The sequence below is a fragment of the Rhinolophus sinicus genome, chromosome 2, assembly GCF_057876585.1.
Source record: "Rhinolophus sinicus isolate RSI-liver-muscle chromosome 2, RSI-T2T, whole genome shotgun sequence".
NCBI lineage: Eukaryota > Metazoa > Chordata > Mammalia > Chiroptera > Rhinolophidae > Rhinolophus > Rhinolophus sinicus.
This window is the reverse complement of record NC_142502.1, coordinates 62,767,288-62,884,769: the sequence shown is the minus strand read 5'-3', so window position 1 is coordinate 62,884,769 and position 117,482 is coordinate 62,767,288. Positions and strand designations below refer to the sequence as shown.

Here is a 117,482-nt window from a genome sequence, read left to right as displayed (position 1 = left end):
AGGTAAATCAAGAAAAACTAAAGCAGTGGAGTATTTTTATCTGTTTACATATTCCTTGACTTTGAAATTTAGAGCTCTTTGACAAAGCTTTAGAGAAAACATTCCCCTTAATCTCCCACATTTATATTGGGGAGAAAGACTTAGTTCTTCAAAGTCACGCAGTGAGTCTAATAAGACATTCTGTAAAATAATTTTAGTCTCCAGAAATCGTTAATGCATAGAAAATAAGATTTAAAGGGGATATATTGAATAATAAAAACTCATTTCTTCTTCTCTCTCTCTCTCTCTGAAAACTGATTAATTTTCAGGGCTTTCTGATGGTTCATAATAACTATACTTTTACATATGTTCCTTGGGATTATGCCATCTGGGAAACTCACATATGTTCTTGGGATACTGTATCTCAGCTATAGTCTGAAGTATTTCTGTCTGTCTATAACCTACATTTTAAAGTTATAATTGCTAAACTATTCAGCACATTGCCTAATGGTTTTGAAAATACACTTGGCAAGACAAACAGGTGGCTGGGTGGTGTTGGGAACAATAATGCTGCCAAACTAACTCCTTTTAAACTTAAAAAAAAACCAAAGGCAGTGAAATTTCAGTGTTTAGTGTTAGAAGACACTTTTGAATTCTAGTTTAGTCCAATAGCATCAGAAAAACTGTCAACCTCTAGAGCTGGGCTCTGGGCTGTGATATTTGTAGAGAGCTGCCCAGATAACTTTTGACAAATGAATTCAGTCATGTACCCATCATCAAAATCATGACACGGGCTATTTTTATAACCCCCCAAAGTTTCCTTGTGCTCCTTTGCAGTTAGTTCCCTACCATCTCCCCTGGCTCCAGAACCACTGGTCTGCTTTCCATAGAACTGATCGGTGAAACCACCTGAGCCAGGAGGTTTTCAACTATAAATTCAAGTTGTTTAAACAGATATAGAGCTATCCAAGTTTGATATATCTTCTTAAATGAACTTTGGTAGTTTATGTCTTTCAAGGAATTTGTTCGTTTCATTTAAGTGTTTGAATTCATGGACACAAGATTTATTTTATAACATTATTCTTTTCATGTTTATATAATTTTTACTGAATAATCCCCATTTTATTCCTGACATAGGCAATTCCTGTCTCTCTCTTCCCTCCTCCCCCAATAATTCTGACTAGAAGATTAGCAATTTTATTTATTTTTTCAAAGACCGATCGTTTAGGTTCATTGAGTTTCTATCTACTTCTCAGTTTTCTATCTCACTGATAATTTTTCCTCTTATTTTCATTATTTCCTTTCTTCTGTTTACTCTGGGCTTACTTTGTTCTTTTTATTCTAGTTTAGGTGGAAATGTATTGCATTCATTTGGTCTAAGCACTTTTTAGCTACATCCCACGTATTTTGATGTTGTATTTTATTTTCATTTACTGAATTGCCCTTGTGATTTCTTCTTTGATCTGAGGGTTATTTAGAAATGTGTTTCACGTATTTGGGGTGTTTCTAAGGTATTTTCTATTATTGATTTCTGGTTTAATTACATTATGGTCCAAAAATATAACTACTGATCTACTATGACTTACATACTTTTAAGTTTATTGAAATTTGCTTTATCTCCCAGAATATATTCCATGATGGTGACTGTTCCGTATACACTTAAAAATAATATGGAACCTTCTATTGTCGGGTTGAATAGAAATCCTTACAAAAATATTGGCAAATCAAATCCAGCAATATATAAAAAGGATAATACCGGGGGGTGCCAAAAAATATATACACATGACTTGTATTTGTCTTCTGTTATTGGTATATGTTGAGTATTACAATTTTACTATAGTTTTTTCCTTCCTTAAAATGTGTATACATTTTTTTGGCACCCTCTGTATATCATGAGAAAGTGGGGTTGATCCCAGGAATACAAAGTTGGTTTAACATTCAAAATCAATTGATAGGTCAATATTGGGTGATAGTGTTGGTAAAGTCTTCTATATTTTTAAATGGTTTTTTATCTACCTGTTCTATCAATTACTAAGAGAGGAGTGTTGAAATGTCCAATTTTATTTGTAGATTTTTCTATTTTTCTTTCCTGTTTTATAAGTTTGGCTTACATATTTTGAAGCCCTGCCATTAGGTTCATACACAGTTAGGATTATTATGTTCTCTTGATGAATTGACACCTCTATCAATATGAAATGTCTTTATCTCTGTTATATTCTTTTTGTCTGGAACCCAATTTGTATGACCTCAATATTGTCACTCCTACTTTTCTTTGATTCGTGTTTGCCTTATTTGTCTTTTCTATCCTCTCAGATTGACTCTATCTATGTCTTTTAGTTGATTTCTTATACAAATTTAATTTTTTAGTTGTTGCTTTAAGGTTTACAATATACATCTTTAACTTATAATCTGTATTCAAATAATGTTATATCATTCATATATAGCGTAAGAACCTTACAACAGTATACTTTCATGTTCTTTATGTTTTTGTTGTCATATATTTTACCTCTATATATATGTTATAAACTCTAAAATACATTGTTATTTTTTTACTTTAAACAACCAATTATTTAGTAAAGAGATACCCACATAAAAATAAAGTATCTTATATTTACCCATATACTATTTACCATTCTTCTATGTAGATCCATTTTGTATCATTTTACTTCTGCCTAAAGAACTTCCTTTATCATTTTTTTGTAATGCATATTTGGTTTTAATAAATTGCCTCAGATTTTTTTCTGAAAAAGTCTTTATTTTGCTTTCACTTTTGAAAGGTATTTTCTGTGATATGAAATTCTCAGTTGACAGGTTTTTTCTTCAATACTTCAGATATGTTGTTCCATTGTCTCCTAGTTTAATTAGCTCCTAATGACATCTGTTGTCTTTCTTAATTTTGTTCTTCTGTACATAACATGTCTTTCTTCTGTTTGAATTTAACACTTTAACACTAATGTTTATCAATTTGCTTATGGTGTGATTTAGTGTGGTTTTCTGTGTATTTTTTTCTGCCTTAGGTTTATTGTCTTTTTGATCTTTGAGTTTACTGTTTTCAAGACATTTGGAAATTTTTCAGCCATTATTGCTTCAAATACTTTTTTAACCACATATTCCCCCCCACCTTTTTTTGTGACTTTAATTATTAGTGTGTGTGACTACTTGCTACTGTCCTACAGGTCATTTTTTTTTAAATCTTTTTTTTCTCTGTGTGCTTATCTTAAATTGTTTTTATTGATATGTTTTTAGCTTCATTGATCTTGTCTTAGGAAATGTCTAATCTTCAGTGTTTATCTTATCAAGTGTTTTTTTTTAATTTCAGGTACTATATTTTTCATCTCTACAACTTTTATTTATTTATTTTTTAATCTTCAATTTCTCTCTTCAGATTTATTCTTTGCTGGAAAAACCTACAGAAATCACGAGACTTAATAAAACCTATGGAATCTAATTAAATATACACAATTGCTTATCAAATATGTCTAAATATCAGAAAGTTCTTCTATTATGAGTCAATCACATGAAAACCCTCTAAAGACTTGAAGATAATTATCATGGCTGATCAAAAGCTTTCTTGCTTCCAAGCTAAAAGATTATCCTCTTCTATGTGTCCCTTTTCCCAGACTCTTCATCCTCTTTTTCTATGCATTCCTCTAGGTATCCCTCCAGGTTATTGGCCATCAACTTAAAATGAAGCCTCAACGCTGAGTGCAATGCTACACGTCTGTTCTGATTATATCCAAGCAGAGTAGGATCTTCTTCCATATTCCAGACTCCAGTTACATGTAAATGTAGTTTAGGATTTCATTGTTTGTTTGTTTTTTTCAATCTTGTTGTGTCATGAATCATACTGCATTTGAAATAAACTAAACATTTTACCCATTTTCACACATACAGCTATTTAGTAATTTCTCTTGTATCTTGTACTTGTGCTTTTGAAATTTGTGTATTCCTATTAAATTTCATCCTTTTTAACGGGCCGTAACATTTCTGTTTCTGTTGAAACCAATTTGATCACCAAGCACTTCAGCTAAGGTTGGTTTCTATAATCTGTGATCCCTCAGACATCCAACACCACTAACAACACAGCAAATTAGCATGTTATCTCAGTATCTATTAATCTGTGAAAACCCTGAGGTCAGAGACAGTGCACTCCTGCTCTCTCTCATTTTAATAAATTCCCAGTGCCTGTGAATGTGCCAGACACATAGTATTTACTCCATACATGTTGTTTGTTTACAAACCTTGAAAGTTGAGTCATTCAATGCAGCTGGAAATACTCAGAGCAGTTAAGTGTGTTTCTTTGTGTCTATTTGCTTACCTTGGGCTGCAATTCCCTCATATCAATGTTAATTTTGCCCTTTCCCATCTGACTGGCATTTCTTCTTGACACAGAAGACAAAAGAAAAATAGGAGTTGAAACATTTTACTTTCTTTCTGTCATTCAGGTTTTTTCATGCCATTGATCCAAATCAATGAAACAATGTTTTACTTTGTCTTCTTGCTCCGACTACACTTTATAAAGTCTTTTTGATTGTCATGAGCAATATCTGCAAGACTCAACTCTTTCCAGTGTTTTGCCTTCTTTACATTTGTGGTAGATTAAAAGATGGCTGTAACTTCTTTGTCAGTCCCACCAAGACATGGATTTCTTTCTGAAACCCTTGAGACTAGACTTGTGACTGCTTGGATCGTAGGGGCCCTGTGGGAATGATAGACTACCAAACTGGAGATGCCGTGGGTCCATGAAAATCTTATGCATATGAGTAGATTCATATGCCCTCAAGCCTTTGGACTTTTAATTTAGAGTGAAACAACTTTATTTTGTTAAAGCCACTGCTATTTTGAATCTGTTACATGGAGCTGAACCTAACCTAATGGATAGAACATCTTTGTTAATCAACATTTGATCTAGAGTAGCAATTTCTAAATACACTTCTAAATTTTGAATGTTATTGTTATTCGTTTATTTTATATTTGTCATTCAAGCATTGAAAAGGGAATAGGGGGATGCAGAATTGACTCAGACAACAACCTAGCAGGTCTGCCTCTGGAACACAGGACTTGAGATCTACAGTAAGAGTTCTAAGGGTTTCTTAATTTTCTTATGAGAGAATTATGATTTTTATGTCCATTTTCTTTTAACCTTTCTCTGGAAAACATTAAATCTTATTTAGAGCACTAGATTTAATAGCACAAAACTCAGTGTTATGGTTTCCTGTAATTATTTCTTATATGTTAGCCTTGTTTCTCTGATATAGTGAGTAATATGAAGGAGAACATATCTTATATTTTTTGTAGTATTCATAGTATTGAGAACCCTGCAAAGCACATAATAATACTGAATTATGTTCAAATGCCTGCTATAGAGTCATTGGAAATATTGTCATTAAGTTGGCTTATATGTTTTCTTTTACATATCTCTTTATAATGCTCAATAATTTTTTTATGACCTATTCATCATTTGTAAGAATGTTTTTCAAAGGGCATCATATATTTATGATGCATTTAAATATTTTTCTGTAATACTTATTATCATTTTCTCCTCTAGAACTGTGAACATTGTAAATAGCTACATACAAGGAAGTCATCATAATATGTGGATTAAAAATTATATTTCCTTGAGAGATGAATTACATTCGTCTAATAATTTAAAAATATCTCATACAAAGTCATACACCTTTAAAGCACTAAACAACATTAGTATTTATGTAGTCTAACCTCTGTAAAATACCAGTAAATAGAAACTCGGTATATTTTCCTCCAGCAAAATAAAATAAATGGTTAAGAGTTTGTGAAAATCATGTCCTAACCAAAATTATGCATCATAAATAAAAATTTATGTATGTAATTTATAATTCATTCAAAATCTTAAAGAAAACCTCAATTAGAATGAAAAAAAGCTTTGAAAAATAAGATCATAAATGCTTTGGGTTGCTTCTGGCAAATACTAAATAATCAGATCCTGGCTCATGATTAATATGTAATGTACTGCAATAATGTTAATATTATGGCAGAAACAAGCTTAGATCATTTTCCTGTTTATTATTCATTATTTAAAAAAAATCAACCTCACATCAAAAATTGGTGATGTGTTGGAAGGTATTGTGGACGGATGTATAGTCACTGTGTGGGATGTTAGGTAAAATAGAACCTGGTCTACAGATTCAAGCTTATTAGATATAAATGATAATGTCAAGTTAGTAGGAATGTAAAAAGTAAAAAAAAAAAAAAAAAGTTGAAGCTCTGATCACCTTTCCCCTTTTGCATTGAAATAGTTCCCTTTATGAGCACTGTCTTAGGAATTCTTGGATTGTAGTTTGGGAACTCTTTGAAACAAGAGATTACACCTGAGGGCTGTAAGGTTAAAACATCAGGTTACTCTTCCCTTCACTTTTTTTTTTTTTTTTTTTTTAGGTCACAGGGAATTTTGACTCAATTTCTCTCTGTGCCTTTACTTAATTTCTACCATCCTTCACCTTCTGCTGCCCATCACCATCTCCTGGGGTTTTTTTCTCTGCTCACTTGGAGAGCCTGCTGTTTTACATATTATCCTGTGGCAATTGAAAGCAGGGTAGAATAGGCTTTGCAATCGAACAGATCTTGGGTTCACATCCTGACCTACTATTTATTAGCTGTATAATGTTAGATAACTTATTAAACATCTCTAAGCCTCAATTTCTTCATTTAATAGGAATCACAATTTTTTTTGAGGGGGAGCTCTCTTTAATTAACAAACGCACACAAAGCACATTAAAAGTTTCATTCATTCAAACACATGTTCTGTGAACCTGCACCATGCCTATTATTTTGTGAGACAATAGGAATAAAAATAATAAGACCAAATTCCTCTCTTTGAAGGATTTATAGATTAAGGAAAAAATAGCTACATAAATAAACAACATGAACATAGTGTGATAAGGCAAGTGCTGGTATTTTGGGGACACGGACTCGGAGGTCATAGGCCATCCTGGCGGAACAAGGAAGGTTTTCAGGAACATGTGATTCCTGAGTTGAATTATGAAGGACCAGTTGGAGTTTCTAGGCAAAGAAGGGAGGGACGGACATCCCAAGCAGAAAAGCCCTGGTGAGAAGGTCTAGATATGACCCTGTGGCTTATTCTAGAACATGGCAGAAGTAAGGTAGGAGATGAGGGTGAGGAAGTGACAGGGAGCGGATTCTGAAGAGCTTCTTATGGAATCCAGAAAGTGTGGATCTTACCTTGAAAATGAAGGAGCCAAAATGAAGGAAGGTCACGGGGAGTGAAAAATCAGGCTACTGTTTTACAAAGCTGATTTGGGAAATAGTGTGGAAATGGGTTAAAGAGAACGAAGCCATAATAATCCAGTTAGAAATCTTGCAGGAATCCAGATGAGAAATGATGAGCCTGAACTCAGGAGACAGAAGTAGGTAGAGAAAGGGGTGGATGTGAGAAATAGCAAAGAAGCAAAACTTAGCCACCCGACTGATTGTGGGGGTGAGAGTGTGGAAGGTGTTGAGGATGATTCTGTCTTGGGTAATTGGAGATGTCATTCCCTGAAGCAAAAAGAGCATCAAACCCAGGAGAGTGGGAGTGTTAGTAATGAGTTTCATTTGCACATGTTGGGTTTGAGGTGCCTATGGCACAACCAGGTAAAGCTGTGCCACAGCTCAGGGAAAGGACGTCGGCCCATTTGAGAGTCATCGATGGGCAGGTGGTAGTAGAAGCCATGTGACTGGCTGCTGGTGAATTCAAACTGTCCTTTGTGTAAGCAATGTTGAACCAGATGATGGACAATATTTTCAAAAAGTGGTTTCACAGATGATATAAAACCATTGGTTGCACTTGAATTCCTAAATTCAGCTACAAGAAAAGGTACGGGCAGAACATTAAATCACAGTCATATAAAGATATTTTTCCTAGGAGCTATTAGGTAAGTGCAAAAGTAATTGCAGTTTAAAGGGTTAAAAATAATTGCAAAAACCGTAATTACTTTTGCACCAATCTAATAAAATAGTATAATTTAGATACATAGTTTTCTAGTCATCTAAAAGCATTTTTAAATACCTGGCTGCCCATTAGAATCACTGCAAGTGCTTCTGAAAAATTCCAAGATGTGCTAATTCTGTTATCCTGGGAGAGGGGCCCAAGTTTATAATATATATCTTTTTTTCTACCATAATGTATCTTTACCATGTATCTAGAAATAAACGATAGGCATGATATCCCCATAGAATTGCTCCTGAATATCAGTTGTCTCAGCTGGGTTTTGGACAAGAGTTCTAAAGCAAGTAATTCAAGATGAGGTGAGTCATACACTAGATTCTAAGCATCTTGTTAGCAAAGATGATATTTTTGCATAAAAATTAAATTTCTGCCATAGTTCTTGCTTAGCCAGATGGAAAGTGTCCGTCTTCTACATAGAAGTTCTGCAGTGCAGAGAAAAGGACCAAGACATTTCTTCAGAAGCAGCCTTAGATGTACTCAAATGCTCATATGGCAGAATTGAAGACTCAGGGTTATGCCTCATAAAGCAAATGAGAGAAGACCTTGACAGGAATATTTTGAAGACGAATTCTCGTATACGCTATTCATAGATCACCTGTGAAATGAATGAAACATCATTAAATATATTAAACACTAAAGTTATCCTGATTTTAATTTAATCTCCGATGAGTCAGAAGACACGTTAGGATCAGAATGTCACCAGGTTGTTACACACGTCAGTGATTACCCTGCAATTGCACGAGAGCTGCTTAAAAATATTTGTTAGCAAAGTTTGCTGTATAAAATGCCATTGAAACTTTTGCTTCTGGCCATAAGGAACTAACTCGTAGGTGATAATTCTTCCACCAAGACCAAGTAGAAAAGCTGAATAAACTTTAAAAAAAAATCTATTTGGAAGTTACCAAGGCAGCCAGGATTTAGGATTTAAGACCATGGAGAAAAGGGAAATTTGAAGTGAGTTAAACAGTTTCCATTGTTCAGGAACTTGCTAACTCATAAATGGCAATTGTGGAGAGAATGAAAAGATAAATAGAAAGTAGTTGCTAAAGGACAGAGAATATGAGTAGAGCTTTCAGCAGCTTTATAGGACAAAAAAGATAAAAGTTGAAGTTCAAGGCTAGCCAAGGGAGAGAAGCCCTGGAAAACACCTAGCGTTTCAGTTGATTCGGAAGGCGTGTGACCTATGAGTGTGGCCAAACTGAAAATAGAGCAGCCTTATGGAGGATAAAACCTAGCCTCAATTGACTTTTCTCTAATTGGATTAAGATGATTGTTTTCTGCTCTAAATGCCTACTACTAGAAGTTATGACAAGATCCTCCGCATATGTAAAACCATCATCTAGGTTTGCAGTGTCAATAATAAAGTAAATACAAGGAAAACTACACTTCACCACATCACAGTAAAATTGCTGAAAACCAAAGACAGAGATAATATTAAAAACAGCTAGAGAGAAAAAACAACAAAACACATTGCCTTGAAAAGCGCAACATATGAGACTTACTATTAACTTTCCAAGAGGAAAGATGAAATCCAGAAGACAGTACAAAGATATCAGTAAAGTGGTGAAAGAAAATAACTACCAATCAGAATTTTTTCAACTATAGGGAAGTGCAGTGGAGGACAGAATGATCTTTTCAATAAATGGTACTGGGCCAATTGGATGCCTATGCTGAAAAAAGTAAATTTTTACTCCTTAATACAGATGTAAATATGGAAGGAAAACATTTTCATGACTTTTGAGTATGCAGATATTTTAAAAATGGGATACAAAATGCACCTACTGTCAAGGAAACGATTAATTACACGAAATTAGTGAAATTTTAATTTCACTAAATTAAAATTAAGAACTCCTGTTCATCAGAAGCTACCATTAAGAAAGGAAAATGTAAGTTATAAAGTAGGTGAAGATATTTGCCATAAATATAGCTAAAAAAGACTCGTATCCAGAAAATACAGAGAATTCTTTCAAATCAACAAGAACAATCCCATAGAAAAATGAGCAAATAACCTGATTTTTACTTCACAATAGCGAATATCCAATTCGCTATTGGATATTCATATGAAAATGTTCCAATTCGCTATTGGATATTCATATGAAAATGTTCTCTAACTCAGTAGTCATCAGCAGGGAAATATAAAATAAAGGCTCAGTAATATATCAACAACCACTAACTAGAATATCTAAAATTAAAGAAGGGAGGGGCACGGAACACTGAACCAGCTGGTAGGGATATGAACTCGTATGTGATAGCAGAGAAGACATTGTCAGCACCCTTCTGGTGTCTTCTCTGCATTTACCATTCCCATGTACAGTAGCTCGACAGTTTCCAACAGCAAATACACATAACTCTTTGTTTGAGGACTGCCTCTGGGTATCAGAACTTGTTTGATCCAAACATGGGGCAGGCCAAAGAGCTGGAGAGTTAGTATCCCCTGAGGGATAACCTCAATAAATGACTTACGGAACTTAATAAATAAATATCCCTACTCCACACCCTTCAACTGGGATAACTCTGAGGTTTGGCCTACATTACCTCCCAGAGTTTCACAGTGGGGTTGGGCCTCAGTTGTCAGCAGCAGGAATCTGTTGAATACCACTAGAGCGATTTCAAACTTAACTTCTGCCAGGGGTCCAAGGAGTTTCACTGATGCTGGACTAGTTTCTGATGTGAAGTCTTTGGCTTAATATTCCTGTACCATAGAGATAATATTAATCCAGACCCCACATCTACATGTGGTACAGGCCTGGGGTGTTCATATCCCATAGGCTCCTTTTACAACTCCTCAGCTAAAACCCTGCACAGGCAGCAGGCTTCTTTTTGTTTCTCTGTACTAGTTGACACAGTTTTTTAAAGCCCATCTTATGAACAAGGTAGTGTTTCAGGCTAAGGGTTCTATACAAGGAATTCATTTCCAGCGTCACACCTGCTGAAGCTCCTATCTTTTGTCCTCAGCCCCTAGACGTTAGAGCTCGTATCTGATCTGAAATTCATTTGTACAGTGGTATTCACTTCTGATTACTGCTTTGGCTGTGATTTCTCTCTTCATTTTTGCCACATAGAGATTTTACTTTCCTTTTTGAGCTCAATGATTATAGTAGATGTTGTTGGCCCATATCTTTTTAGCACTAACTCTACATGCGGAAGGCTACCCATTACACTCAGTTCTGACTCTCTGCTTTATATTGGCTGTGAGCACACTCAGCTGCAGGTAGGACAAGCTAGAAATACCAGAGAATCAACGACCCCCCCAATTCACCTCTCAGATGGTAGATAAATACCCTCGTTTTTTCACCCCTCAGTTGGGATAACTTAGATACGTTCTATTAAGCTCCAGTTGCTCACAGTGATAACTAGTTTACTGATGCACTCTTTAAGGGCTTTATTTCATTATCTATATCTACATTTCCATTACCAATGCTTTCTGGGATTACTGCCTAAATAAACTATTTTTCAAATCTTTATCTTGGGGACTGATTCTGGGGCATAGGCATCAACAATGAAAGCTAATTATGAGTATAACCTATGAACCAGCATTCTTCTCCTGAGTATATATACAATGAAAATGGATACAAGTATATGCCAAATATTATAACATGTACAATAATATCTATAGATGCATATCCATAAGGCTCCAAGCTGAAAACAATAGCACATCAACCATAGGATAAATAGATGGTAGTATATTCACAAAATGGAATACTACACATCAAAGTGAATGAATGCACTTTCATTAAACAGCAACATGAATGAATCTTGCAAACATAATGTTGAGCTTAAGAAGCCAGAAACAAGAAAATAAATTAAACCCTGTTTAATTCATTGAATTCCTACATCATAGTATTGGTGCTATATTTTTATTGGGGTCAATCACGTACAAGCCAGAGTATAAACTATATAATGAATTGAAAATGAAATATTTTTTTCATGCTTTGAAAAAATAAGGAAGAGTTAATCTGAGTTTTTATCTCCTTAAACATGATCTAAACCATTAGGTTATCATGTATGTGAGAATATGTATTATTTTATAGTATGAGGCTAAATCCACAATATTCTCTTATTCACTGATGTACATTATAATGCTAATATCTTAGTGGCCTTTTTTTCCTGTCAGCATCTGATTAATTTTGTGTATTCAATGATATCCGTGCTATGTATGTGACTGTAATTTTAATTGATGCAATTAAAAATAATTTGGCACTGTTTTTTCAAGTTTAACAAGCAGAAATTAATAAATGGATGGTTCACATTTTAAGTCGTCGATGTATCAAAAAGCAACTGGGGCAACTGCAGGTAACTTTTGGTTGAGATAATTGGTTTGCTGCTCCATATTGAATCCTTTGGGGGTCATCAATTTGTACAGTAACCATATTAGCATATTTTCATACCTGTTGAATCTAGAGACTCACTAATATGTTTAGTAACTGGAGTTGCTATTTACTGTTATTAACATTTTCAATCTTCATCCTAGCTACAAGATTCTGAAAGATTCTTTCAGAAAAAGATCATTAAAATCCCATTACAATAACAGAATTTCTGTGAGTGTTTAAGATTATTCTGCTATAGAGCAAGTAGGAAAGGATAATCCCACCTTTTGGAGAGAACATTTTCCTTTAAGGCCTGGGCTCCTATGCGGGCTTCCTGAGAGGCAGTTCAGGGTGGGGTCTGGGATCACATTGCACAGCTTTGAATACTGGCTCCATTACTTCGTGATAATGTAGCCCTCACTTAGTTACTAACATCCCTGTGCCTCAGTTTCCTTATCTGTAAATTCAGAATAATCACAGTACAAGTTATTAAGAGATGTAAATAAGTGCAATGCTTTTTTAACTGTACCTGGCATAAAGTTAGGTACCTTCATTTACTTAACTAATACTTATTGAGCACCTACTATGTGCTAAGGAATATCTAGTCACTTGGATATATCAGCGAATACAACAAAGATTCATGCTCTAATGGCGTTTATTTATATTCTGCCAAGGAGACAAACAATAAACACAATGAATAAGTCACGTATATAGTGTGTTAGAAGAGGATGAGAAATATGGGAAAAGGCACATGCAGAGTAGGTAAGGCAGATCAGGAGCGCCAGCAGGGGCCAGGCAGGGTGCAGCAAATGCAGTGGTCAGGGAGGGTCTTCAGAGAAGGTAAAATTTGGGCAAAGTCTTCAAGGAGACAAGGAGGGTTAGCTAGTGGATATGTGGGGGAAGCTAGCTTCAGGAAGATAAAGCAGCTGGGTCTAATGTGCTTGGTGTATTCAAAGAACAATGAGGAGGCCAGTGTGGTTGGCTGTGGCTCCTTTCAAGCTTTTAGGATTTCCCAAGTTCTCCAAGGACAAAAATCATGAGTTGTTTGTCCAGTCAGCGTCATGTTAGATCCAGCCTATGTGAGTGCACATCCCAAGGCCGATTGGCACTGTCAGTTGGGAGTGGAGGCAGTGGCGGCGGATGCTGGCTGACTTTATCTCTCTTTAGGAGCATTTCTATATTGATGTGAGTAGGCCGTCAGCCACCAGCCCTGTGACTAACAGTAATTCAAGGAGGAAGATCCTCTGGACACTGCCACACCTCACCAAGCCACTTCCTTAAACCACATTAGTGTAGGGACAGGAAATCCACTTAAATTGGGAAGAAGGGATATGGCATGAGAAAAAGGAAGTTCTTTGTTCTGTTGCCTCTCTATGTGTTCCAAATCCCTGCTCCATCTTTCCGAAGCATATTTCTATGGCGTGCATGGGCCGTATACGTGTGTGCAACTTGGTGTGCGCCTGCGTGAGTTTTAAGCAACGCCCACTGTTGAAGCTATGATGTCCTTGGTCAGTTATAAGTAAAACATAGTAGCAGTGGTTTTAGCAAATTACAGGAATAAGTTAGCCAAAGAGTTCACAGAACATTCCAGAGGGCTTAGAAAAAATTAATTGCCTTTCCTTGCCTGTGCCTGGCTTTTGGAGGATAACCTCAGCTGCGTTTCGAATGAAAAGCATGCCTCACTTCGTGATTCTCCAGGTAACTGGCCAGTTTCCACTGCTGAGTTGATTTTGTTCCTAGTTTTCTGTGCATATTAAACAGGATGTGGTGACTCATTGTTTTCCAAGTTCTTTGAGGTTCATAACCAAGACAGATTCTTCAGCTGCAGTCAAAGTGATTCTATGCCCTATCTGTCCATGGTCATGGCTATGTTGTCTTTGTGTGCCTTGGGGCCACACATCTGGAAAACTGTAATCTTCCTCTCAGAACCTCCCTGCCCTCCTTCAGGAAATTGTGGAGACTTTGCCAAATGCGCATGAATGCGAGCACCAAAACGTTTTTGTTGTTTCAGCCATTTACAAATAATTTAACAGCCTACAAATTATTTAAAAGCAATCAAGCCAGAGTTCTCAGAATCTCCAATCGTATTTCAGTACTTGCTGCTATGACGATGTTTGGGCATATTTTCCCACTCCTGTGGGCACGTCATTGGCTTTTTTCTATTATCTCTTACATCAAATTTATATTTGCCTACTCTAAATTTTGAGGAAAACATGACCGTTCTGTTCTTTCTTTCCTCGGGCTTTCCTGTGCCAGCCAGCAGAATTCCACTGAAGAAGCTTTCCTTTTGCAGTTCCTTCATCTTTTCTTTGCTGTTCCCCACCCCACTTCCTCCCCAACCCCACCCCCAATAGTTACTGAGCATCCACTACCTGCCAGATGTCCTCCCTTCCAATCCTCAGAACAACTCCTCAGGGTAGGCGTTATTAACCCCTTGTTACCAATGAGGAAACTGAAGTGTGAAGCAGGCAAGTGATTGCTGCAGGGCCACCCATCTACCAAACCAAAGAGCTAGGATTTGAATCTACACCTTTTGCTCCATGGCTCTTGCCTTGCCTTTTCCACGAGATGGCTCCTTATTCTCAGAACATCGTCCTCGATGATAGAGCAATAGGCTGTCTCCATTTGCTTTATCTAGATCTCTAGACTCGGTTCTTCCAGGGGCTACTCTAGCCTCTCCCAACCATACCTGTGAGCGGAATGAAGGAAAAGAGTGTTTATACAGCCTTGTGGGTGTGATGCCAATCAACGCCCCTCTAGTGAAAATTCTGGTATATCTTCACGTGGCTGTGCCGATGGTATTTATTAACCATGGCACTTAGCCCAGTCAGACCTCAGGGGCTGGATCCTCTTCTGCACATCAGAGCAGGACTAGCTTGGCACTTTCTGGAGTGCAGGAGGAAGACAAACCTGCCTTTATTCCCTACGCCGAAGTCTTAGGGCTTTGGCAGTGCTGAAGGGCAAGGGCAAGGGAGGGTGGCATTTGGACCAGTTGGAGGTTGACAGAAATGTCTTTAAATGAAAGAAATCCAGGGAACCGGAAATCTAATTTTTCATCTTCTACAACAAGATGCCAAAGCACCCCCCACCCCTTTTAAATTACTTAGGTTTTCACGGAAGCGGGTTTCTTTGTGGAGTGTATGTGTGTGTGTATGTGTATGTATGTGAATGTGAGAGGGAGGGAGGGAAGGAGGAAGAGACAGACAGAGAGAGAGAGAGAGAGAGAGAGAGAGAGAGAGAGAGACTGTAGCTCTCTCCTAAAGAGAGTGAAATTGGGGCAACCTCAGACCAGATCTGCAGTGCCTATCTCTACAGCCACATTTTTCATTTTCTGTTGCCTCAGAGGATTGAGACCCTTGCTTTACGGCACCTTTCCTTTCTCCATGTTTTGGCTGATCTTGCCTCCTATTCGATTAACCCACTACTCTTTGTCTCTCTAGCACCTTCATTTTCTCCCTCCCTCTTCCTTGTATATGTCTTCTCTATCTTGAAAATGTGTTAGTGTCTCTGTCGTTCTCTTACCACCACATTCTATCTCAGTACATCCATAGCCAAAGTTAAAAAGAAAGCTGTATACAACTCACCACACCTCGCTGTTTCCCCCATGTCAACTGAAGCTGTTCTCTTAAAGATTATCATCACCACCTGTTCACCCAGCTGATGTTTTCTGCTCATTCTTCCTGGACGTTCTGCAGCTGTCATTACCTTGACAATGCTCTGGCCTTTGTTTTGAGAGTCTCTTCCTACTCACCTTCTAAACTCTCCTTCCCCACCTCAGATGCATCTGTCTCCCTCTCCCATTCTCTCAGACTCTGACTCCGTTTGAATCTCTCTCCAAGGGACTCATCCCTTCTCAAGAACTCAAATAGGATTGCTATGCAGATAGCTTTGAAATTTACATGTCTAGTTCTATCCTTTCTCTTTATCTCTATCCCTGTATCTATAGCTATTAAATATTTCCACCTAGATGTCCTAAGATCACCCTAAAGTCAACATGTCAGAACAAAGACCTTTTCATTTTCTCCAGAGTCAGTCCTTCCTGACATCCTCATAGTTGGGAATAGCACCACATCCTGTAAGTCACTACAGCATAAAAACCAGCCCTCTAGTGTTTTTCACTGTTCTACAGATGATGTAGATTTTCCTCTGTGACATCTTTTCCATGAATATTTTTCTGTCTCTTTTCTTTCATGTCGCCTAGTTCTTCCTTGATCTGTTGCTAATCTATTTTCCTTTTTAGTGCTAATTCTCTGTACTCTGCGTATAATTTCTACCCACTTTCTTTGCATTTTGCTACCAAATTAAAAGACTTCCACTCATCTCCTCAAAACCCTTTTCTGGCTCCTCATTGCCCACATAACAGGGCCTACACCCCTTAGCTTTGCATCCAGAGTGTCCCTACCTATGTGACACTGCCTCCCCAACCTTTCCAGCCTTACCTTCTACTTCTTTCCCACATAGGCCTGCACACCTAAAGTTGCTCTGGTCTTAACTTTCCAAAACTAACTTGTACCCTCCTGGCGGGTCTTCTTTACTTCTTGGAATGCATACCCTTTATCCTCATTCTTTTCTTGAGAAATACTACCACCCCAATTTTATTCTACTTCCTCCAGGAAACATTCCATAATTCCTAACTGCAGTGGCCTCAGCCCCCATGGATATCCTAGGGTACTTATCTCTTACGTGTGATTACACACATGCCTTGATTCCTCCCTATGCAATTCCATAGTTCTGTACATTAGTTATTTCTAAAAGTGTTGTTTTCTTCCTAACTACACTGCAAGATCGTTTGCATTCTCTGTGACACTTAAGATAGAATTGTTCACTTATTTATTGAAAAAGACCAGTCTCCTACGTGTGTGTGTGTAAAGGTAGGGAGAGGAGTTACACAGACTATTCCCTGAGATGTGGGAAGAAAACATTAGAACTCCAACTTGTATTTATTTTTTCCACATTTATTTACAATTTTTTATTTTGTGAATGTTTTAGAGTGAAATAATATTTGAATACAGTATTTATATATTCAACATTTATATGCAGTATTCATTTAAAAATATATACCTGAGAATTGCCTTAGTTTGGATTCACTAGAAACAGCCTCCAAGATAAAGAGTTGCATTTAGAAGGTTAATTGGGAGAGCTCTTGGGATAACCACTTGCCAAGAAGGGAGGAGGCAGGATTGGACAAAGGGAAAAGGTGACCAGAGGTGTGTTTGCAGTTGAGGCTTCAGTAAATCCTACTGCCAGCTTGGGAGTGGGGAAGACACTTCAAAGTTTTCCTGAATTAGGTCAGGAACTGGGCCTTCCTACCTCCACACTGGCCAGTCATTAGCCATGGGCCACCTCCTGGGAGGAGCATACTTTGATGAGGCAGTTCCCTTGAGCTGAAAGCAATTACCAGTGAAGGCTGCAGCTGTGATAATCAGTAACCCATATATCCATTAGCGGGGGATTATGAGCATCAGCCCTGAGGAAGGGATCTAAGGGGAGCACCGCTGTATCTACTACAATGGCACCATCTTCAATTTTTCATTCTTTCTTTCTCTCTCTCTCTTTGTTATTTTAACTGATGGGAGTGCTATCGAAAAAAAAATCTTTGGCGACTCCTGGATCAGAAGGATGAGGGAATGCAGAGTAGGGAAACAAACACTGCTTAAGGCCTCTCGGCTTTAGGCACTTTGCCAAGTACTCAACTTACTCTTCTGCTCCATTTGCAAACATAAAGGGCAAAGAAAGAATAAAAAGTGATTAACATCCTTCATGTGTGTTTCATGCTGCCAAGAAAGTGGACTACACATTGAATTTCATTTTATAAAGATGGAGCCATATGATTCACATGGGGATGACTCAAGAATGAGTCCAATGGCCACTTCCCAAGTTGCGAGGAGACAATTCTACCCAATTATATTCTCTTTAATGTTCAGTACAGGTGTCATTCAACAAAGCTGGGTATGTATTTCCACTACGGGGTGGGGGGTGCGAACAGGTATTGAACTGGCAAAGGTTTTCCTCGAGAGTTTGCTTTGAACAATTATGGGATCCTTTCTTACTGATGAATAACATCTTACTTTATCTCATATCTGCGATCTCTTCTAAAACTCTCAGAGATTGAGAACACTCACCTCCTAATCCTTTTCTCTCTGGTCCTTTTAACTTAAGCGACTCTTCAATTGCTTTTCAGTCTATATTTGGAAGAGACAGTGCATCAGGATGGTGGGAGTGGAGACTCCAGAGCAGGACAGATTCGGGTTTGTTTGTGGAGCTGTGCATCCCGCGGCAAGTGGCTTATGTCTGTTTAGCACTAGTTTCCTAAACTGTAAAAAGGAGAGACGATTCGTACCTACCTCACGGATACTCTATTACTGAAAATCCACTCTCATGGGGTTGTGGTAAGAATTCAAGAATAAAAATCATGTAAAGTTCTTAACCTCATGCCTGGCTTATGGAACGTGCAAATTAAATATTAGCTATTTTTAAACTTCTGATTTTTCTTTTTTTCCTTCGCCTGTCTTATACTCTTTTTATATTTTCCTTTCTATTCCCCAGGAGGTTGTAGCATTATGAAATCTCAGAGTAGAAGGGACCTAAAGTGTAACAAGTCATACTGCCATCTCCATCTTTAATTGTCTTTTCAGCACCCTGTATGCTTTGCTCTCTGGTTTCCCTTCCCAACTCCGTTTTTAATAGCCCCCTCCTTCACATTGTCAGTTTGAGCATCAGATTGCACCAGGAGTACATTTCTGTTTCTTGATGCCCAGGGGACACCCAAAGGCTGGCGCCCTGTGTGGTGCCAGGCCCTGGTCACGGCCACCTGTGAGAGGCCAGCCTGCTTGCTCAGCTGCCTGGTGAGGATTAAAGCCCATCAGTGTTTGACTGCCATGCGTGGAGCCATGACAGTGTTAATCCAAAATGAAACAACTGGTGCTCACTGTGACCATGTTTCCTAATGCAGAAACAGCACTGGCTCAGGACAGTCAAAGGAGAGCAGTTTTACCCAAATGCAAAGAGAAAGGATTAAGGGGGAAATCACGTGAGCCAATAACTTTATGTTGCCTTGTGACCCTGAAGCTATCGGTATAAAATTATTCAGTCTTTTAAACGTCCTGGTCAGCAATTACGTGTGTTGGTTGCTGACGACAGCTGAACTCCTTGCTCTACAAATACCTGGATTGGTTCCCCCTCCACATTGAACTTTGCACTTACATTTCTTGGTTTCCTTTTTGGTGTGAAATGAGCAGGCCAACTCTCCCCTCATGTTGTCTTTAGGCCAAGTTTCCAAGGAAGGCACGTTCCTGCTCATATCCCACAGCTCTCACCATATACACCACACACACACACACACGCACACACACACACACACACACACACACACACACACACACACACACACAGCAATCCCCGAATCATACATTTCTCCAAAGGCACAAATGTCTTTGTGTCTACTTGTTCCAGGGACTCCGTCCATTTTGCCTGTCTGGATTCTTCACCCTACTCATCTTGCTTCTTTTGCTGCTTTATTTTTGGAGATCCAATCTTACACCACATTCCAGGAGGACTCAGGGCCTTTCCAAGGCCAGATTCTTCCCAAGGTCTTTCCAAGTCCAGGTTCTAGGAGTCTACGGGAGTTTCCCTTTTGAGACTCCCCAAGTGACCAACAGCCCAGTGACATTGACAGATTGCCTATTCTCCCCATCAGTTGCATTCTGGTGCTGGGCGAGAGGTAGAAAAATTCCAGTGTGAAGAACAGCTGTTAGCCAGTTCTCTCTGACTTCTTCTGGCCCTAACTGACCCCAGAACACAGTCCATAGAGATGCATGGTGCAGAAATAGCATATGCGTTTGTCATTCTCCCAGAGATTTTCAGACCCTTTGAACCAGGAAGCAATCATCTATATCCTTTTTCTTTTTCTTTATGTGGTAGCTTTCTCATACATTCATTTCCTGTGTAGCATGGATACCTTTTTCATTTGTGGTCATTTTAGCAGTAATCAGAACTATAATAATTGTACAATTTTATAGCACTCTTCATCCAGGAATCTCATTGCACTTTATAAACAGTAACTAATTGGAGAGGGACTGCTGAGTATTTATTTAATAATACGGTTGTATCTTCTGTTTTAACAAAATGTTCGGTTCTCTAATGTTTATTGTCAATGTAATTTCCTTCACATAATACAAATTAATGAGGAGAGAAAAAAGCAAATTTGTTTTTCATTAGTTACTAATTTAGGTATTTCCAAGCTGATTAATCAGAGTTCTTTTAGCCTATCCCACCCTGGCTCTCATGCACTCAACTGATCAACCATTTTTCTTCCTAAGAATATCATTTGCAGTTAAATATTTGTATTGATTCCTTAACCTATACTAATTTTCCATTTGCTTATACATCTACATTTTTTACAATTCTGTTTTCTCTTCCTCCCTCTCCTTCAAAACCCATGTGGACATGATACAAACCCATACACACCCATTCCTTCTAATTTCTCCAGCAACTCCCTCTTCCTTGTCATCTAGTCTCTCAATATTATATCTCTTCCTTCCTTCCTTCCTTCCTTCCTTTCTTCCTCCTTTCCTTCCTCCCTCCCTCCCTCCCTCCCTCCCTCCCTCCCTCTCTCTCTCTCTCTCTCTCCCTCTCTCTCCCTTTCTTTCTCTACCTTTGAATTTAACTCAGTGGCCTCAAGGGTGATATTTTTCAGTTGGAGTTATTTCCAAATATACACACACAGACAGATGATAGCTTTCTGCTGCTGGGGAGATTATTAACTGCTCATATGACTTCATCACAGAATGTTTTTTTCTGTCTGACAATTGCTTGTAAAATTTGTATTTTTCCTCCAGTTCTCCAACAGTTTCTATCATCATATGTCTTCTCCTTTATTGGGCCCATAGGCAAAACCCGATTATTATTAATTGTAAAATACACAGCTCTCTAGTAGGAGTGTCCCTCTCTTTTTTCATAGGGACTGCCTAGCAAGGCTGTCTTCATGGGTGTGTGAAGCTGTACAGGGTCCCGTGCTTAGAAGGACCCCATGCTTGGTTTAATGCTTTGTTGTCACAGTCATAAAGTTCTTAATAACTTTTGAACGGGGGACTTGCATTTTCATTTTGTACCAGGCACCACAATGATGTAGTCAGTCCTGCTTCCTCAGTAGTATTTGCTTCTTCCTTCTAGTTAGAGGTCCTGGGACCCCATGTAAAGTCAAAAGGTCAGACTGGCCCCTTGGTGTGTATTATTGTCATGGAAGAGGACACAACAGACCCCTCACCAGTAGGAAGTTTCCACCATCCCGTTCACCCCCAGTGAGAGTATCTCCTGAGTCTCCTAGGTCATTTGGTGACTCTTACTATAACACAGTCTTTTCCCCAGTCTTAGACCTCAGTGATTTTTCCTCCTAGGACTCCTCATCTAAACTTTGTTTCATCCCCTTCTACGTTCAGGTCACTCATCTTGATCAGGTGGTTGGGGATGACCCAACTCAGTGATTCAATGGCAGAGTGACTGGTCCTGATATTGAAGAAACTCTAGATCTTAAGTCTGAGCTGAAAATATTCAGCACAGCCTAAAAAAGACTTTCCTGATAGTGACTAAAATGCAGCCTAGAAACAACAACCACCAAGAGGTGGGCTGAGGGGAAAAGAAGGAAACAAATACTTTGACAGAAAGTGATTAAAGGATGAAAAGAGAGTCCACAGGGGTCAAAGAGTAACTAGGTCTAGGGAAGAGGCGTATGGTCATCACTTATGAAGATAGATGCACACAAGATCCAAAACTGAGTGAAAGGAGATGGAAGGTCTCCCTATGAGTACAAAACTGATTGAAATATCAGCTGTCATCTGTTCCTTAAGGGCCCATTGTGAAGGAAATCGTGAGACTCTACTGGAAACCAAATCTACAAGAACTGTACAGTGTCTTTCTGTTTTAAACACACAGACACATACATATTAATACATACAAAAATGACAACAACAATCGTGACAATATTATTCTGCTCTACTCAACTTATTCTGTTTGCTGGCCTTAGAAATCAGGGTTTTTATATTGTTTTTCTTAGGCACTGCCATTTATCACAGCATCTAGTATTGGTGCGTGCTTTCAAAATACTAGTTCCTTCTGTGTAGCACCTATGTGTTCTACATGGGCAATGACATTCAATGCAGATTCAACAAGATTTGAAGAGTAAAGAGTGTGGGACATACTGCTTGGACTCAGATTCCTGTTTTGCTGTTGCCAGCTCTGTGGTCTTGGACACATGTCTGTAAACTTGTCTGTGCCTCACTTGCTTCATCGATAGACAGGTTGTTGTGAGAATTAGATGGATTAATATACTTAAACCACTTAGAATGCCTGGTAGGGAGTACTCAATAAATGTCAGCTGTTATTATTGTTGTTGACTTTCCTCTCTGCCTTGTGAGACAACAAAGCTGGACTCTGCAAAGTAAGAAGTAAGGCCCTGCTTTCTAGAGCTTCAGAGCCACGTTTCCTGCTCCAGACAAGGCCTGTAATTTTCCCAGGGTTCCAAATCATCCTCACCTCTTATGGCAGGAGCAAGGCTTGATTTAAATGTACAGCTCAGGGCCTTCTTCCTTTTCTTTCATCTTCTGGGAAAGGTGATATATTCCATGCTTATTTCCTGAGGAGATTTGCCAGGAAGAATGTTTCTGACCATTCACATCAAGAGCAAACTGCAGACTTATGACTGTGCTGTGTGGGTAATGTTATTTCCAGATATTGATAAAGCTGGTGCAGTGGTGAACGAGACAGCTAGATGAGGATGATATATCCAATGCATAAGTAAGACCAAAACACATTACACTGGGGGAAAACCTCTCTGGGAAATCAGTGGGACCAAGTGGTAGAAATACTAACACAACTGATAGAACTAGAGCACCTGAAAAAGGGTAGTTACCTGGCTCTCCACATTTCTGCAGCCCTTAAAAAGCAATAAAATCAAACCAATTGCCCAATAAATTATTTAGAACATATTGTTTAGTTTAACTTGCTAACACAATGATAGACCTTGGCATTTTCCATTGCTTATAGTTTCTTTGTGGAAAGAATTCACCCCATTAGATGACAGCTGTCCTTGATACTAAAATAATACTCAATTCTCTCCTCTTTTTATCAGATGCAAACCAGGCACATTTGTGACTTGCTTTCATAGCATCTAAAGCACTTAGGTTTTTTAATTGATTATTTTTTTTAGAACAGTGTAACTTGCCATTGGAGAATTCTTTGAATTTTTAGACAAGCCCAAAGCCACAGAAACCCTGTAGAGTCCCAGAATAGAGCAACATTGTATCCCAGAGAAAGCATTTGATTTCAGGAGCAGCCATGATAACATTGATCAGAAATATCCTTTACTGCTCCTAGTAGATGCACGTAAGTGGACTCCTGCTGGACAAGATTGTCATGTTCTACAACCTTCCAGTTCTCTTTCTGCACAAGCATCAAGTTCTCAGACTACGTTTACTGACGAGTCAGAGAGCTCCCAGAGAAGTCAAATTATTAGAAGGCAAGGGCTTTGTATAGAAGCCAAAGGAGAAGAACAACAATCTCTGTGTTCCTTAACCCCTTCATGTGAAGGAGATACGTGAGAGCATGTGGGGAATTATGACAGCAGAAGCATCTAAGTTACCTTTGCCCCCTGAACACTGTGCATTGTAAACTGTTAAATTGCCAGTAGCTTAATGTAAACATTTTGAATGCTTTTCACTGATAATAGTAATAATAATAACGAGAATTGGTTAAAAGAATAGCTTCCTATCCTAACATTTCTTCAGATCACAGCTGGGTGACTCTTCATTCTTTTCTTTTTGGTGCAGCAGCCCAGAGCAGGAAGGGACAGCAGAGATATAACATACTAGAAGAATGTCTTTAACCCAAATGTACCGTGACCCTAATGGAATACATCTCAGACATGGTAATATTAAACTATTTGCATTAACTCTCCCTTGTTGCTAGCAATCATGCTGTGACAAGTGTCATCTTCAGCAAGAAGATAACTTTATATATTCAATTTTGGCACAAACATCTTTTACCAGCAATGAGAAATCCCAGAAAAACAAGTGCTTCTACATAGATTCCCCTTGTATCCACTGACCTTAGGTATGGAGACAACAAAGTCTGACTAATTAACAAGATATTTTGAAGCTAATACTCAGAAGTGCCTGTCTTTTTTATTTCTGTTAGTAAATATTTTCTTTTTTCTCTGCTTGTAATGAAATTTGAAGCTAGAAAGACTTTTGATTGGCTTTAGGAGTTATTTTGGGGGATGGGGGACGGAGGGACACAATTTCCCTCAATGTAATATGAGGATATGACATTTATTCTTAGTTTATTCAGAATGTGAAATAAAATATTTTGTGTAGGGTTTCTGTCTACATTTGCAATATCTATTCTCTTAGTATTTCTTTTGGTTATTAGTATTAAAAAGGTTCGATCTCCTTTCCTGTATGGAAGATGGGAACGCGGCCCTTTGAGGTTCAGCTAACAGAGTGTTTCTTATTCTCTCTTGAGGTTTTCAAGGTGAGAAAAAATTTCCAGAATGTGTTCCCAAAAGAATTGTAGTCAAGACCAAGGAAAACAGTTGGAAACAACTCACTAGATCCAAACAATTAAAAAAAAAAAAAAAAAAAAGCCAAGATGCAGAGCCAAATGTTTCAGAAACCCAAAGGACTCAATGAAAGAAAAGATTTGCAGTGAGCTAGGTGAGGCCAAGGGAGCCAAGAGAATTCTCTGATTTAGGGTTCTGAGCCTCACTCTGGCCTTTTCAGGGTCCCTGTGGCCCCTGAGTTGGGTGTGTTGAAAAGGGCCAATTCCAAGTGAATAGCATGACTGTCTTCCATATGTGGGCTTGGTTATTTTTACGTGGGACCCAGACATCTCAGAGCACAATGCATTCGGATAGTTTTCACCCCATGGAGAGCCTGTATAATAATACGGGTCAACAAAGACAGAAAAGGTACACAGTTTCTATAACGAGCATATCATTCTTCAGTAGAGGCACTGGTCTTTAAATCATTCTCTTACCATTTAAATGGGACTTGTCTTCCTAATTTCCTCCATTCACTGGGTGGAGAAATCATGTGTGAGCATAAAAGATGAAGTGAAATCAGAAAGATGTAGGGTGGAAATGAACATTTTCACTGTAATTAGGCAAGGGACAATGATTCCGATGGACAAAGAAGACGTTGGGTAAATTCATGAAGTTTAAGAGACAGGTTAGAAGATAGCTGAGTGGAAAAGATTGCTTTAGTATATTTGAGAATGGTAGATATTCATTAAAAGGATGGAGATATAGGAGAAAGGAGGGGAGCAAGGAAAGATCCAAGGGAATAAACCCAGGTCTAGAGCCCACAAAAGAGCAAATTGATGGTATTTTTAGGACCACCTACCAAAAGGCCATCTTTGCCTTCCCTAGGTATTGATCGAATCTCTGGGCCTCAAACACAGCATGAGGCTAAAACTAGTTTGAAGTTTTCAAGCTGGTGAGGCAACTTATTATCCATGAGCACTTAGGTAAGATTCTTAAACTATTTTTGATCTACATAGTTACCTAGTATAAGAGGGCCTACTATCTGGCTAACCTTTCTTGAGAGTTATTAGGTGGATCAGTTGACAAAGCATATGAAAGTATTCTAAAGATCAAAAGTGGAATGAACTTTCAACAACATGGAAGACTAAGAAGACAAGAGTGCAAGTTCAAGTACTGGAAAAAATATTTCTCCACCAATTATTTAGTGCATAGCTCGAAAAATGAAAAGGAAATCCTAAGTGGCAGAAATTGAGAGGGGAAACCAAAACCAGAGCAATAAGTAGGAGTTGATACTACTTGTCCATGTGGGTTTCCGATCAGATATGTACCTAGCGTCCAGCGGTTGGGGCAAGAGATATGCCCTTGGATCTGTGTGAGGTTGGGGGCCTAATAAAGAACTCTGTGCATAAAGCTTGGAGTCTTAAAAAGCTTTCCTATTTATCTAAAGAGATCTAGAAAAACTTGTCTTACCAACTCAGAAAAACAGAAAAAAAAACTTACTATTTGTTCAAGGCCTTGAGGGGAAGGGGAAGAGTTACTTATGAGAAATTTAAAACCACAGCTGGTTTGTACCAAATGTAGGTAGAGAGTCTGAATTTATTCTACTAGAGTGGTACAGAAAACTTAAACCATGAAATTAGCATCAGAAGCTGATTTGGGGCTATTGAGTAACTTGAAATCCCTAGTGAAATCACATCTGAAAGGACTCAAAAGTGTTTTATTTTTTTCCCCCACATTTAGAGCAATCAGGATCTCCAGGGAAAAATAGGCTTTGCAGAAGATGAGTTCGCAAATTAAAAAATTACAAACCACATGAGGAAATGAATCACCATGAAGGAGAGTCAAGGCATAAAAACAAATGAAAACTGACTACCCAAGTCTTGAACATAATAAATTTGAGAGTACATGGATTTTGAAAGAATGAAATAGAACTTCTAGAAATGAAAACAATAAAGATTGCAATTTTTAAATGCCAAAAAATATGTATTTGTATGATGAGAGGTTGTATATCATTATTTTATAAAATAATGATAAGTGTGAGAATAAGGGAATCTTATGTAATATATCTTAATGCCTACTATGAAGATCTATGTTAAGTGCTGAAGATACTAAAATAGGGTAAAATGCAGTCTCTGACTTTGTGGAACTCATATTCTAGGGCAGACCACAATAGTGCAAAAAAAAAAAGAAAAAAGAAAAATGAATAAAAGTTATAGATAAGTAGAGTACAATGTGGGTTTAAAGGGGGAGTGGTCAAGTCTATCTACTGGGTTTGGGTGGAGGGTAGTCAGAAAAAGCCTTGTAGCATTGGAGTTGCTGGAGTTGAGTCTTGAAATATGGGTGGGTTTTTTCCAGACCCACAAAGAGGAAAAGCCATTATAAATAGAAGGGGCATGGTAAAACCACACGGTGTGTCTGCAGCACTGCATGTGCAGGTGAAGGAAAGGGCAGAGAAGCAGGCAGGGCAGAGCATGATTCCATTTTAAAAACAAGTCTTTTAAACTTAAATTAGTCCTCTGAAAAACCCACGAAAAGCTGTAGGCAAAGTAAGAGTACCTGAAGCCAAGTAATTTTCAATGGCTCCATTCTACCTTCGTAGCACACGGTGATTTTTAGAGAGGTATAAGGAAAGCACAGTAAATCGTAGTTAGAAACCTGGAGTCAGACTTCCTGGTTTAAATCTTGGATCTGTAACTTAATAGTAATGTAACCTGTCTCAAGTTACTTAATCTTTCTATATCTCAGTTTCTTCAATTGTCAAATGAGGAAGAATAATACAAAATCTTCGGAAGAATTCTGTGATAATTCAATAAGATTATGCATGTCAACACTTGGCACAATTTCTAGTACGTTTTAAGCACTTAACGAGCATTAGCCCTTGTTATTATAATTACTATTCTTTTTAAGACAGAGAGGATTTTGAGAGAAATGAAAGCAAACAGCAAAGTAATAAATATTGCAATATTTATTCAGTGAACGAATATCTGAGACACTATGTAAAGAACTAGGGTTATTGTAATGAACAAAACAGACTCAATTTATTCCCTCAAGAAACTTACATTCTAAAGGGGAAGACAAATATTAAAGGGAGGCAGAGAAAATGCATTGTCTTAATCAGCATCACTTAGGAACTTGTTATAAATGCCATTTCTCACATTCTATCCAGACTTACTGAACTGAAAACTCTGAAACCCTACTGAACTGTAAATTCAGCAATCTGTTTTTTAACAAATATCCCAGCAGAGTCTGATGCAAGCTAACGTTTGAGAATCACTGCACTGGGCTTTTATTTCTTGTGTGTGTGTGGGAACACATTTTTTTCCCTCTTACATGGAATTACTGGGACAAAGTAAATGGGTGCTAAATTTTATAAGAAACTGCTAAATGGTTTCCCAAAGTGGTTTTAATATCTTGAATTTCCACCAACCATATATGAGAATTTTAGTTTCTACAGATCCTCAGAAACACTTAGTATTGTCAATCTTTTTAACCTTGGCATTTCAATGTCTGTGTGGAATGCTGGTTTCTGTCATATTGTGGTTTAAATTTGTATATCCCTAATGGTTAACCACTTCATGTGATTATTTACTTTTTTTAAGTTTAATGGAGAGAGCTCTTCATTGTAGTTGAAAATACCCTAATAGCACCTGGCTGCTGTTGAATGTAGAATGGAGCCATTGCAAATTACTTGGCTTCAAGTACTCTTACTTTGCTTTCAATTTTTCTTGGGTGTTTCAGAGGACTAACTTAGGTTCTAAAAGACCTTGTTTTTAAAATTGAATCTTGGTAAAATCTTAAGAAAGAAGTCAATAGCTAATTATAGTCTGTATGATTTCTGTTTTCTGCTACCCTCAGGGAAATAGAATATGGGCCCATTGTTTCCAGGGGTGGGGGGGTCCATGACCATCCAAAGGGGCAAGTAGAGGGTCCCTACCCAAGACCAGGAGTGAGGGCCAACCATACACACAGGTTGACTTTGCCAAGAATACATTCTGTGGCAACTGTCTAGCCACTTGCACTCTACTTAAAGCACATAAGTGGTCAATCATAAAGTACTTCTAAAGAAAGTAGATTCAGTTAATCACTGGGCTTTCAATTTTGTGATTGGGCATACAAATTGGGACAATACTACCTTTGGCCTTACTTTTTGACCCTCATCCTGAGTACTACTCAACCTTAAATATATGTTGGAGAAATATTTAATGAACTCATTCCAAGGGATGCCAAATAATTAGCCTGCCAAGGGCTACCACAGGTCCAGGTCAGGCCAAAAGAAATGGGCAGTTCTATGCCAGTTTGTTGAGAGACAGACAGGTAGTATGCTCTTGGTACTTCTCTGGGACTGCTCACCTCAAAGGAAAGTCAAGCTGCTGACCTCACCAGAAGTTTAAGCAGTAGTTCCAGATCAACACAGCATCATTGAGGTTGGGTTAAATCTAGGCTAGAGATAATTTTCCTGACCTAAAGTTTGTTTGTAAGGTAGTTGTTTAGCATATGGAGGAAGTTTTCCTACAGATACTTTGTTATCTATGGTTATTACATAACCAGGTCAACCCATACTGTAGAATAACATCAACAGTGCTGCCTTTAACTAGACTTTATAATCACTATTTATAAAGGAAAAGGAAGAATGCATTTGGATGCCAAGAATATATCCACCTTCCTTAATGGCAGGGTGACTAAAAGCCACGTTTGGTCACTCAGCATCGGGCTGGGGGAAAAGTAGAGGAGAAGAGAAGATGCATTCTTTCAAAAAGGGTGTAGTGTTTTTCTTAAACTTCTACATCTCTAGATGTGGGAGAAAAAATAGTTGATATTGAATATGAGAAGTCCTCTCGTGATGTTCTGCACTGGGGACTGCAGGTATTTTGATGCGTGGGGAGCTGGAGGGGTGGACGGGGCTGTGCTTTACATTCCCATGACTGTTCTTAGAACTGGCACTTTGTACATCTCAACCCCTTCCTCTTTTGCATCTCCCCAACCTCCCTCCCATCAGGCAACCATAAAATGTTCTCCGTATCTATGAGTTTGTTTCTGTTTTGTTTGTTCATTTATTCTGTTCTTTAGATTCCACATGGAAGTGAAATCACACAGTATCTGTCTCAGTCTGACTTATTTCACTTAGCATAATACCTTCTAGGTCCATCCACATTATTGTAAAAGGCAAGATTTCATTCTCTTTTATGGTAGAGTAATATTCCATTGTATGTTAGTACCACAGATTCTTTATGCATTCATCTAACAGTAAACACTTACAGACCTCTACTCTTAATTAGCTAAACACCCATAAACTGAATTGCCTCTTAGACTCTGGATGTATGGAAAAAAAAAAATGATGTGCCAGCCTTTAGCAGTCTAACCTAAGGTGAAGGAGCCTCTGCAATCTAAACTTTGCACTCCACCTCATTAATTCTGCAAGTTCAGATATGCATGCGGTGAGATTCAGGGGATTTTCAATGCATTAGTTTAATTTGGAAGAATTCCACTGGACTATTTATCTTCCCACTAGTCTCCACTCACTTTCCCCACTATTTCTTTATCATTTAAGAAGGATATTACAGTGGCTAGAACACTTTAATTCCTAGATCTACTATGTATTTTTACATGACGTTGAAGTGGAGAAATTCTCAGGTGATTCTACTATCTACATCTGTAAGTGGCAGTTAATGGCTATTTCCTGATGGCTTTTAAAAAGCAATTTGTTTGTAAATGACTTCTGGCTTCTTGGGTCAAAGAATTAAATCAATTAAAACAGAAATGAAATATTCTGACACAACACCAGTTATTACTGGGAAATAGAAGAACGTACCTACACTGTAAGGACCACGGAAATCAAAGGGCAAATGTATTCAATCACATGAAACTAAGAAATTATTGGAAAATGCTTTTCAAGTAGAAGAAAATGTCATATATATGGAAAATAGCATATTATTAACTATAGAAGAATATAAAACTTCTCACATTGCAGCCCATTAAAATCAACCTTTTTATTCAGGAACAATGATTTGCTACAATGTTTCTAATTAGGAGCTAATTATGCAGTTAGATATTCTCATTATGAGATCGGCTAATACAAGGTACAAGGCAATTTATTTAGAAACTGAAAATCTCAGTGCAGAATAAGCACTTACTTCATTGCTGGAACTCTGGAAGTTTAAAAGGCTTTAGACTGAGGTGATGAAAGCAGCCTACTGGCCTTTTCACAAATAGGATCAACATGCCCAGGAGAATTACCAGGAGAACCGAGGGCTGATCTGATGGGGAAGCTGACAATAGGTCAGAACTACATAGTAGACATGTATTACTTAAAACACAGGCTTTATATCGTATCATAAAGTATAGGCTCTCCCCTCCCTAATTACGAGAACCATGTGGCTTTTAAATCTGACTAGTGATACCCTAATGATTGATGAAGAAAAATCCTCTCGTTTCATATTCAGCCAGAGGAAAAGAATCCAAGACCTCTTGCTACCCTCTGGTTGTTCAAAGCCTTCCAACTTCCTCCAAAAACGTCATACTCCCCAATTCCCTATCTTATATAACTGTCAAATTAAATTTTAGCTTCCTTAAGCCAGACATTCCCAGCCAGAAATAGGTTTTACAGGTGTTGAATGTCTTTCTTTTTTCAATCTGTACGGTGGCTGGGTCAGGTCTGAGGGCAGCGGCTTGCAGCCAGGAGCAGCTTCAGGAGTTTACTCTAGTAAAGTGTTATTTTCTATGTGTGCTGTGGCATTTTTTAAAAGTTGGGGAAGAACCGTCCTGAGTATTGCAGTTAGATATTCTTATTATAAGATCAGCTAATACTGATTTAGGAAACATTTAGAATAGTGCCCAGAATCGTAAGTGCTTTTAGAAACATTTAGAAAAGTGCTTATTAGGAGAAATACATATAATTGAAGCTATTATTTTAAAACATGTACAGTAAGGTATAAATGACTGATAAATTCAGTATGTTGTTAATCTGAATTCATTTCTAATTGGAGACATAACAGCTTCTCTTTCTCTGCCTTGCAAACTAGTCCCATGTGGTATAAAATGTACAGAATTAATACTGTTTCTTAGCAGGAAGTCTTGTGCCACCTATACTTCTCTGTCTTAACAACTCTGCAAGTGACTTCATATTTCATGGGACTCGATAAAAAATTGTCATTTTTGGAGGGAGAAGTAAACATTGGCAAGAACCTAATGGATATTCCAAATCAAGGAATGATAGACCCATGATTGCAGAGGATCACTTAGATACTACGAATTATCACAGACCATATAACCTCCAAGGGGCTTTGAGTTGTCTTCCCAGCATAGGCCATAGATTTGCATAAATGTTTGTTGAGTGAATAACATATTAATCAACAAGTAATCAAATTCTAGTTGATTCACATCAACTCTCATTAAGGAAAGTACAGAGTAAAACAATTTTTTCTTTGTGCTTTAGCCTGGCTAAAAAGTCAAGGATAATGTAGCAATAGGCAGTTATACCAAAACAGCATAATGTGATATTTAAGAGGTGGGAATCAAAGTAAAATCCTGTTTTTGAAAGTCAAATGTACAAGTTAAGTTTTCAATCTACATTCCCAAAATTGATGCCCAAAATTAGATCTCAAATCGGTACAGTCACATGAGTGGAATCAGTCACATGGAAAAGTTTCAAGTATGCTTCTAAATTCTTTGGGAATCTTTTTTTTTTTTTTTTAATTCTTGGTGCCTTCAATTTTTTTGCATATGTATGATCTTTGGAAAAAAGTAATATCCATTGCAAAGATTTTGACTTTATGTATGAATTTTGTGCCCAGAGATTGACTGCTACTGAGTCATCCAGGAGACTCTGGGAAGAGCTATGTGGCACTGAATTTGATCATAGCAGATAGAATCATATTCTTAAAAGAATTCTCCTAGCAATTCAGCTATACAGCAGAGGTTTGCCACTTTTCTTTTCAGTGTTGGCTGCAAACACCACATATCCCTTCAGGCCGTCAGCGCTCTTAGAGGAAGGTAGAGAAGGTGGAACAGAATAAAGGGATTCATCCTTACTGGAGGTCCATGGGAAGACAGTCCACCTGACATTACTTGCACTGCTATCTCATTTTCTAAACCCTTTTGAGCAAAACCTTACATTAATACGGCAATTTATAGACTTACGGTGTGGCCACAGAAGTGATCCCATTTAATCACAATTCTAGCCCGTTGGCTCATAAGCAGCCACGAGAAGACTTGTTAGAGCCTCATCTATGGGGCAGGGAAAGAGTACAGCCAAGATCAAACTAAGTCTGGCCTTGAAGCGGGTCTGGTATCCTTTCCACTGCATCATGGCGGCGTCACTGAGTCGCGGCAGTTTTAGAGCCACTGTTGGAGGAGACAGTCTGATACTGATGGCCATTCTGGGGAGTCTTGGGATACAATCCAGGGTGCCAAGCAGGCCGAGGTGCTTAGTCTCCTCAGCACCCGGGGGGCAGGGGTGGTGCCGTGGATGAAATCATTACTAAATTGAAATCAAGTCCTCTCTGGCTTGCTTCTGCCTTGTTTGTGGTCTTCTCCCTCTTATTGAGGAGCTAACTCTGCAGTCCGCTGAGTGTCTCTGCTCCCAGGCTGTGGGCTGCCTGCTCTCACCACTTGCCTGCCTATTGTCTGTCAGCAGACAGAGGTCAGCAAGAGGAGGCTTCAGGTTTTAATCAGCCTCCTCTCCCACTTGTTAGCACCAGTGGAAAAATCTTAACAGAATGTTTCATATTTGGCTATCAAGGATTTGGACATCTGAGGATAATTTATGGATTTCATTACTCACTTTGTTGCAATCACTATTACTGTGAATAGCTGAGGTTTGCCTGTATCCCTGACACGATTTCAAATTTGTAAAGGTGTCCTGTAGCCCTGAAGAATTGAACATGTTAGTTCATCATATCTATCCACGGTGAACAATTCTAGGTTACAGAACACAGAAATGTGTAGGAAACTCTTGTGTAGGATGGGTAGAAAAGTTTTAAACCGTAGGAACGTCTTACTTTGAGCAATAGAGCTATTTCTGAAAATTTCTTATAAATTGGATTTATGAACATTTAGCTACATTTGAAATCCCCCAGTGGAGATGACAGCTCAAGGCACACCCTGCTACAAGCATTTTTGCAGGTGCAAATTGTGTTTGTGAGGAAATAATTCCCTCCTCATTCGTCTTTTTTATGAATTTAAATTTGAATATATCAAGTCGTCTTAAAACACCTGTAGAGCTAAATCTTCCAAGATGCTTTTCATTGACTACCTGGTGAATGAATTAACTGATTCTCTCTTGGGAACATTACAAGCTATCTGGCTGATTGCACTTTCAAAGCTGAGAAGTACTTATCGTAAATTGGACATAGGTTTTTAATGAGCCACACCTGATTAGATTTCTACAATTTTTGAACGCTCATTCTCTATATATAGGAGAAAAGCAAATTAGACCAGTTCATATAGCCAGGTTTAGAAGTTCCTACTTTATGTCATGCTAAATCTGTTGGTTAATGTGTTTACGTATATTTGAGTAAGAAAGACCTATTTGTTTTTAAGTTTCTAAATCTAGTGTCTTTGCAAATACTTTAAACACTTGCCTATAGAATTTTCTTTTAGACCCCAAAAGTTGGAATAAATTCATTTTCATTTATAAATTTCATACTCTTTTCTGCTGTTTATACCTCATCTTTGCTCTTCTATTCCTAGACAAAAGCTAGTGTTTTCAGCTCCCATTTCCCAGGTGACTGCTCTGTCTTTGCTGTCTTTTGTACAGATGGCTTTAGAATTCCAGCACAAACATATAGTGCCATGAAAAATAAGCCAAAAAAATCTGAAGTGTTTTAAGCATAGTAAAGCTGATTTCTGCCTACAGTTTTAGTTTCTCTTGGCCCACTGCCTGACGTCCATTAGGTATACTCTGAATATTCTAGCCCCGGACACAAAAGAAAGAGCTTGCTTTTAGACTGGTTTGTACTATTTACTGTCAGAGATGATAGCAATGAGAATAATAGCATTAAGCCTTGTTGCCAAGTCCCTTGGTTCATGACTGTTCCCTGGCTCTGGTTTTCCTTCTCATCTTTTGCATCGAAAATGAGAAATCACATCTTGGTTACATGCATAATCATTTTTCGAAGCAGACTTGGAAGAGCTTTCGGTTGTCCTGCAACGTTAAGAAAGGCAGGTTTGTGCCTTTCAGGAAAGGAGAGTCATGGAAGCTGATTCCACTGATGGGCACTGCATTTTAACCATAGTATTGTTTGTTTGTAGCGTCAGACTGCGAAGAGTGGTCTGGTATGTACACAAGTCCTCAAGAAGCTGCCTGCTCTACTATAAGCATCTCCTGAGGTCACCTTGTTAAAGGATTTACTTTCATAATCAGGTTCTAAGAATCAATATTTCTTTTCCTATTTCCCTCTGCTTGGACATAATGTGATTAGAACCAAGAACTTTCATGCTTTGGGACTATCAGAATTGTTGCTAAAGAAAACTGTCTAACAGTCCTCCCTTGCATATAACTCTACTTTTCTCTTTCCACTTGGATATCACAATGACTGTGAGAGCTGGGGAGCTCAACCAAGCGAGCTTGGAACCGGGACACGAGGGGAAACAAATGTGTCCCCATCTTCTTGGAAGGGTCTCTTGAAAGGGTATCTTGTGCCAAGATCTTTGTTGACCTATACTTGCGGTAACAGCCGCACACACTCACTCATCTCTCCCTGGAGGTTGTCCCCAGGAGACACTGGCATTTTGCAGTAAGTGTGACCTAGTCTGGGTCATTCGAAGGGATATTTGGATTTATTTATTTTGGTGAATATTGCTGAACTATGCAGGGGTTTTCCCTCTGTTAGGAAATGGAGGGCATTTTCTAAGGCTTTTTGTCTCTAATTCCTCAATCAGTGGGAAGGGATTCACACTTGAAAATATTTGCCCTGGGATGGGATGACCAAGTAAGATAAATTGCTCATGGGTTAGAAATATTTGGATTTAACAAGATAAGCAATCAGAACCTGAATTGAAGAGCTAAAGGGTTTCTGTCCCTTTCTAGAATAATCAGAGATTTGAATGGGGCATGTAAATGAAGCAGAAAAATTGTTGTTAGGTTTATAAACGCAGGTAATAAAATATATGAGAAAAATGTATGGCAAATCTCCCCTTCCCTTAAAAGACACAAAATTTATTTGTATAGATTTTGTGAATATACATATGATGAAATCTTTACAAAAATTGTGAAATGTGTAATTAATTTGGACAGGGATTAATGCCAGAATATTTTAAAGCTTAACTCCCCTACTCACAGCATAACTCCAAGATGCTTTCAGTTCTGTTCTTTCCTTCCTTTTAAAAACTCAAACTCCTGATTGAAAAACAGTCTGTGTTATTCAGTATGAATGCAGGAATTACGCGTGCGTCAGGTGTAGGGTTGGGTTGCTTTGGACAGTTTTTAAAGAATTTCTTCCTTAGTCCTTATCTCTCTGTTCCCTGAAGAATTTCTGTATCCGTTCAGGCAAACCAGGCAGTAGGAGCAGCAATTATCTTATTTACAAAGGGGGCAGGAGGCCAGAGGGTTGAAGCCCCAAGGGCTGGTGTTCAATGCTGTCATGTCATCCTGAGATCAGAGGGTTTGCCCAGCAAACCCAGGTGAATAACGACCAGGAGTACTTTGTGACTGATGATTGCTCTGTTTGGGGAGCTAATTGACGTCCCTCCATTCCTAGTGAATAACACTCTTTCTAGCGGTGACAGCAATGTCATCAGGAGGGAAAATAAGTGGCCAGCTAATGACGAAACAGGACCTAGAGCCCCCACCCCACCCCTGGGTGTGCTACTGGGCCAAGCAGGAAGTGATCATTTTGCAGATATATACAATGCTTTGTAAAAATCTCTTTGAGTTCGCAGAACTAGGGAAAAGGCTGTCTCGACTTGGAACTTTTGGACTGGTATTACAAATCTGCTCAGGCCTGTGCAAATCACAGAGAAGTGCGCCAAGAGCAGTGAATCTCCTTAGCATCTATGGCCCTTGGTGATGTGGGTTCTGGCCCTCATTGTCATTACTCTCCCCTGGGTACCAGGGCCCAGCCAAGTGAGACTTTGTGAAACTCTCCAGACGTATCACACTTGCTTCAATCTCTCTCCTGTCTTCCCTACCCCACCATTATTTCTCTCCCTATGATTCCTTTCATCTCTATTTTTCCCCTTTCCTGTTTTCCTGGCTTGCTCCTAGTTGGTTTTTGATACTCAGCTCAGGTATCCCCTCTTCTTCCTAAGTCAGTTCCTTGTGCCCTTCCTTGTTTCCCAGAGCTCTCTTTTAGCATTGATTGCACTGCATGGAGATCATTTGTATTATGTATTCACTTTCTTTCACTAGATCTTAAGTAATTTGATGACTTATGGGTGGATACTCAATAATTGTTGCCTGAATTGAACAGAATAACTGCACAGTACAATTTGCTAAATGGAAATTGGCTTGTGGCTATCAAGTCAGTAATACAGTTAGTGGCTAAGAGCAAATCCGAAATCTACCACACACTAGTCATGTTACTGTCTATCAAAAGGCAATAATAATATTTCACAGACTGGTTGAGAGGTTTAAATGAGACGATGCATCTCATAATAAATGAGACAAATGTTAACCATTATTATCAGCTCCAAGTACAAGGTAGTAAGTGCTTGCTAAATTGTGATTTTACAATTTTAACAAGTTACGTATCATTGACTAGATGATATATCTAGTTACATACTATGTGTCCTAGATGCCTTGTTCTACATACAAGTTAAAAATGAAAAACAGTTTTTTTGGTTTTTGTTTTAATTAAAAGAAACTGTGCTGTCAGAAGTGACCAAAGAGCTGGAAACACAGCTACTGTAGGTATTTTTGTAGCACCCAGCTCTGAGGATAAAATAAATCAAACTTCTCCTCAGACAATTTCAGCTACCCAAAATGAGTGATGATTCATGCTAGACAAGTAATAAAGAACACAAATTTAATTTATTTTGACATCCAAAATAGATTTGATAAAATTTTTGAATTGCTGCCCTCTGGAGAATGAAGGAAAATGCATGTGTCTGGTTCGAGCTGTGCACCTCATCATACCCCGTGTTCCCCTGCAATGTGGTGTGATGGAAAGATCCAGATTTTAGAGCCACAGGACATGCATTTGAGCTCCAGAGAGTCAACTGACGACTGACTATCCATTTGAACTTGAGCAAGATACTTGACCACTTGTGCCTACCTATGTGAAAACATACCACAAAACACTGGAACTTTGGGCATTAATTTTACTAGGCGTTCCGTAAGCAAAGTTCTTCATCTTTGCATTTCCTAGCACATGGGAAGTTTTCAGTAAATACTTGTGGAATATATGGCTTTAAATGAATAATGAATGAATGGCTGGAGGCACTGTGGTTTAGTAAAAAATAATATGGGCTTTGGAATCAAGAAGGCCTGAGTTCTAACCTTAGCTATGTGGTCTTTACCGCACTGAGCTTTTGTATCACCTATAATATGAAGTTAATAATATATACATCATAGAGTTGCTCGAGGAGTAAATAATATAAAGTGCCAACGTAAAGTGCCAGTACAATGCCTGCCACTCAGTAGGCACAAAAAAGTATCTTCTTTGTTTCTGATTATTAGCTAAAAGGTTGGTATAGACATTAACTGAATAACTAAGATAAAATGAATTATTTAATATGAATTAATTCTAATACTTTATATTGATATAGTCCTTCACAGTTTTCAAAGCTCTTCAAAACACTTTATATCATCTGATGCTACTGATATTTTCTGAACTGGCATTTTTACTGATGAGTAAACCAAATCAGAGGTTGTAGCTTGTCCAAGGCCAAATAGCTAAAAAGTGACTGATCCAGAACTATATCTTGGACCTAATATTTTTTTCTCCAGTGTTCTTTCCAGCACAATAGCTGCCTCTGTGAGTCAATGCTGGGTATATGACGTTTGTCATGATTCTGATGTTAGCCAAAAGGATTGTGTACTGGATAAGGAACACTGGAACATATGCAAATGGATTACATTTACCCAAAGATGTTAGGAATTCTATTGTTACTATTATTATACATAACTGAAGTGCTGCATTAATAATCTAGTTCTTAGCATTAACAGAAAAATTATTAATTTGCTCTACAAATATTTGAGCACCCATGTTCAAAGCAATAAACAATGTGCTGTAATTAATAGTGGGGCATCCCAGAATCTCATTTTTCTCTTAATCCAGGACAGAAACTATGTATTTTTTAAAGTACTCATCCCACTTGTCATTCCTTCCTACCATTTTCTTTTCCTTTGGGTATCACAGAGAACTAAGCATCTGATAATCCTTTGTATTCATTACTTAACCTTCCCTCGAAACTTCTGAAGTGGTTAAGGCAGTAGTAGCCTCGTGACCAGTACTTCTGAGATGTTCAAAGATATGCCCATCCCACGTTTCATTACCCCCTAAGCTAATCAAATATGTACACTCCAAATTTCCCTTACCAGCATTCCAGAGACTGGGAGTTTAGGAACAATGATGATGTATATTATTCACTTTCTGTATTACAGGATGGAACCCGGAACTTTGCAGCTATCACCTCCAATCCAGGAGAAACTCCGTCTAGAGGTGGGTGTAATTTTTCCAGTTTAAACCATCTATGGAGACACTGTGGAGATTCTTGCATACTTTAATTGGTTTTCTGGTTCGACATCATTTTAAATGTATGTTTTATTATAGATAGCAACACATATTATTAATCAGGGATCAGTTTTTGAGTTTCAAGATGCTATGTGAAGATCCTGAAATAAGTATCTTATCCCCATCTAGCCCAAGTATAAAACTTAAGAACATAGGTCATTTGCTTTTTGTTAGACACATTCTATGCAGTTAACCACAGTGTTTACTAAAAAAGGCAGAATGATGATTTTTGTATTATAGTTATTAAAAAATAATTTAAAATTTTTAAATATTTAAATAATAATCTATTTTTAAATATTTGCCAGTTTTGAAAATTTAAAGTCTTCTTTCAAACTTGACTGCAAACATACTTTATTTCAGACAGTAATAATGTATAAAATTAATTGTAATGCTTTTTTTACTTCATTATAAAGTTTTAAAACTTTTTCTGTTATTGTTTGAATAAAAGTTGTGTGAGTTTTTATAAGCTATGTTGAAAAGTAATCTCTTTCACAGGGTTCAGAATATACGTCTATAAATTCTTTAGACATGTAGTTTACTAAATCTGTTAAATTCCATTTAATTTATACATTGTGAATAGTACATTTCTTTAATTTATTGAAAAATCATTAAACTCTTTAATGAAATAATGCTTTATTTAAAAAGGCATGGCAGGCTTTTTTCCTTTATTATGTAAATGATGGCTTTTGCATTATTTTCCCTATGTTAAAAATGAATATATTAATCCAGTCTGTCCCCATTTCTCAAATAAAGTTGTAAGTGCTTTTTAGGAACTGATAATCAGTTGTTTAACCATTTTTTAGAACTTAAATCCTGAATGTTCTAACATCAGACTATGAAATAAGGCAGAATTCAAAGGTATTTTGTGTGCTTCATGATAATCTAGAATTTTTATTTGATTCCAGGTAACTTTGGACAATAAACATGATGGGATGTTTTTTCTTTTGTAATTAACAATTTATAACAATTAATTTTGTAAATAACAATTTAATTACATAATTGAAATAAAATAGAGTGTGGGCTTACTACATTGTAAATATTACAGAAGTACTACTTTGCTATAGTAATTTAATGACTGAAGCTACATTGAAGAACAATCTTACTAGTACTTGTGTACAAAGTATTATACAGATTACTAACGAACAAATTGCAGCGATTGCAAGGATGTTACCAGCTCAACAAACATCTAACAATACAATATTCTTCTAAGAGGAAAAGTAATAATGTGGATTTACAGACAATAGAGAGTTGTGTTTTCCACTTGAAACATTGGAAGTAAGAATCCAGATAGGTCTGGTACCTTGATTTATATTATTACAAGAAAAGTTTTCCTTTCTTGGGGACTCCAGTCCCCAGCAGGCCTAGTACACTAAGTTTACGTGAAGGTAGCTTTCAGGATGCCACAGCAATATAAAGAAACTCTTCTATCTGAAAATTACCGATTTGTAGGCCACTGCTTAAACATCTGACCTTATTTTTAAACCTATTTACATACATTCAGCCCAAATCAGTAGATAAAATGTTTTGTATATATTACAATAGACATTTCATCAGAAGGCCAGTGCAAGACAATTGTTAATAGCCATTGCCCAGCATTTAGGAGATTTTAAAATATCATACAAATATACAGTTTGATTGTGAAAAATCTAATTTTGCGCATGATATCGGTGGTCTCTTTTACATGGAATGGCATGAATTAATCAACAGGACAGTAACTAGAATGTTACTCATCCAGGGCCTAATTCTCATCTGGTGGTTGGGCCTATTTCCTGCAGGGTGAGTTTAGGTGAACAAAATTCTTGGACACTTAATGCCAGATAGACTTGACTCAAAGTGATGGGGCGGCTTGGGAATCATCTCGAGTGTAGGCATCTGTCTGCAGCTTCTCCCAGATCCAAGTGTCTTTTACATGTATTTCATATGTAATGGAAAATTACATATGGAGACAGCCTTCCTTGTCTAAACAAAACTGTTGGTCTAGAACTGAAAGATTCATCATTACTCTGAAGAAATTGAGCAGGTTGGAAGTTTGGCCCTTTCTGAAGACATAAGTGATGGTGAAATGCAGTCAGGACAAATATATTACCCTAGAGGAAAGGAGATAACTCTGAAGTCGAACCTTACAAAATTTATTAAAATCTAAAGTATATTTAAATTAATGGGTCTAATTAAGGGACTAATTAATGAATGACACTAATAAATGGTAACTCTAATGAGTATATTCATGGGGAGAATATACATCTGAGTAACTTGGGTTAGGAAATAATATTAAAAGTGTCAAAATGAATCAAACTAACTTAAATGTTTTCAAATGAAGGTGGTGTAACATACGTGATGATATTTCACAGATATTTCTTAGAATATCAATAAGCACCAAGTTTAGTGCTATCAGCCCCATGGTCCCTTAATTTACTATATATGATTTAGATCTTGCAAGCACAACACACTGTAAAATCTACATTGCATACACACAAATACAATTTCAAAAATGAATTCTGGAGTTTTTCTACCAATAACTAGAATTTTATCTTCACCAGGTCTTCATAGCTGTGAGAAGGAAGATGGTACGGCCTGGTGAGCTCTGAGCCACGTGGATTAATATTCAGGACAATACACGACAAAAGCGGCATTTCTTAATGGAAACTAGACCCTGGTGAGGTTTTTTTAATGGATCTCTATATATAAATAATCCTTTCTCCTTCTTCTAAAGAGATCTTGTTAATCCTCTAGCTCCCTGAGCCCTTATCTGCATAGGACAGAGAGGTAAAGTAAGGGATCCAGTGGTGGATTCCAGCTGTAGACAGATGGTTAGAAGTATCCCAGCTTTGTCCACAAGCCACATTCAGCCTTAGACCACACACTGCAAGAAGACCCCAGCATACTGCATGGGTGGCTGAACACCCAAAGATCACCAGGGCAATGCTAGCTCTCCACTTCACTTCATGCTATGCAGGCCTCTGGATCCTGCAGGAGCCATGCTCTATCTGTACAAGGAGAAGATTATAAGTAAAGTTTGTCAGAGTCAAGTGGTTTCTTAAGCAATATCAATGCCTACAGGGAAAGGGCCTAATTCTGAGCACCCATGGCACCATTAAGGAGTAAGAGACTAGGGCATAAAAGAAAAGAAAGCTGTGTTCATCTTTATGTTTTAGCACATCTTCGTATCTGGGAGCCGAGCAGAGGTTTGTCTGTTCCCTAGCCCGAACCTACCCAGACAAAGCTGGGTGCTGGGTTGTCCCCAAGGGCATCTGGGTGAAGCACAGACGCAGCCATATGATATCCAGGCCTCTCAATCATGAGCGTGTCAGCTCCTCACTGCCCTCTTTTGTCTCACCCACTGTCTGATAGCACTCCTTACCCACAGGGCCTGACCTTGTCGTCTTACTTCAGCAAGTGGGGTATAGGGCTACTTAAATTGGGATCACACTGCCTACAACACAACTGAAAAGTGTTACTACTGAAGGTTTTTTTAGAACCACTTCCCTTATAATGACTTACATGTCCATGGACTTGATTGATATGAGGTGCTCAGGAAACCAAGACACTCTCATTTCCTGACAGTAACACTAAATACAGACCTTCACTTAAATGGTCGTCAGTGATTATTGCTTGCTAAATACTGGTCTTATGGAATACCTAAAGGTCAATTTAGTAATACGTGACCCAATCTTTTAAAGGCAGAAAGGGGGGACAGGGGCTCTGAACGTTATGGTCAGTATTTTTATCAACAAGATTTCTGGATGAGGTCAATTTTAGAAATTGAATTCATGTACAAGAGTGCAGCAAGTGGTACAGTTTACACTTGGTCACAGTTTTCTCATTTTATGACATTACTGTAACAGTTACAGGATAGAAATACACACATACACACATTTATATTCACACTCACACGTAGTATAATTTTACTGATCCAGACAACACTTCTTTTCAATTAAGAAAAAATGAAGATTATTGTTTGGCGACCCAGGCATGAAATCTACTTAAACCTGGAATATAAGAACACAATACTCTTCAAGTAAACAGCAATTGCACAGTGATAACAATATACATTAAGATTGACACATGCTGTCTTAAGAGGTCCAGTAAGAGCTAAAGACTAAAGAAAGTCAGAGATGTCAGCCAAAAAAAGTCAATATGCCTTCTCTCTTCCATTCTAATTGTAATCCATCACCCAAGAGAACAGTTATGGTCCAGAAGATGTATGTCCTCGTATGAAAATGTAGAGCTAATAAAATTTTGAGTGTCAATGAATTCTGCTCAATACTTTGGATAGTCTTCAACTTCTTCTTGTTGTATTAACAGAAAAATAAACCTTTATGGTTATTTCCAATGTCAAATTTAAATAGAGAGGTTTGAAAAAATATTAAGGTTTCTAAAGTTATACTGTGGGCAATATTTTTTAAAAAATTGGTCTCACTGTCACATATCCACTCTTGTGTTTTCATAAAGTTCTATGTTTCAGTTTTGCTGAACTAGACAAATATAAACAACACATGGTAAACACTGATACACATCTCATAGGACACAACACATCTTACAAAATAACTCTACTATAGTACTATAACTGTTGTAAAATGGACATCTCTGATACTGATGGACAAATACGTTTCACATTTTAATGAAAGTTGTGGTTACAAAGGCATTACTCATTTGATGGCATTTTTTTTATCGGTACTTAGACTTCAAATTGTGTAGCCAAAGGTTTCCCTCCTATTTCATTGAGACTTTGAAGGACCCTCCAGTCACTTAAGCAACAGGCTTCCTTCACTGTAAACCCCTGGACAATTGAGTTTGAGAACCTACACTATCGAAACATTAGAGAACAGATAACTGATCATGGTGACAATCACCTTTTCAGGGAGCATGGTAAACTTAAAAAATATAACCGATGAGACAACAGACTCTCCTAGATTTTGAGCTTAAAAGAAAAAAAAAAAAGCCTTTCTTTTCCTGTGCTGCCAGGGCGGCGTGAGGCTCATACAGCCTCGGCAGACGTGTCTGTAGACACAGACATGGTCACCTTGGCAATCTTCACCGTGCTCTTGATGCAGCTCTCTGCGGCCCTGTGCACACTGGCTGCGTTGTTTGCATGTTTGTGCAGGCAGTCTGAGTCCCCCATGCTGTTATCGAGGGGCTGCGCGGTGCCTTCACACGAGGGGAACATGCTCCGGAAAGCATGTCTCAGGTCCTTGCTCCGCAGGGCATAGATGATGGGGTTCACCGTGGAATTCAGCAGGCAGAGCATACTGCAGAACGCAAACACGGTCTTAATGAGCTTGTTCATCTTCCCAAAGACATCATACACCATGATGGCAAGCAGAGGGCCCCAGCAGATGATTAAAACCACGAGGATGAGGACCAGGGTCTTGGCCAGCCGAATGTCCATGCGGGTTTGGTCCGGCCGCGTCACCTGTACCTTGCCGTCCTCTGACGTGTGGATGATGATGCTCTTCTGGGTGCCGCGCTGGATCATGCGGACCGCGTGGCTGTGCGCCTTCCACAGGATGTACATGTACGCATAGACGATGAACAGCAGCAGCACACTCGTGACCCCGATCCAAAACATCAGGTAGGTCTCATCAATGAGCGGGAAGATGTCTGAGCACACGGACTGCAGTTTCTTGCAGTTCCAGCCCAGGAGAGGCAGCACGGCGATCACAATAGCGATGGTCCACATCAGGCAAAACGCCACCACGGCCTTGGGCCTGGTGACGATTCTCTTATAGGCCAGGGGCCTGTGAATGGATATGTATCTGTCGATGGCTGTGAGGAACAGGCTGCCCACAGAGGCGGTGAAGGAGGCTGTGACGCCGCCCAGTTTGAACAGAAACACGTTGGGGCTATCTTTGCGGTGGAACACGTGGAAGTCGACGAAGCTGTAGACGAAGATGACACTCCCCAGGAGGTCCGCCACCGCCAGGCTGCCGATGAAGTGGTAGGACGGCCTGCAGCGGAGGCTGCGGGAGTGCAGGATGACGCACAGCACCAGCAGGTTCTCCAGAACCGTGAAGGTGCCCAGCGTGAGGGACAGCACGGCGATGGCCAGCTGCTGGCTGGGGTTCAGAATCATGAAGCATTCCATGTCCATGAAGTTCTCCCCACACTGGATGTTCTCCTCATTTTCCTTGTAGGATGAAAGAGACTTGTTGTAAAACTCGGTAATGTTCACCTGGTCTGCTGGGACTAACTGGGGGTTGTCTCCTGCAGTCATCTTTTCCTGGAAGGGACTTCCCCGAAAGGAAGTTAAAGGAAATTTCTGCGGGAAGTACCCTAATTTGGATGCCATGTCGCCTTTGATGTCTTCGTACTGAATGTCATTCGAGCCCACGTAGAGGAGGTCTGTGGTGATGGTGCGGAAAGTGGTGTCTGCAAGGCCATCTAGCATCGACTTCATAACCTCTGTCTTCGATTAGACCGAACTCAAGATGACTGAGAAAGAGACCGCAGCAGGAAATCCTAACGGAGGGAAAACAAATAAGCTGAATGGTGAGAACACCAGGAGAATAAAACAAACAAAACAAAACATCCTAATCAGTGCCATTGTGTTACTTCATTCTTGTCTCTGAATACAGGTAAAATCCTTGTCATATTCAGTCAACGAAATGAGTCAGCCACTTAAAGAAAAGTCACCCAAAAGTTGGTGATGTGGCACATACCAGCAACCGGTGTTTCTTTCCTTACGTAAGCTCTCTGGGAGTAAGTCACTGTGTGAATCCTGTGTGGACCTCCAGGGTCTGACAGTCAAGTGAAGAAAATGGATCTTGGGTGTAGCGTGCAATTCACAGTCGCGTTAGGAAGTGTTTACCACCTGGCCTCTACTGTCACATACACAGTCTCCTAATGCTGGTGGAGGACAGGGGGAAGCAACAATGTGTCACACAACTGATGCTCTTGAAGAGCTAACACCCTATCACGCAGGTAAGACTGATTGTGCAAGACAACCAAAGAAGATGACAGTGTGAAATTAGGGAGTTGTGTGGCCTAGGTGTTGACTATAAAGGGAGAGGAAGGGACTGCTAACACCCACAGGAAGCATGTGGCCATGGGAGGAAAATCCAGGTTCTCGTCCTGGCTCCATCAGGCAAGTTTCCTCACCCAGAGGAGATGTTCGGATGAAGCCATGGCTGAGATAAAGTTCTCAAATGTCTACATCAACCAAGAAAAATGTCACAAAGGGCAAACTTGCACTGCGGCTCCTGGGAAGACCACGAGCTTTATCACTGGAAATCGGGACTTGGTGGTCTGCCTAATTATAGAGGCCAAGAAGCAGATGTCCAGGGGAAGTGGACCACGAGCTTTATCACTGGAAAGGAGGGGTTACGTGCAGTGCTTCCTGGCAGTGTTCCCTGTGAGTGGCGTGGTGACATAAGCATACTGGAAGACAGGAGACAAGCCTCCTCACCCACGCTTTCCATGTGGATAGCACTGGAAATAAGGACAACTGAGAAGAGACCAAATTGTAAGAGCTCTTCAATTCTAAGCTAAGCAATTTGGTTTTGTTTCAAAATAAACAGCCAGGAAATTGATTTTACTATTTATAAATGTTTAACATGGGGCTATTATGCTTTTTAGCTTATCTGAGTGACACCTATAATAATTAAAAATAATTATTAAGTCAGTACTTTATTTACTGTCTCTGTTGTTCCTAAAAATAGTACACTATCCTGGAGGGGGGAAAAAAAGGTCATTATCATCTTGGAAAAAATTTTAAAGTTCTGAATCCTTCTGCTAAAATACAGAGTTCCTACCCATCTGAAGTAGTAATTCATTTATTCATCCATTCAACAAAGTATGGGGCATCCACTATGTGCCAGGCAGTGTGCTAGGCACTAGGGACATGACTGTATCAAGAAAGAGTCCCTGACCACATGAAGTCCAGTGTAGCAGAGGAGACAGGCAGCTGACTCCATCATTACAAGAAAGCTACAATTCGGGACTTACAGGAAGGATGCTGTGGGAGCAGCCAGTCGATGGGGTTAAAGGAGACTTCCCCAAGGAAGGAATGTTTATGCCAAGAGTACATATTAATAGAATTAGTGTGGATGGAGAAAGAACATCCTATCATTTAATCCTGAGTTAATGTATTTATTTCTACAACTAGAATATGGTTGCCAAACACAGGAATGGTATCTATTTTTCTTATGCGATTCACCAGCCTGATAATAATGATAGCAGATGAGAGAGGGCTGGACTCCCTTAGAAATGTCCACATGAACCTAACAGGCGACAGTGAATTGTATTGACTGGTGCATTCCAGCAGTAATTTGATAATATTTATATGCCTTTTCTTAAAATTAAAGGAGAGAAAGGTAATTAATTCGATGGATACTTGACCCAAAAACCAAAGCCTGAGCCCAGCGGTTCCAAGCAGCTACCTGGAGCCAGTCCATCCCAGAGGTCATCTTCTCTCAAGTAACTAACTCTCCCTTCACACTTCTCAATTAAAAACTAATTTATTTGAAACTTTGCTTGTGTTATTACATTCCAACGATTTCAAAGGTACAAAAGGTACAGCAGTCAATCGTTCTCATCCCGATGATTCCAAAGGTACAAAAGGTACAGCAGTCAATCGCTCTCATCCCGATGTCCCAGCCAACTAGCTTTCCTCCTCAGAGGCAGGGCGTTTCTTGTTACTCTGTCCAGAGATATTCCATGCATATTCAAGCAAATACACATATCCATTCCCCCTTTCCTTGCCTTTGACTGAACTCTAACATACTACACACAGAATTCTGCACCTTGTTTTTCCACTTCAAAGAAGACAATTCCACATCAGTCCACAAACCCTCTCTCCCTGTAGCAGCTAAGTCCCCAGGAGATGAATGTGATCAGTCTGCTAGGGATGGAGGCTTAGGCTGTTTATCACCTCTTGCTATTACAAATGCTGCTGCAGTAAATCACCTTCGGTCATAGCACTTTCCACATTGCTTATGGCATTGTGAATCATCTTTTTAGTCGTCCAACCTAGCTCAGACCTTACACTTACCCTGGACGTCTCCTCCGCCTTGGCCTCTATAATTAGGTAGAGCACCAAGTCTCACTGATCTTCCCGCGATGAGCACTGATGGAGAGTGTATGATGTGCAGGTGGGATTCTGAGACTCTTATGTGCCTCAGATTGTTTACTTTCACAATGGCCCTGGGAACTGAGTGCTGCTATTAGCCCCATTTTACAGACAAAAGGCACAGAGAGGGGAAGTAATTTGCCATGTGCACAGCCAGTAGGTAGCAGAGCCAGAATGAACCCAGATGTTCTAGTTCTAGGGCAGTGCTGTCCAAAAACAATGTAATATGAGCCCCATGTGCAATTTTAGTTTCCAGTATCTAAGTAAAAAGAAAAATGTAAAAGAAGAAATTAATTTTAATATTTTATTTAACCCAATATATCCAAAATATTATTTCAAAATGTGGAACTAGCCACATTTCAAGTGCTTAATAGCCACATGTGGCTAGTAGCTGCCATATTGGACAATAGAGGTCTGGCACTGCTTTTAACCTTCTGATACACCATCCCTCTAACCTAAGACAGGGATGCTCCCATCTCCCTTCACTTCCCCCCTGATTTCCACCAATCAAAGCATTAGTAATGGAGGGAAAAAAGCATTGCATTAGGAGCTAGCAGACCAAGATCAGTGTCAGACCTGTGTTAATTAGTCTTTCAAAACCTCAGTATTTCATTTGTAAAATGGGAAGAAAGAGGAAGAGGAGGCAGAAGGAGGAGGATGCCTAAATTACAGAATTGTTCTGAAAATTAAATATTAAAAAAAGCACTTAACATAATGCCTGGCACAAAATTTAACTCCTCAATAAATAATTATTATCATTACTTAGTGCTATGGCTGTTTGCCATATATTGTTAATTATATTTCAAGATAATTCATTGCCTTAATTAGATCATAGGCTGTTTATTCAATTTTTATTTCTGTCTCAGCACTTAACACGAAGCAAATAGAAGATATACACATGGGTGAAGGAAGAGGAATGTCTATTAGTATATTCCAGGTATTGAGAGACTCTACATATATTCTATCATTAAATTGTCATGATGGCTCTACCAGGTGCTTATTTATAATTCCTATTTCATAGACAAGGATATGGAGGCCATTAGATATTAAGTAACTTGTCCAGAATATGAAAAGTGTGTAGCTGAACCCACGTCTTTCAGATTCCAGAGTTTCTGCCTTTGAACTTTATGCACTGTTTTAAGGATTAACAGTAACTAGGATAAAGCCATTTTGCATCTTACATTCAAGTCTTCTAGTTTCTTACAAACATAAATTGAGGCATTTTGTCAATATGCAGTAATTAAGACAACTTCTTACTAAATCACTATTTCCTATTCCAGCCCATCTAGTGGGTCTGCCTAATGGCATGGCCTCAAGGACTAAAATTTTAGTATTTAGAAGAGCTAAAAAGTGAAGAAAAAGGATCACAGACCTTATTTCCACAATGCAAAACACGTATGCCTGTGATTTGCTCTACAATGACCACAATTTCCCATTTTCATGTAACCAAGCACTTTCATTAAAACAAACTAGCTTGTTAAAATCTGAGCCAGAGCATGGGGTGGTTATGAGACATAATTTCAATTCAATATAAGCCAACTTTAATTAAAGAATACAGTTAAAAATATACATGAATTTTGTGCTGTTCAAGGTTCTCAGTAATGTCCAAATACCACTGTGCACAGGCTATTTTAGGTTAATGGGATTATGGCAAGAAAACCGTCCTTTGCATTTCAGTAATTCTTGCCTTATTTCTACATTTGGATTATTACAGTAATTTCCACCTGATTATTTTTTTGCATTGAGAGTTTTATTTGAGAGTTCATTAGTAATATAGTTTAGGCTTTGGGAGATGCAGTTGCCATTAATTTTTTGTTTGCTACTGGGAAGATCATAATTGGAAATTTCTAGCAAGATGCATAGATGCTCCTATTAAAGAAGCAGTTTTTATTATAGTAAAAGAATAATTCAATAACATTTAAGGGGATTTTCCTAGAATTCTGCTTGTGTGTAACCAACATATTCTAATAATTTAAGCTATACATCATGCCTTTATAATAACAGTATTAAAAACATTTTGATGTGTTCCACCCGTTTTTTTTAAAACTTGAATTTTTTTAAACTACCACCACCGGTTCTTTTTGTCCATCTCTCTATGCACACCTGCCTCTCCATTCATCACCCCCAAACTTATACCAACCAGCAAGCTACGGTATCACCAAAGAAATTTTATGGGCATGGCATTAGCATGGAGTATTTTAAAAAGTCTATCCAGACTCTATCTTTGTTTCTATAACTATCAATGGCATGAAACATCCATGTTCGGATTAGGGTAAGCATTGAGCAAGTCCTCAAAACAAGACTTCAAATAGCATCTTTTTTATATCAGTAAATGTGATAATAGGTTATTTTAGTCTTCATTGCCCAGCTAGAGACCTTTGTTTTAGAGAGACATTTCAATAATTCAGATATTTTTCACTGTTGTATCTGGAATCAAAATCATTGCACTTCTGGCCTGTATACCATCTCTGGGGGAACAGGCGGTAGACAGTATTTGCTTCCTGCAGGTTTTCCTGTCCAACAAGGCAGACAACCCACTGGAAGCATCAAAAGGACTGATGCTTCCAACATAATTACAAACCACATCAGCCTACCAGGATCCTTCTCTAATAGTCTAAGTTTACAAATGCTTTAAGGAGACAATGCAAACTCATAGTTTCTAATTAATAGGAGTGTAGGATACCGCATGCAGGAGTCCCAGGCCCTGGCTTACCTCTGTTTCTTTCCCTACTTTCTTTCTTTGTTTTGTGTTGTTCTGCTTGGCTAACCTCGTAGAAGAGCCTTGTGAGGGGTTCAATAGAATGACAGTGCCAGTGTATATATGTTTGTTATTTTCCATTCATTTCTGGGAACAAGTCTGGTTTCTACTAATTTGATCAAGAAAAATAACTTGCTAATTTATTTCTCTAAAGTTAGTAGGGAAAATTTTAGTTGATGCTTATAATTGCATTACATCTAAGTCATGTCCTCAATATACATGGCAGATCTCACGGGCTAAATCTTAAATTGATGAATAATATTTTTGCTATAGTTAAGTGGGCAACTGAGTCTTTTCTAACTCTTACCTCCTAAGCATCAGAGTTTTGGGATTATTAAAATAGTTTGGTGACTCTTTGCATTATCTTCTATAGCAAAGAGAAATAAAGGATTGACGCTATTATCCTGATAATTCAGGCAAAAATACATAATCCTTCTTCCTTGTATTAATGTCAGCTCCTTTTCCCATACATAAAAGAAAATTCCATTATGCTGGTAATGCTTGGTTGGTTCTCAAAGCTTTAGCTTTTCATTTATTTTGTAATGTAGAAGAGAAGTTATTAAATGCACTCTTGTCTCTGGTCTAGTCTTACTAACAAAATAAATGTTAGATTTTTCATAAAAATTTATCAATTAATATGAACTAAACAGATATTAAGACACCTATGAAGCTATATTTCTTTTCAAATTTGACCTGAAGTATGCTTAATTATTTAACATTTAAAAGCTTATTAAAACTTAAAGAATTTCAGAGCTCAAGAAATGATGCCTTTAAGCTACATCAAATTAAACATTCTCCAGTAGGTGATGATGCTATGAGATGAGCCTATCACTAAGGAAAATTAATTATACAAATGAAATGATTTGCTGACTTTTATAACCAATTTATCATTTAATTTTGCTCTGCTGTTTTGATGTTTCCTGCTAATAAGTAGTTTTGATTTTTTTTTTGAGCATCTTTTCTACATAATCTGTAAAGAAAGTAATTAAGTATAATTGAAGCAGCCTTCCCTTGAAACAGATCATGCAGTTTTCAATTCAGAGAAGCCCAGTCCATATAGAAAACACTCCATGAGATGTCTCTATAATGCATGTGAGGTTTGGTCATTAAAGGTTAAAAGCAATATATTATTCTGATCCATAATATATGCAGAACCCATTAGATAGGTTACCTTTACAGGTCATTACAAAGACAGCAATAGTTTCAAGGGTGCTACATGTTGTCCAATGGTGAAGAATACTTTTCGGTTTCCTTGTTCATTCTTCAGTGAGGGGTACTTTCTCTTTGAATTCATGAGCATACAAATTTAGTCCAACCAAAAACAAAGTCTTAATTCTCCAGGTTCAAATCTCAAAGAATCTGGGTGCTTTAAATGCACAATAGAGAAAATTCCAATTCCCAAACATTTCAATAAGAAATATTTCAATGTTTACATGCCAGGTATCATGCTAAGCATATATATTATTTTTGTTTCATATTTACATGGAATAGATGCTATTACAATTCCCATTCTACATATGAGAAAACTGAAAGGTAAATGCTCTGTCCAAGATCTCCAACTAGAGGGGCAGAACTGAAACGTCTACCAGGTCTGCATAACTCAAAGTCTCTGCTCTTAATTTTGAGGTCCAGGAACCATTTAACAAGACACTCTTTCTCCATTTCTAAGGAAGGGGTAAGAGTTGATCTTGGAAAAAAATAATAGAGAGCACGATAATTTTACACAGTGAACAAGTAAAATGTGGAGGAATGATCTGTGGACAGCAAAAAAACAATGCACATCGCACTTGCAAATCATCCTTGCTCCATGACCTTCAGGGACAAAGTATGACAATTAGCTATAAGCTGTAAATCCTAACCCTGAATTAGCACCTTATTTGCAGTGACTGTTGGCAAATAATAAATAAAATCAAGCTTGTCATTTCCACTATTTATTTTTTAAATAAGTAGTTTTGTTTTTTTCCTTCATTAGTCAATTGTAAGGATTGTGGATGGTAATGAGTTTCCACACCACCAGCGAGGAATGAAGAGGGCACCTTCTTTAGGTCTGCATGAGACATGGCTGTTGTTAGTAAACAGAAGCTTTAAACATTCATTCTCTGTATGGAGAAATTTACTCACTTGAAATTCCCACCCTGAGCAGTGTGATTTTCTTAGACCCAGAGAGGGGAGAAGACTCTCCATGACTAGTTCCTAAGATCTTTGTTGGAATCAAGGCAAAAGAAATTATGTAAACCATAGTAGGACTCCAAGAAGACAGTGCTTATGACAACTCTTGGTGCCCAAAGGGCACAGAGCTGGGTTATCACAGCAACGTGCTTGATGGATATAAAGTTACAGGCCCTCCGAGACTTCACTTAACACATTTTTATTGTGTATGTACACTGTGCCCAGCACTGTAGACATTACATATCCATGCATCACACTTGTGTCATAGCTATGGGTCAAGGAAGCAATGGGAATGATTCTCTATTCTATCTCACCCCATTAAATAAAGCTCACCCATCTGCCCTTCCTGTCCCACAGATGACAGAATTGGATATGAATACATGTAATAGACACATGATTATTTCATCATCACATAGTATTGGGTTGTATAAATTCCCTTCTTATAGATGCTTTGAGGTTTTTCTCCCCGGAGATATGATAGGCACTGCTGAGCCATCGTTCTTATTTCTAAACCCTTCAAATCAGGAACACCTTGATGGTAGGGACCTGTCTTACATGGCCTTGTATGTCTTCTGCCTGGCACAGGTAGGTGCTCAATAATACTAAATGAACGTTGGTGTGCATGGGAAACACAGCAGATCTATCTTAGCAGAATGGCTTCTAACTGTGGATAGTTTTCCTTGACATAAACTCAGTTGATTGTTAGAAGCCTGAGTCTTGATCTCATATAAACGTCCATCTGGGGGAGAAAAAGTGCCCAAATGTAAAAGTTACATAAAAAGCATCAATAGTTGTCTATCCCAGGATCTTTTAGCTCATTATCAAATAGTCGTCATACTGACAGCAAGTAAAGGTTATGGACAAAGATCTGATATTTTTTATTCTCATCTTTGTTTAGCCCAGGTACATATTATCAGCTGCAATATTTAGCCACATAATGATAATATATAAAGAGATCTTTGTGACATGCACAACCCTGAACAAATCCTAGTTATATACTGTTGATAGATCTTTAAAAACAATATATGAAATTGTAATTATAATGGAATTTTTCCTTCCCTCAAATGCATGCTATTATACATTGATCTTTCTCAGATGGGTTTCTCCATGTGCAAGTGTCTTCAAAACCTGTCAAGAGAAGTTATGTGAAAATTCAACCACTAGATGGAGTGGCTTTTATAAGCCCTCAGGAATCAATTTGTTATTCTATTGAGGACATACTTCTTGCTTTGGGTGAGCAACTTCTCCTGCTACATTTTATGCATTTTACAACTGAATTAATTAAAACATAAATAAGAAAATATATTATGGAGGGTTAACATGGGTTATTACTACTGACTACAAAAAACAAATTTCAAATTGCTTTTCTGGGGAAAAAGGATGTTGAGAAAATTTAATACATTAATAAAAATTAATTGTGACTATTTGGAATTCTGCCTCAAGAAAGTAATTAAGAATGAGTAAAGGAAAGGAGTTCTACTGAAAACAAATGATATGTTTATGTCAAGAGATGCTAAAAGTAAGAAGAGAATGTCTCAGGAGCCCAGAATCAATTCTAATAACAAACTTAACTGATTTCTATTTTATGAAACATTTGGCTTCACAATTTTCAAATATGAAATCACCAATACAGGTCATAACTCTGTGGTGAAAAAGAATGGAATATTATTTTCTATTATTATAGGGGCTAAATTGGAATATTTCACAAAAGAAGGGACTATTTGTTTAAATATTCATACAAATTGAGAAGGATACAGCTTTCTAAACAATTCAATTTCCTTCCTATCATTTTCTTGCTGGAATAATTTTGAATGAGTTTTGATTATTGTGTAAATCCAGGGTTCTGTTCAGATATGATTTTTAAAAACTAGGTACTTATGTATCACCTACTTTAGTCGAAATGTTAAATAAAAAATTTTCAGTGTGTACTAACAATGCAAGATATAAACAGAGAAATATGCTTGCAAGACAAGTAATTATGTACAAACAGAACTGGAAGAACTAGGTTTCAGTAAAGATACAAAATACGCTTGGAAATGTAGTTATGATTAAGAAGGAAGTATTAGATACAAGTACAGAATTTTTATGCCATTGAAACCACGAGATAGTTCTACTATACTCTTTCAAGGTCAAATCCTTCCTAATATTTGTGTGATGCAATCATGCAATTTTGAACAGAGCTGAGTAACAAAGTATTCAGAAAAAAAATGACATGAAGGTAAAGAGTTAGGAAATAACACTGGTGAGAACCGGCTGGGAAAGTCCAACATACATCCTAAAGAACAGTCTGAGAAGTCTCCCAGCTGTTTGTAAGTACCTACAGAGTTATTTTAGAGTCAGTGGCTCTCAAAGGCTGGTCTCCAGCAGCTTCAGCATCACCTGGAAACTTAAGAGAAATGCAAATTCTCAGGTTCTACATCAGAGCTACAGAAACAGAAACGCTAGGGTTGGGGTCCATGTGTGTTTTCCCAAGGGCTCCAGGAGATTAAAACACAATCTAAAGTTTAAGAACCATTGCTAAAGATTCTGGAGACCTATGAAAAAGACTAACTGGGTGGGTGGGGGGGAGAAGAATTAACTTCTATGAAGAATGGAAGTTAGACAGCAAGAAAGACTATTCTGTGAGTATAGATTTTCAGATCATTGAAATAGATTGCTAAGTGAGCCTGCTCATGATAAAGTAGTCTCTCACGGAAGATCTTTAAAACCAAGGCATTTCTATTTGACCGGAATAAAATAATGTAGTCTAGCCTGAAAATAAGCATAAGAAGTTGGGAAACTCTCAAGGTGTTTCAGCCTACAATTCAGGGCTTCTCCACACTTTTTCAGGAAACTCGCTTACATATTTTGTCCAATAAACAAAAGTAACTTCAAAATATAATATGTAAGTACCCAGTATGCAGGCATAAATTAAGAACTCCACACCATTTCCTCTTAATTCTATTTGACAAAATCTACATAAAGTTTCATAGGACTGCTATCCATTTCTTTCAACACCATTGTGAGGGAACCCATGGTTACCAAGCATAAATGAACGGGAAAAAAGTAAAAGTAGTTAACATTCCAGCTGGTTTTTTAAAGATGGAAATGTTTGTTTCTGTTCTTCTTTTCCCAAAACCATAAAATAATGCATCACAGGAGATGAACCCCCTCCCCCCCCTCAAGAAAAACGACAAACTAAAACGGAAATTTTGCAGTAGACCCACGTAATGCAGATCCACTGCAAATTATCTTACAGAATTACCCTGGCAATTATGGAATTTATAATGCTTAGAGATAGCAAGTATCTTTCAAAAATACCTAAAAGTTATAAATATATGGAAATGTATCCCAAAGCACTAAAGTGTATGACGGAGCAGACTGTTCCCTCTCTTAAATATTTCATCAATAAAATGGATCATAGATTACTCATCATTCGTTTCCTCAGCTGAGAACTAAAGTCATTCAAAGAGTTCCCTTTTTATAATTTTGTAAGAACTTAGATGTAATTTCCAAAAAGTAGCTATATATTTTCCAATGTTATATTCCCACATGTGCAAAAATACAGGATTCTCTGGACAATCTTTTGCTTACTTGGGTTATGTGTTAAGTTGTTTAGTTTTCCTTTTTCTCCACATGCATATTGCTTGCTCACCACAACTTATATAAAAGCTGGAGAAAACATTTACAAATTCTGGTAGCGGTGCATTCCAATGAGTTGAAAATCTGGTCCATTTAACAACCCACACCAGAATAAACCAAAATACACAGATCATAGTGGTATTAAATTAAGTCTCGCTTGTAAGGAATAAATCAAGTTGATTTATTTTTAAATATACCAGAGTTAAAAGCAAGCAAAAGTGACAAAGGCACACTATTGATGATGCTGGTTCAATTGCTGTATTAAAAACATCGTTTTTAGCCTCTTGACCAATAGAAATCAATGTTACAAAATTTCCTAGTACAAATGTCCATATGTGAAAGTAGAAATTTGTTTTTTAAAAAGCCTAATGGAATTTGTCACCAATTTAAATGTGAAACTCCTTGTAACAATTTATAGAACTCATTGATTCAAATTTTCTCCTCTAAATATATAGTCTAAAAGAACGAACGAAGAAATGATGAAGGAAAGAGGGAAACCTTCCCATTTAAACATAAACTTTGACAAACATTATTTCCTAATTGTATTTTATTTTAATTATCTTTAAATATACTACTGACATATACAGTTTGCGACAGCCTTGCCAGTACATTCAACTACCACAACAGATTGCCTGGCACATCTTTGAAAAATGCCTCTGCTTTTCTTTAAAAAGCAATAACATGGAATTTGCTAGTAGGAATAAAAAAACAGATATTACACTGTCAAATTTAGGAAACTATACTGCACTTTATCTCCTGAAGTTATAAAACAATTTAAAATGCTCTTCAGAGTTGATAATGGTGGCAAGGAATCAAGCCAAAGATATCAAATTCCTGTCCAATGAATCCAAACTCTAAACAATTATGAATGTAAATTAGAGTGGAAAAATAAGACATTAGATAATAAAATTCTGGACTCTTAGGGAGAAATGATTTGCCATCTGTGTTAGGAAAAAAGGAAACTTATGTCCCTTGTTGCATTTAAAAAAATGCAAAATCAACTTTGGGAATCTTATTAAAAAATACAGAATATAATGCAGTAGCACAATAGGTTAAAAAAGAGTTAGCTAAAAAATATCGATTCCCACCTAACCAGTCTCAACTCAAATATTCAAAAACAAAAGCAAAACTTTGAAAGCTTTTCTAAAGTGCAGGTGTGAAAATTACACCAGCTGGAGCTAAAATAGAATTCACAGCATTCTGGAATAACTACTATTACTCTGCAGGCCCATTTACTCAGTTTGGTGAGTAAACAATTCTTCCCTCAAAAACCTATACAAACCCAGCTATGAATCTGAAGAATTCCATGGTCACTAAATTATGTAATAATTAACCTGTCTAAATGAAACTTTTAAATTAGAGGATATCTCAAATTTATACTATAATCTATATGAAAAATATATGGAACATATCAAGGAAAACTAGACGAAGAATATGTTTATAATTGCAACTGTCCTAGAAAAACTATTATAATGAAATGTAGTACTTTATTTTCTATGAGGTAACCTGTTCAGTGAAGAAATGACCTAGGAAAACTTTTGGTAAATATTTTGTTATGAACTAGAGGTAATCACACTGATTACTTAATGTAATAGTTTTGACCTATTATTAGTGATTGGTCCTAAACATACCTATCATTCATGCAGGCCTGTTTGAGATACAAGTTCATCTAACACCAAACCATTTGAGTAGTACCAAGAGAGGCACTGGAAAACCATTAAACACAAACCTCCCTTTCCCCACACCTCACAAATTGCCTATGTTCTTACTTACTTGTGATAGCATTATAATGTGTTGTACGTAACAAATATTACGAGTTATATGCATTTTGTGATGTAGTAACAACTTTGTGTATCTTCTTCCAACTTTCCTTCAACTTTCTTCCCCAAAATAACAAACAGCAAGATTGGTGAAAACTGTGTTAAACCCATCAATTAGTGTTTATGATAAAACTACAATCAAATGTGGCTATGCTCATTCTGGCATCTTTGCAAGATTCTTAGAACACATTGGACTGGAACAGAGTTTCACTATCTTGGAAAATAAGAACATTCTTGTTTTGATTCAAGATAGATACTTTCTTTTGCCTTGAGTCTTCAGTGTCCATCTGCACAGCTTCCCTAAATTTGGACATTTTCCCAAATCTATAGTATTCATTTAAAACTGAATTATATGTTTAAATATATAAACGTAACATGTCCAATTTTTTTGGTCATGATATACATCTATGAAAAAGTTTGTTCATACCTATGTATAAAAGTGTGTTTGTATATCAAGTCATCTCAAATTATGCAGTATATAATTTGATATACATATTCTGAATGACATCTATTTCTTGTAGTCCAGAAAATATCTGAGAGAAATATGAGTTGATCTATAATATGTTATAAAGTTAATCTAATTAAATGGTTATCAAAACATTTAATAGCAATTCAGTGGCAAAGTGTTGAATTCCCCTACCCCTCAAAAACAGCATTCATGAAGTTATAAAGTTAACATTATTTCAGAACAGGATTAGGAAACAGCTGAAGATTCAGAGGAAGAAATATGTAGTTAAAATTTTGCCAACATAAAGTACATCAATTGGTTTTGATTTCCTCTTATTCTTTAACTTCTCTACCAATCTTCAGTCAAGAAAAGAAAAATCAACAGAGCTTGCGGTCCCTCGAAATATACATGCAATCTATAAACCTGGCCCCAACACAGTTTTTGAAACAATATTGGGTCCAGGTAGTTTCAGAATCAAAAGCAGAATTATAAATAATTTAAACCCAAAGGCTGGATTCATTCTAACTAATTTGTTGGTTCAATTAGAAAATGATGAATACAAAAATAGAAGAGACAGACTTACACTGGTGGAGACACGGCATCCTTTTTTTTTGCAGGAACGAAAGCTCTCATCTGTGTTCTTCATGCAACTGAGCTAACATAATTACCCACTAGAAGAGACAGCAACCTAAAGGCCCGTCTCCATCTTACTGGCCAAATTCAAGGCGCTATAACCAAATCAAATCTTGTTCTACTCATCATGCATTGTTAGGGATTTCCAAATCAATTTATCACTCTTTTTTTGCAGCATTCCTGGAGAGCGAATTATGGGAAATAATCCCCTTCCTTATTAGGCCAACTGTTTTCTGGGAAGAAACATTTGGTAAGTGTGGTGAACTATAAACTGCTATTGCATGTTCCATTTCAAAATAGTTTATTCATATGCAGCACAGTTTTCCAATTCTAATTCCAATCACTAATATGCAACACAACTAGAGAGCCTGCCTAAATTTCCTGGTGGTTAATGTTAATTCTGAGTCAAAGCAAAGACGAATATCTCACAACTGTTTTGAAAGAGTTTTTCAGGCTTTGCCTTAGTAATTAATAAGCTGACACTGCATACTAAACACTTATCAACACTAATCAATGGGGCTGCTTTTTTCTGGAGAAAATAGGTAAACCAATTCAAGGAGTTTTCTTTTGGAATAGACTGCTTTATGCCACAAATATAGCGGTTCTTTTGGAGAATTTCATTCCCAGCAGTTTCATCTTGGTAACATTTAACAATTTCACTATTTTAACATTTTGAAATGGCAAAAAGAACACACTGATCCTGCAGCTAGGCTTATTAGAGAAGAACAATCTCACACGCGAGACAGGGAGGCACACAGTCCACTGGGAAAAGGGTAACAGAAAAAGACAGAAAACAGTGGATAACAAACAAAGCCCAGCACTACTCCAACATGAGATCGAATTTTCGCCAGAATGGAAACTTCACACACCAAATTAAATACTATCACCTATGGTTTATTGAAGGGACTAGGCATAACATTCTTTTTATATGCACAAATGCTGATGCTATCTATTAAAACTGGGGGGGTGGTATGATTATCTAATTTGCCTTCATAACAACCAGTATGCAAGCATAGGCATTTTATTTTTGAAAGGTCAGAATAGAGCATTTCCCCCTGTGGCATCATTTTACTCCCATGGAGACTTAGGAACACAATGAGACATCTACCCATCGGACACTCGATACATACCTCAATCAAGACTGTTCCTCATCTGGAGTGGAGACATCTTTGGAACAAAAAGAGTCCTTTTACAGTAAGTTCTTTTGATAACCTAAAATGGATTAGTTTTTAAAAAGCACATCCATCCTCCAGCCTCTTGCCCAACTATGGTAACTGCTGTTGTACCTACAAATAACCACCTGCAGTACACAACATTTAAAATTCTGGAGGTGTGTGGATACTGTTCCCAAACATATGTCTATAATCACAAAATACTTTGTTTCACTTAAGAATCTATACGTGACCTTTTATTTTGATAAAACTGCTCTACCCTGAGTTAGAGAGCAGGGGAGGGGCAAGAAGTACCAGGGGAAAAAGGGACAGAGAAAAAAATCACTGTATCTTCCCTTGCAAACCCTCAGTAGGGTGGGATTAGAAAAACAAACCTTAAATCAGATCGAGTCCTGTGGGAGCCTTAAAGGTTGGTTGCTCTGAGATTCTCAGTATTCTGCAAAATAGATTGATGGCAGTGGTCACCCTACTGCTATTCAATGTCCACTCAGTTTCCACTAAGAAATTGCATTTCTCACATTGTTCAAAAGATCTTAACTGGGTAATAAAAATGAGGAGAAGTTATGGGACCCATAGAGATATCTTTCACCACCTTTAAAAACAGTAAATCTGTTCTAATCTCTTATTAGATTACCTGAGGATGCCTGAGGATGCCTAATCTATCAAGAAAGCAACAACAAAGGCAAGAATAGCACTTATTTGAAGAAGAAAAAAAGGTAAGAGACAAAATGATTAATAGATGACTACATTTTTTCCTCATCTGTTCAATTTAAAATCAAAATTAGAAACATGTATGTTGCTTTTAAACTTTCAAATGACCAAATGACAGTTTCTCACGTCTATCCCAGCAAACATTTGAATTCAGGACGTGATCCATTTATGAGTGTGAGCCTAAGCAAGAAATACCTTCTAAAAACACATCAACTTTTTTCAGCTAATAGCTAGTCCTGAGTTACATGGTTCCAACAGCATTCAAATTAGGTATTAGTTACATGCCCAATTATTCTTCCTCGAAGAGTGTTCCTGTAGCTTTATTTTTCTATATCAAAAGTTTAGTTTTTGACATACTTCTTTATATGACATTTAACATTTTATGTTAGACAGTTTCTAGGTTTGGTGCAGAGATCGATGTATATCTCTGGGAAGACTTAATTGCTGACATCGTTTATAGACACTAAACACCAACTCAAGCGCCTATTTTTCAAACATGCACAATTACACATTTCCCACAGACATCAGTGCATACAGACAGACAGCTGCACACAAATTCAGTGTACTAGTAAATGGTAGAAACCTCCAGAAGTAGCACAGACCACAGTTAACAGGTTCGGGCTACACAGCTAAGTAAACACTGAGGCATGATTCACACGGAGTAAGAACTCCACGATGGACACCTGGGGACCACACTGGTCAGTACCCAAGGGGACAAGAGGCGGAAGAAGTATTTCCAAACGCAAGTCTCCAGGTCTTACCCTTTGCATCCCCTGGTCCTTGAGGGAGATGCTCCCTCGGCCCCTCTCGCCCGGCGCAGGACCTGCTTCTCTGCTAGAATGACACGTCCCCTTTGACTCCACGGAAAGCTCTTCAGGGAGAGGAGGCGCCCCACCCGGGCCGGGAGAAAGCACTGGCGCCGCGGGAGCCTAGAAGAGGCGGAGGCGGAAAAGAAGTGGAGAAGGAAGGGGTGGCCGCAGGAGTAGCGGGAGGGAGGAGGCGCCGGCGCTGGGATCCGGGCGAGGTCGAGTGGGGTGGAGCGGGGTGTGCCTCCGTCCGTCGGTCAGTAAGTCTGTCGGTCTGCGCTACCCGCGAGCCGGCGTCCCCTGCCTGCAGCGCCCTTCTGCGACCAGGACCGGGACTGGCGCCCCCTCCGCTCCCGCCGCCCGCGAGCCTCGCCCCTTCCCAGGCTCTTCACTGGGTCCTCCCGCTCGCCCCGCCTGGCCCGGCGTGGGGCCGCCCGTCACCGCCAGCCGGGGCGCCCGTCGCCTCTCCCAGCTCTCGCGCTCCCTGCCTCTCCCTCCGCTCGCGCTCTGTCTCTGGCTCTCTCTCGCTCCAGTCACATTTATGAAGCGCGGTCCCATCACGTGTTAATGAGCCTTTGTCCTGCCCTGGCAGTGGCGGCGGCACAGACCCCGCCGAGGGAACTGCGCGGGGAGGGACCCGCGCACCGCGCAGCGTGGCGCCTGAGGCTTCAAACTTTGCTGGCGCCGGGGACCCGCCGCGGCGCGGGACCCAGGGCCAGAGGGGAAGAGCCACTCCGGTCCACGTCACCTACTTCTCTTCCTCCTCCGCCGCCGCGGTCCCGGGGGCTCCCACTACCATGACCTGGCTCTCCCCCCGGATACCCTCACACCCTGGCCGAGCTGAGGACAGGGTTATGCCTACGCCGCCCCCAACCTCGGGGCCATTAATCACGCGCGCCCTGACTGCGCGCAACGCCGACACCTTGCGCGGGGGTCACGTCTGGGGCAGCGGGCTGAGCCGGAAGGGAACGGGTAGTGCGAAGGGAGAGGCCGAGGCGCCCAGGGCGCGGGGGTGCAGCCTCGAGCCCCATCCCCCCCTATCCTAGGCCGCCCCCGAGGCGGGCAGCAACGAGCCGGGCCCAGGCGAAACCGTGGGGCCGCGCAGCGCAGCCCTCGAGCTGTTTGCTACCTGGCGGCGGCCGCGCGGCTACCTGTCCTCCGCCCTCGGGGCACCGCCTGGCTTCGCGCTGGGCGCCTTTTCCAGCCGCCGTCCCCGCCCGCCACGGACCACTTGGGCTCGCCCCACTCGCCCGGCCCCGGCTGCAAACAGTTGGGCACGTAGGCGGCTAGCTCTGCGCCTCCGTGCCGGCGTGCCCCCTCCCCAGCCGCCCTGAAGCCCTCTCCTCACACCTTGCTGGAGGAGGACGCCCCGCTGCAGGGCCGGGCGGGGGGCACGCGGGGCTCCCGGGCAGCCGCCGTAGGCGCCTGGGGATTCGTGGTGCGCCCGGCAGCCGTGGCAGGAATTAGGGGACATGCTTGTTAATTGGTTCCGCTATCAGCCGCCGTCTGCCTCCCGTGTGCACGGATCAAACCTTAATTGGTCTTTACATTTATCATGGTGAATTGCGAACCTACAAACAAGCCCCCGCCAATGCTTCAGCAGAAAAATCGCCCCCCCCCCGCCCCCCGGGCCCAGACAGGATTGTGGCAGCGGCAATCGTGGTTATTTAGACATCTTTATCTCTCCTGAGTTGGGTTGAGGGAGAACTGCATGGTTTCCACCTGATGGAGCCACGCCGCTCTGGCCCCAAGAGCCCCGAGGAAGGTACTTGGTTCGCTTCCCTGCTCTTCTCTCCGTGGCCACCTCAGCGTTCATTTTATGACACCTCGTCACGGGTCCGGCAAATTCTGCCCCAGTCCTCATCCCGCAGGTCTAGTACTGACCTCCACTCTCCTCTCGCCCCAGCCCAGTATCCAACAGCAATCTGCAGATCTGTTCCCCGTATTTGAATTACGTGATGAGGATCCGGAAAAGCGAGCCTTTGAAGGAAGGAAGGAAAATTGGTGGGGAGGAAGCCCAAGGTTGGTGGGTACAGAGCCCTGGAACAGGGAAGGCTGTAAATGCCTTTTGGAAACATCAGGCCAAATCCTGGAAAGGTGTCCTGTAGAAGGCTGCTTTGTTTTTGAAAATCCCCCTAGACTGCTTTAGGTTAGAAAAATTATTTCCAGTTTCTTCACCAGGAGAATGGCCATTTGAGATAGAGTCCACAGCTGAAATGATCATTTCTACCATGTAGGCATCTGGAATCTGTTATAAAGATCTGATGAACCCATCAATTGATGGAAGAATGACTGATAGGTTGGTATATGTGGAATGAGCCCTGAGCATAAAACCTAAAGTGTCTGCAGGATCTACTCACCTCAGAAGAAGCCATTGTCAGCCGACCTCCACTGCGGAGACATCTGCATCTCGAGATTCATGAGAGGGGTATGAGAGGCTTCAGCATCTGTTGCCTTTTATTTTCTTTTAGGGGTCATGGTTGTTAGATTTTTACCTTCACCTCACAGGCAGGAGGAAATATTCACAAAGTTTTGCCCTCATTTTGCCTTCCAGACTCTAATTTCTCAAGTTGGTAACTTGACAAGAAATAACTTCCAAGTCTCACCACTTCCTGGTATCCCCGGTTCAAATGATTGCTAGTAATTGAAAGAAAGGATCTAGGCAGCTCTTCTGGCTGTGATGAAGACTTCTTTCAGTCAACAGGAAAATATGGGAAGCTGGGATCCTGGAGGGTTTTCAGGCAACAGGCTTTCACATGGGTGCTGCCACCCTCCCCTGTAGCCAGCTATCTGTGCTCTTGGGGTAGCTGTTGTGTTTAGCATCCCTCAGATACACAACACTGGGACATTCTGGGGGTGCCCCTTATAGGGCATTCTCCCACTCTTCAACCTACTGCATGGGGTTCAACATCAAAACTAAAGATAGAAATCATTTACAACCTTGGAAGGAACTCCGTGGAAATCTTCTATCTCAACTCAGCCACACCAACTTTTGCTTTTTCATAAAGAGCAATCCAATTATCTTAAGTGTCTCTAAGTCACCCCAAATCTCTTGATGGATGGTGGATTTCTTCACTGAATTCTATGAAATTCCAAGCAGAATTCCAAGAGGGTATCCAGGAAGGCACACATACATACAGGAAGGCACATAGACATTTGTTGAGTGACTGGCCAAAATGACCTGTGGACAGAGCCAGTCATTAAAAATCTAATCAAGTAATGACTAGAGCAGCTATCTATAACTGTTTAGCCTGTTATTCTGTTGTTCATGTTGAGGTAAGGCTGGAGCTTGACAGCTGGTGAATTGTACTGCCTTTCCATTTAGAACTCAAGGATAATGCTCAGTAATGGAGACAAAATTTGACTTGTGACCTGGCATTTTATCACCATAAGTGACTGTTTTGTTGAAACTGAGAGAGTTATTATGTTGTTTGGAAAATGACATGCTCATGGATGTGCTTGTAGGTCTTTAACATTTAAAGTGTGTCCTGAGCTCATCAGGGTGTTATACTGCCCATCAAATAGCTGCTATACTTTTCCCTCAGAACTGGAAGAGACACAGACAGTAGACAGTGTGAAAGCAAGATGCTCTTTAGTGCCTCAGAGTTTACATTGTGCAAGGATCACCTTTATATGGGAGCAAATGATTTAGTTTCCACGTGTGTATCTCTCACTGTACACCTAAGAGAGGCAGCAAGAATGACAAATGCAAGCTGTCAACATCCCTGTTAGGGACATTATGTTGAACGCACACATACATTTAGCACAAGACATTGAATGGTCCTTGGTCACCACAAACCTAGGTTGAATTTGAAGCCATGACCTTCTGGGGAAAGACTGTGGCAGCCCCTTAATGGGCTTCACTAGTCCCTGAGCTGCTATATGTGAGGCCGTCTGGTTTTTTCAGTTCTTTATCCTTTTAAAATTAGAACAGGGCTATGATGAGCCAATTTATTGCTGTTCCATGTAATTTAGGTTATTCACTCAGTGATATGTAGAGGATGAGAGCACAGCTAAGGCTGCATATTTCACCTTCAAAGAAAGATCTTTGAAGCATGTCCTGCCTCCCTGAGATGGCCGTTGATCCTAAAAGAGCTGTGCTTTAAGATTTCTTTTTTCATTCGTTATGGTTGGTCATGCCTCTCTCCCATTCCCCAAAAACGTGGTCTGTTGGGAATGATGAGTAATGATTTCCTGTTTTGGAAACTGGTAAAGCAAAAACATCATTCTCTCTTAGAGTTCTGGGAGTTCTATCTGACTTTGGCTCTCGTGTTTTATTTGGTATTTTAGGTGTGATACTCACACCACAGGGCTGGAATGCTCACTGATTAAAGACATTTTTGGAATGATATTATGACTACATGATTTCATTCTAATTCAGAGCATTGCTGTAGAGTTTTGACAGCTGTTATCGACTCTCCTTTGAAGCATTAAAGCATTTTGTTTTTCAGGGGCTCTGCACTGCTAGATGGGAATTGGATTCTTCATTCCCAGTCGAAAGGGTAAGTGTCAGCAAGCCTGTGGTCCAGGCTGGGGTTCTGTCATCCTGAGCTTGAGATCTGAAATACTTGCTCATGAGATGCTCTATCAGTGATACAAGCAACCTAAAGAGCCTCCCGCGCCACTTCTGCATGTTTCTCAAGAGCACAGGCTAGTGATGAGAAGTGACATTCTTTTTTCACTCCATCATCAGAAATTAAAGTTCATAAAATCTATTCTATGTGGAGAAGCTGGTTGCCAGGGTAGAGAAAGAATGGATGAGGAAGGAAGGTGATGGGCTTCTTTGACCTTGGAGGACACTGTGGTACATTAGGCACAAAGAAAATCCCTGCCATTTCTCAGTGATCTTTCCTTATAACTAAACACATGCTCATTAGGGCTTTTTCTTCACCTTCTCACCTTCTTTCATTAAACCCCACTCTTTAACATCCCAGCTGAGCAGCAGCAAGGAAGGCTGAGAAATGACAGGAAGGCATTTTTCCTTTGTTCATATGTTTTGTTTTGTTTCTCATCACCAAGCAGAAGATTGGTAATGAGGAAATGGATCATCCTTTCATTTCAAACCATATGAGGAGTATGTTCTAGCAGATAATAAACAAGCACATAGTGCAAATAAGGAGAGTGAGAAAACAGGTTAATAAAGCTTTTGTTCCCTCCTGATTAAACCCTTGCAAAATAGTCATGAAAACTCTATAATAAAAAAGGCTATAAAATTATATGTCTAAATATTTTGTTTAAAAAATAGGACAAGCAGCAGCTTGTCCTATTATGCATAATATTGTGTCAAAATGTGGCAAACAATAGAAAAATAGCACTAGAAGATGTGTACTTCTTAAATAGTCACTTGGCCGGCCATCTGAGTAACTCTCTTCCTAGTATTCTTCATGGTTTTTTCAACTTCAGGTAGGAACTTAAAAAGAAAAAGAAGTGACCATCTATCTTGAGTTATGAGAATGAAATCAATTAATAAACAGAAAACTCCCAGCTTGGTGCCTGGAACTTAAGGTCTCAATAAATGATAGTTGTTTTTATTTCTCCCACCACTACTGCTACACTGTAGCTGCATGTCTAGTAAATGTCTGGAGAGGACCACAGCATGGCTGGATGCTCTTTAATTCTCAAATCACGGGGTGGGCAGCTGATTTATAAATCAAGTGCTCACATTTTGAGGGTTTCTTCGGGCTCAGCTGTGACTTCTTTTCTGTCGTTCCCATTCTAAACAGATGCCGTGGATTATCTGCTTTACATAGTGGTCTGGATATACTGATGCCTTGAGAAGTCCCCATTATCTACTCCCTGCAGTTCACACTCTTTTTCTTGAAATGCAGCTGCCAGTAAAAATGAGAATTGGCAGAAGCCAATGGGGTGATTTGTCTGTGGGTTCATTGTCTTGTCTGTTGTATCCAAAACATGTTAAAGAAACAGGTACAGCTCAGATTTTATTGTTTCAACAGCAATTGAAGAATTGAAAGTATCATGTTGTTTTCTAATTTTTGTCTAAGGAACTACTGATTTAGACAGGCTATAGGTGAGATTTGGGAACATAACATCTGTGGAGATATACAGATTTAACGCCTAGTATGGCAATGATGACCCAGGCGATCACTTAGCATTTCTATACCTCACTTTTCTATTCTGTGAAATGGGAATAACACTCATTTGTCTAACACAGTCTCTGAGAATGTCTAATAAGATAATAAAAGTAGAAACACATTGAAAAAAGCTTCAAAAAATTTTAGTGAAATATTTTATTACTCAATAATTTATCTGATGGAATGGTCTACTTATTTCTTAGTTGTATCAAATTACATAGAATATTTTAATTATTATGCTTATTTCAAGAGAAAGTAATAATAAACAAATTGTGAATATGAGAGCTTTGATGGCATTGATTTTGTATCTAAGGCCCAGAGAAGAGAATGCAGAGTGCTAGTAACTTAGTTGAAGGCTCGTAAGCGAGAATACTGGACATGTGTCCAGGATGATCTTGTATATTGAAAAGAATTTCAGTTCATGGCATGAAGATATATCTCTTGAAGCTGGTAAATTGTTTGATCCACCAGTGGTGATTTCTACTGCATGTTACAAATCGTTGCTCACTGGGGGTTACTTTTTCAACTCAAGGGGACATAGTTCCCTTACACATAAAAATCAGGAAAAGGTGTGATTTATTATTCCTTTAAAAACATCATTTTCCTCAAAACTGATTGTGGAGTGTTAAGGCTGCATAACTCCTGTTCTCCTTATAGTAGATATTGAGTAAAATGAAGGAAACTTCATCTCTATGTAGTGTGTGGTTCTTAGGCATCAGTGCTAGGCATCAGAACAACAACTGTATGGGGAGAAATCCCATGCAAGAAGTTAATTTAGAAGATGTTAATAATTTGTCAGATATAATCTCATGCATGACCTCAGCACAAGAGTCTAGAAAAAGAAGTCATGTGACACTTTTGTACTGTCAAAATTATTAAAGAATATGGGGAGGGGAGAATGAACCATCAGTAAATGTCATTTAGGAAAAAAAAAGAGAAAAAACTTTAGTTCTGCAGTTTTCTATCATGATCTGTTATGAGGAGAATTCTAATGTCAAGGCCACGCCTCCAGCACTCTGAAATATTCTCTCCTTTGTCATCTTCTAGAGGATGGCTTTCTTTTCCCTTCTCTAGCACTTTCTCCCTTTAATGAATGTTTTGTTAGTAAGGAGCTCATTGAGTGGGTATGTGGGAGATAGAGGAAAGAAACAGGAGGAAAGTAGAAAATAAGAAAGATTTCTCAAGAAATTTATGTCTCTGGGGGGGGGTGTCTCTTAAATACTAAAAATGAGAAACTCGAGATGGTATGTGAAATTTGTGATTTGACACTTTGCCTAATATGAAAAAATAATAGCAGTCCCCAGGGTCCAACTTTGGAGACTACCTGGTGTCTTCTGCTAGGCAGCCCCTGACATTCATTTTTGCTTTAAAAGACCTCAGAGAAACAAACAACCTTGAAAGAGCACATTGAGGTAAAGTATGGATATTTAATTTTATTTGATTAGGAAATGAGTCAAAGATAATACAATGTCAAGACAGCATCTTTTACTGACATCACAATAATATGTTGGGGCTAATGTGCTCAATTTGATTAGGTCAGATAAGCAAACCATGCATTCATTACTCAAGGCAATCATTTCATTCTCAGCTTTTATTATTCTTAAGCAAAAATAGCATTTAAAAACTACTGTTTTAATAAAAGTGAAAAATGCTCATTACAATGGAAAAAGATGTGATAGAAAGTAAAAAGTCAAAGACCCCAGGTCACACGCCCGTCTTCCTACTCTTTACCCAGAGGTGTTTGCAGTTAAGTGTGTTGTAATTCTTTTACACATTGTTTGTCTATATAACCGGTTGAGTGAATTAAAGGACAAATTTATAGAAATGGAATTTTGGAGTGTGAGTTTTATGTATTTCAACTGTTGAAAGAAAACACCATTGTATACGGAGCCGTTTAAATTGACATGATCTATATAAACACTTTGCTAGAATGACGTGAAAACCCCGTCGCGGCACCATGTCTAAGATAGCCCTGGGCTAGCTCAGGGATGGTGGACCCGTACTGCTCCTGCGGAGTTTGGAAATTTTTAGGAGAAGGGGTAGTCTGTTGTCACCATGATTGGAGGGTGGAATAAGGGGCTGGGACATTAGACAAGCTGCAATGCACAGGGCAGTCCCACACAATTAAAAATGGTCCCGTGTCCCACACAATTTACAAATGTTTTGGTGGCCATTCATGTTAGTGAAGAATCTTTATTATTCTGGCCCAACAGCCTAACATTTTATATATAAGTCCATGCAAAGTTTTTGTTTGTTTGTTTGTTTGTTTTTGTCATGCTTTTTAATATATATTGGATTTACCAGGAATACAACCACCATGTAAATTGAGAGTTAACTAGGTTGGAAAATTGTATCATTGTAGCATTTAAGTCCTAAATCAACATGTCTTTATTGGTCTCTATTTATAACGAGTGCATTCATAGTGATTCTATGTGTAATTTGACAATACCACCTCTATGCCCAAGCTTATACATAATAATCTATATAGAGAGATGTTATATAAATTACTTTCCTTTGATTCTTTTTTATATTTTATTTAAGGTGTGATGTTAACGTTTTTTAAATCGTGTGTAGTAAATTATAATATGTATGAATTTAATATCACTTTAAAGTTATGCAATAGTCACCCCTTATCCATGGTTTCACTTTCTACAGTTTCAGTTATCTGCAGTCAACTGCGATCTGAAAATATTAAATGAAAATTTTCAGAAATAAACAATTCATTAGTTTAAATTGCAGGCTGTTCTGAGTAGCATGATGAAATCTCGTGAGGCCTGCTCTGCCCCTCCCAGGACGTAAATCACCCAGCATATCCACGCTATAAAAACTCCCAGCCCGATCAATTAGTCACTTAGTAGTAGCCATCTTAGTTCCGCATCAGGTCGTTGTTGCAGTCTCCCAGCGCTTGTGTTTAAGAAACCATTATAGTAGACTAACGCTAGGTCATAATGCCTACGTCATCCACCTCAATTCATCTCATCACACTGGCATTCTCTCACATCATCATGAGAAGGGTGAGTAAAGTACAAAAAGATATTTTGAGAGGGCCAGGGAGAGACTACATTCACATAACTTTTACTACAGCACAAGCATATCGTGTTTTATTGTAATTTGCTTTAATGTGCTTCACAGGTGTTGCGTTTTTTCACAGATTTGAAGGTAAGAGCCTCCACCAGCAAAACGATTATGACTCACTTCATTGCGATACTCTATTATGGTGGTCTGGAACGGAACCCACAATGTCTCCCAGGTACGCCTCTCTATTGTAATAATTGTTCTATTTTATAAATTGAACTTTTCATAGATGTGTATGTATAGGAAAAAACAGTCTATATAGGGTTTGGTACTATCCATGATTTTCTGGCATCCAGCTGTGGGTCTTGGACTGTATCCCCCCCAGATAATCCACCATTTTGTCATTGGGTTCTTAATTGACCTTGATCCCCTAAGAGATGCTGTGGTATGGTAACCAAACTCACAAGAGACTGATGTATATAAACTGAAATGACAGTGAATGGTGAGAACTGTACGCTAGTGATTCTTCTGACCAGCACAGTTTTTCTCAGTGCATAGGAAGTTAAATTACTATTAGAAGGTAGTTTGTAGGCATGAGAACAGAGGAAGGAAGGCTGTGACCTTACCAGCAGCTGTGGTGAGGCCAAGGAAGCCTGATATACCCACCTTCATTATAAGAACCTACTGGTGGAGTGCAGTAGCCCTGTCAGCTGCTCAGGGCACCTCTCAGAGAATCAGTTCTTCTTTCGACCTCATGCAGCTTCCCCACGCCTTAGTAACAACAACAACAGAAAAGAATATGTGTGATAAAAGTAAATTATGAAACAATAATAAAATAAATACTCATGAACATAACTACCTACCTTAAGAGTCAGTAAATTTCTAATACTTTTTAAAATGTATATTTGTACTCCTTTTCCATCACATATGCTGTGTCCCCATCAGAGTAACTGATCTGAGATGTGTATTATCGTGCCTTGCTTTTTTTTCTTTTTACATGAATTTTATCACATACTTATCACCAAAAATACTGTTTTCAATATTTATAAAAATGATATTGTAGTGTAGATTGCTTATTTTACTCAGTATTATGTAGACAAGATCTATTCAGTTTGTTTTTTTAATAGCTGTATTTATTTTCACTTTTGAATAGTATATCTTTGTGTGAATATATGACAGTTAATTTGTTTTCTTTTGAAGGATGCTTGTTGCTATAAACATTCTTGTGCATGTCTCCAGATAAGAGACAAGAGTTTCTAATGGAAAATATACATAAGAATGGAAATGCTGGGTTACAGTGTATGAACATATTAAACTAATATTTGTAATGCCAAACTACTTTCCAAAAAATGCCTGTACACTCCAGTGTAGAATACTTCTGCTTGGTTCACATCACCGTCAAAATTTGGTCTTGTCAGACTTTATTTTTTCTAAGTTAGTTGTATCTCATTTTGTTGTTAATGTGTAAAGTGGTATCTCATTTTGTTGTTAATGTGACTTTTCTTGATTACCATTGAAATTGAACATCTTTCATGTTTATTCACATTTTTATTCCCACTTCTGTGAAATTCCTGTCCATGTCTTTTGCTCATTTTTATTGTTTATATATAATATAGTTTGTTTTTTTCTCATTGATTTGTAGAAGAGAGAGAGAGAGAGAGAGAGAGAGAGAGAGAGAGAGAGAGAGAGAGAGAGAGAGAGAAAATGATTCTGGATAATAATGTGTCATTGGTTACACATGTTGCAAGTATCTTCTCCCATTCTGTGACTTGGCTTTTTCCTTTCTTTACAGTCTTTCAATAAACAGAAATTCTAATTTTATCCTTCTTCTTTAACAATTTATTGGCTATCTTTCATTCTTTGATTTTCAACATAATTTTAGAATCGGCTAGTCAATTTCCCCTATTACCTTGTTGAGATCTTGAAAGAATTATATAAAATCCATAGATTAGGGAGAATTAACATCTTTATTACATTGAATCTTTCTATCAATATGTGTATAGTTCTAGTCAAGTCTTCTTTAATATATTTCAGTATTTTATAAAAGTCACCATAAAGGCCTTGTACATTTTTTGGTAGATTTATTCCTGGGTGTTTTATACATTTTATTGCCACCATAAATGTCTCTTGTTTCCAAAAGTTACTTTTTCTGTGCATTTATAGAAATGCAATTAATTTTGTATATTGATTGCATATCCAGTCACTTTGCTAAATCTTCTTATTTTGTCTAGTAATTTGTCTGTAGCTTCCTTTAGGTTTTCTATGTAGACAGTCATATCATCGGCAAGTAAGGGTTGATTTGTTTTCTTCATTTCCAGTCATTTTGCTTTGATTTCTTTTTCCTGTTACCATACTAGCTAGGATTTCCAATTTAGTGTTGAATAGAAATGTTGAAAATGGGCATGCTTGCTTGTTTCTGATTTTACAAGGAGTGTTTCTAACTTTTCACCATTAATAATAATATTTAATATTTTTTTGGTAGATACCCTTTATTGTGTTAAATTTTATCAAATACCTTTTCTCTATTAATTGAGAGTATTATGTGGGTTTTCTCTTTAATCCCATAATGTGATGAATTCCATTAAAATGTTTTCCAGTATTAAACTACCCTTGCATTCTTGACTCAACTTGGTCATTATATATATTTTTATACACTGCTAAGTTCATTTTCTAGAATTTTTGCAGCCATGTTTATAAGTAAGGTTGTCCTATAATTTTCCTTCCTTATACTGTCTGTGTCTTGCTCTAGTAATCAAGATTTACTACCTTTATAGGATAGAGACGAACTTCCTCTTTTTCTATTCTCTGAAAGGCTTTATGTAAGATTGAAATGGTCTTGTTTTTTGAAAGTTCCTTACATTGCCTGCAAAACCATCTGGGCATGGTGTTTTTTGTGTAGGAAGATTTTAAACTACTGATTCAATTTCTTTAATGACTACAGACATTTCTGGCTACTTTTTCTTGATTTGGGTTGATTAATTTATGTTCTTATAAGAATTTGTTAATATACAAATTTCTAAATGTATTGGTATAAAGGTTCCATATGTTCTTTGTCTTTTTAATCTGTAGTATATTTGTACTAAGTCTGCTCATTATTTCCTAGTGTTGTTTATTTATGCCCTATTTCTTTTTTTCTTGATAATTCCTGCAAGAGGTTTGATTTGAGAGATATTCAGAGGCCAGGAATTTTTAGAAATTCCACAAAGAGCATCAATGACTTCACTGACATTTGCTTTGGTGCAGTTACTTTTATCCACAAATTTTTAAGTGGTCAACCAAATTATTATTATAAAACATGCTTATGCTAAGAACACAACAATCTATTATATTTTTGTTTATTCTTTTTATCTTCATTTTTTTTTCTTTTTCCTCCTACTCACCTTCATTTTTTTTTTTTTTAATGTAAAAGTAATCCTTATTAATGGATAAAATCATTTTTGGATTTTTTTAATTATGAAAGAAATACTGGACGTAGAAAAAGTTCTGGGGTATAAAATGAAAAATCAAAGTCTTCCTCCTGTTTTTGTATTGATATGCTTTGATTCCTCTCTTATTTCTTGTATAACTTCTATTGGTATTTTCTTTGTGGTTACCATGGGGTTTACATAAAATATCTTATATAATAGTCTATTTTAAGACTATTTTGTATTACATACAAAAACTCTACACTTTTACTTCTCCCCCCCACACTTTGGTATTGATGTGACAATTTACATATATTTATATTGTGTAGTTATTGACATATTTGTTAGTTATAATTTTTAATACTTTTATCTTTAATATAAGATATATAAAAGTATCTATATAAATTTATATATAAAAGTATATGCTTTTATAAAAAGTATCTTTAATATTTTTATGGTAGAATTAAAATGATGTACTAGATTAATACAGTAATAATTACATTAATGCAATATTCTATATTTGTCTATATATTTACCTTAGTAATGAGTTTTATACTTTCTTACATTATTAATTGCTGTTTAGCATTCTTTCATTTCAACTTGAAGAAATCCCATTAGCATTTCTTATAAGACAGTTCTAGTGATGAACTCCCTCAGCTTTTGTTTGTATTGGTAAGTCTTTATCACTTCATTTTTGAAGGACAATTTTCCCAACTACAGTATTATTGTTTGTTAATTTTTTCTTTTAGCACTTTGACTATCAGTCTCCTGACCTTCAAGATTTCTACTAAAAAATCTGCTGACACTTTTATGGGAGTTTTTTTGTATGTGGCAAATTTCTTTTTCCTTGCTGCCTTCAAAATTCTCTCTTTATCTTTGATTTTTGACAGTTTGATTATAAGGTATCTTGGTGTGGGTTTCTTTGAATCCACTTTATTTGGTTTTCTGTAGATTTCTTGGATCTGGATGTCCAATTCTTTCCCCAGCTTTAGAAAGTTTTAAGCCATTACTTTTTTTGAATAAGCTTTCTACCTGTTTCTCTCTCAGTTTTCCTTTTGAGACTCCCATAATGCATCTATCAGTCTGTTTGATATTTTCCATCGCCCCTTAAGCTTTCTTCATGCTTTATCTTTTCATTTCTTTCTTATTCTTTGATCCTCTGACTGTATAATTTCAAACAACCTTCCTTCAAGTTCACTGGTTCTTTCTTCTACTTGTTTCAATTAGATATTGAACCCCTTTATTGAATTTTTTAATTCAATTATATTCTTCAGGTTCAGCATTTCTGTTTGGTTCTTTAAAAATTTGTTTTCTTTTTGTTGAAATTCTTACTTTGTTTATGCATTGTATTCCTGAACTTGTTGAGCATTTTTATGATGGTTATTTTGAATTCCATGTCAGGTAATTCCTATATCTCCATGTCATTATGGTCAGTTAGTGCAGTTTAATTCTGTTCCTTTGTTTGGATCATATTTCATTGTTTCTTCATTTTTCTTAACTTTTTGTGCTGGTATCTGTCTACACATAAGAAAAAACTGCCACCTTTCCCTGCCTTATGGATTGGCTTTTTATAGGAGAAGACCTTAACCAATCAATCCAGCCAGACCTTCTGTGGACTTCTCAAACCTTTATGCTAGACCAAACCAGAATCTTTGTTATTAGTGGCCCCCAGGTATCTAGAGTATGCCAGGTTTTGTCAGCACTCTGAGACAGGCAATAGAGAAGCCAGTCCTTCAGGCAGCATCTAGGAAAATTGGAATATGGATGTTTGGTCCAACTCTTTTCCTCCTCTGGGAGAAGCTGGGAGCTGTAGTTTTCCTTTTGATCCTATGGTACCATGCTAGGGTAAGGATTAGTGGTGAGACGATGTCTCCAATTTTCCTACCTGTTTCAGTGTGGCTGATTACTGTCACGTGGGCTTCTCAATTAGTTTCTGGATTTCTCATAAAGGGAATTAATCCATATATTATTATTGAGTTTGTATATTTATGGAAGAGTACAGGGCTTCTCAGTCTGCCATTTTGCTGATGTCACTTCCTGCTTACTCTCAAATTTTGATATATAAAATTCACAGCTTTTTATTAAGTACATTTATATTTCAAATTGCTATATTTTTTAGTAAATTAAACTGATTCTATTAGCATTATGTAGTGACCTTATCTTTACTAATACTTATTGTCTAATACTTTTCTTCCCCCCGATATGGTATAACTACCTCAGTTTTCTTTTGGTTAGCATTTTTCTGGAATATCTTTTTCTATCCTTATGTGACCTTGTGTTTCTTATAAGTAGCACGTAACATTTAAAAAAACAAAAAAACCTGGTCTTAATATTTCTCTTTTAACTGGTGTTGTCCATTTACAATAATTGCAATAATTGGTATGTGTAGACCTTTTTCTAACATCTTACTTTGTTTTATCTGTTTGTCTCGTCTCATGATCCCACTCCTTTTGTTTTTATTGTTTTGTTTTATTTTATTTTCCCTACTTCTATTCCAAAAGGTATTTATTCTGTATCTCTTCTTTTAGTGGAAGAGCTGCCTACAAAATGCTTTGTGTCATTTGATATAATGTACTTCCTGTGAACAGATTAGAAAAAGGAGCTTTTATTGTATGTTTTGCTTCATCGACTGGTAAATAAGGAGACCTTTGTGAATAAAAAGGCTCACCTTTCTCCTGATTGACACAGCCCTGAACCAAGGCACACACATAGTATCAAATATCAGCCCTCAATTGCCGCCTGGATGTCACTTGTTGTGTGCAGGAGACAAATTTCACAGTCATAAGCAGTAGCTTTTTTCAGAAATTATGCATACCACTTTCACATCTATTGTTAAATCAACAAAGTCTAAATTTAACGTCTTACTATCATGTTCACAAATGCATAGACCTTAGAACACTTAAATTGTGGACCCTCAGAGTTTACATGCAATGTTAAGTCATTTCATATGATTGTAACCCCAGAGATTAGACAGCATCATTATTAGTATTATCATTTTATACAGACAAATATTAATTTATATTTACCAATATATTTCCTGATTTCTTTGTCTATTATTTATTCTTCCATCTCAGACCTTTATGGAAATAATTTCTTTTGTCCTGTATTATACCTTCATTACCTAGATTTGTACTTAGCCTGAGTTCAAACCCAGGAGCTGTTATTTACTAGCTTTGTGAACTTCGCCCTTAACCTCTCTATAAAATGTGCATAGTGATAGTGCCTACCACATAGGATTATTCTGATGATAAATTAGGTAGTAAATATAAGACACCTGGCATATAGTGAATGCTGTAATAAGTGTTAGGTATAATTTAGAAGTTTAAAAGTTCCTTTATTGAAAGTCTACTAGTGATAACTTTCTCAGTTTTTGTTTACCTGGAAATATATTTAGTTTATTTTCATTTTTGAAAGACAGCTTTCTTGAAAAATAATTTAGTTTATTATACAATTCACTTTATAGATAAATTACGCTGTCACTGGCTTCCATTATTGCTGTTGAGATATGTGTTTTGTCATTCTCTTTTAAATGACTTGTCTGATTTATCTTTTCTCTCAAATTACTTTTAAGACTTTCTATTTTTCTTTGATAATTCTATTAGGGTTCTCCAGAGAAACAGAACCAACAGGAGATTATATACATATATATATATATCCTGTTTCCCCGAAAATAAGACCTAGCCAGACCATCAGCTCTAATTCACCTTTTGGAGCAAACATTAATATAAGACCTGGTATTATATTATTATATTATATTATATTATATTATATTATATTATATTATATTATATTATACCTGGTCTTATAGTAAAATAAGACTGGGTCTCATATTAATTTTTGCTCCAAAAGATGCATTAGAGCTAATGGTCTAGCTTGGTCTTATTTTCAGGGAAATACGAATATATATATACATACACATATACACACACACATATATATACACACATATATATATATACACATATATATACACACATACATACATACACACATATGTGTATATATATATTTCATTCATGTATCTATTCATATATGTGTGTATATATTTATATATATGTATGTATATATATGTATGAATATATGTGTATGTGTGTGTGTGTGTGTGTGTGTGTGTGAATGAAATGGCTCAGGTAAAAAAGTCCCATGATCAGCTGTCTGCAAGCTGGAGAACCAGGAAAGCTAGTGGTTTAATTCAATGTGAGTCCAAAGGCCTGAGAACCAGGGAGTGTGGAAGATGGTGATGGTGTAAATCCTGATCCAAATCTGAAGGCCCAAGAACCAAGAGCACTGATGTCTGAGGGCAGAATAAGATAGATGTTCCAGCTCAGAGAGAGTGATTTGCCTTCCTCCATCTTTTTGGTCTATTTATGGTCTCAACAGATTAGATAATGTCCAATCACATTGGGGAGGGCCACGGCTTTACTTATTCACTGAATTCATATGATAATCTCTTTAGGAAATATCTTCACAAACACATTCACAAATAATGTTTTACTGGTTATCTGGGCATTCCTTTGCCGAATCAAGTTGACACATAAAATTAACCATCACAGTATTCTACATTTTCATTACAATGCTTCTAGGTATTAATTAATTTATTTATTTATTCTTAAATCATGCCTTCTATTTCTGTGGGTTCATGTCTTTCATCAAATCTGGAAGTTTCTCTACTGTCACTTCAACTATTGCTTGTCTGCTATTACCTCTGTTCCCTCTCTTTCTGGGATTCTAATTAGATACAAGTTAGACCTCATTCTATCTTCCAGATCTCTTAACTTCCCTTTTGTATTTTCCAGCTCTTTGTTTCTCTATGCTGCATTCTGAGCAATCTCCACAGATTTATATTTACATTAACTCATTTTCTCTTTAGCTGGGTTTAACTGAATGTTTGCCCCATTCACAATTGTGTTTTAAATTATAATTTTAATTGTATTTAGTTTTTTAAGTGTAACTGGTTTTTAGGACCGTCTCTTGTTCTTTTCTCATTTTTTATTCCATTTCTGTTACATGTTAATCCTAATTATTTTACATCTATTGTCTGAGTCTTGATGGTTGATCATCTTTTATGTGTTGGTTTTGCTCACTTTCATTTATTGTACTTTGTTTCTCATGGTTTGGTGATTTTTAAATGAAAGCTTATATTCTGTACAACTTAATCTAAGGAAATTTTGAGGCTCTAAATTGAAGGTGCTTTCCTTCAAAAGAATTTGCTTTTCCCTTTGCTTTTACTGGAAGCCAGAGGATGCTAATGATTTAGATCTACTTTAATCCTCACCTAAGGTTCTGGCTTCATATAAATATATTGGGTGCTGCCTTCTCACCTAGCAGGATGTCTAAGGCTCAGTCTTCAGATTTTAAGATTAATATCTTCGTATATGTGTATATACATATATACATATACCAGGAGTGCTAAAAAATGTACACAAATGGACACTTTGGTCAACGTTGCTCAAGCAATAGTTTGCCATAATCAGAAGTGTCTGTATGTTTCTTTGAGCACCTCTTGTAATTGCAGAAGTCAAACGTGACTTGTATTCATCTTTTGTTATCAGTATATATTGAGTGTTACAATTGTAATAGGTTTTTCCTTTCTTAAAATGGGTATACATTTTTTTGGCACCCTCTGTATACGTCATATGTGTGTGTGTATTTTCATTCAACCTATGCTATGAAACTGGTGTTTTTTTGTATTTTCAGGTATGGAAGGAGATTACAAGGGCAAGAGATATATAGTTTAACATACAATATGCTAACCGTAGCCCAGACTGCCATATTTTCAAAATGAACTTAACTATTGTGTCAAATTGCATGATTACAATATTATTCAGTTGCACTTTAAATATTTTTCAGTCACTTTCTTATTCTCCTAAGATGATTTATTACTGTTTACTTTCATTTTGCATAATGTGAAAATCCTTTCTCAAAAATGTTGGCTGTCTATAATATTTCCACAAGATCCTGAAATGTAAAAAAAAAAAAAAAAAAAAAAAAAAAAAATTAAGAAATCTGCAATCATCACTGAAATGTCAGCTCCATCCACCAAAATTCAAGTTCCATGAGTTCAGGCTTCTGTATGTTTTGTTCATAATCTTAATGCCAGTATCTAGAACAGTGTCTAACAGGTTCTCAATAACATTTATTGAATTAATGAATTAATACAGTCTATACAGAATGACTTCCTTCTTTGAGAATATAGAGAAGTGTGACAGATGTTACTCTTATTTCACCATACAACTATGCTTATAATGCAAAGGTCAGAAACCTTTTTGGAACATCTTATTTAACCCTAATCTACTTTAATTGTTATGAAGAACCAGTATTGTGCTAGATCACTGTTACACAGGAATATTTTACAGAGGTATACATGTTTTTTTCTAAATGAGGATAATCTAGAAATCATGAAATCCCTCTTATGGTATTTCATTCTTGATATTGGTTTTATTTTATATTTTTCAGTCAGTATTTCTACTGCAGATCGAAACTGTTACCTTTGTTTCTCTGCCAAAACAATGTGAAAATGTGGGTGTCGCTTCTGCTTGTTGACATTGATAAGATGGTATTGCAGTGTTTGGGGGGTTTGGTCCATCAGCTTTGTCACCTGAGTTTAAGATTGGTGTGCTCTAGAGTGTGTCAGGCAATTTTCCTTCAGTTTATGCTATAGCTAGTACTTTTTGCAGTTTTATGTATGGAAGGAGAGTGCAAGTATCAGTAGACTGATGACTTAACAATGTTACCAGGCTGCTGTGCTTTCTCAAAGGTACATTTTTGAAAGGATGGTTCTCTATCGCTATGGTAGGTAACATATCCCACAGAATATCACTTGTCAATCAAAAAGGTCCAGATAAGAGTATTGATTGATCCTAAAAGAAATAGAAAATACCTATTATTGAATGTCTTGATTTATTGATCTACTCTTTGGGGGAAGGCCACTGAAAATTGTGTATCCTCTAAATCTTTTACTCAGTTACAATTTTGAAATAACCGTCATTTTAAGAACTGAGGTAGATGCCACAATAAATAGGAGGGAGTCCCTGGCCTGGAAGATTTTACAGTGTGACAGGGGAGATAGACATGGATGCGGAAACTTACATGCAATAGAAGTCCTTGGATTGGGTATGGAGTGCTATGGAAACACAGAAGGAAAGGTAACTGATTGTTCCTGGACTGAGAGTTGCAACAATGGGAGATGATTAGGGAAGGCCTCACAGAAATGAGATTTGGCCTTGGCCTTGAAGAATAAAAGGCAGCTCAACAGACATTCTTATCATGAAAAATTCCATGTATCTTCTCTTTTTGATGCCCTTTTGAAAGGGAGAGCAACCGTGATCTTAGCAGGTAGGCTGTACTGGTTGGTGTTCAATCACTCTGAAAGTCAAGGACTTTAATACTTTCTCAACTTCTGCTTCTTATTTAAACTTACTTCCTTTTGTTTACCTTCAGTGCAGGCAGAGATCATTTGGTTGTTGTTGTTGTTTTTTTCCCCATTCTTAAGTCATGTATTCTTTATCATCCGAAAAATCTGCCTTATTTATTTCAAAAGAAGGAACAAAAAGTGCTTTTTAACCATGAAGTCCTGTACAAATCTTAGTTGTGGTTATTATTATAATTTCATGTACTGTATTGATTTTTCAGATAAGAAACTGAGACTTTACTTAAATGACATACCTAAGTCATATGGCTAGAATAGTGGAAATGGGACTTGGTATACTCTCACAAATCAGTTTGCTCTTTTCTTGACACCATGTGCCTCCAAGGCCTATTTGCAAGTCGGATGACTCATCTACATATTTGTTCTCTCCAAGTACAGAGAGAAATAATATTGATTCAAGACTTAGAAAACAACCGTATTTTAATAAAAATGACACTTTGAACTTAAAAATATTAAATTAATCTTTAAACCTACAATTGTATTGGGTTGACAGTGTGTTAAAATAATGAATATTTAAAAGTTTAATTTTTTAAATGTGGAAATTTCTTTTAGTAATGACTAAAAACTCTTGAACTTTGAGCTCATTCATTCATTTATCCATCCATCAAAACGTGTGTTTTTTAAACCAGATATTGAGTAGAAATACAAAAAGGAATAAAACATTTTTTCCAACAGCAACTCAGGCTCAGGTCATTTCTGACTTTCTCCCAACTGAATTCTGCTGATATCATTTAAAGCCTCTCTCTCTCTCTCTCTCTCTCTCTCTCTCTCTCTCTCTCTCTCTCTTTTAAGTTCAGACCCTGATGCTCCTTCAAAAGAAGGATTTGGACAGGAACTCATGCCAATCTCTGATAGAACCTAACTCGTTTTACTTAATTATAAGCAAAAACCGGGAAGCATATAGTACCCTCTAAATGATGAGTAAACAAAGGAATATCATATTGCCTACAAACATTTTTTTAAACAGAAGAAAAGTAGGGGGATAATCCAATTTTTAAAAACTGCCATTTCCAGTAAACTGGTTTGAAAATATCTGGTTTGTCTTCTCATTAAGATTCAAGAGAGAATTGAATTTATATAATTGTAATAAATTATGAAAATCTCAAGCAATGAAGGATGGCTTGAATTTGAAGAACATGACTGCCAAATTTAAAAGAAGTGGAAGCAGCCAATAGAAGGGGAATATTGAAGAAAATCAATTAGTGAAGTAAGGAAGAATTTGCAAAACTCTGCTGGAACACAGAATATATGGATAAAAGATTGAAGTGATGAAGGAGATAATAAAAAACATGGAAAAAGATATGGAGATCCAACCAAGGAATATAGAGTTCCCAATGGAGAGAACTTATAATAATATGTGGCCCAGAAACAAAGATCAGAGTTAATGGAAGAAAATTGGCTGATCCGAAGAAACTCAGTCTAAACATCTAAACATCAAAAGCATGACTAGTACCCTCAGGCAAATTCTATAACAAAACAATACTCAACAATACTTAATCATTTTCAGTTATTAAGAGTACATAATAAGAGTACACACAAAGAGTACATAAAAAGTACATTTCAGAATGCCCCCACCCCAGGACACACACAAAATAAAATCAACAACCATCCCTCAACTGTGTCAGTTATGATCCCCGCAGGAAACAGGAACCACTTCTGATGGTGCGTTGAAGAGACTTTGGTAAAGGCTCTGAGTATACAGGGTTAAAGGTGCAAACAGGAAGGTGGGACATCCAGAGATTAGCCACAATAGGAAGCTGTTCATACATTTTGGGCTAAGGTTGTAGTGAGGGGAGAAAGTGGAGTTAGCAGAGTTTAATGAGCTGCAATCCTGGAGCAGGGGCCTTGTGTATATTCTAAACTTGCAAAGGGACACAGCTACTATGACTGCACTGATGCTACACTGAGCAGGAGGGAAAGGGAGAAAGGGAACTTTGACTGTTCTCTGCCCTCCTGCCCTCTGATCTTGTTAAAACCTCTCATTGGCTGAACTCAACTAGGACCCAGTCAGCAGGAGTGCCAACAGAGGCAAAAAAACATCTGTCAGTCTTCTAGTGGTCGGAGAAAGGTAGAGAAACATGGAATGGACCTGGATGGTGAGATGGAGATGTGGATAAGGAAAACAATTGGTATATCTAGCAAGGATCAAACAACTAGTTTAATCGAGAAATATCCAGTTAGCTTTGGGGACAAAAAAAAGACAGTAGTACATGGATTCTGTATCCAATTACTTTGTTGTTCATGTGTGAATGAAGTGAAAAGATAGCCAAGCATAAGCATGGGCTTAGGGAACCTTCTGAGGGATTCAGTGAGTTCAAGAGACTCAATCTCTGCTTTTAGTAAGCTTGTAGTCATGTTAAAACCAATGTATAATAAATAGTGCCAAGTGTTGGGAGAGAAAAGCTTCACTGCCAACTTGGGTCAGACTGGTCAGGGGCCTACAAATGAACAGACAATAGGAAGATGAACAGGAAGATGTTATGCATGCAGGAGTACCCTGTATAGATAGTAGCTTCTAGAACAGCTAGGGGTAAAAGTTTACATACCAGCTTAATAAAGGCTGGGGGTGGGGTGGGGAGGAATTTAAAGGCTTCAAAGAATGAAAGATTTCTGCTGAGGTTTGTTTACACAATTTTTTTTTTTTTTTTTTTTTTTGAGTGTTCTCGTGCCCAAGATCAGTGCCTCTTTGCCTGGAGACCTCCCTGGAGGGGGAGATTGTGGCAGCTGACTCTCATTAAGATCTGTTCTAGTCAGATAAGGGAAGTTCAGATTAAGAATTCTTTCTGTATCTTCTCTAGCTCAGATGTTTTCAAGTTGAAATAATCTCCTTACCTGTTTGGTGGGTTGTTGGTCTCTTTGCTTGGCTATGGAAGTGGAAGCACAGGGAACCTTCTGGGGGATTCAGTGCATACAAGAGACTCAATCTTTGCTTTTAGTAAGCTTGTAGTCACCTTGGAGGAGAACCTAGTCCAGGATGAACAGGGAGACTCCTGATCTTAGTTGATTCTCCAGGTCTTAGTCGAGACTGAAGGATGAGTAGGTGATACTAAGGCAAAGCAGCTCAGAAGAAAGCTAAGCAAAGAGATCATTTGTGTATAAGACCAGGTTGACACTCAGTGCGGATTGAGCAGCCACGACACAAGAGTTAATTAACATAGCCTAATTAAAAATCTTCACAAAATTTTCAAAGAGAACTTTCTTATTCCATATGGGCTGCTATAGCAAAATGCCAGAGATTGAGTGGTTTATAAACAACAGACATTTATTTCTCCTAGTTCTGGAGGCTGGGAAGTCCAAGATCAAGGGATCAGCAGATTCAGTGTCAGGTGAGAACCCACTTCCTAGATAGCCATCTTTCTGCTGTAACCTCACTTGGCAGAAGGGGTAGGCTAGCTTTCCGGGGTCTCTTTTTATAAAGACCCTAATCCCAATCATGAGAGCTCTGCCCTCGTGATTTAATTACCTCCCAAAGGTCCCACAGGCCCCACCACCTAATACCATCACTTTGGGCATTAAGTTTTTTTGTTTTGTGTTTTAAGATTTTTTAACTGGGGAAGGGGAACAGGACTTTACTGGGGAACAGTGTGTACTTCTAGGACTTTTACTGGGGGACAGTGTGTTTTTTTCCCAGGACCCATCAGCTCCAAGTCAAGTTGTTGTCCTTTCAATCTTAGTTGTGGAGGGTGCAGCTCAGCTCCAAATGCAGTCTCCATGTTCAATCTTAGTTGCAGGGAGCACAGCCCACCATCCCTTGTGGGAGTCGAAATGGCAACCTTGTGGTTGAGAGCACGAGCTCCAACCAACTGAGCCATCCAGCCACCCCTCAGCAGCTCAGCTGCAGCTCGTTGTCTTCATTCTAGTTGCGGAGGGTGCAGTTCGCTGGCCCATGTGGGAATCGAACCGGCAGCCCTGTTGCCCAGGGCTTGCGCTCTAACCAACTGAACCACCCGTCTGCCCCTGGGCATTAAGTTTTAACATATGAATTTTGAGGGGATACAAATGTTCAGACCATAGCAAGAACTGATGTCATATCTATATTTAAGAAGCATTTATTGATCACGCATTAATGAGTTGACAAAAAACATGTAAAATACATTCAATTCCTTGTTTTTGACTGAGCAGTTACAGAGGGAAGCAGGTAAACAGAATTAGGGCAGCTTTTTTTCCCCAAATTATATTGAGAAATAATTGACATACATCACTGTATAAGTTTAAGGGGTGTAGCATGATGGTTTGATTTATGTGTATTGTAAAATGACTACCACAATAGATTTAGTTAACATCCATATGAATGTTTAGTTAACATCCATATCATCTCATATAGATACAATAAAAAGAAAAGAAAAAAGGTAATTTCTCTTTGTGATGAGAACTCTTAGGATCTACTCTCTTAACAACTTTCCAATATATTATACAGCAATATTAACTGTAGTCACGTTGTACATTACATCTCTAGCACTTATTTTTCTGATAATTGGTTTGTACATTTTTGATCACCTTTCTCCAAGTCCTCTTCCCTTGACCCCCACCCCACACCCCGCATCTAGGAAACACAAATCTGATTTCTTTTTCTAGGAGTTTCTTTTTAATTTGGATTCCACATATAAATGAGATCATACAGTATTTTCCTTTGTCTGACTTATTTCACTTAGCATAATGCCTTCAAGTTCCATCCATGTTGTTGCAAATGGTATGATTTTCTCATTTTTTAAGGCTGAATAATAGTACATCGTGCGTGTGTGTGTGTGTGTGTGTGTGTGTGTGTGTGTGTACCGCATCTTTATCCATTCATCCATCTATGGACACTTAGGTTGTTTTTACGTTTTGGCTGTTGTAAATAACGTAGGGCAGCTTTTGATGAGAGCTGTGTATTCAAAGCAGCATGGGAGAGTGTGGATGCCGGGAGGCAGGCACCCAGTCTTCTCACATGCGAGCGAGAGGTTTGATTTGGTGTGCTATATTTGGCCCCCAAATCATCTTGTACTCAGAACATTGGTGTTATGTTTAGAGGGACTCTAAATAAAGTGTCCCTAGTAAATTTTATGTTAACATCATCCTTGTCAATGAGAATCATATACTGAAAGATGTGTCAGTAAGTTGGCAATACTAAGTCTGTTGTCTCCATTTTTTCCATCTCTTTTCACTGCTAAGATTCATCATAGTAAGAGAAGTAGTGCAGCTAACATTGTTAAGTTTCCCAGAAATTTTAATAAGTAGGGTTACTCAGAGGATGTTTTATGAAAAATCTTTTTTTCTTACTGTTTATTCAAATGAAGAAGACATTGGGAGTTCTTCAAATAATCCTACATAAGAAGAGTATCTTGTACTGGTGTGCTTTTTAGTAGACCTTATTCCTAACAATTCATTAAAGGACATACAAAGAAAAAAAAGCACAAAGCAAATAATTGCAAAAATATACTTGGTGATAAATGCATATAACCTGAAATTCACGTCAGTAATTAATTAGAATTGTTCAAAATTACTTCATCTCTGGAAAAACAAGACTTCTATTTATAATTAAATTTATAATTAAGTACTGTATGCATGTCATGCATAAAGTCATGTTTATACAATGTAATTTTATATTATTTTTCAATAAGACTAAGAAAAATGCAAGAAGTTGTTGGTGTTTAATATAAGGAATTGTAACTCTCCGACACTGTCTTTTTGTGGGAAAACATAAACTTGTCGGATAAGAAATATGCTGATTTAGCTTATTTTTAAGTTATAAAATTAGTGTGATTATTTGGTAGCTCTGAAAATAGAGTAATCTCTAATGAAATATATGCATGAGGAGATCCATTAAGACATACTTTATCTTTTTTATCTAGGCTTGTGATAAAATGTTCCCTACTGGTGAAAAAAAAAAAGCTATGAATTGAAGAGCTGAGCTCTCTATCAAGGGACTAATGATTATTGTATTAAAATGTAAATGGAGGGGTATTGAGTGCTTTAAAATTTGTGCGAAAAGACTGGAATTGCCCTTATTGTGTCATTACTGTGGCTCCCCACAGGAGCAACTGTGAAGGTGGGGGTGGGGGTGATGAGCTGAACCTCAAAGTGCCAGGGACCCTTCCTGCAGAGTTGAGCTGGTCAGGACAGCATGGCAGCATCACCGAAGATTTCAGGATTTGGAGATGTCAAGTTAGGAAGCAAGAGCAGGGAACACATTTTAGAAAGTCAGGTTAGAGAGAAAGATCTAGACTAAGGACAGAAGCCCACATACACTGTCTGGGTGGGTAAGGACAGGACTGAAAAGACTGATTTTTGGGGAAGCCAAACTGGATTAATCTCAGGCGAGGCTCAATCTGGGAAGGGCATTATTCTTCTAGAAGCAGAAAGAGGTCCAAAAGCAATTAATTGTCCTAGGACTGGGAAGTAAAAAGGGAATGAAACAGAATAGAAGTCCCAAGGTCCACTGAAATTGTATGTAAAAATGTGTGTCTCTGCATGTTTTCCTGGGGAGATCAGATCCTTAGCAGGCATCAGATTCTCAGAGAGATCAATGAGATTCTCAAAGAGATCATCCTCTCCTCCCTCAACCCTTCTCTCCTCTTACCCCCCACTCCCCCAAAAAGCCACTGACCTAGAATGAAACTTTACGTTTAGGGATTCTTATCATTTGAAAGTGAAACGGCAACAGTGACTACCGGAAAGCATTTACAGTTTTAGATTTGTGCCAAAAGAATGAATTAACCTAAGATTTATATTTCTGATTTTTTTTTTTTACTCCTCAACTATGTTGTTTATTCCTAAATTCCTTCTCACTGTGGTGAAATTTAATTGAACATTAGAGATGAATCGATGTTAAACTAGTGGATAGGATGGAATGAGGCATGTCTTCTGGAAAGAAATGAAAATCCAGAGCTCAAAAATTAGACTTTTCATCTCTTCCTGTACCCTTCCTCCTCTCTTCCCCCCCAGTTCCTCAGCCCAGGTGTGATGCCAGCAAAAGCCAGCTTTTCCCTACCAAATGGCACTACCTGTATTTCTTTAGTTTTCACTTGTGAGCTTCATTTTTCATTTATATATATATTTGGGCCTTTCTCCCCCTCTCCACATCCTGCTTAATGTGGAGTGACACAACCTGGATACCACACATGAGCAAGATGCCGTTCTCCGTGTGGCATTTGCTGTCCATGTCAGGTTGGGTTTGCTAAGTGGCTTGCAGTCCAGGCATGTGACAACTGCTCTTTGTGCAAGTTTAGATCCACTGCAGTTCTAAGCTGCTTTCTCAGGAGGCAGGTAGCATTCGAGGCCACAGAGAAATGGAAATGGTGAGCCCTGAACTTTGTGCCTGGGTTCCTTTTAGATCAGTTAGGGATTTATTCATCCTCTAGCTAGAGGGAAAATTTGTACGTGTTCTCAATAATTATGAGTTAAATGCCAAAATATAGGCACACATCACTGGCAGTCCTTTTAATGATAGGATAAAAAGCTTTTAGAGAGATGAGAAGGTAATGGTGGAGAGCAAGAGACTGACAAAAATAGAGACTTCATAATTTGTCTCTCCTCCACACTCCTGAATTAGAATGTATGGGAAATTGACTCTGGGGTAAAGCTATTTCTGCTCTTCTCTGCTCTCATCCATTTGAAAACGGATGTAAATGCCTTATACAGATGAAAATGCTGAAAAACTATGAACCAAGAAATCTTAATGTACCATGATATAACAGAATATAAGTGAACAGGGATGTCTAAAAAACGTTTAACTTGATACAAATCTGATATAACCAGGAAATTTGATAAGGTTGGAAATTACTCAGCCTATTACTCTGTAAACAAAACTAGTCAGTGTACAATACAAAAGACTTTTTCCCTCTTTGGATATACTGCTATTCAAAATGTGTTTTCAAAAATTTAAAGATAAAAATTGATACTAGAATTTTATGTACATGTATCTTTTATGTGTTAAGGTTTTAAAAAAAAGTTTAATGTATTCCCTGAATTTTATATTTCTTACAAAAGCTATTGAATTGAATATATTTATTTTCAGTGACATTACACTTTCCCAGAATCATTTTGTGGTGTATGTACTCTCTCTCTATTTTATATTTTTACAAAACACAATTGTATTTTTTTGTCTTCAAGATTATTTTAAAATAATTTTGTATTATGGGCAGATCTACCCTTTGTAAATTCATTTTTAAGATTTTGACTATGCCTTCCAACTGAACAGTTTGTTTAAAGGAGGGACCTTGGATCAGAAGAACAATTGTTCGAGTGGAACTCTTTTCTCATACATTATCTCCTACTATTGTAGTTTGAAGTTTGGAAGTCTTTTAATAATGTCACTCTAAAAGTGTATGTTAAAATAGTCTGTTCTAAAAATCAGATAGCTTGAGTAAAATAATAAGCATTTACCATATTTGTTTATATTCTTAAATATATTTTGTATACTAACTCTGAAAAGGTCTAGAAACAGTGACTAACCCAATAGCAATGAATATTTCTAGTGCCCAGATTGTGATCTCTAAAACTATTTCCCACTAAAATAAACCAAGGCTTGTTGGAGAAATGGCCAATTTCAGGTCAAGGTCAAGATGAGCCTGGCGTATCATATGTAAAAGCTAGGAAGCTATTAAAGTCTGTTGGGGTCATGTCAAAAAAAGCACAGAGGCCAACTGAAGAGGCCCTCAGTCACTCACACAAAGATGGGATCCCTGGAATATCAAATATGTTAGATGCTCAAAATAAAACACTTATATTTAAACTCTTAAGTTCACGATGACACTGGGGAAATAAACTCACTGGAAAAAACAAGTCATTAGTCAATTTGAGAGAAGACCAGGGAATTGATTTATTATTTTTGAAAACTAAAGGGAAGGAGTCAAGCATTTATACTGGTTTTCCTATATGAACTACACCACAGAATAACCACATGTTTAAAGAAGGTAAGTTTATTTTTACAAAATTGCAACCAACAACTGTGGAAGGAAAAACAGAATATCACCATTTTGCAATCCTTAGTGAAACAGTAGATCTAGGCTATGATTATCATGAGCTGCTATCAATACAAAAGCGACAACCAGACATTGTGTGCCTTCTGATGGAAGGACACACCACCAACCATGAAGTATTCCTGCCGAAAACGGAGCCTGAATCCAGTCAGCCTCTCCATGCCGCTACCAAATTATTGGAAATACATAGGACAACGAAATACACAGAGATGCATCAGCAAACCAGAAGCTCTACAGGACAAACTAACTAACGCTGTTTTCAATAAGTAAATTGCAAAGGAAAAAGAAAGGGAGGTACCTATAAAATAAATGAGATTTGAAACATCCATTAATTGCAATGTGTAGACCTTATGTGATGCTGATTTAAACAAACCATTTTAAAATGTGTGGGTAAAAGGAAAAAAATGAACACTAAAAGGCTATTTGATGACAGTAAGGAATTACTTTTAATTTGTTTAACTGTGTGATATGGTATTATATATTTCATTTTTTTTAAAGTTCTTATCTTTTAGAATTATATATTCACAGATTTTGCTTCACAACAACCCAGGTAGTCAGTATGGATTGGAGATGTAAGTAGGAATATAGATTCAACAAGTTTGGCCATAAGTTGGTGATCATTGCAGCGAGGTGCTTATCCATGAAAATTCACCATTCTGCTTTCTCTACTCTTGCATACATTTGAAATTTTCCATAATTAAAAGTTTAACAAGTACTTTAAAGATTTTTTTTCTTAAAGATTGTTCTAATACTTTTTCTTCCTATGTATATGAAGTTAAAAAAAAAAAAAAAAAGACCAAGTAAGAAGATCTCAAATAGAGATGACTCAGAACTCTTACTTGTTTTAACTAGTAAACAGTGAAATCCAAGCTCTATTTCTGAAACTGTTTTTCCTCTGCCAAGACTTTTGTCAGTCATTGTCAACTTAAGAACTTAGAGAAATTATGCACTTTTGTACTTTTCCAAGGGGATATAAGCTTCATTGCATTAGCAACCTCTGCTGCTGTAACAGAAAATATACTCTTTTACTTTTGGGCTGTTTCTCAGGAGGTGCTGAATAGTAAGGATAATAACTGAATAATGTATGTACACTTAAATGCACATTTACTTAAAAGTCTTCAGAGGAAAATTTTCAGAAGTGTGAATACACAAACTGAACTCAAAATATCAAAATGTCATAAAGTAAAACTTTGTTTATGTATTTATTGATTCATATATCTAACCACAAACTTTCTTTAAGTACCTATCATATTAGATAAACAAGATAAAAATCTCTGTTCTCAAAGATTTCGAAGTCTTAAAAAAAATCAATGATTACAATTGAATGTTATAAATATTATAATAGTGTCTGCTTTTTTCACCATTTTTGGCTTAGCACCTAGCAATATCTGCCATGTAAAGAATCTAAATAAATATTTTATAAATGGGTGGATGGATGAGTGTTGTTATGGAGGGATGTGGTGGGAAATAAAGAAAGAGAGATAGCTGAAGGTCAGATCAAGAAGGGCCAGGAATATTATGCTAGCAAAATAATCTTTATCTTGAAGACTAGGGCTTCTTTGTTTGTTTTTAATAGATAGACTATTTTTTAGAGCAGTTTTAGGGTCAGAATATTATTGAGCAGAAGGTACGGAGATTTCCAACATACTCCCTGTCCCTACATGTATTCAGCTTTCCCCACTATCACCATCCTGCCCCAGAGTGGTACATTTATTACAATAGTGAACCTACATCATTATCAACTAAAGTCCATAGTTTATATTAGGGTTCACTCATGGTGTACGTTCAATGGACTTTGACAAATGTATAATGACATGTATCTACCATTATAGTATCATGCAAAGTAGTTTCACTGCCCTAAAAAATCCTATGTGCTCTGCCTATTCAGCCCTCCCTCTCCTAACCCTCCAGCAAACACTGATTCTTTTACTGTCTCATAGTTTTGCCATTTCCAGAATGTTGTTATATACAGAGGGTGCCAAAAAAATGTATGCACATTTTAAGAAAGGGAAAAACTATTAAAATCATGCTGATGGTAACCACTTTGAGCACCTCTTGTAATTGCAAAGTCAAACATGACTTGTATTCATCTTTTGTTATTGGTATATGTTGAGTATTACAATTTTAATAGTTTTATTCTTTTTAAAAATGTGTATACATTTTTTTGGCACCCTCTGTAGTTGGAATCATATGGGATATAGCCTTTTTAGATTGGTTTCTTTCACTTAGCACTATGCCTATAAGTTCCCTCCATGTCTTTTCAAGGCTCGATAGCACATTTCTTTTCAGAGCTGAATAATATTCCATTATCTGGATGTATCACAGTTTATTCACCTAAAAGGATACTTTGGTTGCCTCCAAGTTTTGGCAATTATTAGTAAAACTGCTATAAACATCCATGTGCAGGTTTTTGTGCAGGTGATTTGAGTAAATATCAAGTAGTACCATTGCTGGATTATATAGTAAGAAGATGATTACTTTTATAAGAAACCGCCCAACTGTCTTCCAAAGTGGCTGTACCCTTTTGCATTCCCCCACCAGCAATGACTGAGAGTTCCTGTTGCTCCACATCCTCTTCAACATTTGCTGTTGTCAATGTTTTGGATGTTGGCCATTCTAATAGGTGTGCAGTGGTATTTAATTGTTGTGTAAATTTTCAGTTCCCTGATGACATACGATGTTAAGCATCTTTTCATACACTTATTTGCCATCTGTGTATCTTCTTTGGTGATGTGTTTGTTCAATCTTTTGTCAATTTTTTAATCAGGTGGTTAGTTTTCTTATTCTTAAGTTTTAAGAATTCTTTGTATATTTTGGATAACAGTCCTTTATTTGATGTCTTTTGCAAGTATTTTTCCCAGTCTATGGTTTGTCGTATTCTTCTTTTTACATTGTTCTTCACAGAGCAGAAGTTTTTAATTTTACTAAGTCCAGCTTATAAATTATTTCATTCATGGATCATGACTTTGGTGTTGCATCTAAAAATTATCTCCATACCCAAAGCCATCTAGATTTTCTACTATGATATCTTCTAGGAGTTTTATAATTTTGCATTTTACATTTAGGTCTATAATCCATTTTGAGTTGATTTTTGTGAAGAGTATAATGTCTGAGTCTAGATTCAATATTTTCACATGTAGATGTCCAGATTTTCTAGCACCATTTGTTGAAAAGATTTAAGAGGGATTTTTTTTTTTTTTTTAATTTTAGGAACAAAATGATATTTCTTAAGAAACCAAGTGAGAAGCTTTTAAATGGTCTCTCATTTAATGTTCCAGGATAAAATATACTCTGTATAATCAAATAAGGGACTAATTTACCAATATTGAGCAGTAAAGCAATTAAGTCCTGTATGTCAGAACTCACAAAATATTTATATATTCTACTATCCTCAAAACAGAGAAGAACCTCACAGTTTTCAATTGTTATTCTGGACTAAACATATTTTTCATGAATTTAAACTATATAATTGGATTAATGAAAAAACAATCATGAGATTTCTAACTCAAAACAATAAAAATATTCTAAAAAATAAAGGAAAACTGTGGATTCACAATATAATTATTTTTATAATAACTATTTCAAATAATAACATGGGATTTTTATTTTATTTAAATAAAAATGCAAACTGGAAAGTATAATTCTTTCTAATAAGTTATTCTAATGAATAGCATAGAATTGTTGGTGTCACTCAAAACCTACAGTAGATGGAATAACTCCATCATACTAAGGTGAAACAAAAATGGACATTACCATTAAAATAACTTATATAGTGCCTTGTGCCCAGATTGCAAAACTTGAAGTTCACATTTACAGTAATTCTAGATGCAAAATAGATAAAGCTAGTTCATAAACATGACCAAATCTTTTCACTAAGATTTGGGAGCAAAAAGCAAAAGTAATATTCATTCATTCAATATGTATTACATCCTTACCACAACTAAGTAAATGAAGAGACAGTATTATAGTAGACACAAAGTTGTATTAGACAGAGTTCCACTTTCAACAAGCAAACATTCTTCTAGGGTGGATAAGAATGTACCAGAATGACTTCAGTTAAAATAGAAAATGACTGGAGGTAAAAGAGGCACAAACTAGTTGCTAGAGATTTCAGGGAAGAAAAGAATTATTTTCAACTAGGAATATCAGGAAATACTTCATGATGAAGAAAATATTTGAACTAAATCTTAAGAAAGGAAGAGATTTTACTACCTCCAACAGTCCTTTCATGCAGAGCCTGCTTGTTTCACAAATCTTAAATACATTGGTTGAGGAGGTAGGGTTGGTGTCCTTTTCTTGCCCTCCATTTTTGCCTCTAGACCATTAGTACACCTCTGTCTTGTAAAATCTGTTTCTCTGAGGTTCATGCTATTGTAATTGCTACTCTTTCCCACAATCTGTTGCTGTCAACCAACAGCCTCTGCCTTTTAATCACTGCTGACCGTGGTTCCTCTTCACCCTGACCTTCTAATACTCTTGCAGGATTCAACATACATACAGACAGAGCTGCCACTTAGATTTATGCAAGTGCAGGGGAGCCTTCTCCATCAATGTCTCTACCATTGAGTTGCATGGTTATTTTGACAAATTCTGGCAGATGATGGTAAGACATCTTAAGGAAAAGGTGCCATTTTCTAATGTGCACAAAGTCGTTGCAATGGCTAGTAGAGGGGATGGCTGTGGATAATTCATTCATTACCCTGGCCCATTTGTTCTTTGGCCTCCTCGACATCGATTACCTTGACCACTGTTCCACGTCAGCATAAAATCCACTTCACACCCTGAACTTTATCATCTCGAGATGAGATTACCTCCAAAATAATGAATCTACAGACTCTGTTTTCCTACCTTAACAGCCTGTGTTTCTAGCTCACTTACTCAAGTGTTTCTTTGAAACAATTTCCCTAGCTAGTTAATACTACTAATTCATTTTCCCTTCTGTTTTCTCTCTGTTCATTGGTTTCGGTTACCTTTTTTGTTCTCTCCTATCTAGCTTAGATTTCATGATATTTTATTAGAACCATTCTGCTATAAATACTCTCAACATCTTTGCCATTTCTTCCTCTTTCACATTCTCTAGGGGGGGGAAAATTTCTTGAGGAACCCAACATCTGGCTTTTCTGGGCTGGCACTTGTGCAACTGAGCACTGCTGAAGAAAGCCCATAGCCACCAGGTGGTTACCTCCCACCCCATCCCACAGCAGACTTCCCCTCACTCGTGCAATTCCAGCAACAATTTTTGATAGCTTCTACAACAAACTGAGCCCTATTGCCTTTGCATATGTTATTCCCCCTTGGAATGCTATCCCCCAAAACTCTTAGCATAGTTGATCCCTGGTCTTCAAGTTTCAGCTTAATTATAACAATTAGTAGGTAATATTTACTGAGCAAGGTTTTTTGTGCAAGACTTGTATATAAATTAGTTCAATCTTCCTAGTACTCTTGGGGGTAGATGGTCTTATTATCTTCATTTGACAGATGAGTAAATTAAGGATTAGAGAGGTCAAGTAACTAGAAATCACGTACATAGAGAGTGGTAATTGTAGAATTTGGACCCCTGTTAACTTACTACAGGGCCTGTATGATGAGGTAACCTACAACTTTTTTTCCCTGTCCTGGGCTAACTCCTCACTCTCTGCTGTTACTCTTGCACAGATATATCTTCCCAATACCACCCTGAAATATTTAATAATCATTTCCTAAATTTGTAATTAGATATTTACTTGCTTATGCCTTGCATTTTCATTCTCTCCTTCCTCTTACTAGACTAAACTCCATGGAGTTATGTGTCCATTTCACTTACCATTGTGTCTTCAGGGTCTAGCATCATGCCTGGCCCATAACAGACATTGGTCACTGCTTGTCAAATGAGTGGAGAAGGTTGGGGATGAGACAGGCAGAGAAGGGCATTCCAGGCAGAGCTGGGCATGAACAAAGCACTAGCAGGAAGATTTGAAACATGCTAATGTGACAGCCTCATGTGGTTGTGACACGATAGGTTTTCCCACTCTTTATACTGGCATTGGTGAAATAAACAGGGCTAAAGAATTGACAGATACTATAAAAAACTAAAAAGCTGAAGGCATCCTATCCTCTCCAGTACGGAGGTCCAGTTGTGAGATGACTGCCTTTGTTGGGGAAGATGGGGCCAACTCGCTCTACCCTGAGTTGTGGCTGAAGTGGCATCTCAGTGCCATCCTTCCACCCCATGCATGGGTTTTTGTTGAGACTCAGGGCACTTCCCAAACAAGTAAGGACTGAGCTATCAGGGCATAGATCGCCATAGTCGTGCCTTCTATAAAGTAGGCAGGAAGTGGGAGTTGGCTAAGAGGCAAGAGAAGTAAGCTGCAATAGGATAGAATTTTATTACACATGACCAAAAGCCATTCAGTGCACTTAACACAGAAAAGGGCAGGTGCAGGTAACCTTTAAAATAACTTACAAAGATCAAAACAAAACAAAGCTAAAGTGAAATTTTGAGTGTGCAGAAAGGTAACATTTGCAGCATTACTTTTATGAGGGGAAGCTACAAGGCCGTAATATATCACTGGGTCATTTTAACTGCAGTGTCTCACATAGCTTTAACTCTAAATTTTAAAGTAGCAAGTGCAAAAAGAGAGTCTCTAAAAGTTATGTACTGTTTATGTGCTACAGAAAGTTATTTATCTTTTCTGATCTTGTTTAAGAGTTATTATAGTGTTACAATGTTCTTCAAGTTTGATACCACACATATAGGGCAAAGTAAAAGGTAGAGGAGATGTGGGCTTTATAGGGTAAGGAAACATAGACTTGACCTGGGGTTGCAGCAAACATTACGGCAGGGAAGACAGCAGGATATGACTCATGACTGATTACACCAGAGCTCTCCCCACACATTTTGTGCAGAGCAGCAGCTTCCACCATGGAACCCAGAGTTTGACTTGGCTACCAGCACTGTCTTCTGTGATAATGAGGGCCACGGGATTCTAATTTGCCTTGGTTTTCAGGTGTTTATGAGGAGGAAAGAGAAGGTTCAGGGACCAGGAAAACTCAGCACAGATCTGCCCACCCACAGCTGACCCCGAATACCATGGAGGGTGGACAGCTGCCCCTGAATGCTGTTCCTGGGCTAGTGTGTACCTGGGAGATTACACCTGGAGCACAGAAGACCCCATCCATGTCTCAGCATAAATCCATGGGATCTCTTTCCTGTGAGCATCTGTAACTCGGCCTCAGCAGTGTGCTTGGCCCAGGTGGGGCAGGCCGAAGTGCTGGCAGCACATGCCCTTGGAAGCAGCCCTCAGACAATAACCGCGGGGAGGTGGTTGGTAACTGTGTCTCCCCGGGACCTCACTGAGTGTGTTTCAACCCTGCAGGACTGAGCTGCATGCATCCACAGCAGTCTCCTCTCGCTCCTTTATTGAGATATAGTTCACATACCATAAGTTCACCCTTAAAGTGTACAACTCACTGGTTTTTAGTATATTCACAGAGCTGTGCATCTATCACCGTAATCTAATTTTAGACCCTTTTGTCACCCCAAAAGGACTTTTTTTTTTTTTTTCAATAATAAGAAACAAACATTTAACCTATGTGTGAGGTTCTGTGCCAGGATCTGTGCCAAGTACTAGACCATGTGGGTGAACAAGAAAGACATGTTCCAACCCTTGTGCAGCTTAAATCCCAGTGGGAGGGACAGGCACAGATGTACAGAAATACAGTAACAAGAGAATCATAGGCTGTGGCGATAAACAGGGTAATGAGGAAAATGAGGACAAAACTTTACATTATAGGGTCAACGACAGACTCTTTGAGGAGATAGCATACAAGGGAGACCAAAAAATATTGAGGAGGCATCAAGTAGGGGCAGATGTGTACAAGAATGTTCCAGACTCAGGAAATGGCAAAAGCAGGGGCCCTGAGGATTGGCGTGAATTAGCCTTTGAAAAATAGGAAGCAGACAGGGCTTTATACACCACAGGAAGGAGTTTGCATTTTATTCTAAATGCGTCGAGATGCCACTGAAATATTGTAATCATCAGGTGTCATGACCTCACATGCTTTTAAAATATTTGTCTGTGGAAAGTGGATATTCGGCAGGCACGCGTGGAAATGGGAAGACTGCAATTGTCTGGGCAAGAGATGACGTTGACTTGGGCCAGTGGTGGCTGTGGGGACAGAAGGGAGTCAAATATATTTCAAAAACAATAGGAGGTGAGAAAATCAATGCAGTATGTAGAGTTTTCTGGAAGGAGAGCAGAGGGATGGAGTGGTTATCTGGAGTCAAGGATGTTAGAAAGTGAGAGGTGCTTGAATACATTTGTGATTTTGATGAGAATACGACAGATGAGAGGGCAAGAGCGCTGGTGCGGAGAGTGAGTGGGTGAGAGCAGGAATGGGTGAGGCCCCAGGATGCAGCTGGTCCATGGCAGAGCTGGAGCAGGACAGAATCATACCCGTGCCACCAGTGTTTCCTGAGGATTCGTTAGGGATCCTCGGACCCACTCAGAGGGAGGCTGAGCAAGTACGACTGTTTGGACCTTATTCCCACTTTAACCAGAGCACTGCTTGCTTTGTTTATTTCATATTTGGGGCTTATGCATGAACTTTCATTTGAAGAAAGTGACCTGGGCTCAATGAACTTAGAGAACAATAGCACTATTGTTCACTACTTGCCAAGAAATGATTTGTTTGGCAAATATCTCTATAATTTTGAAGGCATTCAAAGTCAAACCTAAAGGAAGCAGTGTTTCCAACTCTTTTTGTTACCTAGGATCTACAGATTAGCCTGGGTGCTAGAAAGTGAAGTGTGTGGCACTGAAGAAATCTTAAGGGTCTATGAGACCAGACGGTTGGGGCCTCTGGCCTGGAGTGTGGGTAGGATGGAGGGGGTTGCGGCTGCGGTAACCTCCACAGGGAATAAACTGGGGTAGCCTCCACATACAGGCCATAGAATTCACTTTGGAAGTTCATAGTCCTCTCCAGGAAGTTTTGCACTCCCTAACGACTCATTCGGCAGTGGGCAGCTCTGTCCAGAGGCATCATTTCCCAAATTATTGAACTGGCTTCTGCTCAAGTTCCTCTGTGTAGGTGTGTGTCACGCGGACAAGTGATTGGGAGCAGTGCTGTCATCTCCTAGCACATCCTGACACTGACATGGATAGCCCCTGGTGGGGGACTCTACTGCCCGAGCTCTGATGCTCTTTCACCCTCGTTCTCTGAAAGAACCTTGTCCTGGCCCTGCAGGCATTATCAGAGTATCCGGTTGTTCTTTTATTTAATGCCATGAGGCGGTGGGGCAACGTACACAAATCATCGGCACATAGACACATGTATTCCAGTGTGGTAGAAATAAACAAAAAAGACATCCCCTTGTAATAGCTTATAGACAGAAGTTTTATTAACTGTCATAAATTATGTTATTTAGCAAAGAAATGTTTAATAATTTACTCAGTGAATACCTAAGGAGCATACAAAAAGCCAAACACTGCAAGGAACTGGCATAATAAAAGATTATGATTCCTCCTGTCTTCTGGAAGAGACAAATAATTGTGGTTGAGTCTAATGCGTGCTATGATGGAATTAATTATAAAGAGTTACGGATGCAGAAAAGCAAGTGAATAAGTGTCACAGAAACTCAGTGATGGCTTCATAGAAGAGTGTTGTCTGACAAAGGCCATGAAATATGCATAGGAGTTTAGTAGGTAGAGAAGTAGCAGAAGGGTTTTCTGGATTTATGAGGAAGCGTACAAAGCCATGGAGACCTTAAAGGAGCCGATATGTCTGAGACATAAATACTTCAGGATGCTGAGTGTGGGGCAGGCCCAGAGACACGTGGGAAGGGAGTTTGGGTCTAGATAATTGCTTTCTATGCTAGGGATACCACTGAAGATTTCTAAGCAAAGAGAGAAGTGTGCTCAGACTAGAATTTTAGTAATATCCCTGTAGCAGAAGAGGCAGAAAGTGAAGCTGGGAGATTTTAAGGAAAATTGTCACGGTGGCCTGAAGGTGCTGGGTAAGGCAGTAGCAAGGCAACTGGAGAAGGGAAGATAGAGTTTGAGACCTGTAGGCATTAGAATGGAACAATCTGAAGAAGAATGGATATGAAGGGTAAAGGAAGAATTGATATTGACAAGTTTTCTGCTTTGGTCGTGATGCCATTAACTAAGAAAATTGATAAGGGAAGAGGAGCTGGTTGAAAGGCAAAGAGGAAGAAGCTTAGGGTTTAAAAATTAGGTGTGGAAACACAAGAGCACAAGTGCTTTATTTAATAACTACATTTGGATATTATTAAGACATTTACATTTACCTTGATAGTCCTTTTGGCCAACATTTGAGTTCTTCTTCTGGTAATGAAGATAGATTTGCATTGACTCTTCTACACTCCCCTGTCCTCCTCTTTTGTAATCAAATCTCTGCAAAATCTGGGACAGAAACAAGGTTTGTAATTCATAGAAGAAAGCAAATCACCCATGAGTGATGGAATCCCAGCCATCAGAGGCTTTAGAGGTATCCTCTCACCATGAATTAATTGACTACAAATGATATCACAAACAATGCATTCCTATTGTCACTGGATTTTTAAAAAATACTCATTCTGCTATTTCCACATCAAAGCTTGTAAGAAATAAGCTGTAAGTGGGTTTCACACCATTTAAGAAGCTTCTGACATTTTCGAAGTTCCCCTGGGGTTTACAATGAGAGTCTTTCGAGGAATACTGATCTCTAGGAAATGAGAGGAAAATTCCTCTCATTTTTGTCTAAATAAAATAACGAAAGGAGTGCTTGATATTCAGACTCTTCACAGAAATTGCATTCTTAAAAGATAAAAGAATAATAGTGGCAGCAGGTTGCAACTTGCTTTTTACTTTTGCTTTTGTGGCAATGTGCATGCTGAGTGGGGAATTTGAGGAAGAGGGTTTGAGCATAATGAGCAGAAAATTGTGAGTGATCGATCTGTTATATACATTATCTCGGTGCCTAAGTGAAGAAAGAAGTGGTGAAATTATCCTTTGAATTCAAAACCATGCTAATCATCAATCTAGATAAATTTTTCAGTGGTATGTTTTGTTTGCTTAATTACCCGAACTGGCCATCCTGTGACTCCAAATCCATTATGAACCATACAGCCCCCTGCTTTGTTCTTGTTGGGTACACAAGTATTTCATCTTTTAAACAATGGTGTGTTTTGATATGCTAACTTAATACTTATCTGTCAGGGAAAAGCCCATGAGTGTCTGCGCTGTTCATCACTATATATCCAGCACTTAGCACAGTGCCTGGAGTATGGTGGAGTCTCAGTAAACCTTTGTTGAACAAATGAATGAATGAATGAATGAGTGAATGGTAACTTGCTATTCCTGTTCTCTAAACCTCTAATTGCTCCAAATATTACCATCAACAAGAGATTTCTTCACATAGTGTCTTAATAAGATGATCATATAATTTATAGTTCAAACCAAGACACTTTGGGGAATAAGAGGAATGTTGTTAATAATTACATCAAGACAACCGGCATAAAGCAGGACAATCTTAGGCAAACTGGGACATATGGCCACCCTATACATAGAGGATTATTACACACCAAAGGACCAGAGAACATATTTCTTGCATATATTGCATGTCTTGTCTATTTTCTTGAGACCTTACTTGGCTTGATATAATTGACCTGTCCTTTGGAGCTGATTACTACATGTTTATTAAAGTCAATAGTTTTTCTTTTTCTTTTTTTGCCTTCCAATTTGAATTAGCATTAAAGTGCAGAAAAAGAAAGCTCTATGAGGAGAAGTAAAGAGCCTTTGAGGCACTATTCTAACCCCAAACCTAACCGTGTTTGACATATGTAGTCAAACTCAATAGATGCTTGCTTAAAACAAAAAGGAAGTTCTGTTTTCAAAATTGTAGAAGGTAGAACTAGTAAACACTGCTCCCACACAAAATCCATACAAATGATTAAAAATACATATTAATATATATTGGCATAATAAAATTTGATGGAAACTGTTACTTGACAAAAAAACTAATGAAAGCTTGAGAAATGGAATGCACATGGTTTAAGATGAATTAGAAAATCACTTCTTTGGACATGTAGAGAAGTAACACCAAAAGAACTCCCTTGCTAGAAGAGATTAGAGGTAGGGGACAGAAAGGGGACCAGAGGCAATCAACAAGGGAATCAGAGTGGCAGCAGCTGGATAGATTGACCCCTACATATGCGCGCGCGCGCACACACACGCCAGGCATATTTATCTCTACCTAGGAGCAGTAGGAGTTTAGGATAGAGTGACAAGGCAGTTCCCCTAGATGTCAATACCCCAGGGGAATCAGGATTGTCTTTACCTCACCAAGTGGCTCCTTCTTCCATCACTCTCTCTGGAAACAAAGCAAGCCTCAGCAACAGCTCCCGCTCCCCTACTAGGCTGTACAAAGAGAGTTAACAGAAAATCTAATAGAGAACTTCAGCTACCAAAACAAACTGATAAGAAAGATAAAAATATTCTCAAAGTTTCAGGAACATCAACACCATAAAAGGGTGCCTTTTCTCAAAAAACCAGAAACTAGACAAATGAAACAATTTATACTAGTGGAAGTAGTATGAGGCCCTAACATAAGCTTATTTTATATTATTGAAAGATAAGGAAAAAAATAGGCTGATTGATTATGAAAAATCAACTAGATATTATGGAAATGAAAAATCAACTAGATATTGTGGAAATGAGATAAATAAATGTTTTGAAATCAGAAAAATTCAAAAATGGACTGACTAGCAGGATAAACACAATTAAAGAGCAAATTAGTGATGTGAAAGACTGTACCAGGAAATTATCCCAGAATGTAACACAAAAGGAAAAAGTAAAAGAACAGCACAAAAGAAAAGTTAAAAAAAAAATAAAAACATGAAAAAAAAGGGCTGGAAATCAATATCACTTCTATAGGGGTCCAAATTGAGAGAATATGGAGAATGCAGAGGAAAATTACTTGGTGAAATAAAAGCCAAATAAATAAATGCATACATACATACATACGTATATACATAAGCTAGACCTGAAGAAATACTGAAGTCCTAAAATTGAAAGGGCCTATCAAGGGACAAACATAGCAACAATGGTGACAAAACCCAATTCTAGACATTCCATAGTCATGTCAAGCCTAGATGGAAAATCCTAAAAGCTAGGAGAGAGAGAAAACAATTAGAATACCTACCAAAAAAAAAGGAAAAATAAAATCATATTGGCAGCATACTCAGCAGCAGCAGGACTGGATACAACAGAGTATAGAGCATCACATTCAAAAAGCTGGGAGGAAATAGTTTTGAGTCTCTAATTTTACAAATATACATTGAAACTGTCACTCAAATATGAGGGTAGAGTAAAACGTTTTCAGATATATGAATCCTCAGAAAGCTTATTTATTACTCATGGATTTTTTTCATAAAAATCACAAGAGGGGAGGATATACCCCAGAAAAAAAGAAAATGGCTTCCAGGAAGAAACAGCTGAATGCATTAATGTGTAATTTAAAATTGATAATAAAAATGATATTTATTTCTAGGGAAGTAGTGTTTGATTTCTTAAATTGTAAACATAAAATTAGATACAATTAGAATTATTTAATTTGCTTTAATTATACAATATGTCACAAGTCCGTAAAGGTACGAACTGAGGAAAATCAGAGGCTTGGAACCCTCTGATTAACCAGACTGTGGCCCTTAGGGGAGGCCCCGCTTGTCCTGATGCAAGAGGAGGGGAAGGCGGGATGCCAGAGGCTAGGACAGAAGCAAGATCTAATCTCCCCCAAAGAAGTTGTGAAAGCCCATGTACCACAGAAACCCTGACACAGAGCCACCTCTAACCTTTAATGAAATGTAGCTTTCTGAAGATCTGTATTTCCAATTTCTGTCAACAACTAGTTTTTTCTCTATGTCATTTTCAAGGAATCTCAAAGGTTAACAGGATTTTTATAAGGAGAAAATTTGATAAATCAAATAAAATGGAGTATTAGCAGAATATTGAGATCCCAGAAATGTTCTAACTTGCACTATAACCCTTTAACTTTCCTCTTTCCAAGTCAAGACATAAGGAGTTCTGAATGATATGTTTGTTTCCCGTCATGTGGCGCCCCCACTATCCACGAGACAGAGAGCCTCTAGGGAAGCGTTCTTTCTCTTGGCAGCTCAGTATGAAAGTGGAAGTTTGTTCACAGAGGTAGCTTGTAATTACTACCTAAGTCACGAGAATGTTGTGTTTCCCTTTCATTGATGTCTTACTTGACATCATGCCTTGGTGGACACCTGTTGAGACCACCCAGCTCACCTCCATCTTCCTGGAGCACAGCCCTACATCTTCCCCTTTTCCCACAGCAGGTGCTGCCCTGAGCCTGTCTGCCTGACCACAGTGCTTGGCCTAGTCATTCATACTCTGTGGCCCAAAATCCTTCTCCAGAACTTTCTGTTCATCCCTAAAGTTGAGCGAGGTGGGACCCTTCCTCTTTGGGAATCTGTGAGGACGTGATCTGGATCATGACCATATCCCCAGTACACGGAAGAAGGAAGTTTGCAGATAGAGGGAATGAGGCAGAGAACCAGGAATAAGGGGAAGAGGGATAGAATCCTGGTGGAATCAGGTCCTGGATCCTGTGGCACTAGTTATACCCCACCCATGCTGGATCTGGGAAAGGAAATTCACCCTTCTGCCTAGCTAGTTCAATTTGACTTTCTGGCATTTGCGACCAGAAGAGTCATCTAGTTCAGTGCCATCCCCCGAACAGGTGCACAGTAAAGGTCACTGGATCCAGAGGAGCAGGCCAAAAATCAATTCAGCATGAGGTCTGGCTCTGGAAGAAGGAGGCGAGTGGGTCAGGCCAGAGCATCCTTGTTGGGGCAGAGCATGTGTGTGGGGGCAGGGTATACCATGTGGGAGCAGTTTTGCCAATAGGAGACAAATAACCAAGCACCTGGCAGCGGCTCATGCCAACAGAGCACAGCAGAGGTGACAGTAGGTCTCAGTAGGAAAAGGTTCTTTATCTTGCAATTGAAAACAATATTTGGGGAATTCTGTTTTGAGTACTATAAGATTTGGGGCTGCTGTGATCTTTCTGTGGTCTAATAGTTGATTTGCATTGCTTTTCCTTTCTCTTTTGTTACTTTGTGCCAACATACTTATATGTGAGTTTGTGTTTATAATTCCAGAGGAGAAGGAGAGAATTAATGTGTCAGCCTCTTGGGCTTCCTGATGAAGAGACATTTTCAGGGTTCTGGGTGAGGAATCAAGCCAGAAAGAATGTAACTATATAAAAGTCAATCCCACTTAAAGGCACAGAAATCTCTGACCAAGGGTTACCTCTAACCTTTAGTGTCGCTTTCTTTGGAGCTACAGTTTTTATTTGTGACAACAACTAACACATCCTTTATGCCAGTTTTAAGGATTCTTCAACTTATCATATATTTCTCTGGCATTTTATTTTGTCCTCAGTTTCTTCATTTGTTTCTAGGTGGCAATCAGCTTTGGTCTAAACCAGGAGCATGGTATAGAAATGATTATTTAACAAGGTGTTAGAATGGGACGCATCCTGGCTTAGTTTTGACTGAATTGCCAATAGAAAGCCAGAGTGAATATGAGACAAACCCTCATCTGCCGAACTTACAAAGGAAATGATGGAGAACTACTTTTAGGACTTGTAGGCCCTCCTCACCCCCCAACCAAATCAGAGATATAAATAGAGAAAATGTATGAAAAGGGGAGAAAATTTGCTGATGACATTTCTTTGAGAGAGCTGCTGACACTCGGTGAGTCCCCTAGGAGAGGAGAGTGGGTTTTGTCTATCACCTCAAGCTTCATAAGAGAGGGTTTTGCGGAGCGACTTGGAGAATTTTCAAATGTATTGGGAGTTAGCAGACACAAAAACAGATGGCTGAGAAAGTTAAAGTACCCTTGAATCAACAGAGTTAGTTATATTGGGAGCAACCTGAACTTCCAAAGTTTACTGGGCCAACATATGTGTAAGTGTTTCCTGTGGATCAGATATGAGTTACATGGGAAGCCAAATTGAGTGGGGTCATCTGACATTCTATCTTAAAGTGCTACACAGAGGGGTAGGGGGGTTGCTAGTAACAAGAAATTGGAGGAATTCTTCGGGGATGTAAGAGAAGTTGCAAGTGACAGCCTGTAACAGAGATGCATCCACCCACATCATGAAAAATGCCAACAGAGGGGTCAATCATGGAACCTCTGAAGAGACCATGAAAACAGCTCTTGGGAGAAAGAGTTGGCTGTTCTCACCAGCCAGGCCCAGAGAGCATGAAGCCAGCTTGCAACAGTACCAATGTGAAAAACACCTTTTCTCTTCCTCTACAACTCATCTTCCACCCTCCCCAGTTCTCCCCATAGAGGATTCAGGGTTTGGCTAGAAAGTGGGGGTGAGGGAAGGAGCAGCCCAATGTGGAAACTGGAGAAAACTCATCCTGCCCGTCTTTTCCACTGCAGGCTTCCAACTGGAAGCTAAAGAAGGGGAAAGTATTTCAATTTTAGTGCTAAATAAAGTTTAGTGATATGAATAATATCTCAGACTGGATGTTTTAATTACTGAATTAAGATTGTTTGGGGAACTTCAAGTGACTGCAGGACTTCCTGTTACTTAAGAGTGAGGACAAAGGCCAGGTCCTAAACAAGTTTCCATCCTCAGACAGGCTAAAATTAACCCCACTTAATACTTAAAAAAAAAAAAAATAGGTGGTGAAGACACAATGGGATTTATAGATGATGTAATACAAAATTGTACACCTGAAATCTATGTAATTTTACTAACAATTGTCACCCCAATAAATTTTTTTTAAAAAGTTGTGTTTTGAATGCATCATCACTGAGATTTGTTTAACATAGTAATTGAAGCAATAAGCATAAAAATCAAACAAATGTAATAATGCCTGAAATATGTGAGCAATCTTGTCAATAAGCATATAGAGGTCACTTTAATTATTTTCAGAACTAGTCAGGCATTCTTTCAGATATTGCATTTATTTCTGAACTTTATAACTTAAATCACAGTTTACCTTTTGAAGCATGATGAAAGGACAGAGAATTAAGGCCATGAAGAAAAACTTGAGCACTTGGTTTATTTAAGAGGAAGAAATGAAACTTCTAATGCCACCAATTCTTAAAATTTTTGTGCCACCAAGAGTTAGAAGTATCAAAACAATGCACCCATGTGTCACAGATACACTTTGACTAAATTCCTAACATAGTACACTAAATAATCCAAAGAGCTCCAGGTATGGCACTGGTGAGGAAGAAAAATCATAGCAGCATCATGTATCCAAGGATCATAATTGGCAGCCTGTTATTGGTTAGTCTTCAACATCCATTAGTTAACATTCATTAAGCAAGTATTATATGCCAGGCTCTGTAGATAAGGAGGCAGAAAGGTATAAAGTGACCAAAGAGTCAACAGAGAGTAAAAGTTGATCCAAGAGGGGTGAGAGCCTCTGTGGGCACTGGGACAGCAGTACGGAGGAAGATGTCTTAATCTGCCTCTATTTAATCGGCCAGCTACATTTATACACCCTCTTCATCCCCCTGTAAAACATACTGACTGAGGCCATAAGCATTCCAAAACGCTTTCAGCTACTCGCTAGTGTGGCTGTGCACTTCTGCTCTCATCTGTTGAGTGTTTTGTTGTTGTTGCTGTGGACCCAGAGGTAATTGTGTTCATTTCCCAAATTGATTTATGCCAATCATACTTATTATTGTGATGAAATAATTTTAAAAATAATATATGATACAATAAAATATGAATATGAAAATAAGTATAGTTGTTGCTTTTGAAAATTATATTGAATGCTTTGGAGAGATACCATAAAGACTAGTCATTGAAAAAAATCACTACATAGTAATCCAGATTCTTTAACAGGTTCTTGAAAGTTTATGACTAAATGGCGGAATGTGCCTGCCATTCTCTCACCTTTCAACCGTAAATGCTATGTAAATGAGCCAATTTTGTTGCTCTGTTCAATGCCAAAACGGAATAAACATTGGCAGAGAACACACTGTCATTTTCTCACGTAGAGGAGCACTGTCAATTGTAAAGCCATTGTCTTGGCCACCAGCTAGGAAAAGTAATAACCTCCAGAAATTCTATTATTTGTGCGCCAGTAGGGCCATATGACCACTGCAGGGCAAGTCTTTCAAGATCACCCACCACATACTTCATGTCAGTTCATTCATTCATCCAATTAATATTGATTGAGCCCCCACAGGGAGACTGGCAGGAAAACAATGCCTCTTATTGAACAAGCAGGAAAGAAAATTGTGTGACTCACCTGACTCTATCAGTATGCTTCCAAGGAGGAATCCTGAAACAGGGTAGAGTCTCTTCTGATGAAGTTCATTTTGCTGGAAGGGTTACTAGCCCAGAACTGGCTTCAGGCGTTTAGCATTCAATTATTTGTATCCAGCCTGACCTGTTCCTTGTGAAAGATAGGCTCCATCTCAACACAATGTAGTGTTGATAACACATGAGTTTACAGACCCCTGGGAGAGGCCTCCAGCCTGGCTGATGGCGCAGAGCCAAGAAGCCCAGCCCCAGTAATAGAAAGGTACCTTGGGAACTCTGAGTGTGTAGAAAGATACTTGGTTCTTATGCACACAGCAAACTTTATCATCGATTTCTATAGCATAGATCAATTTCTATTAATATGCTTATATTTAACAAACTTCAAAAAATTGAATGCTAATTTTCCATGATACTCAATGTTTATGATGTGTTAAAAAATTCTGGTAAATATTTATGATGGAGGCTGTAAAGCTCACTGACTTTCAAGTAACTTTCTATTTCTAAGATGGCTTAGACATCACATAAATTACAGGTCAAATCCTTTTCTACCTCACAGGGTGTTTTAAAGACTGAGACCTTCTTCACATAACATTTATTACTTTTTTAAGGAAGGAATTAAGTAAATGAAAGATAAATTGACAGAAGGATTTGTAAATTTTCTTGATAAATTTGGGAATTTGAAAATAATTCCCCTTCTGTGTCTATAAATTTTTTACTATGTGAAATGCAATGTCTTAAACAGGCATTGAGAATGCATTCTACTTGTCTCCCATCATGTGGCTATAAGGTTTTATTTTGAGCAAACATGATTAGGGTAGCTAAAATTAGAATGGATGTTCCAACAACTCTGTGTGTTTTCTCTAGTTGACTATTAGAGAAAAGTAAATTGAATTGTCCTAATGTTTCTTACTATTAATATTAATTTAAAATCCTCTTAGTGTTCTTCCTAAGTTTGGTGTATGCCAGTCTATACAGGAATAAACTTATTTGTAAGAGCACTGAATCATTATCAAATGTGTATTTGGTGATGGGAGGGAGGAAAGAGTGGGGATATCCAGATACCGGATACTCCTAATGATTGGCATTTCATGCTGGCCCTCTCATCTGCTTAGTAACTGACTCGTTCTGTGCAAGATGTTGCTTAAAAAAGAGAAATCGAGGAGTTGAGGAATTCTTCTAGCTCATTCCTGATTCACTCCCTTCAAAAGAGAGATCAAGAGGAAGAGTATGGAAGCATGAGCATGGAAAATTAGGCTACCCTTTGTGCTAACGGAGCCTTGCATCTCTCCTTGCCTTTACTCTCTCTCCGAGGTAGCATCAAGGTTACTATGGAAATGCAAAGAGTTCCTGTATTCTTCCCTAGTCCCTCTTCTAGGTTCTTCCTTAATCTGGGGTGAGCTCAGAGGCACTTGCTGTGGTATGGAGGCTGCAAAGGGAGGGGATATCTGTGCAACTTTCCTTCAGTAGAGCAGATCATTCCAGTAGGAGCAAGTGTGTCTGCAATATACACACGGAGGACATGGGACAGTTCATCAGGAAAACTCTAGCTAGGCAGAATTTGGTTATAGGTAGCTTCTTTTTAATGTAGCTGTGTCAGTCAGCAGTGTTTTGCAAATGAGAAGAAATAATATATAAAGCTACCATGTGGGAGAATGTGATAGATGCCAGGCACAGTGGTATGTGTGTTCCATACAAAATTGTCCACACAACAAACCCATGAGGTTGGTATGATTTTTATGGCCACAAGGCAACTGAAGGCCAGAGAGTCAACATAAGGCCTGTGACTAAGAAAAGGAGAGTCTTGATGAAAGGACAGGACTATTCAAATTCAAAATCCACACTATTAACCTCTACCAGGGATTATAACTAAATGGGAAGGACTCTAAAAGCAATATTCATCCTTGAAAACATTTTTTTTTCTAATCTAAAGTCATAAAGGTATTTAATAGGTTGAAACATATGAAATTGACAATATTCAACTGGTTGACCTACAAAAATGGCAATTTCATGTAGTTCAATAATATCTATTTATAACTTTTGCAGAAGATATTCACAGATGGGGGACACGCAGCAGAACAGATTCATATTGAGGAACCCTCCACGTTTCCTATGACTCACAGATTTTTTATTGTGTAAAATAAGAAAATAACCAGAGTAATAGAAATGCGCTTTATAAAGTTTGTATAATTAAGGCAGAAATTTTCTATGCATTAAACATTAAAGTTTTACCATTTGGAGGTAAAAACTGGGAACTCTTTGTAATGAGTACATCAACTCTGACACAAGCTGACAGTTTGACATGGGCAGCCCCGAATACCAAAGCAGGATAATGAAACATGATGATCTAAACCAGGCCTCGGAGAGAGATGCTTCTCTGACCACTGTTGGTTGGAGGTATTTATAATTCGCAATGCATTATTTATGACTAACTTAACTATTTAGTATCAATCAATACAGTTCTTTCATTACACCTATCTAGTTAATTTCAGCTAACGCTATTTTCTTACGAATTTCCAAAGCAAAAGCGTCCTTCTAGGTGGTTGTCGTTCATGCGGTTGGCCAAATATGTTCAGTTTTTCTTTCTTTCAGACACAAAAGAATGAGAATGCCATTTCCGAGGCCCCTGTGATTAGTTCTGGCCAGTGAGTGGTGAGCAGGAATAACATAGGTCACTTCTGGGCTAAGTGCTGAGTTGCTGCTATGAGACCTTCCAGAACTCTTTTCCCCTGGCGTGGTGCTTGACTACATTTGATACACGGCTGGTTTCTCAGCCTAGATCCTGGGAAGGGGAGATAAGCCTATAGTATAACTCCTAGCCCATTCGTGATGGGTATATACAGAAGAAAGAAAGAAACATTGTTTATAACAAGTGCTATGATTTGGAGGTTGCTTATTATGGAAGCATACCTTAGCCTCTCCCGATAGATACAGGTGTTTTAAATAGCCTAACTACACTTTTGATCCTCATTCTGAAAATTAGGGTTGGGTCTATCTGATTCTGATATTTCTACTGGTTTTGATGGAAAAGACTAGGTGCCTGACTTACAAATTGGTGCCTGAAAAGGGCATATTTCAGTGTGGGAGTAGCTGCCCCTTCTACCCAAAAGTAGTACCCTTCATGTCCAATGACCAGTTCCCCAAATGAAGTCCCCAATGATGGACACAAAGCCTTCACAAAGGTGGGAGGAGTAGAAAGCTTTATAAGAAATAAAATTCCAGAGGAAACAGAAATTCCATCTGGGAGGGAATGTTGCCCCTCCCCCATCTACCATGGAGTCAGATTACCTCCATTCATGTCTCTTATTTCATCAGCAACACCTTTACCAGAAGAGTGTCATAACAAAGATGATTCCTAGAAAGGTTGAAAATCCATCATAATCCATTAACATGTTAGCAACAATTGTGCATTAACTAGAAATCCACACAGCAGAGAGGGAATATAATGTTTATAAATAAATCTTAAAGCAAAAGAGAGCCCAAAGATCCAAAGCACCAGGTGACTGCTCAAATGAACTGATACCACACTGTGAACAATAACACAGGAAGAGTGGGGAAGCAGGAAAAACTGATTTTGCCAACTTCATGATTTCCTCCGGGAGAAGAACCAGTTTTAACCCTGATTCCAAGTGAGATTTTTCTTGAGAAAGAATCCCCACAATTGGAGATGTATATCAGTAGTATAAAGGGGAAATCAGTTTTCTGTTAAGATCTCTGAGTCTCTGTAAATAAATGTATACCTTTTTAGTTTGCTGGTAAAAAATTTGCCTCCTCATCGATTGGTGCCAAATCTGTAGCATTATTGAGTTTATAGAAAATTTCTGTTAAAACGTATAGCTTTAGTCTTGCCTGCAAAGCCTCCTCACATTTCAGCAAAACAGTGAGTCTTGTCAGAATGCCTTGATAGCTGCACGATTCACAGTACTATCACAGGTCAGGCTTTGACTAGCAATCGTGTGATGAATTGGAGCATATCCCAAAAAACAGAATATCTATGAAGAAAACATTCATCACAAGAAAAAGGTATGGGATAAAACATGACAACACATTTTGCTAACAAGAAAAATATATGTGGAGAGATACCCTCTGTCCTCCCATGCTCAGTGCTCACTATATCTGCTAGCAGGGATCTTTGAAAGAGCTGGCCATTGCAACAAGTCATTTATGCAGCTCTTGTAACACCTAGACACTAATGCAAATTCCCCACTTAAGTGCTGACCTTCACAGCACCAAATCAGGGCCCAGCAACCAGAAATTTCCCTTCAATCTTGCGTGGAGAAGTCACATTTTAAAGCCTGTCATCCTGCATAGGAAACTACCATTTAACCGTCATTAATATGACATTCAAAATTTAAACTGAATAACATATAAAATACTTCTTAGCAGCAGATAATTGTAGTTTATAATTTGTTTCCTCCTTTGAATATTCCACTACAAGATACTGAGCCTTCACGTTGGTCTTGACTGTGAGCGCTCAGTTTTGAGGGATTGGTCAAGACATAAGTTTCTATAAATAAAGGTTAAATAAATAAAAGTTCAACTTTTGACCTAAATCACATTGAGTTTTGGAAAAAAAATGTATTACATTTATTCTTAACTGCCTTTAGTGCAGAAGTTTTCTAGGGCTTCCATAACAAAATACCACAGACTGCGTGGCTTAAACAACAACAAAAACAGTGTCAGCAGGTTTCATTTCTTCTGAGGCCTCTCTCTTTGACTTGCAGTGTCCTCAAATGGCCTTTTGTCTATGCATGCACACTCTGGGTGTCCAAATCGTCTCTTTTTATAAAGACATCAGTTAGCTTACATTAAGGCCCAACCTAACAGTCTCATTTTAACTTAATCAACTCTTTAAAGGTCTATCTCCAAACACAGTCACATTCTGAAGTACGGGGTATTAACTTCAACATACAAATTTTGAGGGGACACAACTCAGCCCATAACGCTTAGCAAATGGAATATAATGTAGCTTTTTCTTGATCACCCAGGATCTGAGTTCTGGACATTCATATATTTTTCTGTGCCATCAGCATCTCTAGAGAGTGAAGGGGTTATGGAATGTGCTTTCTAGAGATATCCCTAGAATCCCTTTGTCACCTGAAAGCCCTAGACATTTGCTGTCCAATACAGCAATCCATATCCACATATGGTTATTTACATTTAAATTAATAAAATTAAAAATTTAGTTCTTCATTTGCACTAGCCACAATTGAAGTATTCAGTAGCCACCTATAGATAGTGCCTCCATATTAGGCAGTGCAAATGTTGAACATTCCACTATCCCAGAATTCTGCTGTCCTGTTGACAGAAACTCAGCCCTCTTGGCCCGGTGACACCCTCAAGAGAGCATGACACAGCTGGGCTCTTTAAGAACTGCAGTGTTTTAGCTGCTGTTTCATTTACTTTCTTTTTGTCACATTTATCTCAGTTCCTCACTGTCATTGTTTTTGGTCACTGCCTTTTCGTATCATGCTGTTTTCTTCCTCACCACCCTTTTCTTTGGCTTTATCTTCTCCTGTCCTTTTCTTTGTTGGAATGGTGAATTTCGCTCTGAAAGGTTTTGCCGCACAGTGAGAACTCTTCTTTCTTCTAATCAGTAAATGCCATTAAGCTTCATGTCTTTGACCACTCTCGACATTTTTATTGGTGTTTCATTCAGGTACATCTAAGTGGAATAGAGCCTGATACCTGGACAGTGGATAAGACGGAGCCACATAATCTATCCGGAAGCACAGCAATCACAGGAAGTCTGTTTTTCATTATTCTTCTCATATTACCTCTTGGGGGATGAGTTGGCCTAACAGTGAAGGACTTTGAATTCAACCTGCCTGAGTTCAAATTGTGGTGTCATCATCTATTAGCTGTTTGGCCTTGACCACATTTCTTAACTCCAGTTTCTTCATCTGTGTATTGTAAGTTTTCCAACTTTGTGTTTCCCTGCTGCTTTGACATCCTCACAACCCGCCCACGTGACCAGGTGCACCAACACGAAGAGGCTGGCCCCTGCCATAAGTTCCCCTTCTTGACATCCTCTGACTGTGACCTATGACATTCAAATGCACCAGTGAGATTCCCTTGTGCCTTTTGCTCACGTGCCCCCAGTAAGGACACTTGCTCTCTCAGCTTCCCAACTGCTTGGTTAAGCCTGTCACCTGGGTGCTCTCCCCATATGGCCCTTTCATTGTATGTGGTGACTCTGTCTCTCTGGGACCTGGGAGTATAATACACTTTGTTTTGCTGCCCCTCTTCTGTGTCCCCTCTTGTGTCTGCTCCTGACTGACCAGCCATCACATGAAAGAATACAAAACAATCTTTAAGATGGAATTTAAGAACAGTACTCACCTTATAAAGTTGTTAGGATTAAATAAATTGACCTAAGTAAATGGTACCTTGAATAAAGCTCAATAGGTGGGAGCTGTTACTATTTCTCAGGAAAAGTTTAACTCTTTACAAGATGGCGATGGACTTTGTCTACTGGACTACTTGTAGTGACCCCAGGCAGAGGATCGCTGATTTGCCATATAGACTATTGTGCATCTATGTCATATTCAAGTTCTGCTAGGGAGTCCCTCCACTCAATTTATCATCCACTATGTGTAATGGGAATACCAGAAAGAGAAGAAAGAGACAGAGGAATAAAGGAAATATTTGAAAGAATAATGACTGAGAATTTTCCCCAAGTTAATGTCAGACTCCAAACCACCACTCCAGAAAGCTCAGAGAACACCAAGTAAGATAAATGTTCCCCCAAAAATCCAAAAATACTATACCTAAGCGTATCATTTTCAAATTATAAAACAATCAAATAAAAAGAAAAAGCATTCTTAAAAAAATAAGATGGAAAAACACCTTACGTGTAGAGGGGTAAAGATAAGAATTATGTCTGACTTCTATTCAGATACGATGCAAGTAAGAAGAGAGTGGCATGAAATATTTAAAGTGTTTAGAGACACAAAACCACCAACCTAGAATTCTTTACCCTATGAAATTATTCGAAAGTGAAGGAGAAATAGACTTTCTCAGACAAACAGAAATTGAGGGAATTGCCAGTAGACCTGCCTTGCAAGAAATGTCAAAAGAAGTTTTTGAGAGAAGAAGGAAAATAATATAGGTCAGAAACTCAGATTTACATGGAGAAGGGAAGAACATCAAAGAAGGAATAAGTGAAGGTAAAATAAAAACTTTTATTTTTCTTACTCCTAATTGATTTCACATAATAGCTTGTTCAAAATAATAATAGCAAAAATATATTCACCCATGTGTATTTATGTTTATAACTTATGTATATATGCTTATGCTTATATATAAATGAAATAAATGACAAAAATGATACAAGTGATGAGAAGGAGGAATTAGGATTATTTTGTTAGTATTAGGACCTCACACTAAATAATAATAATAATAATAATGCTTCATGTGACCAGAACTCATCAACAAAGCTTTTAGAGGCCCCAGTGAAGAGAGCACGTTGCCTAGGAGAAGAAAAGGAGGAGAAATCAGAGCCATGTGAGGAAGTTGTTGAGCCAAGGTAGAGAGACATGAGTGAATGTGGAATATGTGAAGAGTAATAGTAGGAAGGGGTGCCTTTGGCAGAGAGGAA

At 38.1% G+C, this 117,482-nt stretch overlaps 2 protein-coding genes across 13 annotated transcripts; one reads left to right on the top strand and one right to left on the bottom strand.

Moving 5' to 3' along the window:
- Window positions 1-40,338: 40,338 nt before the first annotated feature.
- On the bottom strand, window positions 40,339-64,161 carry CNR1 (cannabinoid receptor 1). Of its 6 annotated transcripts, XM_074333287.2 has the most exons (4): window positions 62,635-63,407; window positions 61,537-61,598; window positions 61,121-61,157; window positions 40,339-45,933 (listed from the first exon to the last, which is right to left on the bottom strand). In XM_074333287.2, exon 4 carries the CDS (start codon window positions 45,869-45,871, stop codon window positions 44,453-44,455), a length of 1,419 nt encoding a protein of 472 aa, XP_074189388.1. In that variant the 5' UTR covers window positions 45,872-45,933; window positions 61,121-61,157; window positions 61,537-61,598; window positions 62,635-63,407; the 3' UTR covers window positions 40,339-44,452. The 6 variants fall into 6 exon arrangements, with proteins under 6 accessions (XP_074189388.1, XP_074189387.1, XP_074189386.1 ...); XM_074333286.2 differs by lacking the exons at window positions 61,121-61,157; window positions 61,537-61,598 and adding an exon at window positions 64,030-64,161 and having other exon boundaries at window positions 62,635-62,802; XM_074333285.2 differs by lacking the exons at window positions 61,121-61,157; window positions 61,537-61,598 and adding an exon at window positions 63,809-63,946 and having other exon boundaries at window positions 62,635-62,802.
- LOC148758787 (uncharacterized) lies at window positions 61,803-117,135 on the top strand. 7 transcript variants are annotated; one of them, XR_016020261.1, is made up of 4 exons: window positions 61,803-61,878; window positions 67,131-67,181; window positions 71,904-72,021; window positions 115,542-117,135. XR_016020261.1 is itself a non-coding variant. In XM_088795567.1 (4 exons), the coding sequence occupies exons 2-4, from the start codon at window positions 67,148-67,150 to the stop codon at window positions 98,781-98,783; spliced, it is 351 nt and encodes a 116-aa protein (XP_088651693.1). In that variant the 5' UTR covers window positions 61,803-61,878; window positions 67,131-67,147; the 3' UTR covers window positions 98,784-100,316. The 7 variants fall into 7 exon arrangements, 3 of the variants coding, with proteins under 3 accessions (XP_088651693.1, XP_088651692.1, XP_088651691.1); XM_088795567.1 differs by lacking the exon at window positions 115,542-117,135 and adding an exon at window positions 98,566-100,316 and having other exon boundaries at window positions 71,923-72,021; XM_088795566.1 differs by lacking the exons at window positions 61,803-61,878; window positions 115,542-117,135 and adding exons at window positions 64,454-65,107; window positions 98,566-100,316 and having other exon boundaries at window positions 71,923-72,021.
- The last annotated feature ends 347 nt before the right edge of the window (window positions 117,136-117,482 follow it).

Coding starts and splice junctions, on each gene's coding strand:
- CNR1 (XM_074333286.2), bottom strand. CDS start 45,871: ATGAAGTCGATGCTAGATGGCCTTGCAGACACCACTTTCCGCACCATC.
- LOC148758787 (XM_088795565.1), top strand. Junction 67,182..71,903: donor CTTCATTCCCAGTCGAAAGG/GTAAGTGTCAGC, acceptor TGTGCTTCACAG/GTGTTGCGTTTTTTCACAGA. Junction 72,022..98,565: donor GAACCCACAATGTCTCCCAG/GTACGCCTCTCT, acceptor CTTGGTTTTCAG/GTGTTTATGAGGAGGAAAGA.